Source organism: Mercenaria mercenaria, chromosome 2, assembly GCF_021730395.1.
Source record: "Mercenaria mercenaria strain notata chromosome 2, MADL_Memer_1, whole genome shotgun sequence".
NCBI classification, from domain to species: Eukaryota; Metazoa; Mollusca; class Bivalvia; order Venerida; family Veneridae; genus Mercenaria; species Mercenaria mercenaria.
The window spans coordinates 76,898,570-77,042,261 of NC_069362.1; the positions used below are offsets into that span (position 1 = coordinate 76,898,570).

General features: G+C 34.6%; 7 protein-coding genes and 1 long non-coding RNA gene across 11 annotated transcripts; 4 read left to right on the top strand and 4 right to left on the bottom strand.

Annotated features, from left to right (window-relative positions):
* Positions 1-22,282: 22,282 nt before the first annotated feature.
* LOC128555230 (integrin beta-like protein C) lies at positions 22,283-51,516 on the top strand. The gene is made up of 3 exons (XM_053537016.1): positions 22,283-22,470; positions 49,024-49,310; positions 51,235-51,516. Exons 1-3 carry the CDS (start codon positions 22,357-22,359, stop codon positions 51,449-51,451), a joined length of 618 nt encoding a protein of 205 aa, XP_053392991.1. The 5' UTR covers positions 22,283-22,356; the 3' UTR covers positions 51,452-51,516.
* Positions 51,517-58,797: 7,281 nt separating this feature from the next.
* LOC128555229 (uncharacterized) lies at positions 58,798-70,071 on the bottom strand. The gene is made up of 12 exons (XM_053537015.1): positions 69,952-70,071; positions 67,535-67,667; positions 67,038-67,214; positions 66,616-66,708; positions 65,630-66,319; positions 65,154-65,291; positions 64,655-64,876; positions 64,210-64,254; positions 63,754-63,863; positions 62,139-62,203; positions 60,032-60,195; positions 58,798-58,947 (listed from the first exon to the last, which is right to left on the bottom strand). Exons 1-12 carry the CDS (start codon positions 70,054-70,056, stop codon positions 58,856-58,858), a joined length of 2,034 nt encoding a protein of 677 aa, XP_053392990.1. The 5' UTR covers positions 70,057-70,071; the 3' UTR covers positions 58,798-58,855.
* Positions 70,072-71,732: 1,661 nt separating this feature from the next.
* On the bottom strand, positions 71,733-82,291 carry LOC128549615 (uncharacterized). The gene is made up of 9 exons (XM_053526688.1): positions 80,206-82,291; positions 79,787-79,920; positions 78,631-78,871; positions 78,385-78,483; positions 76,732-77,896; positions 76,318-76,439; positions 74,627-74,722; positions 72,191-72,287; positions 71,733-71,792 (listed from the first exon to the last, which is right to left on the bottom strand). The coding sequence occupies exons 1-9, from the start codon at positions 82,107-82,109 to the stop codon at positions 71,733-71,735; spliced, it is 3,918 nt and encodes a 1,305-aa protein (XP_053382663.1). The 5' UTR covers positions 82,110-82,291.
* Positions 82,292-83,363: 1,072 nt separating this feature from the next.
* Positions 83,364-87,508, bottom strand: LOC128549620 (uncharacterized). Its single transcript, XM_053526694.1, has 7 exons — positions 87,387-87,508; positions 86,777-87,114; positions 86,364-86,468; positions 85,881-86,071; positions 85,458-85,613; positions 84,068-84,094; positions 83,364-83,675 (listed from the first exon to the last, which is right to left on the bottom strand). The coding sequence occupies exons 1-7, from the start codon at positions 87,506-87,508 to the stop codon at positions 83,364-83,366; spliced, it is 1,251 nt and encodes a 416-aa protein (XP_053382669.1).
* A 76-nt stretch (positions 87,509-87,584) lies between these two features.
* On the bottom strand, positions 87,585-105,794 carry LOC123560350 (uncharacterized). Its single transcript, XM_053526710.1, has 12 exons — positions 105,602-105,794; positions 103,084-103,204; positions 102,112-102,175; positions 95,359-95,627; positions 92,554-92,709; positions 92,211-92,251; positions 91,048-91,139; positions 90,633-90,813; positions 90,303-90,380; positions 88,834-89,088; positions 88,369-88,635; positions 87,585-87,967 (listed from the first exon to the last, which is right to left on the bottom strand). The coding sequence occupies exons 1-12, from the start codon at positions 105,792-105,794 to the stop codon at positions 87,585-87,587; spliced, it is 2,100 nt and encodes a 699-aa protein (XP_053382685.1).
* Positions 105,795-112,761: 6,967 nt separating this feature from the next.
* On the top strand, positions 112,762-117,598 carry LOC128549621 (uncharacterized). The gene is made up of 7 exons (XM_053526718.1): positions 112,762-112,843; positions 113,334-113,611; positions 114,897-114,980; positions 115,371-115,601; positions 115,773-115,884; positions 117,036-117,245; positions 117,585-117,598. Exons 1-7 carry the CDS (start codon positions 112,762-112,764, stop codon positions 117,596-117,598), a joined length of 1,011 nt encoding a protein of 336 aa, XP_053382693.1.
* A 1,900-nt stretch (positions 117,599-119,498) lies between these two features.
* On the top strand, positions 119,499-121,278 carry LOC128555231 (uncharacterized). Its single transcript, XR_008369901.1, has 4 exons — positions 119,499-119,629; positions 119,950-120,125; positions 120,454-120,546; positions 120,843-121,278. It is a non-coding gene; the product is annotated as an uncharacterized LOC128555231 (long non-coding RNA).
* Positions 121,279-137,806: 16,528 nt separating this feature from the next.
* On the top strand, positions 137,807-141,955 carry LOC123564359 (octopamine receptor-like). 4 transcript variants are annotated; one of them, XM_045357881.2, is made up of 2 exons: positions 137,807-138,140; positions 139,864-141,955. In XM_045357881.2, the coding sequence occupies exon 2, from the start codon at positions 139,879-139,881 to the stop codon at positions 141,223-141,225; it is 1,347 nt and encodes a 448-aa protein (XP_045213816.2). In that variant the 5' UTR covers positions 137,807-138,140; positions 139,864-139,878; the 3' UTR covers positions 141,226-141,955. The 4 variants fall into 4 exon arrangements, with proteins under 4 accessions (XP_045213816.2, XP_045213814.2, XP_045213815.2 ...); XM_045357879.2 differs by having other exon boundaries at positions 137,808-138,063; XM_045357880.2 differs by lacking the exon at positions 137,807-138,140 and adding an exon at positions 138,482-138,630.
* The last annotated feature ends 1,737 nt before the right edge of the window (positions 141,956-143,692 follow it).

Sequence of the window (143,692 nt, forward strand, 5' to 3'; positions counted from 1 at the left end):
AACACCCTCTCTCTGCATACTTCTGATTTTTAGAGCAAAGTTTTGATGATACGTACACAGACATGTTCTTCGGGAAGCAAAACTTGTCAGCAAGATATGTTGCGGCCTTAACTTGCAAAATGCACTTCTTGACAATCTAATGTTAGGTTTTTCCAGGATAAATTTTTGGTGCAAGTTTTTCATATAGTCATTGAGAATCATATTTTGTATTGCTTGTTTATATTTCTTTTTGACGTCGCGCTTTCCTGGCAGAATGGTGCAATTATCTTCTCTCTCTAGAAATGCTTTTACTTGAGCTCCGTATTTCTCTGTCAGTGTTCTACTGGCCTTTTGCTGGTGTAAGCGTGATATCTTTTGTCTGCTGATGCCAAACTGCTCACTAAGCATACCAATGCATCTGTATTTTTTCACTATAGAAGCTGCTACCTGAATGTTGCTGTTCTTTCTTGTCTTTGTTTTAGCTGCACTAGCTTTCATTGAATCGATCAGCGCATTGCTAGACTAGCCTTTTGTGAATCGCACTTCCCTTATTTAATGTAATTCCAGCCTTTTTCAGCATAAACTTAGTCTTTGACCTTGGCTTTGACGTTTTCATTTCTTCTACATAGTTTTCGCTTGACTGACTTAGGAGTTTCCTTACGTAGATTTTCTTAGCCTTTCAGCTCTTTTTTGTAGTAAGTGTTTCTTTTTGGCTTTTTCAAGCTGCATACGTTTCATAGTTAGCGAATTAATCTTTCTTTCTGCACTCTTAACCTTCTATTAACCCCTTTTGCTTTTGCATAACCAGAAAATGGTAGCTTGACTATGAGCGAATTTGAACTGCGTGTAGCGACACCAGCATTGTTTGATGCAACCTGAATATTGCTTGATTGGTTCTTTTTGCGAATGTAATTTTTTCGGAAGTCATCACGGCATTTTTTCCTCCTTTCTTCCTGTTGCTGTGGAGGCAGTTCAGACGTTCGGATATATGCTTTTATCTAGCTCTCTCCTTACGCAAGTAGTTCTGTCCGTTTTCTGCGCGCTGCTTTTGACGCCAACGCCGTTGTCTCTCGGCATTCGATCCATACCTGAAATAAACAGAAAAAGAAGTAAGTATCACAGTTCGTGCTAAAAATTCCGAAGAACATGTCTTGATGGCGTCTGTCTATAGACAGTAAATGCGTTGGCACCGATCAAACTGAACCTAAACACTCCAAGAAGATTACGCGGACTAGTTGAGTCATACTGTAATAAAATATTCATTTTCAGTCCTTCCTAATATTGGACATTAATTACATCCTATGTTCCGTCACAGCAATTCTATGCTCCGTAACGAAATGATATAGCCAGTCTTCTGCCTATATGTCACATGCAACATTTACACTGGTTAATGTCCCAAAATGACGTAATGTAATCGAGCTATAATGCTACTGTTATGTATGTCTTACAGTTAAAGATAGGGTTTAGCTGAAGTAATACTGCAAATATCTATGTTCAGTAACGGTCTCCTTTATACGCTTCTTTAGCTATTTTGATTATTTCTTCATACAAGTAATATTTTACGAATGCACATTAATGAAAACATACTAAACATGTTCTTCGAAAACATTACTGTCATAGATATCTACATTGGCAATGATTATACTCGTAATAAAAAATCTATGTTCCGTAACGAAACTTCTGAACGAGTGTTCTGTATAGATATCACCGGTTACAGTCTGTAATACAGATTCTGGCGTCATATATTTCCAAGAGCGGTTGATTCCACTTATTTTAAAATGTAACAAAGTCTGGATCTTTAAAAACTGCTAGCATTAAACAATAAAAGATTGATCTGCTAATAATCCTACCGTTACTAAACAAGCATAATAACATAACGAATTCATAATCCATAGTAGTAAACAAGTATCCACTGCGTTCCTGGAATTCCAACCAGTTTTAAGAAAACTCAATGACGTCACTTTTGCGCGTGCTTTTGCCCATGAGTGACGATTCTTAATATGTTACGGAACATAGACATTACGGAGCGTAGGAAACTGATAAACATATTCGACAAGAATACAAGAAAGATGGCGAAATTAGCTAAATACCTGTTTCAGTCAATAACTCTCGCCCAAAGCGATATGTTGTTGGTTACACTTACCTGTATTCCAAATAGATTCTGAAAAAAAATACCGTTACGGAGCATAGGTTCTGAAATGCGACAAAATCAGTTTAAAAGTTATTCGCATTTCCTGGCTTCCAACGTGAAAATTGTTTCACCGGCTCGACATCCTGTTTCGACTTAGCATCTTTGCAACTGGAGGAAGATTTTAAGAACCAAGTTTTAGAGGGTATTTGGGAAAGATATTAGCCGTATCAAAACCGTTATGGTAGCATAGATTGTTTCTGGTGACATTACATACAGAACGCAGTTTTCCGACTTAAACGAACTGGTTGTATTGTTTTTAACTTTTTCCAACCAAGTACAGAATACAGATTATGTAAACATGCAAATATTGTGGGAAAATCAAATTGTGAGAAATGCTGTTGTATTATTTCTTTCTGTGAAACCAACGCATTGGCGACATTTTAAAATTTAAAATTCGAAGATACTTTAAGCGTTGTGGTAGATTGCTGGTATGGTATGTAGAAATGCACATGCTTTTATTTTGTCGTAAGTGTATCCTTTTCGCCAAGTGTGCACTGCAATTCACCAAAGATAATTACTTAATCTGTACTAACCTGTCAAACATTGGCAACATAGATTTTTCAAAAACGGTTGATTTACGGGAGAACAGCTGTAAAATGGACACTGGACCGAGCATTGCATCTCATCTTCAACTTGCTGATCATAACAAAATAAAAACAGTATAATTATGCACTGATGGCTTTCCAACATGTCCTCCCGTTTCTATTTGGAAGGTCGGTGGTTCCACCAGGTGCCCGCTCGTGATGAAATAATGCACGGAGGGGCACTTGGGGTCTTTCTCCACCATCAAAGCTGGAAATCGCCATATGACCTATAAATGCGTCGGTGCGACGTTAAACCCAACAAAATAGATAAATAAATTGTCCTCAAAGTGTCTGAGTCAAGAAAAGTTTTGACAGAACTGGTTACGGTCACTGGCACTTGCCGTAATCCGTGTTAAAGACCAGGGGCCGTATTCATAAAGCATCTTAGATATAAGTATAAGAAATTGATTATTTACTTAAGTATTACTTAGGTTAGAAATTTATTTTACTTAAGTATATTTGTTATTCATAAAACAACTTAATAAGTAATTCTTGTGGGGTTCTTTTTGTGTACGAAAACATTAAAAAACAACATTAATTTCAGACAGATACAACATGCACAATTATGTTTAAAGTGCTTTTATCTGAAAACAACACTTTAATCGTACTCACCACGCTATTTTATTTTCTGACTTAAGTCATTTCTTACGTATCTTAAGTTTTAGCTGTTTTATGACTAGAACTTAAGTTTTTACTTAGACTTAAGTTGAAATCACCACAAACTTAAGTAAAATCTTAAACTTAAGTCAAAACTTATACTTAAGATGCTTTATGAATACGGCCCCAGGTTAGTAATTCTATTATAATCAAATAAAATGTAATACCAATCGATTCGAAACCTAAACATGGATATCCAACGACGATAGTTAATCAGCAGCTAGTCTGTTGCGAGTGTGAGTGTGTATGTGTGTGGGGGGGGGGGGGCGGTTGCGAGGGACAATACTGCGGGGTGATAAAGCAATGCTTAGACAACACAATTAAAAACCTGATTCGATAGCGATAACGCAATGGTCCTAACGTTGTCGTATTATCTCAAACCTGTCTGACATGAGCATAAACTCGTACCAAAGTCACATGTGCGTATAACGCCCATATAATATCCATTTTTACTTGAATCTAAGATGTCTTCTATGTTTTAATTGTGTGTGCGCATCTCGAAACAGGAGGGCGATAAAGGTACATGCAATGCCATGGTGGTAGGATGGTGCTATTTTATCACACGACACCACGATAGTGGTGACACGTTAATACAATAGCAGGATGACGATGCAATCAAATCACGATGACAAAGACTGGAAGAAATATCACATCTTGTCATCGTGCTGTACTTAAAGTGCTCCTTTTCCACTTTGACATTTTTCTGTCGAAACTTCGTTACTATCTTTCGCTCCGTCATCATCATGATATCACTCCACGGCCATTATATCGTACTGTCGTGTTGTTACCGTTATTCGATAGCACGATGGTCCTAACGGTCTGCCTTACCGCTTAGCCTTTTCCTCAGCACCAGCAATTAGAAACCTTTCCTGCCTTAGCAAATGTTTCTGTTACAACATTTTTGTGGAGTAATGGTTTCTACGATTTTAATAACACAGATTGTGTTTTGCGATGAATCTCTATGTATATTTTGAAAAAGTCCAAAACGTATCCATTTTGGATAACACCAGGACTTTAAGTAGGCAAACAGTGTGTTTTGCACTCGTCGAACACAACAGTAAATTAATATAAAAAGTGACATTTCAACCCTTTTTTTATTGCTAAAGTAGAGGATCCGACATAGGTATTGTTTATTTAAAACTTTGTATAAGGTTAACATGAGAACGGTATTATTGAACCTATTATAAATGTTATACTGATCTTTTCTTAAAGAAAATGTATGTTGGCAATATGCTTTGAATAAATATGAGCAATGCCATGAGTAAACCAACATAGTGGTTTTGCGACCAGTCCAAAACATATCCATTTTGTTTTCGCTAACGGTTTCTCTAATTGCTATAGGCTTTGCAAGCGAACAGTATGGATCCTGACCAGACTGCGCGGATGCGCAGGCTGGTCAGGATCCATGCTGGTCGCAAAGCCACTATGTTGGTTTTCTCATGGCGCGGCTCAATTATGAATTAAAAATGTTACAAACATACAAACTAAGTATTTATCAGTCTTTCTCAATAACAATCACACGTGACCGCTAAGAATAGTTTCTCTGTATATTGCATTTCAAGTAGTTTCAGCAGTTCTTCAAAATCTTTGTAATAAAACATTACTTCAGAGCATTGTTACAGCCAGTTTTGTGGGAGTATTCTCAGAAATAAACTTCAAATCCTAGAGATGCCCAGATTGGTAGTCTTGTGTTTTACCTAAAGATTAAACCATTGAAACATTTGTTCATATTTTGATTTTCATTGCTTTTAAGTTGTTGAAAATGACTGAAGTTACGTGTTGCCAGATTCATTTTCCCCGTGTTCCTCATTATTTATAAATAATCTTCATATGTGGTATAAAAAATAAAGTCAGTGAAACATCAATACAATTTATGCTCATAACCTGAAGATGATATGCTGCTAATGATTAAACAATTCATAGACCTACACGCCACATTTAATTATGCATGGTTTCAAGTTGGATATACAATGTAACTCTATTTTCCTGACACTTTTCCGATCTGGATTTTGACACTTAAAACACAAACATTTTGAGAAAATCTCCAAATTTGTTCGTTATCAAATACCCGCAGTCCACGTCTGTGAGCTGTCAAAAGCATGATTATACCACAAATCCATACTCTGAAGTTTCTTGATATTTCTATGTTCTTTTTATCAAGACTATGCTGTTTATAGATTTTCAGCCTTTGATGCTGAAGCGTCAATGCCACGCCCCGCTGAAACGTACTTTATTGCTTAGTAAAATAATTGAATGTGCAACAATATCTATAAAATAGTCAAATTTGCATTATCCGTCCGTCGCCCATTGCCTGGTTTAAATGCTTTAGTTCTTGTTCCCGCCACTTTAGTAGTTATTTCCACTTTACACAGTAGTTGTACAGTAAGTAAAGATAAGAATGCAGCCCATTGCGCTCAGCAGAATACAATCATCGGCATAAAGTAATAGGTAAATGTGTATGCTCTTGCATAGTCATGTCAATAAGGAAGAGGGAATCTAATACACGTCACACCAATTTCATAATTGAAGATGTCAGAAAAGTTTTCCATTTGTTTTCATACACATTTTTACATCCGCGTTCATTGATCGCAGTAACCTATGCAATATACCATAGATTCCATATTTTAATATACACTGAATCAAATGCTTTATGGTTATCAGTGAAAGCGCCGTATTATCGTTTGTCCTGACTCGGGTAACTGTCAGTTTATGCTTGTAACACCAATATGGCATCATTTATCATCGGGGTGAACGCCTTTGACGGCACGTTAATTGTTTGGATCATCCGAAGGTTGGTTTTTCAAGATTGAGACAAGGACACAATGTAACCAGGTTGTAAGAAATTTACCCGTGTCAAGGTTGATGCTGAATAGCGCAGTGATTGGCAGTATTAGGTATCAGTTGGTAGTTTTCAGCCTTAGATACGAATTGGCCAGAGTCAAAATATTTTTAAAAAAGTAAGTCTACAACCTGATAGTACATTTTTTCTTTCTAAATAATATTCAATGCGGATTTTGTCCTGTTGTGCTCTGCAATACAGCTCCTGACAAACTATCTGCTGACCTAAATAGATTTAGTGTCCTAAAGTCGTTCAAATTCTAAATTGCGAAATTCAATGTATAATTATTTCATGCAAAACTTAATTAGGTGTCGATAATTGTAGACTGCCGATAACTGTGTCTTTTGCCCTAAGTAACTTGGTATTTTTCACATCGTCGTTAATCTTGTGTAATGGTCTCCATCATTGTTAAATGACCTTATCGAATATAGTACAGTTTTACGTAAAATGATTTTCAAACAAATTACAAAGTGCACGTTTGTTTTACTTCTACCAGCTATACGTCACCATTGTTGCCCTCAACATCGTGCAATACGTGATTCACGCAGACGACAAAAATAAAGTTTTGACCTGTGTTTTACAATATATAACAAGCTATGATGATTGTAAAATAAATTTCTAAAGAATGCATATAAACTACAAAATGTGCAAACATAAAATTATATGAAATGACTTTTTAACATAACAAATACCGTTTAAGTGTAAAAATTAAGTTCTCACTCCACGGGAACACACCGTACAAACAGTGCAATATATACAAAATATGAAAGACACATAATAAAAGACACTAGTTAATCTGTATGTAACAAGCAATATAATGTTGATGTATTGTACCTTATATGTTAGGAGATAAACATTCAAATGAAAAGTCATATTACATTCTAGCAAGACAAGTATAACTTAAGACCTTAAGACACTGGTACACTGGTATAGAAGAAGTAAAGTTCTGTACAGCTTACTAACACTTCTTATAATAAATACAAAATAAATACAAACTCATTCACATATTCTTTTTAACAAAGACTAATTTTCCTTTTTATCTTCTGATATTTTTGTTTCTTTAACAATTGACAAGGCTAACTTTAGACTCCCCTTCAATCCATTTAGGGATGGAATACAACCTTTTCTTTTGCACATATAAATATATCTTTTTACTTCCAGGCAAAAAATGTTATAATGTTCAAAGTTCTTTTTAGAATTTCCTAAAATGAAGGTTTGCAATCAATCTGAAAGTCTCGATCAAAAGTTATAACATAATTCTTGGTTTCTAATATAAACTTTTCTATTATTGGACATTCCCAAAACAGGTGGATTAAAGTTTCAGTATCGGTCTTACAAAAAGAACAATTAGAATCTGGTGTAATGTTCATCTTGTGTAATAATATATTTGTAGCTAATATTCTGTGTATCAATCTGGTTTGGAACCACTGTAGATATGTATCTTTTGTAAGAATAAACACCCAGCTATGTAAGTATTTCCATTCTATTGGTTCAATTTTAAAATTATCGTTCCACCTGTCTTGGAAAGTTGGAGTATCTGTATTGTCTATAAATATATCATACATCACTGAAGTTCCCTTATTACAAGTTATCAAAGGTTTTACATAACAAGGACTTATAGGGAACAGGGGGGGTAGACTCTGTTTTCATATTATTGTCCCTTGGTACTTTTTTATAAAATGTTTTAACAGCTTTAAGCATTCCTTCATACTGTAGGAAATTGATTTTCAATCCTGTTTTTTTGTTCAAATTGCTGTCTACTTAAAAACCTTCCATTTGTATCCAGCAAATCTTTTACATATCTAGCCCCCTTATCATACCAAGCTTTAAAAAACACCCGCTTATTGCCAATAAGAAAGTTGTGGTTCAAAGGCATTTCATGAAATCTTTCAATACAGTCAATTGGTAATACATGCACAAAGTCAACATAAGCTTGCAAAACATCTTTCCAAAATGCATTTGTCAATATTCTATGTAAAGTTTCTATATATGTTTTACCACAATTAAACAACTTTTCAATATTCAGAATATCATCCAGTAGTATATAACATTTTAAGTTTTTTCCACTAACAGCACGTTTAAACCATGACAATTTTAAGCTCCTCACATAAGAAACAAAAAAATTAAGTTCTTAAATGTGAAAATAAAACTGTTTTGTTGTGTTACCAAAATAAACTTCTTTAATTTTGTACTAGAAATGTGTGTATAGTATTTATATATGCTGTACAAGGGCGACAAGGGTAGAAGCACAGACTTTTCTCATACTACATTGATGGCTTCTTCACATGACGAGTGTAAAGCACAAATAAGATAGACGAAAAACACAGGTATGGGTATTGCTAAATGTTCATTTAAAACATATAAAGGAACCATGAACCCACATCCAGTTTTATGAATATGAAATGCATAGAAATAGTTATGTAACGGCGGGTAGTTAACCTAACCAGCATTCCTGGATTCAGAACCAGTATCAACCTGTTCTCTGCTAGTAGCTGCCACTTTCTCAACATGAATCAGAGGTGGAGGACGAATGATTTCAGACACATTGTATTTTATCAAATCGTCACGGAGAACATAAGGCCCGTCCGGGGATCGAACTCGCGACACCTCGATCTGTAGTCTGCGCTCTCCCTCCCTGTTGAGTTAAGCAGGCGGGTACGCTTTTATTGAGTAAATCGAGTAAAAAGCTAAGGAAAAATGTTAACTGTGGGGGCAGGGCATGGGGGAAGGGGGAGAAAAAAGCTAGTCCGTTTTTTTATTTCCTCTTTGTATACAAATACTTTGGGTACAAAACTAACAGAGCAAAGAAAAGCTGGTTTATTTTTTCTCCCGTTTTTATACATACAAACTAAGGGAAGAGAAAAAAAATAACAAGGAGGAATAAACAGGGGAGGAAAAACATACTTGTTTTGTTGTTTTTTTTATTTGGTGGGGCGGGGGAGGGGAGGCAAAAGACAGTTGGAACGGCTAATTGTAGGGGGATGGGGAGGTGAAACTATGCCGGCGGGAGTGGATAGGGAGAAAAAACAACCGGTTAATGTTATTCTCTCTTTTTGTGTACAAAAGCTAAGCAGGGATCAACTATATATAATGAGTTAAGAAACTAACCGGTTGATCAAATTCCCCGGTGAAAATCTGACTGGGGGAAAACAGGGCTGTTCTTTTCAATCTTAGTTACAGTCATACGGTCAATGTGTTTAATACATATTCTTATGTTATGCACTTTTCAATCACTATTCAAACAGCTTTAATTCAATTTATCATGTTTAGATGATATACACGTAGATGGTGGTAGATCTTAGTCGTTTCGTCCAGAGTTATTGTACTTTGATGAAATATATTTCGTTCAATTTCTTTATCAGGATTAGCATATAAATTCTTGTGTGTTTACTATGACATTTTGAAAGAAAAACAGGTGATACTTTGAGATTTCAACACAGTTTTTCTTCAGATATACAAGTATCGTTTAAGATGACACTAAATTGCATATTTCGTAAAAGCGGAAAGTTACTATGTGACGAAATAAATTAATGTTTATCAGCGACTTATTGTAATAATTGGAAAAAATCAAAAAATGCGTCTCACTTGTATGTAAATTAATGTGAGAAGTTGGTTAAATAAATTATAAATACATAAAATAAAATACATGTCAGATCAAAATTTCTTCTTCTGGTACATTTGGCTCATATAAGTTGTATTAACTTATTAATATACAACTGTAATATTTCGAAATAAATTACCTTAAACAAAACGCACTTTCAACTTTATGTTCTTGTGTGAGGCATGTTGTTTTATTGCAAGAATTACTATTGGGTTATTTAACATTGTTCTGTACAATATGGAGATATATTTGGACGAGTGCCCAGCTGAGAAAACAATATTGGACTAGCCGCTAGTGTCATACAACACTTTTGCATATATGTGTTAACTGCTTATTTTAACACAATTATGTTAAATTAAAAGCGTAAACTACCTGGTATTTATATTCATGTGCATATAAAATATATTGTATGTAGAATTGATTCATTCTTCATTTGAGGAAATTATTTGCATTCAGTGCTTTTAGGTAGACATTGGAGCTAACAATACAAACTTCAAGTAGGAATAATTAGATAAATGTATAGCTAACTGCACCAAAGCACACAGTCTGAAAAAAAAATATTTAAAATATCATTTTCTGAAAAAGAGTTATTTGAGCTAAAAAAAAATATACTGGGTAAAATATTTGGACACAAAGGAGACAACTCCGCTAAAACTTTGCGTAAATATAAATTAGTATATTGGAAAGTTTTAACTGATCAAATGTAAGTATATATACCTTGATACTGCAATATATGCAAACTAATACCATATAAATATACACGGCTACCCTAAGCACCCATGATTTCTATAATGAAATAATCGATATGAATAATCAGCCTAAGGTCAACCATCGCGGTCAAGTTGCGACTACTATACCTCATGCAAACCATGCAATTTATATCTCTAGGCATGGGAAAATCATGTATAATTACTACAACGTCAACACTTTGGAAGAAAAATATGTAAAGATCAAATCAGTTAATGCCCGAGGGAGAGTGAGACATTTTTGTGGTTAATTAGGACAACAGACAGGCGATAAAAAGTTAAAACCCACAGAATTTCACAAGGTAAAATATGTTGAGAAAGATATTACTGGAAAGAGAATAATCGCTGCTACCCATATATATGCGTCAAGATACGGGAAAAATATCTAGAAATATGAGAAAATCAAAGAAAACATTTTGAGGACTGCATCATGTATGACTGTGTTATCCTGTATAGCTTATGTTTCCATTGCATCATTGATATAACATGGACAGGAATAAAGTTGACAAACGGTTGACAATTTAATTCTATAAACAGATTGTTTCCCTTGTGTAAAGAGGACTTAGGGTAAGTCTCTTTTTTGGGCTATACAGATTTATTTCTTACATATACAAATACATTCAATAAAGCCCGAGTATGAATGACATGTGAAATGTTGAATACAAGGATTCATTTTTACAACGTACTTTCGCTGATAACCAACCATGGTCATGAATGTTAGCCCACTACCTCAATAATATAATTATGATTATGATTTCTTAGATAAACAAGAATTTGTAACAGAGTTACAAAAAATGCACGCATCTGAATATAATACTTGTATGAATTCAGCAAGGCAATGCTATCTATTTCAATCTAAGGAGGAAATTTAGTGGATCAATTATCATGATTTGGGTTTTTTAGAACATACAGAAAATTGACAAAAAATAGTTTTCAGCGAATTCAGTTATGCCTAGTTTAGAAAATAACCTGAAATAATATCTCATTGCCAGATATAGAAGTAGAGCAAAACATCAGTTTGAAGATATATGAAATTCTAATCTAAGTTTATCCACCTAAAATATTCTGTCAAAAATTAACATTTTACCAAGCATTTATGACGATTTGAAATCAGACCTGATCAGATATTAAAACAAAATATATATGAAACGTTTACGCCTCTCTTTTATTCCAATATAAGGCTGATGATGATAATTCATACCCTGAAATATTAGTCTGAAGTAAACACAGATTAAACTAAAATGTTTGTTAGTTACAGTTTTAACTGGTTACTTTCACCTCCCCTACAATTAGTTTTTCCCACTGTAAGTCTTTTGCCCCCCCCCCCCCCCCCACACACACACAAAATAAAAGGGAGACTATATATCACATTACTGGAACTGCCCTCTGTAAAGATACAATGCGATGGGAACTGTAATCTCTAACACTTACTCCACAGTTAATTGTCGGTGTGTTGCCACACTCATGGCTGCTGTGATCTGACTTGGAGATGATACCTGGAAACCCAGAAGCAAGCGGTTTTCGTCAATGCTTTGAAGTGCTGCAATTTGTAATAAATCAGATGGGTTATTATCTTGGGTGCTCCATAGGCGCTTCCACAGTATAAGTTCTTGTCTAAATGTACAGGATGTTTATAATAAGTAAAGATCATGTCAGCTGATTCGCCATTTAAGGCCACAAGGTTACAAGGTATTAAATGGAGTGCGCGAATAGCCTTCCTCGGTAAATAGCCAAACCTTGAAGTGACTTCAGAGACAAGGGAGTCAAGAAAAGGAATGTAAACAGCACGTTTATAATATTCACTAGCTGTGGATGCTGGGACATTATCTATCTGTGTTTTTCGAATACATTACCTTGGTCGTTTATTGAAAGTAGATTTGCAAGTTTTGCCAAGTTTAGCCAAGTCACATGCTCGTTTGAAACGCTCCCGTATTCGTTCTCATACTGCCTCGCAGCCAATACAGTAGTCTTAACACTCCCTATCATATCATATGCTTGAACAATGTTCAAAGTGGTCCCTTGCAATTTTCTGCATATACCACTGAAGTATCCGAAAAAATGGTGTACAATAGTGAAAGTAACAATAAAAGCAGAACTGGTAATGCTTTTTAATAAACCGTTGGCACATACATCCCAAAGTCGTTCAAACACGTATGCTTTTCCACCTACCTTGTTTTACAAAATAATTTAAATTTTGTCTTTTTATACATTCACTACCAGTTTTGTTTTTATCATATTCTGAAATGACCTCCTCCAGTCGCTGATTTCTTTAAGGTAAGTACTTGAAAAATATTGCATGTTGTTGTATAGCGTCTAGCAAAATGTGAATTTCTTTGTGTTTACAACTTTTACAGAGAACAAGGTTTAAGTCATGGTAAGAACAGTAATGATACATTGCTCGCTGGGATTTTTCGGCAAACCTAGCAGTAAAGCCTTTAGTTTTACCAGACATATTTCCTGCTCCATCTATTGTTTAACATCGGCAAAATAGACCAACACTAGAAAGACTTTCAAAGACATTTTTACAAATTGCTTCGCCAGTAATGTCTTCACATGCAAGAAACTCTGTTGGTCTTTAAAGAGGTTTCCCATTCCGCATGTAGCGTAAAACAATTTCAAGATTTTCCGAATTGTTGCTATCGGTACATTCGTCGAATTGTAAACCGTAGTAAGGTCCGATGTCTTGAGCTTTTATTTCTTCAGCTATATATGTTGCTGAATAAAATCTTAAATACAAAGCAAAAGTTCATTTTGTGTCGTATTTTAAGTGTAGGTAGCATTTTTAGCGCATGTAGTACTATGAGGATTTCTTCCAGAATTCAGCATCAACACGAAATTTAAGAAATAAAATCTGTAAAAAGTTCTATGAAATTTCTATTGTTCAGAATTTTGTTGTCAGTAATTTCATTGCCAGTGGTCTTATCATCATCTCTATGAGCCCTTAGTGCAATACCTTGCCGTCCACAAAACACAGTAGTACTGGTAATTGATTTTAAAATTGTTTTGTTTACCGAAATTTTTTGATTATATTTACATCAATCCGGTGTTCTTGTAACTTGATATAAATGCATCAAGTCTACTCATGGAATTCATATTATCATCCTTAATATCCGCCATTGCATCCTTCCAGTTGCGGTACGGTTCAGTTATTTTTACTTCTACTATGATCGCTGTCAGGAAACAATACGCAGGCCAGACGGAACAAACCAGCAATCAAAGTAAAACTAAACGTTTGGTATCGGTCTCTGTTGCAGAACAGTTTCATTACACCATTTTTTTCGTTTATCTTTATACAGCCTCGGTGAGAAAATGAAATTAGCACGAGGCTCTCTCTTTTGGCTTACGTTGTACCGGTTCATCATCATCTGGGGTTGTACCGGATCACCATTCACCTGGGGTTGTACCGGGTCATCATGCATCTGGGGTTGTACCGGGTCATCATGCATCTGGGGTTGTACCGGATCGTCACTGTTGGGACACTGTAATAAAAAGTGAATGCTTACGTTGTACAGGCTCGTCATGCATCTGGGGTTGTGCCGGGTCATCATGCATCTGGGCTTGTACCGGATCATCATGCATCTGGGGTTTTACCGGATCATCATGCATCTGGGGTTGTACCAGGTCATCATGCATCTGGGGTTGTGCCGGATCGTCACTATTGGGACACTGTAATAAAAAGTAAATGCTTACATTGTACCGGATGATCATGCATCTGGGGTTGTACCGGGTCATCATGCATCTGGGGTTTTACTGGATCATCATGCATCTGGGGTTGTACCGGGTCATCATGCATCTGGGGTTTAACTGGATAATCATGCATCTGGGGTTGTACCGGATCATCATGCATCTAGGGTTGTGCCGGGTCATCATGCATCTGGGGTTGTACCGGGTCATCATGCATCTGGAGTTTTACCGGGTCACCATGCATCTGGGGTTATACCGGGACATTATGGATCTGGGGTTTTACCAGATCATCACACATCTGGGGTTTTACCGGGTCATCATGCACCTTGGGTTATACCGGATCATCATGCATATGGGGTTGTACCAGATAATCATGCATCTGGGGATGTACAGGATCATCATGCATCTGGGGTTGTACCGGGTCATCATGCATCTGTGGTTTTACCGGGTCATCATGCATCTGGGGTTGTACCGGGTCAACAGGCATCTGGGATTGTACCGAGTCATCATGCATCTGGGGTTGTACCGGATAATCATGCTTCTAGGTTTGTACCGGTTCATCATACCTCTGGGGTTGTACCGGATCGTCACTGGTGTGACACTGTGATAAAAAGTCAATGCGTTTCTTTGCAAAATCAACAGAGGGCAAATTATTTTAAATTTCTATGATCAAATGTAATGACAACCTTTATATAATGGCTAAAATGGTACAACTCGTTTAAAAGGGTCAATCGTGTTGTTGTACTTATAAAATAGACTGGCCCGGTTTATAGGTTGGTCAGGGCTACGATATACGATATGTATTGTATTTTGCCATTGAAATATTTCTATAAAATGCTTCTTCCCCTTCAGTTTGGATCCGTCCATGTTTACAAACACGTTTGTTTATTTTATGGACTGTAATAATAAACTTTGATAATGTGGCAGTTGAGTCCAATAAGTCCAGGGTGTTCAAAGATAATCCGTCAAAGATCTATTGTAATGCAAATATTGGATTTACCTGTATTGGAAAATAAACAGTGTCGATTGTATTGAGGTCAACTGCCACATTATCAAAGTTTATTAGTATATTTTGAGGTTGTAAACAAACAACAATCTTTCAGTTCATCAACTTGTATGTTCTGACAAATGATCAATTAAATGTGTGGTAAAGCTGGAGGGAGGATGGCGGCTACAAGGAGCAAGCACTTTCAGCGGATGACCGAGTGGTGTCTGATCATACAATCCTTTTATTATATACCATTGATTAAAACGTTATCCCATATTTTACGGTTTTTGTATAAACACCTAAATGCGACATAATGTCCTAAACTGACTTTTAATATAGGAACACTTTCCGATTATTGTAAATAAATGACAGGGACATTTTTTGGTTAGTATAATGTCATCACTCGCGTCGAAATACCGTAAAAGAAAACATACCCTTTCATCATGTGCTGTCTCCCGGACACCGTTCTCTCATTTGTAGCATTTTGAACCTCTTCTGACTGTCAGTACGTATGGGAACAGATCTGGAATATAAAGTATATAAAATATATATATTTATCACAAAACATGCTCAAGAAAAATTACCGCAGCCGGTAGCATTGACCGCAGCCACACGTAAAAATTGTTTACGACAGAAAGCCGGTACCAGTGACCACAACTACACAGTTTATGATAGTAAGCAGGTAGCATTTTCCACAACCATACTTTTTACGATAGTGATTCTTATGCAAATTGAACAGGTATCTCCAAGAAGGCCCTACCGCAACAAGATTTATACATTTCATAGACCATTCAATAAAACGTAATTTACTTAACTTACTAAATGAATTATTAATCATATCCAGGCCAGTTTATACTAATCTTGGTATGTTAACAGTCGATGAACATCCCTGTATTGAGTACACATCCTTACACCCGTGCGATCTGTCAGCGTTTATAATGGAACAAAATGAACAAGGATGCAGATATTCAATTAAAGGACATGGGGGAAAAAAAAGAAGAGAAAATGAATGATTTAGAATAAATGTGTTTTCTTTTGGGATGAACGCCGTTTTTCAACGGTAGTTCAGTTATATAACGGGGAGCAGTTAATGTTCCTAGATTCTGTTTTAGTATTTACATCGACTCCGCATGTAACTGTCAATTTCTCCACATGAATCAGAGGTGGAGAATGAATGATTTAAGACAAAACTTTTTCTGTCAAGTCGTCACAGAAAACATGAATTAAATGCACATAAACAATCAATCAACTCGGTTGTGGAGCAAATGTTTGTTCTACTAAAATAAGTACGTACTAGTCTTGCTGTTGGTTGCAGCAAACATAATTGTTAACTGATTTAAGGTTGTATATTTTCTTAATGATATTCTACGGTTAGCTTATCAGAACACAAAGGTAGGCTTTTGTTGTCACTCACCGTCCTACGTCTGTCCGTCAACATTTTATTTTAACGTCATCTTTTCTGAAACAATCAGCTAGGAATTAATGAACTTTTGCTTTGATATTTCTTTGGTGATTCACTTCGAACGGTTCTCTTTGGCTGCATATAGGGATCACCAGGGCTAAAATAGAAAAATCTTCAATTAATATCTCCTCCTATTTTGAAACTCAATGAAATATTTCTTGGGTTCGCTGTCACTGTTCTCTATGTGTAGATATGGAAACTTAAAATTTCTACTTGTCATGAAGTGCTGGTCCTATTTTAAAATAACTTCACAAATTATCCTCGATTGACCTTCTACCAAGATTGTTCATATTATTTAGATTCGTAAAAAACATGGCCTTCAGAGGACGTGAATATATATTAAGATAATTTCTCAGAAATGCCTTTTGGTGACAAGTTATTCTATAAAGTGACAACTTCAGATTTGTCTCGTCAGAAACTGTTGGCATAATTTTAAAATAATTTCACAGAAATGGACCTAATGAGACCATCACAAGCTCTACCAAGATTGTTAAAACTCTACCAATTCATCAGAAAACATAGCCGCAAGGCTTCAAATGGCAAAATCTGTAAACGACATCTCCTCCTAAACCGTCCAAATATAGTAGGAAATTAAAAAAAAATCGTCAATTTTTAAATAATTTCGCAGGAATGGTTTTTGGCGATTTTCTATTAAGAGTACTCAAATTATTCTGATTCGTCAAAACATCACCCCCGAAGTTTCCATTTCTTTATATAATAGGAACGTGTTTATAAATTATAGTGGGAAATTTAAAAGAACCTTCTTGTCGAAAAATTGTTGATCCGATTTTAAAATAATTTTAGAAAAGTTTTCCGTATGTGACCATGTACGAAGATTGTTCATATAATTTAATTTGTCAAAAAATGAAAGAGTTTCAAATACCATCTCCTAAACCAGTGGTCCTAAACAGTTAATTCCAATATTAATTAGTGGTATTGTATTTGCATGATTGTTGAAAGGAAGTAGGACTTCTGAATCATCACATATAACCGCAATTTTGGTCATTTCTCTGTCAGTGTGCATTCCTATAGCAATACTAGTTCTGGCAATGATCGCTTCACGGTGTTTCAGAAACAACTTAGAGAGAGTATCATCAGAGTGATGTACTGTTGAAATAATTGCACCTTGATGTATGAAAGGAACCAAAGAGATGTTCACATGTAGCAAGGAAGCCAAATGGTATCAAATGAGAGACGTTCATTTTAAAACGTATTGAGCATGTACCAGAAATATTTCAAAGAATAAATTAAAGACACATTTGAAATGAAATGTACGCTTGTACATACTCATATTTTCAATACTGAGAAATTGCCATTTGTAAATTTGCTTTTGTTAACGTCTCATAGAGGTAGGAAAATCATTTTGAAACGATTTTAGGAGTACAACAATTACTCCACCTTTCCCCCCCCCCCTCACCCATCCCTACATACAGATTACTCGCCACCCCTTTCCATCACAGTATATTTATGCCCCTTTTCACTTAAGATAATTTGCTGAGAGTAAAAGCGGCAAAATAGAAATTTAGAAAAATAAATATTAATATATGTTTATGTTATATAATTATGTTTATATACGTGTTGTGATGTTTTATTGTTATATGAAAAATATGCATCAAAATATATAGTTAGTTTTATTATATAACTAATTATATAGATTGCAGTATACTCTGTTAGAATAAAGGCTCCATATAAAACACTAGGTCTTGGCGTTATTCTGTAAAATTTAATAATGAACTGAACCATTTATACACAGATGTAGCGTGGACGGTCTTACTCAAAACATACGTGTAAATTGGTTTTAATATGGGCTTCCTGGCCGGTTTGATGGTATAGAAACCATCATGAAATACTTGTCAAAGAACAAAACCCTCAGTATAAATCAATTCGTCACAAATAAACCGATCAACAGCACTTGCATACACTTCGTGATTCATAGTGAATATGTAACACAAACTCTTTTGAGTGAAAGCTCCAAAATCAAACAGTATTTTGAAATAATGTCTGTATTATTATAATTTATTCACTTAATTGCTTAAATGAATTTTAAAAATTACTATGCTCGTGAGTTACAGATTTTTATTTTCTGAAGTATGTGATCTTTAAACAGTTGTTAAAGTTAATACAAATTTGATTTTATCGCGATCATAATGTTCCCTTTCCTATTTATAAGGTGCCTTCAAGTTTTACATTTTATAATTATTTACTACTAGTATGTGCTACATTAAATATGCGATCAATAATATAGATCTAATTATGTTGATAAGTGTTTTATCAAATTACATCATGTCTCCCTCCCCCCCCCCCCCCCCCCCCCTCTTGGGGAGACATATTGTTTTTGCCCTGTCCGTCCGTCCGTACGTCACACTTCATTTCCGATCAATAACTGGAGAACCATTTGATCTAGAACCTTAAAACTTTATAGGATTGTAGGGCTGCTGCAGTAGACGACCCCTATTGTTTTTGGGGTCACTCCATCAAAGGTCAAGGTCACAGGGGCCTGAACATTGAAAACCATTTCCGATCAATAACTAGAGAACCACTTGACCCAGAATATTGAAACTTCATAGAATGATTGGTCATGTAGAGTAAGTGACTCTTATTGTTTTTTGGGATCATTCTGTTAAAGGTCAAGGTCACAGGGGCCTGAACATTGAAAACCATTTCCGATCAATAACTTGAGTACCACTTGACTCAGAATGTTTAAACTTCATAGGATGATTGTACATGCAAATTAGATGAACTCTATTGATTTTGGGGTCACTCTGTTAAAGGTCAAGGTCACAAGGGCCTGAACATGGAAAACAATTTCCGGTCAGTAACTAGAGAACCACTTGATCCAGAATGTTGAAACTTTAAAAGTTGATTAGTCATGTAGAGTAGATGACCCCTATTGCTTTTGGGGTCATTCCGTCAAAGGTCAAGGTCACAGGGACCTGAACATTGAAAACCATTTCCGATCAATACCTTGAATTCCACTTGACCCAGATTGTTAAAACTTCATAGGATGATTGTACATGCAAAGTAGATGACCCCTAATGATTTTAGAGTCACTCTGTTAAAGGTCAAGGTCACATGGGCCTGAACATGGAAAACCATTTCCGGTCAGTAACTTGAGAACCACTTGACCCAGAATGTTGAAACTTTATATGGTGATTGATCATGCTGTTAAAGGTCAAGGTCACAGGGGCCTGAACATGGAAAACTGTTCCCAATCATTAACTTGAGAACCACTTGACCCAGAATGTTGAAACTTTATATGGTGATTGATCATGCAGAGTAGATGAGCCTTATCGATTTTGGGGTCACTCTGTTAAAGGTCAAGGTCACAGGGGCCTGAACATGGAAAACTGTTCCCAATCATTAACTTGAGAACCTCTTGACCCAGAATGTTTAAACTTCATAGGATAATTGGACATGCAGAGTAAATGACCCCAATAAATTTTGGGGTCACTCTATTAAAGGTCAAGGTCACAGGGGCCTGAACATGGAAAACCGTTTCCGGTCAGTAACTTGAGAACCACTCGACCCAGAATGTTGAAACTTCACAGAATGATTGGTCATGCAGAGTAAATGACCCCTATTGTTTTTGAGATCACTCCCTCAAAGGTCAAGGTCACAGGGGCCTGAACATTGATAACCATTTCCGATCAATAACTTGACAACCTCTTGATCCAGAATGTTGAAACTTCATAGGATGATTGAACATGCAGTGTAGATGACCTCTATCGATTTTGAGGTCACTCTATTAAAGGTCAATGTCACAGAAGGTTGAACATGGAAAACAATTTCCGATCTATAACTTGAGAACCACTTGACCCAGAATGTTGAAACTTCATAGGATGATTGAACATGCAGAGTAGATGACCCCTATTGATTTTTGGGTCAGTCTATTAAAGGTCAAGGTCACAGGGGCCTGGTCATGTAAAATCATTTCCGGAAAATAACTTGAGAACCACTTGACCTAGAATGTTGAAAATTTATAGGATGATTGGACATGCAGAGTAGATGACCCCTATTTATTTTGGGTCACTTGATCAAAGGTCAAGGTAACAGGAGCCTGAACAGTGACTTGAGAACCACTAGGCCAAGAGTGTTAAAAATTAGCAGGATGACTGGACAGGCCAAGTAGATTATCCCTATTGCAGCCAACCATCAGTGTCTCTTTGACTTTCGGTCCTGACCCCTATTGACTTCTTGCCTATACGACTTTGCATTAGGGGAGACATGTGCTTTTTTACAAAAGCATCTTCTAGTTTTCCCGGTTAATTTTTTTATTTGTTTTTACTTAATAGTCCAAAAATAAGTGTTAAATAGTAACCGGTCATAAAGCACACACTATTGGCCGGCGATTTATAAAAGGAGTCGTGTAATAAAACTTATGTGCATTTCCTTGATAGCAGATAAAAATGAAAAGACAGTTGATAATCACTTTTGTCCACCGGGATTCAAAAGTATTGATAAACCTCCAGCTGTAAAATAATTGCAATCGACGAATTAACACGAAAAGAAGATACGGTACTGGGTAGACACCTTGAAATTCATGGAAAAGGGAAGTAAATTGTCTCTAAACCCCAAAAACACTAGAAAAATTATTGCTAGGTTTTCGGCACATTTCATCAATTAAAATCCAAACATATGGAGAGAGCAAATAAAAACTACACAATTATTTACTTCTATCCACTAAAATATATTTTACCTAGATGACCAAAACATAAATAAAGGTCATCGGTTTCATGATTATGAGTATGAAATCAGTAACGATAATGAACAATAACAAATTGAAATGAGCCGCGCCATGGGAAAACCAACATAGTGGGTTTGCGACCAGCATGTATCCAGACCAGCCTGCGCATCTGCGCAGTCTGGTCAGGATCCATGTTGTTCGCTTTTAAAGCCTATTGAAATGGAGAAACTGTGAGCGAACAGCATGGATCCTGACCAGACTGCGCGGATGCGCAGGCTGGTCTGGATCCATGCTGGTCGCAAACCCACTATGTTGGTTTTCTCATGACACGGCTCAAATGATAATGACAGTTGGAATGATAATGGCAGTTGGAATGATAATTTCAGATGTAATGATTATTATAATAATAATGACAATTTCAACTGATATGAATTGTAATGATTTTCAGATTCGATTAGATTAAAAAAAAACCTCTGTGATCTTATATAGTAGGATGATGGGGTGCGTTCAGGATACACACTTCTATTTCTAGATTAAATTATCTCGAGCGCAAGACATTATTTCGTGCACCCTAAAACGCCGAGCGCTTGAGATGTTGTGCACTTCGGAAAAATTGTCTTATGAAGAAAGCTCGAAAAAAATAAATCTAAAAAAAAATAGCAACAACCTACAAGGGAAAGCAATAACTATCTGTGATGCTATATGGCATCATTTCATTTTTAACCTTAGCATTAGTTTGCACACTTGGTAAAAAGGGGCCTGAGAAACAAATTATATATTTGACTCAAGTTTGTCACTGTTTGAGCACTCGAATTCTGTTTAATCACGTTTCTCCTTGACATTCCTTTTTTGACTGATATAAAATCTCCGGTGAAAAAAATACACATTCAACTGTGAGATACTCACAAGGTCGCTTGCCATCTTTGAGATATGTATTCATCATGATGGAACATCGGTTGGACATTTTGGTCATTTTGACTGCATTTTTCCTCAGAAATGTATCTGCGTCACATTTTCGGGGAGCAATCATAACATGGAAACCAGGAGCGAGTCAGGTGATTAAATTTTATATAATCCATTATATATGCGTTGTATTATTAAAATTACATAGAATGACAGTGGAAGGCTGAAATATATTATGTGAAGTAAACTTTCATATTTTCACTGTTTTTATGATTTAATTTTTAACTAAGGCTTAACTGCGAAATATCATACATGATAACCTAATCCGACACTTTTTCAAAATTTACTCCAATATAGATAAATATTTTTATTTTATGTGTGTTAAAAATGAAACCCAGTGGTGAGATATAGCTTAGCCGATTTACTTGTACATTGTGTATTAATTACCTTTTTTTATTTATTTATTTATTTTTTTTATTTATTTTTTTTTTTTATTTTTATTTTTTTTTTAAACTACTTTACGTCATGCTGCTGCAAAAAAAATGACATTAAATGGAACTTGTCGCCGTATGCGTCTTTGTAAAGCTACAGTCACACATACGGATATGTCCGTGGGTTGAGGTACGGTGCGGATAGGATTAGTCTGTGGGTGTATAACTACGGAGCAGTACATCTTAGTACGGGAAAAATAGTGAGAAACAGGAAACAAACAAAACAATACAGGACGCGAATAAGTACGGATAGGTACGAGGTACTACGTTGAATTACGTTTTACTGCGCCTTGCAACTTACCCAGCGCACGGACGGGTCTGCGGTAAACTACGTTGAACTATGCCTAAGTACGAGCAGCCTCAAATAACTACGTTCAGCTACGGCGAGGTACGTAACAGAACGGATAACTACGTTTAAGGACGTTTAACTACGGATGAATAAGTTTCAGCCAAGTTGGACTAAAGTCACGCTCAAATGGCTACGGTTCGCTCAAACTTTTGTGCATGTTCAAAAGTTGGAGAAACTTGCAAGTTTGGAATAAGTTTTGAATACGTTTTGACCACGTTTTGGTACGGATTAATACGAATGACTACTCTAAGGTACGGCTCAGGTACGGATCGATACGAATTACTACGTTTCTGTCCGTAGCTAGACGTAACTATCCGCGCCGTATGTGTGACTGGGGTATTAATGAAAACTATAATTTCCTTGGTATTCCTTTGTTTCAATTAAAGAAAAAACAAGCACAATAACTCAAAGTCAATACATTGTTCCCGTCTATATAATTATCAAATTGGTGCGTGTAGTTTATATTCCCAAAATTAAACGATTCATCTCTGTTAATTATTATCCAAAAGTATGCTTTTTGTAACATTATGCATCATGTATTATTATATCTGTCCTTTGCCCAGTTACAATATTTAAATGTACGAGTGTTAAATTTGTTTATAATGTTTATGTTACGTTATGAATTACGTATACTACAAAATAAAATTATAATATAAATACTAATTGCAATCTTAACTTCTAATAAGTATCAGTTACGTGCAGTTTAGAAATTTTTAAAACCAGAGTAAACTATTATGTTGGAACGCAACGCTCATGAATGTTCGTTGTTCATGACCTGGACTGAGTTATGCAAACAGAGAAAAGGTAGCGTTCAGTTTAAAGTAGTTCTGCATGTTCGGACCAAAACATTTTCTACAATGTGGAATTTGATTAAACCTTGATTTTTCAAAACCAGAATATACCAAGACAATTCGGCATATAAAAATGATAAGGCCGTTCGATCGATTTTTAGCTAGACTGCTTTGAAAAAATTGGACTTCACGAATTTTCCTAGTGCGAGTCTACGGGAATAATATTCACTCACCGGCTGCTATTAATTTGTAAGACGATATCGTTATCAGATAAATGACGTTACACCATGTCACTTCCGGTTTATAAAACGTGCAGAACTACCATAAGTTTATACTAAGTTGTTTAAGCTCGATTGTGATTGAAGCTTCACGCTTGTTTGAACCACTCTTGGTCCGATTCCTTGAAAAACCAGTATTTGTGTCTAATTTGTGACCCCCGTTGGATTGAACCAACGAGCCCTGATTGAACGGTCGGCACGTTGATCTCTTGACTACCGCTCCCCCTTAAATAACATTATTTTTTACGGTAAAATAAAAAATCATTTGTCTTCACTACAGTAGGCAATAAATTACGGTTGTGACTAAAAACAGACCTGTTGCGCCTGTGATATATTACAGACTCCGGTATATACTAGATGAACTAAATTTAAACGAAAATTACCTTAAATGTATATATTTTGTAACCATGGTGATACTAACCCTAACCTTTAGTCAGTATATTATGCATATTATACACTAAATGCGTGCATGTATGCAAAAAAAAACTGCGTAATTTTGCCGTGCGCTCCAATTGATAATCATTCCGGGCATGCGCAGAACGGCTGCACCAGATTTGTAATGAGAAACATCGCTCAATTACTGAAGAGTATAAGAACTGTGCCAAATATGTATCTATTATTTTTTCAATCGAAATTCTAATTTACTATCTCAAAATTTCGACTTGCTATCTTGAAATTTTGACTTACCTTACCTGACATCGGTTTACCAACTAGGACGTATATGCATATGTCCTGGTCATGATCAGGTTCCTTAGGTAGCCCTTGAGGATCATAGGTGTGGGTAGGACGGTTCAGGTGTTCACCTGTTTTCGATTAACGAGTTAAAGTTCTAGCTTAACTGTTTTTCTCAACCTGCGTTAAGCAACCTATGACAGGAGATATCCAAATAATCGGGCTCAACCTTGGTAATCAACTAGAGGGTGGAGGGGAGCAGGTTTAAGTATGCTCTAAAATATCCATAATCGCTTACTTATACTCAATAAATAGTGCTTAATAGAAAAACATTCGTTTTACTTTATTTGTTCTATAGATTGAAGAACACGTCATGCAAAAAGAAGAACTTGTCACTAGTTCAAGGTGCGGATGGAAATATTTACCTCTCGTGTAACTAAATAGTTACCATCGAGCCATAAATTTCCATCCGCGCCTTTAACCAGTGAAAGTGTTTGGCATTAAGACATAATATGTCCAATGGCAAAGTAACCATACACAAACAGTCATAAAATTGAAACAAAACATTTTTTCAGAAATCTTTGGCACAGTTTCCTCAAGGCGAGGAACGTGAATAAAATGCAGTAAAACTTCAAGGTATTTGGGTGGTTACATCTACATGTAACGTGTTCAAATAAACATGACTGTCAAAAGCGACCTATATCGTTTTGTAGAGATAAGCTCTGAGAGCAGTGTTATATGTTTAGAGATTTTAAAAGATGCAGACATTTGAAAAATTTAGCAAATAAAATTTAATAAATCTTTATATTCCGCCTTAAGTAAGATGGTATTTATTTAACTGCAGTTGGAAAAAAACAAACGATTTACGCTAATATTGTAACACGTAACGCTTTCTTATTTTGCACAATGATTGATTAAGTCCAATGTTGAGCATGTTTGAGTTATATATACATCTCTGCAACGACAAAATCTCTCAGCTAAATCACGCGTCATATGGATTCATCAAAGAAACTGAATTTAGAAGGGTGAATGTGAAGTATACCTTTAACCTTTAGCCTGCTAAATTTCTAAAATGGACTGGCCCATCATTCAATTTGGTCAGTACCACTTATCATTCAAAGGTGTGTTCACTGAAAATTCACTGACTGAACACCATGATGAGACTGCACGGATGTGCAGGCTGATCTTGGTCTGCACTGGTCGCAAAGGCAAAATCATTTGCTGCCAGCAGGCTACACGTTAATTGTTTCGCATCAGCAGTTCGATTTAAACTGCCACTATATATGGACTGACGTACATTTTAAACTGCCACTATATATGGACTGACGTACATTTTAAACTTCCATATATGCCACTATATATGGACTAACCTACATTTTAAACTGCCACTATATATGGACTGACGTACATACTGAATTGCATGAATTTCCCGTCATTACATTCCTGCCAGGACGGAAAAACAATAAGCATTAATATTTACATTTCATTCATACGTGTAATTAAAAGCAAGTGCCTGTTCCAAGCAACTGAAAAGGGAAGGCTCAGAATTTTGATATTGCAAAACTTCAGTGTTTTTAGATTGTCTGTTCCTTTGAGGTCTATGGCATGTCAAACGTTGCTTAATCATATATGTATGTTATTATTATTGTATGTGTGTTATTGTTATTCAACGTCGTGTCATTCATATTCTAAAAGTTGCTGTTGTTATTGTATATGTCGTTATTCTTATGGTATGTTCGATATTCTTATGGTAAAAATCATTATTATTACATACAATAAGAATAACAACATATACAATAACAATGGTAATACTTAGAATATGAATGACACGACATTGAATAACAATATCAAAGATACAATAAGAATAACGAAATATAGAATAACAATAATGACTTTTACCATAAGAATATCGAACATACAATAAGAAAAACGACATATACAATAACAATGATAAGACTTAGAATATGAATGACACGACATTGAATAACAATATCAAAGATACGATAAGAATAACGAAATATAGAATAACAATAATGACTTTTAGAATATGAATGATAAGACATTGGATAACAATAACAATCATACAATAATAATAATATACATATATAATTTAGCAACGTTTGACATGCCATAGCCATAGAGGTCGTTGATTGTATTCAATTTTACTATGACATAATTCCACTTCAACCGGTGCTAGTTGGCGTGCGTGGTATTCAGTACCTGTCATGAACGGACTGACTCAAACCAAGTATGTTGTTAATTCGCTTGTTTGCGTTCCATGCTTCTAAAGGATATTCAAGGTACAAAGTACAACTGATATTGATATTGCTTGAATATAATTTACTACTTTAATAATACTGGACTTTGTTTGTTGTTCACCATTTATAAAAAGAGCGCAGGTGTTCGTGATAAACTGTTTATTTTGATAATTTGCATTCCTAAAAATGAAAGGTATTTTTGACGAGCGAAAACAAGTCAGTATTTAGATAAAGAGCGTTACATAAAATAACGATTTGTAACTCTGACATCTTTCATCTTGAAAGTACGATTAACAGATTGAAAAGATGATGTAAGTTGAGTAAATTATGATATTTTTGTCACCTATGTGTAAAGAAATAGCAAACCCGATCTTCATTCAAATAATCTTTTTCTAATATAAAAGAAATATGGTTATGAATTAATATAAATTATTATTATCAATTATTGCAACATTTAAACGAATAATATGACACAATCTTTTAAATGAACATCAAACATATGCATATGTACTTATGACTATAAAATATTGCTGCCAACAGTGTTTTTCCTTGCCTAAGTGTGCTGTATCAGACCAGACTTTTCATTAGATGTAAAATACTAAAATACTTGCTATGACCTATTGCTCTGTTTGTTCACATTGCAGTGTTCTTCCTAGACAATGCAACCAACAGCAAAAAACAGGTGCACTCATACAAAACAGATTAACCTTTTGAGGGTTTTATTTACCAATATTACAAATACAATTTTTGCAACAAAATTAAAACTCACAACAATGACAGAGCTACCTTGATATACGAAAAAAAGTACAAAATGTTAAATTCCAAGAAAAGAAAAAAAGACTTAAAATAACTTAGTGGAAGAAAACTGCTTTTATCAGTCATTCATATCCTAAATAAAAGGAGATACGTAACAATATAAAAACATATTAATATGCATTCAGGTAATTTCAACTTAAACGATGTTAGCAACGACTTTCAGACTTCGTTTTGTTTGGCTTCAAAATGTAAATTTATAAAATAAGACATTCCTAACTAGTAAGATGAGGAACTAGATGCAAAAATGTTCTCCGTAGAAATTAAAAGAGACCTTATTGTCTCAAATCAATTTTATCACTTAATTGCGGAAATGTTTAATTCTGCTTTTGATCTTGTAAATCCTTTTCTACTTAAACTTTATTTATTCTTAATATCCAAAATCCTTCGGCAAAGACATAATTGTTTCTGCATTTTAAAATTGGAAATATGTATGACCTGAAAATCTTTAGAGGAATTACCCTTATCGATATTTTGAGAAAACTTTGTGACACCTACTTATGAAATGGTCAGTCAACCCCGAATTAATACGGTTTGGCAGTGACTTAAATTTTTATTTTACATTCGTTGATTGTAAAATTTGTGAAATGAACATTAAATGTTCTACTGCATTGATTTGAATATAGATGACTCTCCTTTTCAGTAAACTTTTAGCCTGCAACAAACACAGACATCAGCTCTGGATTTGTTAGAACTCTTCAATCTGCTAGTATATATAAAACCGTACCATTTCATGTACCGCAAAAGACAATCTCTGAGATTTTCAACTTTGCTATTTTTATTCTTCATAAATGATCTAAAAGAAAACAAAAATTTAAATTTAAATGAGATAATTAATGTAAATGAAATACATTTTGTTCTTAATATGCTTAAAGACAACACGGTACTGTTTGCAATAGACCCGAAGTCACTACAACTTCTGTTATAATAACTGAATTAGAAGCAGACTGTAATCCATGCTCCTTGAAATTAAACATCAGTAAAACTACTTTAACAGAAGAAACACTTATAATTTTTACATTAGAAATTGTTACATCATTCAAAAATGATACCTTGAGCCGTGCATATTGTTTTTGTTTTTATTATTATTATTTTTTTTTTTTTTGCTTAATTCTACCATGAACTAAAGTGCGGAAGTTCAGGGTTATCATAAAGATAAAGATATTGACCTTATTTATACTGTCTTGCGGTAAATATCAACTTTACGGGATTGGGATTGTTTATACGGGGGCCTTGGTGAATACCCTATGTATTATTTAAAAGACATTTCAATTAATGGTTTATTTTTTACCAGAAAAATGTACGGTTTATAATGTGTACAGCACGTCCGGAATAAATTGCAAAGGGTCGAATAAGGCACATCACATAAAACAATTGCTTGATGAAATAGGAATGTTGAATGTATGGTTAAATTAAAGGAAGACTAGTAGAAATGCGATTCTATGCATCAAACTTACTGAAAACGAGTTAATTTAGTATTAAAGGATCTCTCTCTCTCTCTCTCTCTCCCTCCCCCCCCCCTCTCTCTCTCTCTCTCTCTCTCTCTCTCTCAATCCTATTCAGATGTTTATTAAGGAGGTAGGTTACCTTGTTACCAGGGTAAATTCAGATTAGTTTTACCGCAGCATTTTTTTGTGTTTCGTGTAATTTAATGTTTTGACTGCTACAATCTCAATTTCTTTTATCTCTGGCCCTTCAAGTTCAGTTTTTATACAGGTTTGAAAGACATGACCCTTTAAAGGTATTTTATATAGAAAGAAGAAGGAAAATACGTATATTTAACAGTTTTCAGTGCATTTTGGTTTCATTGATATCCGTAGAGGTCTGCATAATTAATAATTTTACTAGTATGCGCGTTAGCTTTCTAATATAAGCTTAAAATATATATGTCGCGGGGCTCGTGTTTCCATGGTAACGCATTTTTTCTCATTTTTAAACAACTATGTATGAAAACAGTTTTTTTCGACGGCTTCAGTGTCATTCTGTTAATGACCAACATAGAATATTTGGGTTAAAATTATTAGCAAAATACCAAGCACTTTACATGTTACCCTATTTTTCTTAAAGTTTAAAGTAACCATGGCAACAGGGATGTTTAAAATAGCTTATATCTTGCTTTTTATCATAATTTCTTACAAAAAAATATTAAATAAGATAATCTTTCTTGTTAATGTAGCTTTAAAACATTTTAATTCTAACGTAAGTAATATTTTCGTGTTATTTGCATTTATTTAAACAAATTTCACAGCTTAAAATACTTACAGCAGTACCCCTCGTCTGACATTTTTTATGGAAAAATCGTTCTGCATGCTGCTATTATTATTATGGATATTGTTGAAATGAAAATGAAATGCCGAAACTGTGTTCCTTAAATAGACCAGTGTCAACGCTTTTGAATTTTACATTTAGATATATAGGTCACGGGCTTCGTTTCCATAGTAACATCAATTTAATTCAAGAAACCACAATTTTCTAGTGAAATTTGAACAATTTTAGAACTTAGTTTTAATATATGAGTAACAAAGTATCAATGGAAACTGAAAAATGGGTATTACAAATCAAACTGTCCAATTTTTATTTGAAAATGGCCGTATTAAGTAACCTTTCACCCAGCTATATTCCCAATAGCATTGGTTACCATCATCCATTTTCTTACATTCCGCATAACATTTCAATAAAACTATATAAAAGAAGCAAAATATTGATTATTATTCAGAGCGAAATTAACATAAAATATAGTTCAGTTAATAATGGCTGTTAAAATGTTAATTAAAGGAAACTGAGAAATGCGATTCTTTCAAACTTATAAACAGTTATTTAGTATTACCGGTAATCCCGCACGTACTCATGCTCATCGTTCATCTTCTAGCCATGTTTACTTCTCGGCATTTTCAATCTCTCTTCCCGCTTATCTCTACCATTGCTCGTCGGAGACGTTCCTGACTCTCTCTTCTGAAAATTTATCCATCTTTGGTTTGTCGTACTCTCGTATCTCACGTTCTCTCCTTGCATGCGCACATTCAGAGTACTATCTTAAATAAGTAAATGCATTCTCATTCGTTACAAACTCTTAACTAAATAAGCATAACGCGTCAATATTTTAGATATTTTGTAAGTAAACATGCTATGGTATCATTGAAATGCGCTGAAGTACTGAAAATGATGTTTGTACATGCATGTAATCACTTACATGTAAAAAAAGAAGCATATCAATTAATACTTTGCAATCTGTAGCCGGTCTCGTTTGGGGTTTTCGTTTTGGTGTCATTCACCAGAGACGTAATTACACTTCGCAATTTAACCTTACAAAGTATTATAGCCTCCTTGTAAAGAAATTTTTCTCCAAGAGCTTATCAAACTGGCGGGCGACTAATGGGTCAATTAACGTATTCATGATATCTATAAGCAATGATGGTATGCAAATTCAATAATTCTAGAGGACTTATATTGTACGTGTACGCGTATTACAAACATGAGCAGTGCCTTGTAGCCGCCGCCTTGAAGTGGCTAAAATTGTTGAATTGATATCAGAGAAACGCTTGAGAATTGCATTGTGTGGGTTAACAACCTCTTCGCACATCCCTACTATCGAAAAACTTTTCGGGTAATACACTTCAGTAGTAATCGCGACATCAGGATTAACTGTAGAGGTGTCATTCACCAAACATGTACAGTGCTTCAGCATCGTTTCCATGTATTAACCTCCAATACACTTTTAAATAGTTTTCACAAATAAATTATGAAAATAACAATTTCCCGCTTATCTTATATCACATGCCTTATACATCTGGATAAACATGACTAAGTTTAAGAAATGTTTTAAGGTTTGTATAATATTTCATTAAAATACCGAGTACCTGTTGTAAAATTAATTATTGTAACAACTTGTGTGTAATATAGATATTTCTATATTACAATCCTCTAAGACACGGCTGTGCAAAACCATTAATAGGAAGAACATATAAAACATAGACACAGCGTGGACAAAACAAATTAATAAAGAAATATAGTGGTGCATTGCCTTCGAATGATCAGTGGCAAAACTAACTCTGGGGTGTGTATGGGAGGGGTGAACAGGTTAATTATGTACTGAAACTCACTCCAAAGTTACCATAATATGGGATGCTAAGTAAACTTAGAAATACTTTAGCCTTGAACCACTGTTTCAGTATCAAACCATTTCGTGTTTTTCTGTATATCAGATAATCTTCTTTCTGTTTTAACCAGATGTTAATGAGAAAATATAGAATGATGTGTCTTTTACTATACAGATAAGGGAAGTAATTCTAATGAAAATGTTCAGTTTTGCCTATGTTATTCTGTGTAAAGCAATGGCCTCTGTTGTGACCAAACTAACCCAGACCCTAGGCAAAATGCACGTAGACAAAGGGTATTCTTTATTATCATTACTGTAGAATTATTTTTGCCAATTCATGTATGAGTTAAATTTATCTTTACCAAATTACCATATCGTATACATTGAGTGTTGACTAGATATTTATCTCGTATAAGTACTTCGGTGGAAATGGGAACTAACAGGTTAGATAGATTAACTGGAAACTTATCACGTTAGATAACTACGTAAACATTATTGTCGCAAATAGAAACTGATAATGGAAACTCGGTGGCAGAAACATGCCATCAAAATACGGTGATAGTGGTAGTAAATATAATGATTTAGGAGTCGGTAACCCGATAAAAACAATCTTTGTGCACACCTACACGCATATATGCCCAAATATGGACTTCACATTTTCGTCACTACAAGTTGCATAAGTTTGTTTTTTTCAATTGTTTCATTCTCACAAAAGTTTTGCGGCCCCTGTTTTCATTATTTATCTGGGGTCCTTTCAGTGTCATTTTGTAATTAAGTTCCGATTAAACCCCCAGGTTTGCACGGTTCATTGCCTCTCAAGAAAAGACTAAATTGAACAATCTACTATTATTGCATTTGAGTGAACGGATCTTCATATAGGTTTGATTGATATAATATTTGAGTTTGCTGTTTGCTTCTTGGAGACTCTTTTATTCTTCTAAAAAGATATTCTGAGAGCCTTTTAAGTAAACTTCGTTTTCGATAACTTATTTTATATTATGTCATGGGATGTTAAAATACCAAAGGATTTCTTACAAAAGTGTGTTAGTTTGATCGTTAAGGTTTGGGTTAAATTCGAATTGTTCGAGCAATTGCCTCTATAGATTATCAAAAATACTGTCCTCAAAATACATACAATTTCTTTATGTAAAACTATGACTGGTCTTATAATATTACCCCTCTTCAAACTTAACATACATTTTGTGAAACATGTTTCTCATTAATTCAGGGTATGTTATAGGCAGACGTCCTTGGCTCTGATACATTTATCTTATCCAAGTACGTGTACATGCATTTTACATTCAAGGAAAACATTACAAACCATTGCAATTTGTCATGTTTATCATGCTTTTATCTTCCGAGATTCTGCACTATATGCAAATTAATGTCCTTATTGCTCTTAAAAAAATAACATTGTGATTAGTGAAATAAGACATATATGAGCCGCAACACGAGAAAACCAACATAGTGCAACCAGCGTGGATCCAGACCTGCCTGCGCATCCGCAATGATTAAAATGTAATGGATTTAAATAAAATTTCTATCATCATGATATACATGGTAATACAATCATTATAATACGAGAACTGTGCTGATATATTTTTTATTTCTATCTAGAAGGTCCAAAGTAACAATACATAAACATTAAAAAATTATGGCGACATGTATAAGGAGTATACCGGTATATTCCAATGACATATGTAAATTGCTCATAATAACATTGTCATTTTACAAATATATCTGCCAACAACATTCTATCAGTTAAGACATTATGAGTATACATGAAAATACCAATGCTCACGCAATTTGAATTTCAACTATTTTGTTATATATCAGCACGCTTATTTCACTTCCTTTAGCATTAAGGCCTGTCATAACATGTTTTGCTTAAAAATGGCGTTGACACACCTTTATTGGTGTCAACCATATCTTCCTGTTTCTAACATTTGTTATTTTTTACTTGTTAAGAGAAAAATAATTACAGTTTAATTTGTAGGCATTTTCAAAGCTAGTGTTTATCCAGCATTACCTAAATAGCACAAAAGGTTGTTATCAATTTTGCTGCACGTCAATAAAGCCATCAGAAAGGCAAAATTTAGGTTCCAAAAACGTTGTTCGGTAAAGACTGTATAAAGTGGGAAAATCAAATAATGGTATTTACACGCATGTGGCATTTGTTCACAGGTTAGTATTAAATGAAATGCTTTATTTTTAAAGGAACTTAGCGACCTATAGAGACAAGGAAGTCATACCTGTATTTAACTATTCATGTAGATGACCTAGGTAAACTAAAATGTATATGAGTTAATGAAAAACAAACAGTGTATGTGATAATAACATGCAATGCACTGATTGTAATTGTTTGTAGTAGAGTTTTCCAAGAAATCTACTGATCAAGACAACTTTTTAAATACCACCTGTGACATAGCCCACCTGATTTTACATTCCACTAGTTTCAATCCGAAATTAAACCCTTTCAATTCATGTTATCCTGTAAAAAAAGACAGGACGATTACAGGCCACCTTTTTTGGAAATAAAACTTTTGGAGACGAAACAATATACAAAGATTGTTTTCTATGGTCTGAACATAGTGCCCCCTGAAATATACACAGTGGGACTGTCAATCAAAAAATCTTCATAATTCTTTTCCGCATGATGCATCTCTTTCCCTTTAATCTCTGATCGCAATATACTATTAGTTATACTGCTTGTTGGTGACAGGATACGGGATATACGCTGTCGCTCGAGCCTGATATGGATTTTCAAGACAGCGTATATTCCGTATCCTGTCACCAACAAGCTGTGTAACGATTTTATCTTGCCGACTACCCTTTACTTACATGCTATAATCTAATACTTTGTAAATTAACAAAGCGGCAGCCATTTTTTAAAATCAAAATTCATATCTGAAATGTACTAGCAGGATATGGAATATATCCTGTCTCCGCGTGACGTCTATTGACCAATAGAAATGCAAGAAACTTGTAGGAGGCAAGATAAATGGTCATATTCTACGCATGTGAAAAATAGAGCCAAAAATTGAAATTATGTGCTTATATATAACAAACTGGTATGTATAGGACAGACACTCGTGCATTTTCGCAAATATGGCATTGAGTGAAATCACGGATTTTCCTGCGAAGATGTTAATCTCGGTCAAAGACCTCAATTAATATCTTCGCAGAAAAAAAACACCTTAATTGCACCATGATATTGCGATAATGCACTCGTATCGGTCCTTTACCTATAACATAATGAATTATTAAAACCTATGCACGAAATAATAGTTAAAGCGATTAACCCACACATTGTGAATTGTAATTTTTAAAATAATTTATCATCGAAAGACAAAATACCGCCACTGTTTCATATATTTACATGAAACATAATGGTTGACCAGTTTATAGTTTCCAGAATTACGGGAACATTCGAATTTTTACAGTTTTTTCATGTACTTTTATAAACCGTTACAACGCTTTTTTTTTGTAAACATTGATAAATATAGAACAAGACGCGACAGTATTTTTGAACGCTATCATCACGTGGGCAGCAAGTCAAAAGTGCGCATGTAGTTTGATGGGTCAGTTTATATACTCGTCTACCGATTAGGGAAGTCAGCATGATTTACTTTGCCTTATTTAGGTAAGAACCACTATCGTACCGAATAACACTACCTAAATAACGGACCGTTCCATCATTAAAAGTACAAAAACATCGCTTGCTACAGTTCGTTTTCGTAAACATTATGTTTGTAAACATTAAAGATTGCGTTTTGTAACCTTCACTAAGTGTTCCACATTTTAGTGTGTCTTGTATAAGCTCAAGCTAAAACAAAACATAATAAACAAGAAATATCTTTAAAAATGATGGCCGGCGAATTGTAATAAGGAAAGAAGTTTATGAGTTTTTCATCTAACATTCATCTTTCATCTAACATTTTGCAAAACTAAACACCGCACTTTAACAATTTAAATGGTTCTCTTTTAATTTTTCGCAAAGGTTTCGTAGGGTTGCAATTTGTTTCGTTTATCCTTAGACGAATAATTACAGCAGTAGTTTGATGAAGATTCATGAAGCAGTTCATGAGAAGAGATCGTTAAACGTGTTTATATTTTTAGCTAAATTGGTTCCTATCCTCATTTGTAACAAAAAAGCAGGAGACCTTACGATATTGTTACACATCGAGTTTGATAAAAATCCATTACATTTTAGTGGTTAATGCGAAGAAAGGCATATCCACTTTTAGCTATAGTGGTCCCTAATAGGGCCCAAGTTCCTATATAAATAAATTTGGAAGAGGACCTTATATTGATGCTCCACCCTTATTCATGTGATACGCAGACCATATTCAGCTCTTTCTTTAATTTGATATATGTTGCTATTTGAACAGGTTTTTATCATATTTATTAAACTTACTTATCATTTCGAGATATATCAATATTCTTGCTAAATATACTGAGCCAAAGTTAGCTTTAATACTGTGAACAGCGTCGTTTAGGATAAACGCTTTGTCTACATTTCACTCAGCGTAGCACAATCAACAGAGTGAAAGAAATTGACACTCTCGTCCAATCAGGCAGTGTGTTGCATAAACCTTCCATTTTGATAAATTGTCTATAATGCGTTATCAAGTAGTTTGATTTGCAAACTGAAGTCACGTGGCATAGGTAACGAAAACGAATTTAGACGGCGTCGCCTAAAAAGTAGAAAGGTCATTTTGTAAGTAAAGAAATTTTGAAAACGGGTAAACAAGTATGACCTAGTAATCGAACTGTACAAAACCGAGCTATAGGTAGCGCACAGTATTATGGCATTTAGAAGTGAAAACAAAACAATAACATAAAATTAAGTCAAAACACTAAGTTTACGATTTAGTCAGTGATTCCTCGTTGGCTGAGCGGTTACGGTATTTCTATTATACCTTTTCGTCGGGAGTTCGATCCCCATTTTTTTTTCAGTTTGCATTACATACTTTGTGTATGTTTGGTTTTCTCTGGTTTCTAATTTATTGTTTTGTTTCGTATGAAATTGGAAACATCTATAAACCAATCAGTCCTAAAATTATGGCCGGGCAATGCTTGTAATAAAGTGAAGTGTAAGATTGTTACAAACCTAACCCGTACAGGTTTAAAAACTATCACAGGAAAGATTAAAAACATTATATCATATTAAAGGTGGAGTGTATTTAGACATAATTACGCGTCAGTTGTGACATAATTTTAGTGAACATGTTAGTACTAGATTTACTAACTCATTTTGTCTTCATTGAATTGTAGTGAAGAAAAAAATAAAGACAGAATTTCACGGGTCTGGGAATCGAGTTCTCGGCGAAAAAGTATAATACGAATACCGTATCCGCACTAGGCCAAGGAGAAATCACTGACTGCATTGTTAACGTACTAATTGTACTGACTTGATTTTGTGCTATTGTTTTGTTTGTTTTTATTTCAAAACGTCACAATAGTGTGCGGCACCTATACGTGTGCGCTCTTTTGAAAATCACGTGATGTTTGCTGACGGAAATTCCATTTTTTTTTATAAACCGGGAAACCCTTATCAGAAATTGTAGACGAAAACAACGATTTTCAATAAAATTTGATGAAAAATACATTGTAAAAACATCGAATATGTAGCATATAGGTGAATAAAGTTTGATTTTTTAAAATCTGAAACCACGATGTGTGGGTTAGTCGCTTTAAAGTTATTGGCGTCAAGTACGGTTAATCAGAAGCCCTAAAGCAAATATAAATATGAAATCATATGTAATGATAAAGCTTTTATTGTTTACAATGGCCAAAACGAGATAACTCCTAATATGATAATGATAATCAAATTGTAAAGTGTTGCTTACGACATAAATTAGCGAATCAAACTTACTGATAAATAAATTATGTCGTATTTGAAATGAAACAGATGCTCGTTTCTGGAAGATGTGATATACTTTTAAAGGAGCGTTTTCTAAAAGATTAAATTAAAATACGTTACAGAAACAAGAGGGTCATGATGACCCTGAATCGCTCACCTGAGGAATATGAACCACATGTTTAAAATTGCACATTGATGCTAAAATAATTTTAAAAAGTAGGTCAGTAGGTCACATTCATGATCACTGAAGTCAGTTTCAAGGTTGATGTGCAAAACTGTACACGTCATCCAAATTTCAAGGCTGTATCTTAAAAAAAAAACAGAAAGTAGGTCAGTAGGTCAAGGTCACAGTCAAGTGACCTCTAATCGCTTGTGGTCATCAGGTAATATTATAATTAAACAGTCTAGGAAATATGATCTGATAATTTTTGAAGTATTTATTCCTATATAACAAGTGATCCCCAGGGCGGGACCTCTTTCACCCCAGGGGCATAATTTGAACAATCTTGTTAGAGATCCACTAGGCAATGCTACATAACAAATATCGACGAAAAAGGTAAGCAGGGTACAGAGATCAGTAACAAACACAGAAACACAGAGTCAACGTAAACATGAGCTGTATTTCACGCTTAAGAAGTAGCATGATCTTTTGGAGCTGTTTTCCGAAAAGAACATCTATTACCACTACCCCCACCCCCACCCCCACCCTCCGCCGCCCAAGAAATGTACCTGTACTCGCCCAAGAAATGTACCTGTACTCGCCGCCAGGAGCAATGTCTTCTATATTTTTTGCAAAAGGAACATACAAACAGAGGGACGGACAAGCCCACTTTTTACACACATGTGCGCACACTGCACATATCACTGTATAGACCACTCCGGCTATATAGGTTTTGTTTTAGAAAATAAAAAGGCAAAACTATTTCATACAGATGAAATCACAGGGTATCTGCGAAAATTTGTTTTACATTTGTAGGAAATTGTTTTTACATATTTGACCAAAAGTTGCTTTACATCTTACGTAACAATCCGCAGTTTTTACATTTGTAAAACTCGTTTTACATAGAAAGGTTTTTACTTATAGTTAATTTCTTTTTTTGTTGACCATTTTTACATTTGGGGGTCCTACATAGCATCTTTTATGCTTCAAGAAGAGGTTTTATGAAAGAAACAAGACTTAGATACCAGATGTCAATCTGCACAGAAATACATATACGTCCCAGGGAAAGCATATCAAAAATAAAAATCGGGTATTAACAGCACGTGAACTGCCTTGTTTGCACACGATTTTTCTCCCATTAATATATGGGTGGATCCACTGAAAAAATAGTTTTTATGCAAGAATATTGATAAACCTCCTGCTGTAAAATGACTGAAATCTTGATAGACAAGCCGGCGAATTAACACGAAAAAGAGATACGGTACTGGGCAGACACTTTGAAATTCATGGAAAAGGGAAGTAAATTGTTTCTAAACCCCAGAAAGACTAGAAAAATTATTATTGGGTTTTCGGCACATTTCATCCTTTAAAAATGAAACAAAACAAACAACACAATTATTTACTTTTAGCAATTAAATTAAATTATATTTTTACCCAGATGACTAAAACTTAAACAATGGTCATCGGTTTCATCATTATAAGTATGAAATCAGCAACGATAATGAATAATAACGATTGAAATGATAATGACAGTTGGAAAGATTATGGTATTATAATAATAATGACAATTTCAACTGATATGATAAAGTCAATTGTAATGATTTTCAGATTCGATTAAAAAACTCTCTGTGAACTTCAGGATATGCACTTCTATTTTTAGATTGTCTATTGTTTGATCAAACAGAATTCGAGTGCTCAAATTAAGGACAGTGACAAACTTAAGTCAAATATATAATTTGTTTCTCAGGCCCCTTTTTTACCAAGTGTGCAAACTAATGCTAAGGTTAAAAATGAAATGATGCAATATAGCATCACAGATACTTATAGCCTCCCCTTGTAGGTTGTTGCTATTCTTTTATTTCATTTATTTCAAACGTTTTAGATTTGCTTTGTTGTACAATATTGTCATTACGCCGACGTCTTTTGCAGAATAACTTGCCCATCACTGTTGTTCAAAACCTTAATCTTTTTTTTAATTCTTCCATGTGAGGAAGCTATCTAGCTGGCATACTCTACACAGGTACCTGCCGCTAGCTGGCATACTCTACACAGGACCTGCCGCTAACTGGCATACTCTACACAGGTACCTGTCGCTAGCTGGCAGAACAGAACCATCTTCTAAATTTTCAATAAAATTATCAATGTTTATTAATGTGCTAAAAAAAATTTCCAGCGTCCCAGTACATCATTAATATCAGATGAAAGAGATCCATCTTCTAGCTTAACTTGCATTGGAATGATTTGTTTCTTATGTTAAGCAATACCTGTTCTTTCATAATTTTGCCAAAATTTTCCATCGTTACTGTTAAGACTATTCAATAAATTTTCTTGTTCCTGTTGCCAGTAAAAACGTTTGCAGCACTGAGCTTCCTTATCACATTTCTTTCTGTTAGTTACATAGACAGCTTTAAGCTTATTTTGTTTTGTGATGAAACTTTACACCGCAGCCAAATTTGCTCTGAGACATGAGGATTTTTCCATAAGCTTTTATGTGTTAGATGTATTATTGTCTGTTATTATCCACAAGTATTTAAAAATGCAATGGGTTTAAAAAAAGTATCTATCATCATGCTTTACATGGTAACAACCATTATAAGACAAGAACTGTGCTGATATATATCAGCATGCTTATTCCACTTCCTTTATCATTAAGGCCTGTCATAACATGTTTTGCTAATAAATGGCCCTTGACACACCTTAAAAGTTGTCAACCATCTCTTCTTCATTCTGATATTTGTTATTTTTTATTTGTTTAAAGAGAAAAAATTACAGTATACTATGTAGGTATTTTTAAACCAAGTATGTTTCCAGCACGAAAATTGTCAATTTTGCTGCACGTAAATAAAGCCGCTAGAAAATCAAAATTTAGATTTAAAAACGCTGGTAGCTAAAGTCTGTATAAAGAGTGAAAATCAAACAATGGTCTTTATACCCATGTGGCATTTGTTCACAGGTTATAGTATTAAATGAAATGCTTAATTTTTTAAAGGAAACTAGCGTCCTATAGAGACAGGTGGTTTCTGATTACTGATGGTTTGTAGAAGAGTTTTGAATGTAAAGACCAGGTTCAGGAAATCAAAGGTGGACTGTAACCGCCCTTTGTCTTTATTTACAGGTTAATATGAATTGAAAGGGTTTAATTTGGGATTGAATCTAGTGGACTGTAAACTTATTGTCCCCCTTGAATATTATCCAATAATCAATATTGGTTTCCCTGCTGATATTACTTTGTGCAATTAGGAAATTTATTTTCAATGATTAATTTCAAATATGTCCTTTGGTTTGTGAATATTTTAGCAGATATGACAGTATACAGCAATTTCTTCTCTTCAATTTAATGTGAAAATATTTATTCTGATTGAACATCTTCTTGCTTCCAATTTTCTTTTAAAAGTATCACAATCGCTTATATTGAACATATAGTGAAAATCACTAAACTTTTCAATTTCTTTTAATTTAGAGGCAAATAAAATATATTTTCCAAAGCATGACAATTTATTATCACATATGTAGGTATTCCTGACTTTATAAACAATACAACAGTATAATTATAATTGTTATAGGGTAAAGGCTTCTTGCTTCAATTTAACTTAAAGTGTATCAAGAAATAAAAAGAACTTGTGGATTTCTTAAAATTCTTATGTAACTTAACGGAATTGCATATACCAACAACTGACGTACGATTCAATATAGACTTTTGAAATAATAACGCTTATAGTTGTCTCATTAGACAAAAAATAGATAAAAAAAATGAACAGAACAGAAAAGAACAGAGCTCCGATTTTTCACCAAACTGTTTATGAGAACAATACGAATCAAGATAAATTACATCAGTTCCGACTGAAAGCTAAATATCTTTGGGCTGTTGAAACATTCGACGACAGGAGAAAAACTACGTCAAAGAATAATTTTCATATGAAATAGTGTAATTCGAAAGTTAGGCGATCAGTGAAAGCTGGTGAGAGTGGGAGAGAATGTGTACATTTATTTAGATAAAAGATACAGCATGATTTTCACGCGTGAAATTAACAGACATGCAATATCATGTCTATTTTCGACATGAATTCCAAGCTTGGAAAAAAAAAGCAAAAAAAAACAACAAACAAACAAAACATTTATAATAGCATGCTTTCTATGTGTTTACACGGTAGGATTATCTTTTTAGTACGACCTACAATTTTGTCACGGTTTTGTTCGTGGAAAGCATGCAAAATAGTCACCTTTACAGCTAAGCACTTAAGTTTACACGAATAAATTTGATTTCATGATTGAATTGTATAATAAGTACAAACACATACTAATAAACTTGGATAATGTGGCAGTTGACCTGAATACAATCGACACTGTTTATTGTCCAATACAGGTAAATCCAATAATTGCTTTGCAATAGATCTATGACGGATTATCTTTGAACACCCCTGGACTTATTGGACTCAACTGCCACATTATCAAAGTTTACTAGTATCTGAATGGCATATTTTTAATTTATGTAAATCATTGATTATACAAGACTTAAGTAACTTAGACACTATAAATAAGTAGACAGGATGAATCAGAGCTAATTTAAAAGCTAAAGTTAAACAAAAGTACTGTAATATGGACAAGTTCGGACAAGAACATTAAATCAAAGCCTCGAGATGTCTGGTGGTTGCAGGGTTTCGCTAGAGTTATTTTCATTTTAAATGCCAATCTATAAATATACATGTATAAGAAACAAATACTAATGTGCCTCATATCTAAGATAAACTCTGCCTGACCTTACCTGAACAGCTGGAAGTCAGTGATGTAACCATGGGCTGGAATACCTAATCATTGACAGATCTTATATAATCTAAATGGCCAGCGTGAATGGATAGAGGATGAATAAGAACTGCTTGATCATTGATAATTCATCCGCATTGTTCATGAATGGGACTTTGTGTAGCACATGAACATTTTTTGGATGTGATTTGGAATCAAATAAAGATGCTACATGATTGTCAGAAATACACTTAACTTTGGTAGCGGGATAAACCCGCAACCAAAAAAATGAGAATACATTCATCTTCACACAAGTTTCGTTTTTCTCGAGGAAAATTATTATACATGTTTTTGTAGGAAAGCTCGTTTATAAAATAATCCTCGGATTTCAATGTTTAGCCGTCATTTTCTGGCGGGATTCAAAGTTTCAAAAGAAAAGAAAAGAAATTTATTTAAATGTTTTCATTTTCTGTTACATAACAACACGAATTTCGCAATATCATAAGCTAACAGAATGTTGTTGTTTTTTTTTACAGAAATGTTTTATATCTTTACAAGAATACAAGTAATATTTCTATATGAATCTATAAAACAACATGATTTATATCAAAAACTGGCTACATGTTTTGTTGCTTTCTATGGAGTAATAAGCAAGCTTAATTTCCGTGTATTGCCCAAAGCATGCAAAATCCGTGACAAAGAATCATGAATGACACGATTTAGCTAATGTGCCCGCTCGTGATGAAATAATGCACGGAGGGGCATCTGGGGTCTTCCTCCAATATCAAAGCTGGAAAGTCGCCATATGACATATGATTGTGTCGGTGCGACGTTATACCCAACAAAACAACAACAAAAAAGATAACCTGCTGATCAGCTTCGATTGGTGAGAAGAGAACATTCTTTCTATCTTGTATACAGACCAAACCGAGTCTTACAAGTCCGCATTAAAAATAAAATTATGTTCAACATATCATGTAGTCAAAGAGTTTCGCATAGTATGTACTTTGTGTGCATATTTAATTGTTTGAGTAGTTTTCTCAGCACAAACCGTGCCGCACACGCTTTAATAGTGTGAAAATTTTATCATATTGGATGTCATTACTATAGATTTGCATTTTACTGGGTATATCTGACGGTAAGTTCAAATTGTAAATTAATCTGTTTGTGCTGACAAAACGTGCTGACATTCTCCTTATCCGTGAAGCTTATGAAGAGGCATATGTTTTAACATTATGGTCTTCATTTCACGTGCGTTTGCACTGATATCCGAAACATGACCCGACAATATAACAATATTTAGTGTTAGATTGTCATTGTTACAATCAGCAAGAACTGGCATACTTTCAGCCTTGCAGTTTCAGTAGTTTACTGATTAATAAAGGCCAAAATCAATGAAGTTTTTTTTAACGGTAGGGCTAAAACAAGACGCACTGCGCTGTAATTTACAAGGGTTTAATAAAACTAGACTAATCACTAGTTCTTTTCAATATCAGTATGATTTTTAAATATTCAAAAAATAGTAGTAATATCCAGTGGAACTACTGATAATAAATCTGTGTATGTCCAAATACTCCAACATTATATAATTACCTACTTAAAACTATTATGAACAGTCTTTGTCTACCATTTTCCTATTTCACTGCTATATGGGTTTATACATTTCAAGTTCATCAAACAAAGTTATATTTTACTGATTTATGTTATTCTTACAGAATATTATATACATAGTTATGACATTCAAGAACATACCAAGCCCGCCCACTTGGCTCAGTAGGGAGAGCGTTGTTGGCCGTATATGTCACAGAACGAAATATAACACGAGTGAAAAATTCGACCGAATATATCACATATATTCGATTGAAAATAGCACGCGCATGAAACGTATATGATACATAATATGTAATGTATACGTTGGACGTTGGTTTTCATAGGCACACCAAAACGAATATCTCACAAATGGGCAAAGAAAAACAAAATTTTCAGCGAATACATCACATTTTCATCAGTTTGGGAAAAACAATTTTTAAGTTATTTTTTAAAACAATAAAATTTTATCGACACATCTCAGTTATGCCACATAGATTCTGCTAATGCGAGATTCACACGACCGACCGGATCGGCCCGATCGTTCCCAAAACATTGTTCGGGAACTGGACTAGTGTGGTCGGGATGATTAGTCTTATGTCTTTATTTTGTATGAAAACGGTGCATATCCAAATCGGCGGACTATTTGCAAAATCTGCTATATCGGCGGTTTCTTTGCGTCGGCACCGGCTATTCTTGGCTAAAAACAATGTCCAAGTCGATAGAGAAGGCGAAAAATCGTGCTGCTATCCATGATAATAGGTATACTGCTCAAAAATATGTAGAGCACGGAACATTAGAATGTCTTTACTAAGTATTGTAGTGTTTACTTTTTAATAATCAGCGATTTTGCTCGCAAACTCGATGAAATTAGTTGATGGTGTACTGACATGGAACACTAGCCCGACCTTTTCCACAGTCTTTAACGAGTTTTTGCTTTGATATCATACATATCAAGCGCACTATTTGTATTCATTTTTCAATATTTTTCAAAAAATATTGACAAATAGGCCGAAATGTAAACGGAACTATTCAAAACCCTTTACTTTCGGTTTTGTCGGGGCACCGGCGGTCTCTCTGTACACCAGTTTTTGATGCACAGGCAGGCTCCCTGCATTACGCACAGGCAGGCGCTATGCTAATGACTACTTGGACACCTGTTGACTCATCGTTCTATGGCAAGGAAGACTGCTGTCATTGCATTCACTAAATAAAAATGTAAATTAAAGCATAGTTACATGTACGTTGAACTTTCCACGTACACGGTTTATTCGTCGCTACTTCAGAAACACACCACTAACTTGCCCTGCAAAAAAACCGTAGATTGTCGTAGTTATTTTTCAGATAAGAGGTACAAATCTGTTAATCAGAAATTAACCAGAACGTTCTTCGAACGGAAAGTTCGTAGATTAAGTTAAAAATACTGTTCAAAATGGTCATAATATTATTACAACTTGTTCAAAACAGATGCCTAAAACACAAGGTGTGTGTTAAAGACACGTTTTAAATAAGTTAGTACACGTTTCTTCTCTTCACGAGAGACAGAAATGAAAAAATATGTATTTCCAGTCCATTTAGTACAAATTTTACATTATTCCCAATGAAAATAAAACTTTATAAAGGGTTTATTGTAACTGCTGAATAGAAAAATTATCACTTCAACGTAAATCGTTTAAGTATTTTACCATAGTAATATTATGGGTCGATAGTAAACTCATTTTCAGCTTGGTTTTTGACGTTTTGAAATAAGGTGTGAAGGTTGACTGTTATAAAAGTCAGATATTCACACCAAATTAAATAAGCTATAATGTGTTCAAATAGTCATTAGCACAGTTCCTGCCTGTGCGTAAAGCAGAGAGCCTGCCTGTGCATCAAAAACTGGTGTACAGAGAGACCGCCGGTGCCCCGACAAAACCGAAAGTAAAGGGTTTTGAATAGTTCCGTTTACATTTCGGCCTATTTGTCAGTACCTTTTGAAAAATGAATACAAATAGTGCGCTTGATATGTATGATATCAAAGCAAAAACTCGTTAAAGACTGTGGAAATGGTCGGGCAAGTGTTCCATGTCAGTACACCATCAACTAATTTCATCGGGTTTGCGAGCAATATCTCTGACAATTAAAAAGTAAACCCTAAAATACATAGCAAAGACATTCTAATGTTCCGTGCTTTACTTATTTTTGAGCAGCATACCCTATTATCATGGATGGCAGCTCGATATTTCGCCTCCTTTACCGACTTAGATATTGTTTAAAGCAAAGAATAGCCGGTGCCGACGCAAAGAAACCGCCGATATAGCAGATTTCGCAAAGAGTTCGCCGATATGGATATACACCGTGATGAATGTTTAATCAATGTTTACCGACCGAGGGGTTCGGAAAGTTATAGACTGCGTTCGTGCGACCGCCGGGTGGCGGTCGAGTTAACATTGACAAGAAATTGGGAAACTGTCGATAGCAAGAGGTCTGGATGACAATTATAGGTCTTTGATCGTCAATGCTAGGACTTTTTATCCGATATTTTTGATACAAAATTATGTAAAAACATTGAGTAGCGGTCGGTTGGCAAAGGTTCGTGCAGAAATCGTGAAAAGATCATTTAGCAATCGACTCTTGATCGTTTAGAAACTGCCTTGATCGGAAAAAGATTGAAAAACGATACTCGATTCCTGTACGCAATCGCCACCCAATCGATGCCATCTGCTGTCCAGATTAGTTCGAACTGCCACTACCACCGCCACTACCACTACCACCACCACTACTATTATTACCACTACCACCGCCACTTCTACCACTGCCACCACCACAACCACTAACACCACCATCACCACCACAATAACTAGTACTACTACCACCACCACTATTACAATTACCACCACTTCTACTACTACCAAAACCACTACCACTACCACCCCCACTACAACTACCACCACTTCTACTACTACCACCACCACTACCACTACCACTACTACCACTACCACCACTACCACTACCACCATCACAACCACAACCACTACTACCCTTTGAAATTTCTTTGTTTGAAATTTCTTTGCCATACCGCTGATCATCGCTCTGTTCCAAACAGTGACGCCATGATAACAAAATACGCTACTAAATTTATTTTATGGACTGTCTGTTTCTTTCCTATGAGACAGCATTGCGTTCCAGCCTCCGCGCAGGAATGTACCGATAAAGGGAAGTAACACTGTGTTGGAGTTTGCATGCGTTCGTTCGGCGCACGTATATATATGAAACTCAAACATCGGTAATCCCCTGTTTATACATTTTTCGGAATAACAGTATAAAACATCACTATACATTTTTATCGGTGTAACACTTTGGGTAACGATGTTCCAGAGACATCCATTAGCATTTCATTCTTCGTCATGAAGGCCTATATTACGCTGTACCGAAATGCAACAACGGGATTATCTATAAAAGTCCCTGTTAACAATACATTTATTTCAAAGCGATCAACTTAAACACAGAGTAAACTTGATATAATTACAAGGCCAGTTCCTTCGGGATGGCGGGGATGTGTGTGAGTGTGTATGTGTGTTGGGGTTGGGGGGGGGGGGGGGGTTGTATGGGGATGGGGGGTTCCGATCCACTTCCTGAAATGAGTTTAACTTAAGTATCATTTGTAGTTTCATGCACTTTTATATCACAACGTATATGACATATACGTTTCGGTGTAAACTGTCAAAAATGACCAGACGGATATGTCACATTAGACAAATATTAATTTTACGGTCGAATATATCACAGACGTGTTAGATATTCTATCTGTGACATATACGGCTCAACAGAGCGTTGGTCTAAGGATCGCGGGGTCGTGAGTTCGATCCCAGGACGGGGCGTATGTTCTCCGTGACGATTTGATAAAAGACATTGTTTCTGAAACCATTCGTCCTCCACCTCTGATTCATGTGGGGATGTTGGTAGGTACTTGCGGGCAACAGGTTTGTACTGGTACAGAATCCAGGAACACTGGTTAGGTTAACTGCCCACCGTTACATGACTGAAATACTGTTGAAAAACGGCGTTAAACCAAAAACAAACAAACAAACAAAAACATACCATGCATTCAGAAAAAGAGAGTTTCGATAATTTCCATGGAATCAAATGTCTGTCTATCAATATGTCCGGCTGCAATGTTATTTTTAACTTTTAAATATGTGGGAAAATTCAAAACATATATTCTAATTAATCCTAAGTATTGTAAACAAACATTCAAGGTTTAAATTAATAAAAGTGAATTTAATTTGTACATCACCCTTTAAATATTGTTACATTACGAATATGATTTAGGTCTGTTTATAAAGTGGGCATTTACTGTTAATCGTACATGAAACATGACAGGGGTAACTTGCTTATGATTACAAGATAATGAAATGTTCTACTGATTATGTAAATGTATTTACAAAACGACAATCAGAAATAAGTAAAATGAAACTGTAAATGTGCACACTATGTTTAGTATCTTTAAAGAAATTATTTTGCAGGGTAAACCTTACATAAAGCTTGCAGGTAAGTCATTGTTACAATGTAGCTATTAATATATTACTGTAATATTTACTATATATTCTTATTACCTTTTTCAGAATGAAGTTATAATAGATTACCGTATATCGTGGAGAATGACATATAGTGACAGCTTCACGTGCGACGACAACACGATACAAACAGGTGAAACAATCGGCGGAGAAGGGACAATCGATTGCTTTGACAACTGCGCCGGTTCTCTTGGGTCTTTGCGTTATCAGTGCACAGATTACAGTACAAACGAAGACTGGTCATCAGGGAAAGGACGAATAACAGCTACCTTAACTAGCTCCTACTCGCCCTACACATACTATAATTATTATCGTTCGTCAGTGTTTCACTTCGGGTACGGATTTTTAAACTAAGTTTTTGACATACAAATCATGAAATAGGTATCACATTTTAAAACTATCGATTACAACATATAAGAAGATCCTTTGGAAGCAAAGAGTCTGTTCTTTAGGTAATAAAATGTACAACACCTCTCACGCACTCTATAGCATTCGCTTATGACGTTGCGTACGTTGTTGGCGAACATCGGAAAATTTTCAGTTTCGTTCACTTCAATGTTTCATGAAATTCGTTTTAAAAACACGGTTGTTTATCTCCCTATATTACAAGAAAGGTAAAACAATCTCCCTGTTAGTAAATATGATCGCATTTACGTTTAACAATTAGTAAAAATTTAACTCGACATAGAATCATAGAAAACAACACAAAAACGTCATGTAAGATGTAACAGAGTTCACCAATGCGCATTATTTAACGGCTTGGTAAATTCATAACATTATTTTTTTCCGTCAAATAAGAAGACTCGGTGACGTGACGTTAACTATTTGACGTCATTGCAGTCATTTGCTGTTCAATACTTCCTGTAACAAACAGGAAGCAAAAGACAGATCCAACTTAAAACGTAAGATTTAATGTCTTTCCTCGACAGGATTTGTTAAGATTTATGTATTTTCTTTTTAACTATTGTATGCTTTCTGTAATATTTATTTTGACAAAAAGTACATAAATTCTACTTTTGAAATAGTAAGTTTTTGCCGTACATTGACTTTAATAATGGCGTTTAATATATGTATACTTTAATCTAGCCGCGATGTCACACGTGTCAAAAAATGCAAAAAATAAAATTACGAAGTTGTTACGTGCCGAAATATTTAAGGAAATATGTATTTGTTTACAAAACAGCGACCATAATCTGAAAGTACATACAATTGTCTGCAAGTTGATATGCATAAGTCTTACGTTGAATATGAATTAAATTTAACACATAAAAAATGCAAAATCTAGCCGAGATGTCACAGCTGTGAAATTAATGTAACGTCGGCGTTACGTTTGAAAACTAAATAATGTATATGTATTACAATTGTATCTGAACACCGCAGTATAATTTACTGTCTGATAAATAATTTGACTGAATAAATATTATATGTACATCTATATCAAATATTTCCTTAAATATCGAAACGACATGATTTATGAAAACTGTAGTCCAACCACCCTAAGTAATCCCTGTAACGTCTACACGGCTAAAAACGACGATAACGTCAGTTACGCTAATGTACGCCAACAATGAGCGTAACGTCTTATGTACAACGTTGTCGTAGAAATAATTTGAAAGGATTCGATATCCTAAAGGACGAATCAAATGACAGTGCTTTTTAAAGAGCTATGGAATCATAATGACTAGTATGAAAAACTTATGTGAACATGAAACTAACATATTTTAACAAGTATGAGGCGGAAGATATGAACTACGAATTTAAATAACTTTCATTATCTCAGACTCAATCGAACCAAGTCTGCTATCATTTTGCATTTGCTTGGTAACAATTTACGTATGTTTCCAAAAGATCTGCCTATACGTTTTACGAGGCCTCCGTGGCCGAGTGATTAAGGTCACTTGCCCCTCACCGACGCGTGTTCGAGCCTAACTTTGGGCGTAGAACTCTTCAAGTAATGAAGCCATCCAGCTGGCTTACGGAAAGTCGTTGGTTCTAACAAGGTCCCCGCCCGTGATGAAATAATTCTTGGTGGGGCATCTGGGGTCTTGCCATCAAAAATTGTTTCGAGACGACGTTAACCCCAACAAAAATATTTTAGAGGCAGGAGGCTGATTAACTTTTTTCACATAATTTGCTTCTCCGAGTGTCGTCTAGTTAAGTCCCGTCATATATATTTTGGGACCCTATCGGGCTCACCAATTCAACGTTGATTAACTACAGTACTATGAAAATGTATGTTAAAAATGTATACTGCTTCAGATTCGCAGGACAGGCCTGGATAAACACTCTCGTAGTTGGTAGCGGTGGATCATGGCAACTAAAAACCACTGCTGATTTGACATATAGATCGGATATAGGGCGAATAAATTCATCTCCGAGAGCGGAAGTGTCTCCTATAGTTCGACTGCAACGTGGTTGTAACCATACAGTCATTATTCCTGGTAAGCATAATCATTTCGAATTCAAAGTCCTTTGATGCACGTCTTATATTGACGGAACGAGATAAAATAAAGTTTGATTTGATATTATTTATTATTGATACTAGTACGAAAAACTTAATTGATTAGAATTGACATCTGTTTATTTCTAAGATGTGCGTCCCGAACAACAAAATATTGTTGTGTCACTGTTTTATTTTGATTTATAGAAGACGTTCTATCTATCTTATGTTACTATCTCAGTCTGTAGGTCGTTTATTTTTTAAAATTATACTAATCAAAGTTTGCTTAACACAATTAACACAATGGACATTGTTCTTCCCAATTTAGGATTTAGTTGTAATATCTTTTAGAATTGTATTGTATATACTTAGTTATAATTTATAATAATCTTATGATTTTTTTATGAATTTTTGGATGTTGTTGTGTTTTGAAGTTGGATATTTTTGGGAAATCGGGTTTTATATGGAATTTACTGAAAATGTTAAGAGCGAAATTGATATCGGGTATGTGAGCCATTACTGTTGATAAAAATCTGGCAGCGTCTTCACATGCTCCCGATCTTGTTCCTGCTGGAGCGTTGTGGCGTATTATTCCATTCTTGTATCAATACGGCACCAAGCTGCTGCACACACCTCGGCAGGAGGTGGACGGTGAAATCGCTAGCTGTAAATGGGATTTAGGTCTTGAGACCTAGCTGGCCAGTCTAGACGTTTGATATCTCTGATTAAGTACTCCTGTACCGCCCGGGCAACATGGACACAGGCATTATTGTCAATTGAAATGAACCCATCGCCCATTGCTCCTGCATACAACCTAAAATGGACATCTAGAAGGTCGTAAATGTAGTGTTGGGTAGTGAGGGTACTGCGGTCAATACACAGAGTATGTGCACCTATCCAAGGTGATGCCACCAAGACCATCACTGAGCCTCCACCATAACGACCGTGGTCAGCAATTTCAGCTGCGTGAAGTCCCTTCACCCTTGCTTACCTGTCTGTATTGTCTAGAGGGTTTCCGCTGCAATTCGCCAAATATGCCCGTATTTTAAAACATTTCTAGAGGAAAAGCCCCCTGACACCCTTCCCCAACCCCCACCCCACCCCCGCGCCCTCATCAAGTTGGTAATAACCCCTACATTACCTCAAAATTTGGATCTAAAAATGCACCAGAGGCCACCATTTCATGCCTGTATTTCAAAAATTTCTAGGGGGAAAGCCCCCTGACCCCCTCCCCCACCCCACCCCCAATAAGAGTTTTAACAATTAAATAATGAATTAAACTATAAAAATTACAAATTGTTGCAACATGCACAGTGTGTTTGAGAATACAACCCCTGGACGCCCCCGCCCCCAATGCGTCACTGACTTTGATATTTTGTGGTGGAAAAAAATAGGGCCAGTGGAAACCCTGGTCTAGGCAATACCTAGACTCGTCGGCGAACAGGACGGGCCCGCTAAGCCTTCCTGGCAATTGTAGACTTTACTCCGCCTTACCAGCAGCGCACCATGTATCACCCTCAGACAGATACCTTCTAACATTTTTTTTTTCGAAGTATTCAACCATTGTGTTACAAATAAAACTGCGTGCCTTGTAAATATCATGTGGACAATACCTCTTACTCCCCCCCCCCCCCCCCCCCCCCCCACACACACACACACACACACACACACACACACACACTTCACAAATCATGAAAATCAAAGGGTACATGCTTTCCATGGCTGTCACGCCCGCTATATCTGTAAAGCGGCCTGTGTAAACCATGGCAGCCTCGTTAGATTTATATATGGAGATAAGATAGTTTTTCATTGAACAGTCAACCTATATGCATGTAAATTATGTGTAAACTGAAAAAAAAAACAAATTGGATAAATTGACGGTGTTTGGATTTTTTGTATAATTCAGTAACCAGGTCAGATTTCAAAATGATTGTCCTAAGACTTAGGTCTTCACGGTCTGCTTTACAACTGGCTGCTTTATTTTATTCTTATTACTTCAATGACAAACCTGTTTAAGTACAAAAGATTTTCAACGGCGTTGTGATTTTTTAAGTTGAATTGAACTAAAATGCGAATTTTGCACATTTTAAAGTTCAACATTTATTCCATGAGGCAATTACTGCGATGATCATTTCGTTCGGCTTAATAGGAAACAAAATGTGAGAAACCACATATTGACAGCCGACTAGGTATATTAAACAGAAAAGGGTTTGGAAGAAGCAAACACTAAATTATTAAAGCTGTGTCACATATAATTGTCGTGACGACTGTGAAATAAAAATTCCTTCTTAAAAGAAAGGCTTGGCTAGTTAGGAAATAGAGACCAAGAGGGCAATTGTTTCAAGCTAGTTAGTGTTCGATGCTTGAAAATGTAGTATATGTATAGAATATTCTGAAAGTACAATGTTTTGTAACCTATTCGCTCAAGCTGCATAAAGACTTTTGTTTTTTAATTTACACTAACCCTTTACAGGCTAATGGGATCGGCCACAACATAGGCACAGAAGATTGCGGTAAAATTTCCTCCGCGATACCCATTTGGCAGATAACATTACTTCATCGCTTCGGTCAACATTACTTCATCGCTTCGGTCAACTTGTCTTCTTCTGTTGTATATCACATCATATTCATTGTTTCAAAAGTCAACAGTCCCTTTCTAGGCTAAAAGGTAGCAACCAATATTTGACAGACAAAGGAATCTTTTATATTTAATATGTATCAGGAAACAGCCATTATTATGTAGATTTGCTTTCTTCTTATCGAAAACCCCTCTTTCATTTCAGTTAAATCTCATTATTTTTGTTAATGTCGTCTATTTTGATATTCGTTTTGATAGCACATGTCAGCGAACATTATCAGGACTCACTGCAGGAAGTTGCTGTTTTTCGTTTAACTAAAACGACACACAGTTATACTGGGAACCAAGCAGCAATCTATATTTAGAAAACCCACTATGATATTTTTAGACTTTGTATTTCGCAAAGAAAGCTCAAAAATAATGCCCGGTTGAAAACAACGCATCCATTGGACAGCAAAGGCAGCGTTGACCAATCTATGGAGTTTTAATATTTTCCTCCTTGATTTGATTTCGTTTCCCGTCTTCTCCTATTACACTAAACTACATTCGGGAATGCAAAATAATCGAAAACAAGCTTCAGTCCAATAAAAGGGAACAACAGTTGTTTAACATAATGTTTATTTATAGCTATAATGAATATATATCAAACTGTTTATATATGATTTTATCTGATCACACTTTCAAATCAATATATTTTACACACACACCCACACACACGCACACAAACACATACATACACACACACAGTTTTACTAAAAATTTGTAAACTTTAGTATTATTGTTTGACCTTTTTATATTTCCAAGTTTGGAAAAAAAATCAGCTGATACAAAAAAATACAGATTAAAAGCGAAGTATTTTGTTGCGTAACAATCCAACGAATAGAACTAATATAATAAACAAAAACAAACTTCTAACATTCGCCATCATTGAACAGTCCGTGCTTTAACATCATGATATTTGCTTCGAAACATGTGAGGAATTTTATATGCAAACATACTTTGTAAAATTTTGGAAGAGGTGTACAGTTTTTCACAAACAAGTAAATTTTTTTATCTTTTCCATATACTCGTATGAGATAATGATTTACTCAAACGATTTTAGATAAAAATACAAATTATTCAATCTAAAATGTTTACTTTACTTGTATTTTGTCTACTTTATTTTCAGTAATAATATGTTTCCCTACAACTCTATAACTTTTGGACAGAAGCAACATCCCGATATTCTTAAATGAGAAACTGTGGTGGCAGGTAAGGCACGGTATTCTCAGCAAGAGGCAAATATGTTTTAAATATGTGATAGGCAAAATATATACACCAGTAATCTACAGTCATGTCAACAAAAGAAATTTTGTTTGGATTTTTTAACATAAAGAGTAAAAAATATAATGAATTGAAGTCTGGGCTTTTGAAGACTTTCTTCAGGAACTTGTACACTCATACTAGATTATAAAGCAAATATGAATATGAGAAAAGGAAGCGCAATATTTTGTTGCAGCAGAGCATTATTCTTCATATAGTTACTTAATTTGTTGTACTAGTAATCAGTTTTGAAAAATCATATTTAGTGAAATATAAGTGAGATTTTTTGTCGATCTGTAGTTCTGTAGGTTTGCTCACACTATACCAACAGATTACCCCACTTCGTGCACGACGTCTGAACATATTAATCACCATTTGAGCTGCTAGATGAAGAATTATCTATCATGAAAGTCTGATTTATGAATAAGGACAAAAATCAAATAAAATCAAAACGATCTAACCGGAGCTCAGTACAATATAAAATAAGAAATAAATACCTGTAAATATAAGTGATATCAAGAACAACCACTTCTGTGTAAAGTCGACCGGATTGCACTTAATTAACACACAATGAAATAACAAATGAATCGTATATGCAAATTCAATAAAGCGACATTAAAATATTAGCATATATATAATTCTTTTAATTATTTATGATATGATAAAAAATCAGCAGTACGCATTCAGGATAATTATCATTGATTTTGTTCATATACATCGGAAGATTACATAAGATCATGCCAAACAAATTTTAAAGACAATTTACCTACGAGCCGATTATATTTATACTAAATAACTATATCTAGATAATATACATATTATTATACAGTCATAATTTATTTGTGTCGGCCTTGATAGACGTAAGCATTGTGCTTCTTGTTGTAGCTGCTTCCGCTTTTCTCTGGACCTCCTTTAGTGTAGTATGGATTAGACTGCCAAGCCGACTCCTGCCCCGACAGTTGACTTCCGTATACAGGGTTCTGAAACTGGGAGCTAGAATGTTTACGTCGGTATTTACCAGACAGACCCGATTGTAAATCAGCGTGACCATGTGACTCAGATTTTGGACTGGTATCCTCGTATGAGTTTTCTTTTTTATTCTTCTTCTTTCTCACGCATAGCCACACAGTTACCATAACAACAATTAGAAATACAACTGGGATGCCGACTGCCAACGGTATGACCAATATCTTACGACCTGAAATAATTTTCGACTTTATTTGTCTTTATGTCACCGTATTATTTATAAAGTTAGATTTAAGAGCTGCTGTTTATTTTAAAATTGATAACAAAATAAACTTGAATTAATAATGACACTTACTCTTGTTAGTTTCGGCTGGCGGCTCTAGCGGTCTGAAAGTAAAATTAAATTGAATTGTGATGATGGTTTGCAAAACGATACTATAACAAGAGATGTTTGTAGAACGCATATGCCACCCCCCACCCCCACCGCCATGATGGGTTGTCCCATATTCTGTCCCGTGATCACTATGACCATGATCTCTGATCAACTAACCCTAAAAACAATACGGGTTAAGCCCAACCATGTTATAAAGATTGAAGATACTGGGTCAAGTGCTTCTCAAGTTATTGAATGGAAACTGTTTTCGGGGTTCAGGCCCTTTTGACCATGAAGTTTGTCTCACTAAACCCCACTGGGGATCTTCGACTTTATAGGCCCAATAATGCTACCAGTCTTGAAGATTCTAGGTCAAGTGGTTCTCAAGTTATTCGGTTGAAATTGCTTTCAAGGATCGGGTCCCTGTGACCTTAACATTTGGCCTACTGATCCCAAATACAACAGGTGTCATCTACTTTAAAAGCTCAATCAAGCTACCAGATTTGAACATTCTGGGTCAAATTATTTGGCGGAAACCTTTTCAAAGGTCCAGCCTCTGTGATCTTGACCTTTGAATTAATGACCCAAATACTATAGGGCTCATCTACTATCAAGCCCAATAATGTTATCAAGTTTGAAAGTTCTGGGTCAAGTGGTTCTCAAGTTATTGGGCGAGAACCGTTTTTAAGTTTGCGGCCCCTTTTGACATTGATCTTCGACCTATTGTCTCCAAAAATAATAGAGGTCATCTACCTTGAAAACCCTATTATGCTGTAAAATTTGCATGTCCTGGATTAAATGATTTTTGAGGTATTGGGCAGAAACCTTGACCTTTGACCCCCAAAAAATACAGGAATCATCTACTATGTAAGTCGAATTATGCTACCAAGTTTGAAGGTTCTGGATCAAATAGGTCTGAAGTTGTCGGGCGGAAATGATTCGCTCTACCAACAGATGGACCAACCAACCGACAAGTGCAAAGCAATACACCCCGCTTCTTCGAAGAGTGGCATAATTATCATTAGACTGTCTTCATGTACAGGTTATTTTGTATATTTTGCTTGATTTAACTATGAAATGGAACAGTTTCAGAAACAAGAACGAAAATGATAACGAGAACAACAGCATAGATTTTCCTTAGACGTTGAACAATGGGACCGGAGATTTCTTTTTTGTAGGTTTAACGTCTCACCGACATAATTAGAGGTCAAATCGCGACTTGAGGTTTGCAGTATTTAATTATGATTTCACCTTGTGTGAAGTTGCGTAGATTTTATTAAAGGAAATGACAAAGTGCAAAAGGGAAAGTAATGTCGTCAAAATAAAAGTAAAAATTATGGGATCTTGTATACGATCTTACCTTATGACCCTTACAGCCTGCTTTGAAGTTTAATGCATTACTTCTATTTGGGCACAGATTGTCTTTAGAAATATACAACGTTTGTACATTTTCTAAGTGATGAGGGGAATAATCTTATAAAAGGGAAGTGTTATGGAACTTGGTATGTAAACTAATAATATGTTCTTTAAGGTTAGTGTGAAGTTTCCATCAAATGCATGAATAAGTTTAACACATTATATTTAAAGTTTGCGTTATTTTGAGCCATTTTTTAACTGAATAAAGGGAGATAATTTTGTCAAAATAAAGTAAGACTAATGGGACCTGATATGTGAATTTGATCTATGATCCTTTCAATCTGCTTTGAAGTTCCAGTGCAATACTTTCATTTGTTTTAGAGATGTTCAAAGGAAATATAAATTTTGTTACATTTGCTTTGTCAAAAATGGGAATATTTTGTCAAAATAAAAGGCAAAGTTTTAGAACTGGGGTTGTAAATTTATAAACTCAAATGTCTGGGTGGAATTTCAATCATAAGTTTCAGAAATACTGTAAGAAATGTAAATTTTAGGACGTGATCCAATTGAAAAGGGCAGATAATTTTGTCAAAACAAAAATCGGTTTTAAAAGCTCATTGGAGCTTATGTTATTTGTTACATTTGCACCGACTTTGTAAATAAAATTTACTTGACTTGACTTGACCTGCTATGTGAACTTGCCTTACAATCCTACAAATATATAATAACATGATTTCTGCACTGGTTCCCTAAATGGACGGGGCGGGGCAGGGACGAAGGGACGGGACGGGTCAAAGTGATTCCTGTATAGCCTCCTCCATCAAAAAGTTTGGTTGAGGTATAATGAAATGCTCTCACACAAAACTTACCGACAGGCTGGTTTTCCGTTGTCTGTTACACACTTGGTCAAGCCACATGGGTTGATTCTTGTATACACGTCGCACAGATTGTTCGTAACTATGGTTTTTGTATAGAAAAAAAACAACACACATTTTATCAGAAAAATCAATGTAACTTTAAATCTTTAAGCAAATGGACGCTAGGCAAATTTTAACTTCATTTACACTGAAATATATGCAACTCGATTGCAACGACAGCAAATATAAATCTAAATATAAAGCAAACTTCTGAAGATATCCCCACTGTGTTCTTTCAAATGTTTTTTCCTATCCAAGTTTGTACTATTGGATAATTACACTGGATATAGGTGCAGATAGGTATATCCGGCCCGAGGATAACTGTTTAGGTTGTGATGAGGCTCGGCACTCGTTACCGCCTAAACAGTTACCCTCGAGCCGGATATTTCCATCTGCACCTACAATTAGCGGCATGCATTATTCAACAAGCAAAAGTAAAAATAAAATCAGAAGAAGTAAACAGGAAAGACGTTTCAAAGACAAAAAACGATGTTCAGTTCCGGTTATGGTTATGTTTTATCATTTGCAGCGTAACGTAATGTATTATTTATAATAAAACGTTGTTTATTGTTATATTTAATTCTAAAAGGAACAAAGAGGAACTATCAATGTATTTGGTTTTTATCTCGCTTTGCGTAATTAAATATAAATAACTGCATGAATCTTCTACCTAGATGTACACATACGAGTAATTCAAAGCAAGAGAGTCATCTTTCACGCCGGGGTGTACGCTGGAGTTTTCCTGCACCGGTGAAATCACCAGAAACCTCAGTCTTATATGCAAGAAATGCATTACTATATCTATGTACTTTTGCGTGCATGTCTATCATGTACGCTGCTTTAACGTCGCGATGTTCTTGGACCATGGCTTTTGTCCTTGTTTTTATGAATATCCCTCTTTACATTTGATTTCGATATGACTATACTGATATATTAACTTTTGTACCAAACTTTATTATTTTTAAACAAACGTTATGCCAAGGAAATAAATATAACTACAGTATCAGCTTGAGTTAGTTCGTAGGAATTAATAAATATTTTAGCTTCACTGATGTTAATATTTTTTTCATACTAGCGGCAACATCTAGATCTTCCTCTGTACATGATATCTGACTCATAAATACCTGTAGTGTTGTCTAATGTAATATCTGACACATTCACAGGCTGTCCATCAAACGTAAGGGATGAATTGTCTGTCATCATCTCAGCAACAGCCATAGCCAGTACTTGTGCTCCTTCCTCAGTCTTCCTAGTGATAACTGTATGATCAATTATCAAACTGCCCTTGCTGTGAACATTCAGAATAATCACATTATACGTAACTGAATTCTAAAACCGCTTACTAGTACAATGGGGTTACAAAATACGAGGGGCATTCTTTCTAAGATATTCCTGTACAAATACTTGTTGATAGTTCAGAAAGAGTGTAATGGGATTTTATCAACAGTATGAAATCTTTAGCATTATCATGCACAGGGTATTTAGATACTACATGTGTGTCTCGGTAGGAACTTTTTAATACAAGTAATGTCTGCTACCATTGTGCGTATCCATTTTATCTCTCAGTTTTTATATATAATGGTCTAGTTAGATCACCTACTATTGTAACTACAGCTTAACTGTTGTGGCAGTTAACGGATATGACGTAATTATTTAAACTGTAGTTCAACGGTTCAATGTGGAGAAAGGTTATGAAATATTAACTGGACTGTAGAATTACAGCACAGCATTTTCAGTGTTTAGTTTGAATTTATTGTTCTTAATTTTTCTTAATTGCAATTAGAAAGACAGCATGGATAAACGGACCGTGGAAGAGGTTGTCTAGATGATAATGTGACATACTTAATTGTCAAAGGTATTAAAAAAAGAATGCTATAGAAAAGCTTCTATGGGCGCCGCCATATTTGTATATTTACGTTTTCATCTGCGGCAAAAGAGAGAAGTACGCTCTACTGTAGTAGCATCTAAAGCTAATTCGATCAAGTGCATGTGCAGAAACACTTCCTGTTTTTGTACTGTACTATACAATAGTCGGTGATCAAACAAAGCCAATACGTAACCAAAATTAACAATTAATTAAGTTCCAAGACTACTGATTTAAAAAGTAAATACTATAAGGCGTATGCTAAAGAAACAGCATGCATGAGTAATATCATCTCAGTGATTATCATGCTTGATCACTTATTTCGGAGCAATGCGTCAATATTCGTTACTTTTGCAACGCTGATAGAGCGGCATGGAGCCTTTCAGATTAAATATTTCACAACTATTTGTATTTAATCTCGATTGTGTTTTTTTCTTTACTTGGCATAAACCATCAAAATATTTCTGAAGATATAACTGCAAATACTCGATGTCTAATAGAATTTTGACGTCATGTACTGAAAAGACAATATAGAAGAAAGCAATGTAAAAAAAACCTGGCACGCCGAAAATGGAGTTATTCAAATAAAACCGATGTTGTAATACATGGAGCAGTATACTGTTCATACGTTCTGTATTCTGGTAGACAAACAAATGTAATTTTTTCCAGACAGAGATACTGCACAAAGTCATCATGCTTAGGACATATTGATCACATTCAATTTCCAAGGAATGTAGCGTTTTAGTATTTTTTCATATAGTAAGGGTCTCAGACCTATTAAGACTGAACGCCGATCTGCGCGGAATCATGTTTGCATTGTTACATGATCTTAAGATGACTGTCCGGACATAATTGTCTAGGTCGGACTTGACATTAGAAATAAGAAAGGGGGTTGAATGTTATTTTTTTGTGCGTTTATACGGATATAAACCACATTGGGACGTCTAGCAAATCGATGAATCGCGCTAGCCCCTTCCCCCTTGTGGTTACAATAACGATTAATGGCACTATGGGAATATGTGTAGGACCGAGTCTACTAACATGACCTTCACGTGCGCTTGGTTAAAAATCTGCTATAAAATGCAAAGCTTAACAATAGAAATATGCACGTCTGTGAAAGGAAATAGATAGTCATGTTAAGTGAAAAGGGACGACTTTTATGCATGATTATTGGAATTCATTAGTTTTGAAAATGCTTAATATCTTAATATTGAAAACAAAATATATACCTTTTTATCTTAGCTGACCAACATATATATGTCAGTTTCTTGATGTTGGAAAAGTCACACGCTTATGTGATAAATGTCAATTCCATGTTAACTAGCATTTTAAAACAGAATGTAAAGAGGTTTTTTTTTGCAACCTACCTGATACTGTTGATAATAACTTTAATGAAATTATCGCCAAGTTTTTCTGCATAATATATCTCGAGCTGGAAGTGAAAAGAAGTGAAATTATTTTATAACAATTCATAATGCATGATGTAGGTCATTCGGCGACTTTACGTCTATAACTGTAGAGGAAGAAGGCAGATACCTTTCCGGACATTATAATACTTTAATTAGTATTGCAACTTTTCTATTGTCACATTATTATTTATTTACTGGGATATCCCAGTGTAGTTTGACTACAGTAACCATCAAAAGTGTAAAAAAAATAAGCAACATTGCAATGGCCCTTGAACTATTGATATTTAAATGATTAACAAATTAAAATATTGACAGAGTAAATTGAGACAAAGCAACAATAATTTCATATGATTCAAATCATTTTCAATGTGCGTGTACGTTTCAAATTTGAGAAGAAGCAATACATAAAAGCTCGTTCATCTAGACATTTAAATATACATTTCTACAAATAGTAGAGAAATGCTATATCATATGAGCCACGCCATGGGAAAACCAACATAGTGGGTATGCGACCAGCATGGATCCAGACCAGCCTGCGCATCCGCGCAGTCTGGTAAGGATCCATGCTGTTCGCTAATAGTTTCTCCAATTCCAATAGGCTTTAAAAGCGAACAGCATGGAGCCTGACCAGACTGCGCGGATGCGCAGGCTGGTCTGGATCCATGCTGGTCGCATACCCACTATGTTGATTTTCTCATGGCACGGCTCATATATGTTTTATTACACTACTGTATATATCATATGTCTATTACAAACATAATGAGCAATAAACGTTTTTCTTAAATATCTATTAACAATAATAACAGTAGTCTTTTAAGTTTTGTTGCAGACAATTGAAACGTCACTCAAAACAAGAAATGCGCACATTATAACTAATTTAAACCTGTGTAAGGATAACAATTGCTACTGTACATAGGTTTCATGCGCGCATGGAGAACTATCATTCTATAATAATGGAAGGAGAGGCTCCACTTCATTTTTCACACAAAACATTTTAAAGATTTACCCAACACACATTCCAATAAATTCATGAGTTGTCAAACAAGAGAAGCGGACGAACAAATAACGCATGTTCAATTGCAGTTAATTCTGTCCAGGCATATTTATTTGAACAAGAGCTGTTTGTTAAACACATACGCACCCCAAAGGTGGACTTCCAAATCAAGCTGGTATGTAATTTTCTATACTGTGAACTTGACCTTTGATCATATAATCTCAAAACAACAGTGGTCATCTACTGAACACAGACAACCATCATATAAAGTCTGACAACCAAAGTATTCCTTAAGTATTGTGCGGAAACTGTTTTCAGTGTAAAGGTAACTTTGTTCTTCACCATAACCTACTGACCCCCGCCCACAAGACAATAAGGGTCATCTACCAACCATGTGACGATGACGTTTGACCTACTGCCGCCTAAAACAATAACGGTCATCTACTGGCCATAGGCTTTCATCCTTTGAATTTGACTATTGTTCAATGAAACATACCCTAGTTATTGGCAGACCAACTTACTGGCCGGCCGACCGATAAAATAATAAAAATACAACTGTTATAATGTTAGGGAAACTACCATTTCGGTTGATTTCTTCTTGTATATTTCGAATGTAACTGCGACCTTCAGATTAACAGTGTTTGGAACTTGAATGTTTAAGTGCAGCGAAACTGTTGTAATCTTCTCCTCTAGAACAAGAAACAAACGTTTAACATTATAAAGTTGTGATTAGCATAACATTTACCTCCACTGAGAATGAAAGACTTCTATACAATTGCATGTAAAAACTAGGACAAAAGGGATGCTTACCAAAAGGATACTGACTGAATGGCGAACAGTGAAGATAATGATCAGACTGCACGGATGTTCAGAGGCTGATCATGATCAACACTTGTCGCAAAGGCAAAATTAATCGTGTTCAGCTTGATAAGGATTAATCACAATTTAAGTGACTATTGTATATTATTCAGATGTGTGCGTTAAAAATTCATTTCAAAATATAGCAAAACATTTTATAAATTTTAGCAATCTTACCAGGATTCTCTGTTAACATCGTTGTATTGACCGTATCTATTTCCTCTGAAAAGATAAACAACAACAAATCCACAATACAACCTAATAAAAATGTACTTTACCCTGCACATTCCGATGAATTCATGTCTAATGCAATTAAGTTAAGTAACATAGATCTAATACTATATAGTTTATGGTGAATCTGAGAATCTAAGGAAATGCAAAAATATTATATAGAATCTACAAGAAGATTTCACTTATCGCCGATCATATTTAACGTTGGAAAATGATTATATCTAAATCGGTGTCATGTTGTTTTATGCTGTAAAGTTATTGAATTTGTCTAACATAATATTTTTTCCAAACAAAATAGTCTTCATTTGAATAGCATGGGCCAAGTATGGTACCTCTGTACACAATATGTTATATATCCTAGCTGGTATATAGAAATAGTTGGGTAACATACCGATACAAGTATCATTTTCAAGTTGATATCCTATTAGACACAGACAGTCGTATCCCCAGTCTCTGTTCTGGCAGCCAGTATTATTGTGAGCATCACATATAGTGTTGTTGAGACATTCATCTATATCTATATCACAGCCTTTACCTTCCCAGCCGCCCTTACACTCACATGTTTGATTCTCTGGTTCACATTCCTCTGTATTGTTCACAACGCATGGACATGCTAAAAAGTTATATTGTCTAGCATTATAATACGAAAAGTCTATATGAAAAACAACAAAATGAAACAAATTATACATATAGACAAACTAATATCTCTCTTTTATGTTTCATTACCATTTTATATTTTATCGCTTTTATTAATTGTGTACTCTTATGTACATCTTACTTGTAACTGTCTTGCTTCCAACTACATAACAATAATGGTTATTTTCTCATCAAATGCAATATGATAGAGTTAGATAGTTTCAATCACTGTAAGTACACTGATGCGTTCATACCAAACTCATCACACGCCATTCCCTTCCACTGACGTGAACATGAACAAGACCCATTAAATTTGTTGCACTCTACAGTATTATCCCAGTCGCAGTCGCAAGTATAATTGCACTTCACACCATAGTCGTGCTCTCTGCATTCTTTAAAATCATAAAAATAAATTGTAATAAGACTTGCTGAGGTCATTTTCTCTTAAGTGTTCATTGAAAAACTCCATACAGTTCAGTTGTTCGTTACATATATTTAAATGTAAATACAAACTTATCAATATAAATACATAAATCCGATGAAAAAATATAACACAGAGGTAAATGTTGCCTAAATACTGAGCTGACAAAACTGAAGAATAATATCAGTTACATTGATTGACATATATAGAAATAAACACATGCTCAACATATGCTACTATGAAACCGTTATTCAAATAGACAAGAAAATGCCCCATTTAGTATCTAGATAATTTTGGACATAAAATTACCTCCGTAGCAGAATCTAGATACTTCAAATTGCTTGGAATATGCTGCAGAAGGGACGCCGTCAGGTTCTATTTTGACATCAACTGTGACATTAAAAGGCTCAAACCTGCCATTCAGTTTAAGAAAGTAACCCTTTACTGTATCTTCTATTCTGTACACACTACCACTTTTAAAGGTTTCCAGTGGTCGCGCCCAGGTTGGTACTGTCAATGTTACTGAGTGTGGAATAGATGTCGATTCGTTGTTCAGGAACGTCTGTTGTTCACTTGAGAGAATGACTGAGGAATTGAGTCGGGCCACTATTTCACCCTTACTGTCCTCTGAGAAACAACCATCAAACTCGAACGAGGCATTTTCGATCTTGGGATAAATCATAATCTGAAGTTCACCGGATCTAGTGAAGTTTGTTCCGTTCGTAAACTGGGTCACAAGGATTTTCAAACTATGTTCGCCTGTGCTATTTGTGGTCATATTCAGCTGTCCAAAATCGGTACTCAAAAGTAGGATGGTGCTATCATTTTGAACTATGCCTTTCGAAAATGACGTACCATCTGGCATCCCGGACAGGAAAATTTGAATCTCATCTAAACACCCTGAAAGATTCCTTGCTGATATTGTGAGTTCAACTGGTTCGTTAGTAAATCCTGCCTTAGATTTAAGTTCCAGCAGTGGAGGTTCTGGTGGTGGGGAAGCTGTAAATAGAAAATATATTCATTTCTCTTTAAATAAACGATTTTAAGAAAGAATTCAAGCTTTCAGATGAAACTACAAAATGTACTAATTCAGCTGTACTGGACCGCTCTGCTTGCTTCGTGGATAGGAATCATAGGATATTAATTACCATTCTAGAGGTTGTAAGTTCTAGTAAAGTAGAAGCCGTAAACCTAAACAAACCGTGACGGTAAAAGAAAAAACTGACTTACATGTAAGCACCTCGTAACTGGCAATACAGCATTTTATTATTACATTGTGTACGTTGTATACTTACTGGAATTACAGGACGGCCCGTAAAATCCTTCATCACATAGACAAACTTGCATTCTTGCACTGCAGTTGCCGTGTCCAGAACAATCACAAGTACCTTTGAATATAAGAACAATTTCTTTGTTTTAACGTGTAATTTCATAATGCTTCAAAACAGGAATATAAATGTTGTGTATTTTTGTGTCCACGACTGAAAACACGTAGTGCGTTTTAACATAGTCTAAACTAGTATATTTTGCAAATGCTGACAATTTAACTTAAAGCAACACTTATATCATCTTTATGCACACAAACATATTTCCTATGGCTGTTTGATAGCATGTACTCTTAAGCTTAAATATTTTACTTTTGACGTAAATAATCGCATTAAATGTATTCTTATTAACGAGACATATTGCTTTTAATAATACATGTCAAATCTCGTACCACTCTGAATTGTAGATGTCACATTAATAGCACTTTCTTTTTCAATTTCTGTGAGTTTTGGTCGGTTTCCGACTTGATCAACGGCTACTGGAAGTAATCGTTTTGACTCTCCTAGCTTCAACTTTACAAGAAATATATTCTCCGTAACACCACCTTGGAGCAAGCTTAAACTATTGCCTGTAATATTTGAGACAAACATAATAAAAAGTATATATAAGGTATTTAATTAAAGGCATAGAAATCATCTGAAGAATGGCTAAATGAACCATCACATGCAATTGATCAATGTATGTATCACTACAATACGAGACACTTAAAGAGTTCATTTTGTAAAACTAGAACATTGTAATGAAATATAAAAGGATGATGCTTACCGAGATATGATTCACGCAAATTGAGAAAACAATAGCTCTTATCATTTATTAACTATATCATATTTGCTGAAATACTACATAAATTTAATATTACGATTAGTCGGATTGAGTTATGATACGTACCTTGCAGTTCAAATATATCAACATGTTTCACTCCAGACCCTGTATCTGTAGCAAGAACAGACAATGTGACAGAATCAGTAGATTCTGTTCCAGAAATTACTGATCCATTAACCTCTGGACTGCTATCATCAATCTAAATTTTATAAATAATAAATAAGATATGGAAGATATCTGTAACAGTTTTTTTTTCATTTTATATTTTTCTTACGACTTAAGAGCGTAACAGAAATTGATGAGGATAGCATTTCATGATGAAATATTCCTGAGGCGGGATTCAAACCTGGGTCTCATTAAGTTGTACTATTAGAACCCATGCATATAATTATACACATACTTTACAAAACTAGAAAGGACACTGAGTCTATGCATGGGGCGACCCTTTGGCACCACCACATGGCACATAAAGGTTCGTGATATGAAGGTTAATCAAACTGATAAGAACATGCTTCGACATCGACCATATCACGCAATCAACACCAATTGAAGCTGTGTTCTATTGTGAAATATTATTGAATAATCCTTGTGATAGAAAAGAAACACAATTAATTACCTAAATAAATCCGCAAGAAGATCATTGCGAAGCACAGAACGCAAACAGGTAAAACAATGGCAGAATCGGTTTTACTTAGTCTGTTCATGACAGGTAATGAAAAGTAGAACAACCCTTACGCCCCTAGCACAGGATTAATTGGAAACTGACAAAGAACATTTAGTAGACTCCATGATCCCAAAGGACCAGAAATAATAACAACAATGACTCAAACTTAACGGTCACCAACCGGCGGTATTTAAAGACTGTTGTAGTGATAGTTAAATATGGATGTAACGAAATTCCCGTGGAAGCACTGAATGCAACCAACAAAATAAAAGAAGATCCGACCGATAAAATCAAGTCTATTTATGAAAGGTAATAAAACGTGGAGTATTTTACAGATTGGTGTATGCTTTTGAAATCTACTGTTCATGCTATTTTCATATTTGGGTGAAAATATATTCATGTGATACAGTACTTCAAAAAAACTTTCATTTATCTATTAAGTCTTAAAATATAGTCGCAATCACGGCCTTAATTGTTTATCTGTACTGAATGTCTGCTGTAAGTTAGGGCACTTTGCATGCTTTCTATTCTCTAAGCCATTAGAAAAAATAAGCCTACGTATGTCTTTAAGCGGTACTCCAAATAATTATAAAAGAGCACTGAGAGTACTACCAAATGATCCCAAAATAAGTTTTTTTTGTTTATTAAATCACATAGGTAAACATGCTAAAACCCTTGCAGTCATGTTATCTTAAAGTCTTTTAGCAATTTAAAGAAATATATTTTTAATGTAACGCTTTTTGGCGCGTTTTATTATACAAAAGAGTACACTTAGTGTTTACAAATCGATTGCTACACATTGCAAAAGTATGGTCTAAAACTAGTGATTGTTTCAAACCAAAATATCTGACTTATGTTCAACGAAATGCATTCTCCACAGCATTGTTCAAACCTAATGGTTCAAACAAAATATTTCTCCAGACTCAGTTAAGTTATTTTTAAGTGGCAGTCTTGCACTAATGAACACTAGTGTATTAAAAAGTGTCCGTGTAAGATAACACCGAACCCTTTGAATTTAAGAGGAGCAGAACAAGGCGGTGAAGCCAGCCCATAATAGTTTGCCGACAGTAAAAGAGCTTTTCAAGAGGTTCAGAAGATCCTTGTAGAGCTAGATATTTCTCTGCTGATTTATAAAAAGCTGTGAACTTTCTTCTCATTTATCACCCAGACTTGTTTTGGTTTGTACAAAGAATGCTCAATGTTCTGCATGTACTGATTGTGGGTCTGTTTTCACAGTTAAAGGCAAAAAGCTAAATGTACCTTCAGCTAACTTTGCTTTTTTATGTGATGAGAATGTAGATTATTCAATTGATAATATTGACAGAACTAACCCAGCTTCTTTTATTAAAAACATCTATTAACAGCTATTTGAAACAAATTATTATTTCACATTATGACTTAATGCATCTTAATTATTTTCTCTAAAGTGAGTACACATTATAAAGGATTACCTACGATAAGACAATTAAGACAATTATATATAGACAAAGGAGCTGGGTCACAGGGACACTTACCATATTTTGTACAGTTACTTTTCACAACTATGAAACGGTAGTAACAAGCTAATAGAATTTATACTGTTTTTCCCCACTAATTTAATAATGATTACTGGATCAATGTGTATGTCGTACGTAATTGAAAAGTAATGCACCTGTAACAATTGCATTTCAGGTGTGGTGATAGCTCGTGGGTTCGTTCCCTGAACGCCGCGTCAAACCAAAAACGTGTAAATGGTGCTTGACACTCGGCAATAAAAGGAAAATTGAGTTCAATATCGAACGATTACAATAATAACTGAAACAAAAATGTATGCATTTACCGTGTTAAAAATATTTGGTGTATCAATCGGTTCATTTTGATCGAAATAAATTGAGGCATTCGCATGAACTGTTGAAAGATGGGCTACATCTTTATTTGGTTTCATAGAAAACGTCACATAGCCTTGTGACCAGAGTTCTTTGTTTTGGAGCTAAAACCCAATACTTACTCGGAATCTGTTGGGCCATCACCTGACAAAATTTAGGGGCAAAATCCAGGACCACTTCCATACATTTAGAATGACAAGTCGAAAATTGTTAGATGGATCTATCATTTAAAGAGACATTGCCATTCCGGAATTGTTTTTATTCTGGTCCCTGGTATACAAACGGGATACAAAGGATCTGTTTTTGTTTTCAGTAAAGACAATTTCCTCTAGTAAATTGTGCTTATTTTAGATTTTGTGTAAAATCTATTCTACATGTAATCTAGCTTGATTTTAAGAACAATTGGTGCCAGGCTTTTAATCTTTCTAAGTAGGCTATTAGGAAACTTATATGTGGGAATCAATGCTAATTTATTAAATAGAAAAATAGTTTGGAAATTATGAACTGTGCTATGAAGACTGATGTATAATAAAATCAAAAGGGCAATACTCCTTAAACAAATCAACAATCGTACATAATGTGATTAGGCAAAAGCAATTCCGTGGATCCGCAAATCAATAAAGGAGCAGTGGTAGTACAGGTGTTATTAAAATTGACCTTTAGAGTCATAACTCCAGCAAAAATAATCCTAACACCGTGAACATAACAACGATTTGCACATCTAAGCTTTATACAATGACGTATGTTTGATCATTTAGATCGATTTGAAAATTATGTTTGTTTGTTTGTTTTTTTTTGGGTAACGCCGTTATTCTACAGTATTTCAGTCATGTAACGGCGGGCGGAGTAACATACCAGTGTTTCCTGGATTCTTACCATTACAAACATGTTCTCCCGCAAGTAACTGCCAACTTCCCACTTTGAATGAGAAATTATGTTGAATCTTGGAAAGTATCTACCATAGACTTTATGCATATCCATCAAAGCCTATAACTAGTGAAAAATCATTTCAACAGTAATCTCGTAACAAAATGCGTAACTAAGCTTTGTACAACTTCTCATTTACTCCGCTGATACTGATGATCTTAAGAACTTGATTCAGTGTAAGCAAAGTAACCGAGATATACTATGATAAATGGAAATGACTGATTGCAACATCTTTGAAATAAACGTAAGCGTTTTTAAAAAAGGCGCAGACAACTAAATACTGAGAGACTATGAACAGGCAATGCGAAGCGGAAAATGCAATTGTCCCCATGAAACGGAAAGGCATATTACCTGTTTTTGATCCAACGACTGAAAATTCCCAAAATTACCATATTCTTCCTCCGATCAAGTCCTGCAAAAAACTCAATAAACAAGTCCCAGTTTGCTGTGGCCGTCATATCGATAGTACCTTTCTGCAAAATTATATGTAGCTGCGGGTAGTATTTCTCCTTTATAAATTGTTAATATAAACTCGTTATCTTTGTTTCAAATATCAAAGACATTGTAGTATGTTAAATATAAAGAAATAAGTTCCATTGTTTGTTTGACTATGAATGTATGTAGGTTCCCCTATGAACTTTTACCTGAACAATTACTTTTTGGTGTATTTCTTTTGTGAAATTGCCGAAACAATGTCGCCATAATAAATGTCCCTTGCATCTAATTTCACTGTATATATGTTCAATATAAACCCTTGAGCAGGAGCGTCTGCATTTTCGTTGTTTTCAAATCTTTTTTGTATTCCATTCTATGGGCTTTTCGGTATAAATGCGCGCTCTTCCATAACTGTTGTCCAGATATGTCCATTCTGAAATGGGAATTGGAAAACGTATGTGAACAAAACTAATTAAAAGATTCTATTACAATTGTCACGTAAGAAGGAATCACTTGTTTCATATGTTCAAACAATCTAATTTTACTTATTTGTAAATTTAGGAAAACATCAGACTATGAATGTCAGGCGATGTTATTCTAAAACAAAAAGTAAAATACAAACTCAATCATCATGTTTATAACCTTTAAAACTACTTCCTTATCGCTTGTAAGCTTAGCTTGTACTTTTTTATAAACAAATAATGAAATAATAACTGCTGAAACTTCATATACGTGTATTTGCGAATTCGGCTTATAAAGCAGAAATCGTAAAAATCCGCCCTTCTCATATAACGTCCGTGTACTAAATATCATTACTTAATTATATCTTACCGGGATCCATAGATCGAACCCATTGTGTAATACCATCACAATTTCGCGTACTTCTCTATCAAGTGGTCTTTTCACGGTCACCTTCTCATTAGTATAACTAAACAATGAATATCATTTCAACTCTTCCTTAACAAAAAATAAAGCTTTGGTAAAACTTTAGATATCCTAATACATCATTGCATGATGAAACACAGAATTGATATCAAGTCTAATGAACAAAAAGAAAAACTTCCCCTTTTACAAATCTTGTATCGATTTTTTGCTAGAAATATTGGCATAAAGAACAACAATATCAGCAAATTTTAAAACAAAGGGTAACAGAATGACACCATCATTGCTGATTTGATGAATTATTGATGTTGTATTCCAAATTTAAATATATCTGAATAAATGTATGTACGTCTAATTTTGAAAGTATGGGACAACATACAAAGAAAATTTATAAATCAAAACATATTTATTATATAATTTCAAAGATTAATGTAGCTGAAAATGTCTCGAAAGCTAAAATGGTGTAAATGCCTGAAATCTTATCACTGAAATTATCTTAGATCTTTTATAAAGGAAGAATGATTAATAAACAAATGAAATTTATACATTTATAAAGCAGCTAATGAAGAGCTGCATTGCATATTACCATAATATTTTGCAAATCTAAAAAATGCTGAATTTACCAATATATATGTGTGTCTGGATTGCATTTTATTTACAGCCTGTTAACCTTGAGCAAGAGGTCTTGGTCTTACATGTGATAAATTAATTTGTTTATGGTGACTTTGGCGAAGTTACTTTCAAAATTAATCCATGCAAAAGTAAAGTTATTTATTAGTCGACCAAAAAATGACCTTTTATCTTTGACTCTTTGTGTGACCTTAAATTTTCGGATGAGACCTAGGTCTTACATGCGAAACTCGCCTTATTACGCAAACATTTGTGCTAAGTGATTGTAATCCTTGATAACTGGTAGAGTTAGAAGCGGGCATGAAACTGATTTGCCTAAACTCTGTGACTTCCAATGAGTAACATTGACGTCTAAAGCACAGGGGTCTGTGACTTAACGCATGACATTCGTCTCAATTATGGGCACAGTATGTCCCAATATATTCCAAATCAAAGTTACGGACCGGGCAAGCAACAATTCTGTTAACCTTTTGACCTCTAGTGTTGACCTTGACTTTGAGCTAGGGGTTCTTGGGTTTGCTTGCAACACTTTGTGCCAATCTAATTAGAAATCCCTTCATTGACGACAGAGCTTTGGACCGGATACAAATTGGGACAGTGACGAACGGCGGAAGGATGGACGTGAGGATAAAAAAGCCTTTTCTATGCCGCCCCCGCTTTTCTCCGAAAAAGGCAGGGGACAATAAAGTAATGCAGTATTACCTACCTTCTGAAGAAATCATATATTTTTCCCAACAATGAAACACACTTTTATCGATGGGGGGGATCGATTGACTTCACGTTCTTTACATGCTATTTTCATTTACGACATAACTGCGGAAATCAGTGAAAGCGTCTTTTAAAAGAATTACGGCTCTCCGTCATTGCATTTGGTGCCCCAGTTTTCAAGCCATGAATACCACCACCTACAAGTGGCTGTGCCATTTTGGCACCCATTTTGCTCAGCTTAGTTAAACCCACCTTCAATTCCCGCCCCCCAGCGACACCAGTAACGTTAACCGTGAAATATTATTATATATAAAAACACTTTTCATTTTTAAACTCCAATAATTTAATTTGATACTACTCTGTGTTTATTATGATATAATTAAAATCATGTATGCAAATAATGAATGATATAAACGTTTCTACATGTACCAATTATATTTTAAAAGTCTGTTCATATACCGTACTACAAATATTAACATGTTTTACGTTAAAATTACATCATAACTTTACTAGCTCATGCGACTTTGCTACAGTTTTCAAAAAAAAACTTGTTACTGTAAGGCAGAAGGTCCGAGTGTGTACATACATTCATGGTATAATAGAATATTAATAAAATAGCAAATTAGGGCTGGAGTAACTAACAACCATAATGGCACACCTTGTTTTATTATAGGAACTAGGTGGACCATTTGCTCAAATGGCATATCCTTACTATTTAAACCCCAAAGAAGTGGTCCGAAAGAAATACCTTGATGATATTCATACCTCCCCCTAATGTCCACTCTTTGTGAGATCGCGTAGTCATGTAAGCTTTCTAGTGAAACCCAATACGATCACCAAGGACATGTTCCTCTTGGGTCATTAAAAATGTACAGGATTATTAGAACAGTATCATAGAAGGTTCTGCTCTGTGCCTCAGGCATAAAGGATCTATACTCTTGGAACGCCCTGTGTAGCTATCATATAGACGCAAACGCAGGTAGTAAATGCCAGTCATTCTTGTAATCAATAACTCCCCACTGTCCGACAAACTGAACATCGACTCACATTTTCTGTAGCTGAAAAAATTCACCAATAAGGATTTCGCTGATTATGAATATACTAGCCAAGTTTCCTGATTCATCTAATTTGTTAGTTACAGACCTGTCAAAACAAAAAACGAACAGTGACACCCTGTTAATTTCTGTATGTTTGTTGAATCCTTTACAGTTTGACATTACATTTGAGTTTGACATGCATGAACAATATTAATATTGTAATTCCCGTCTAAATGCATTTATACTATTGGAATCATTCACTTTTGTCTAATTCAGAGGCATTTTTTTTGTTTCTTACTTTTTATAAACAAAATGTTTCTTCTTTGGTCCCACAAACATTTCATTTATGTTTTCGCATTCATAAGGCACATATGTTTTCTTTTTTTTTTTGATTTTTGACAGGTATGTTATGTATTATTCCTTACTTTCACTCCTAAAGTGTTCACCGTTTTGTCTAAATATAGCTATTAACAGCAAATATAGCCCGTTTATAAAGGTAGAATTTCAGAGATAAAGATAATGACAAAATCACATTAACAAGGAAAGGAAACACTAAAATTGTATAAAAAGTTTATACAAAAGTAGGGTAAAAGTCTTTTTATTTGCATATTATCATCTTTTTACAAAATGAATTATCTTGGTAAATAAATGATATCAGAATTGCACTTGGAATAACTTTTTAATCATGATATCTTAGTTTACTTAAAATACGTTTTTGTTCTTTGATGTTAGATATCGAAATTTTGTGGGTACTCAAATATTTATCTCATTTAAGAATATTTTTTACTATAATGTAAGTTTAAAACTCGTACATCACAGTTAGTATACAATTTCTAAAATACAAACATAAATTTTTGAACAAGAAGTACTAAATACATTTTAGAGCAAGAAAATTTCCAGTTTATACGTAGTTTAGACGTCAACATGCATTACGTATGAAGTTTATTAGATTACCATCTGTATAAAATACATACACTTGCTATTCTAATAATCATATACTTTCAATATATATGAAAAACAAAATATGAAGTCCAATTATGTAAGTTTAGCAGATCCTGGTGAGGATTTATGGTACAGATTTTAAACAGCGTTAACTGTACTCATTCTATGTGTTAGAATGAATAGGTATAAATTGAATCATTCCATGCTCAGTTGAAAGCAGTATTTATAAAACAAAACATGTGGCTAGTAAAGTTACTGTCAATCTGACTAAAGTACTTGATCTTCTAAACGAAGATCTGAGAACGACCCATTTACATTCGACTTCTGTATATATGGATTCCAGTATGACTTTTTTTATTTATCCAATCAGAACGACTTGTTCGAATGTCAAAGAGTATGAAAAATTGCATCATTCTAATGGCTCATCCCGGGACCCCTCGCATACTGATCTAGCCGGCTATCTGATACAGTACGACATAAGAATTGTAAATATCAAAAGTCAAGGCTACAAGGTAGATTGCAAGATGTTTGTAAGTAGCTCTGAATTGCTACGAAAGGTCGTTCAAACGAGGCCTATGAATTAGGTCGTTCTCAGAATCCTATGCGTAGCGTAAATAGGAATGTACTTTCAGTCTGATTGAAGTTACTGTATACATCAGGCAGTTAAAATGATGAGCCATTGTAGTTGAAATGTTGATAAAGTATTTCTGCAGGAATGTCTCTTAAAAGGTATATGAAAACAGATTGATTGTAACATACCCTAACGGATCGTACATAAAATAGTTTAAGGTGTGATCGTCGTGCCTCGCAGCAACCAGACCTATCTGAACACCTCCGTGGTAATAGTAGATTGAAGTTTCTTTTCCAGCTCTTGTGTTTATCTACAATTACATTAAAATGGTTGTGGAAAACTCACTAACAAGTTTTACTTGGCTATAATATATCAGGTTCGTAGATGAGATTACCTATTCTTATTAAAACAAATCAAAACTAAAATATTAAAAGCAACATGAATCATTTTCTATACGAGTTAAATCTGAACAACTAATTTACTATTTGAAAATAGCATCAAATAACTTATAGGATATGTAAATCTGTTAAACTCGAAAGATGTATTAACATCATTAACAGTCTCTGCTTGTAATTTGTAACAAAAATGAAAGAAATTTTGACCTGCTCCAAAATATCCATGTCGTAATTTCCAGCAGGGTTGATTACAAATCTTGCTGATCGTCCGTTACATGTCTTCATGTAGAGGTTTCCTAAAGCATCGTATTTAAAATCACATTGATCCGTGTTTGACTTATAGGCCACTATTCTGTTTTCTTCATCAAAAACAAACTTTTCCTGGATGGACCCGTTTCTCTGTACCAAATTGCCATTTTTGTCGTATTTAAAGACCATGTCGCGATACTTAATATACTGGTTCATTTCATTGATGGTACTTTGGGCATCAACCCCATTAATGGATATGATCTTTCTGTTCTTAGCGTTGTCATACTCATATTCGGTTACATTTCCTTTGGGATCAGTCATTGAAATAACTTGCCCTGCACGGTCGTATTTGAATTTCCATGTTCCCTCAAGCGTGTCAACAGCAATTCTCCGCATTCTAGTTGAATAGGTATAATTAAAGAATGAGGCAAGGGTTCCATTTGGGTAGAAATTCCGTAAGACTTTCAGTAATCCCGTTACGGTATCGTACTCGTACTCTGTGTTTGCGTGGTTGCCTAATAGTCTTTTAGTTATCTTTCCCATAGAGTTGTATTCTGCCTCGAGCAAAACATTGTTTTCCTTATCAATAATCTTTTGTAGTTGTCCATGCTCATTGTATTTATATGTTACGTGATACCCATTACTTGTTGTTATTCTCGTGACTTGTTTATTTTCATCGTATTGGTAATCAATGGTATTCTCAGGATACTTTATGCTTGCTACTTTCGTGTCTCGGTACGCAATCTCTATTTCCCCATTCTCATTAACAGCTCGGATAAGATTGCCTGTCTCGTCGTATGCATAAGTAGTTATAGAATTGTTACCAATATCTTTCATCAGCAGCTGTTTCCTATCGTTGTACTCATATCGTTTAGTAGCACCTGAATGTGTTGTCGTGATATGACCATTCTGGATATATCTATACGTTTTGTTCGTTCCGTCAGGATACTTGAGGTTTCTGAGGGTTCCATTTTCATTTATTACGATATCATATTTGTTTCCTTGCCCATCAACAAAGGTAGTTAGCTGGTATTTCTCATTGAAAATAGTTTTTATCTTATCTCCGTTTCCATCTTCAACAATTAGTTGTTTTCCATCATTCTCAAATAGTCCTTCTAGTGACCTTCCATAAAATATTAAAAGTGAATAAAATGATAAATACATCATATTATAAATGACGCAATAGTTTAATATTCCACATGGTAATTTTGTCATTTACTTTATTTGACTGTTTGCAAAAGCGAATGTTACAAAATGACTACTGTTAGTAAGGTACAAATATATTTTGTGTTTAACAATTGTATTAGCATCCAAATGTCAAGAAAACTTACAAGATCCCCCTCATAATTTGTCTCTGTTGTCCCTGTGAAGACGGTTTTATCGGGCAGAAAACCATCTCTTATAATTTGAATAATTTCACCTTCTTCAGAAAATGTAAGCCTGTATTTATTGTTGTCAAGCTTTGAATGCACTGAAACACATCCTCCGTTACTATAGCTATACCTCCTGTACTGATCACATGCTTCTTTTTACGACGCTGTACTCTTGGTTTTTCAAAATGCCCTTGTCCATTTAGTTTTAAAACATCGAACGCCGTCTCGCGAACATGACGGAAGACAGTGCAGCAATCTTTTGTAGTGATACCGTGTGGTTCCCGAATCCGAACGAGTCTGGCTCAACACTCCGGTGTCAAAATCATACAAATAAAGTCTGAAAAAAAAAAGAAAAAATAAGACATACTGTTTAGTAGATTTGCTCGCGTTGTAAGGAACGACGTTATGCAAACAATTATAGTTGCAAATGCGTGAATAAAATATTCATAATTTCAGGACATATTCTATAAAACCTAATACTTACACCTTTGTTATGGTTTCTGGTGAAGTGGTGTTTAGTAATTCCATGGACTGTATCAGATGTTTCGTATTATATTTCACCAGTACATATGGACCCTCTGAGTGCCGAATTTTTGTTAGCAATGACTTTTCATATTCAAAGTGTAAGCTGCTAGAGTCAGTAAGAGATAATATGGATCTTAACGTCAGAGTTTCCGAGTCGAAATGAAATTCCTTATTATCTTGGTAACGACGAAGAACAAATTCTGAAAAAAAAAACAAAGAAATATTAATGCTATATTTTTCTTTCAAGACCTTTTTGATGAATTATCACATGTCTAAATGCGTTTTGTATTTCATTCATCAGTTAAAAGTATCAATCAAATTTCTAACTCTAAATTGCCTCATGATGAATTCTTTCGTATATACTTGTAAAAGTGTAAAACATAGTTTGCTTTATCTAAAGAATTCTGATATCATAAGGTTTATAGAAAATAATAATTTAACTATATTCATGTCATACTATTCCATTTTAGTTTTTTTGTGTAAGAAAAATAAAAACAAAACAAATAACAACACTATACAGACTTAACGAGACCGTTCGGCGTCAACATTTTTCATTTTACTAAATTATTAAGTACAACAATTTGTGAAAATTCTCATATATTTAGAAAATTATGTTGCAAGAATGGCAATTTCAATCAAATCGAGTGTTGCCAAGATTTTATTTTATTTTATTTATCAGTAAAATTCTAAAACTCAGAAAAATACAAATAAATGTCTACAATGTACAAACGAGCAAATTTCCAAACAGTGAGAAAATTTGATAAAAGGACTACTTTGCCTTGCTATATTTTTGGACGCATTTGGTTTGATATTTCATGTATCAGCCATATCACTGTATCCTTATAAATGACATTCGTCAGTTTCATAAAAAAACACCACTTTTATGTGTATTTTTGTGAGTTTTGAGAAGATGGATAGAAGTCTTTAAATAAATAAAATGATGTCTTGCATAATTTGCCTTTTTTCAAATATTATTTACATACTATCAATAATACCACTGTCTAAATGTGTAAGAAATTTGATACATTCACTTTAGAATAAGTAAAGATATCGCCGAAAATATCATCGAGGGGCGTTTAAAATAACGATTAGTATATAATTATTTATGTACTCGCCTGTGGCAGTTTCAGTAATCGCTCCTAATTTCTTATGGATGTAAATGTTGTCATCAACCTTAACAAACACATAATCCTCCTTTTCCAGAGTAAATGTGAGTTCAGACTCATAAATTGCTTTTATCTTGGTATCCCTGAATGTGGTCCTTTCAGCAATGATTTCAACAGTGATAAATTGTTAGCATATTTAAATAAATTATACATATTTTCCCCTTAATGGGCAAAAACGTTTAAAAGAAATGCTCTTTCAAGTGATTGCATTATACAAAATGGCACATCACCAAAATCAAATGTGTAATCTATTGTAGTATTAATGCCATTCATTACACTTTCATATAATAATATAAATGGCTTAAGTCTGATGAACAGATTTCGTATTTAAGGCTGCATTACTTTGTGTAGATGAAGTGAAACATTACCATAGGGGAAGAATCCATCCAGGTCCGATGTAACCAGGTTGTTTTCTGGAACCTATTCTTGCAGACAAGAAGCGATCTATGACCAAACGAACATTTGCATCTGACTGAACGTCAAAATCGGTTTCAATCTGCAGTGTCCGACCACCATATGGAGCGTCAGCAAAGTCAACAAGGTACTTCAATATAGAATCAACTTTCCAAACATATCGTCCTGCTAAACTCATTTCAGTTAAGACTGCTGACATTTTACTTGCGAGAGACAATGTATTATTTCCTGTCATTGTAATAAAATTATTCCAAACAGGCATCCATTGTTCAGCGTTGTAATGGGATGGTCGCATGTCCTCTTTCATTTCAAGGAAAGGGTTCGGAGTATCAATACTTTGTACAATCTCATACACACTTAGTTTCATTTTTTTAACTTCAGATCTTTGAAATATCAAATCCTTTTGTTGTGACTTGAAAGTTAGTGAGCTTCGTGCATTTGGACGCAGTAGTCCAGCTGGACCTTGTTCTGGGGATCCAAACAGATAGAATCGATTCCTGTAAAACCCATCAAATGTTTCATCCATCAGCCTTAGACTTCCGTCGCCCAAAGCTTCCACTTTAATTATCGGCACTAAAAGATCAGAGTCTCCGCGATTCTGTATTTCAAGTTTCACTGTTCCTGTTTCACCAGTTCTTATACGCGCTGTAGTTTCAACATTTGTAAAGAGAAACCCGTTAGTTCCACTTCCCACGCTGATTTCTTCGTTGAAAACAATGGTCTGATTCAGCGACGTCGAGGATAAAAATAGTGAGAAATTTGATTCAGGAATATTCAAAGGTATGTCGAATGATACATATGCCTCTGTAGATGAAAATACATAAATTGATTTCGCCGTGAACACGTCATTGCTGCTATTTAGTCTTGCCTGCATATCATATGGAAATAAAGTTCCTTTTATATATAAAGTTGTTTGTGCACCTGTAATAGCTGATTTTGGAAATACATCTATAATTTCAAATGTAGCATATTTCACGGAGATTGTTACGTTCTGTTCTACTTTCTGTGTTAGGAATCCTGAATTTTCTACGAGAATATAGTAGTCCGTACTAAGTGTATTTGGTACCGATACAATTTGATTCGGTAAGTTTGGATTATCGGAAGCTATTTCAAAATCATATAAAGTTGCAGGGCTGCTGGATTTTAAGAAGATATTGTTAAAAGCATTCACTTTATTTGAGGTCACATTCACAATAAGTGTTTCATCTGCTGACACGTTGATAATTTGAACAGAAAGAAACTGATCTGCAAGCAATTTCATGCTGGTTGACGTTCCTGTCGTCACAGACTGATAAGCTACTCTAGTTTTGTTTTCGGAAACGCCAACATTATTATCTATATGTATATCTATAACATTAGTTCTGCTTTTAACTAGTGTTGAGTAATACCTTGCTGTGACGTGAGGAATTTTATATCTTAATGAAAAATGCAGTTGATCGGTTTGGTTTGCGGCCAAAGAAAATGACTGGCAGGACGGTTCTCCAACTTGAGAATCTTCAATGTCCCACATCCTATCTTCCGAAAGATACACAGAGTCGCATTTATATCCACTCGCTGAATTTGTACCATTATTGATAAGGTCCCACGTGACTGTTATTTCATTACCATATTCCACAAAACTTGGAGATTTAACTTGCTTTACAACAATATCAGTACTAACGCTTTCAGTTAAATCAAACACAATTCTCTTAACATTATCATTCTCATTTTCTTCATACAAATCATCTCTCGAATCACATACGATGGCAAGATAATAGCTTTTTGTTTCTAGGTCCTTTGGGAGAAAGAATGTCATGTTAAGAGAGACAGTTTCGTCAGGCTCTAACAGAAAATCACGAAAAATGGATTTCAGTTTCATGTCAAACGCATCAACAACAAAGTCCTCACTGAGGTAAACGCTATCATACCATGCGCTGTAGGTTGAAACATTTCCAGTATTTGTGATATTATAATCAAGCACCGCAGGTTGCCCTCCAATCAGTGTTCCCAAGACCTTGTCCGCTTTCAACTTCTAGTTTGGGAAACAACAATGCATATTATTTGGCATCTGAAAGAGCCAAATACTGACAACAAAACGAATTTGTTGCATTTGTGTCTGTTGCATTTTTCTCGGAAGGTTTTGTGTTTGAGATTGTTTGGTCTATTTCGTCAAACCTTTCATTGTCTGGCAATATAATAATGAATGGCGTTCCGGAAAATCTACTCGGTATGGATATCCTTGTCGAAAATCCATAGCTTTGTTTCGGTTGTAGACTTCCGATATGCATGACATCTTGCAGATGTTGTGCAGTGTTTTTCAAATCGACTTTTGATGTCAGTTTCTGATTGGCTAAATATATCGAATCAATCCAAGACGACTTACTGGTTGTTTTGTCTCCAACGTTGGTAACGGTTACATTTACTTTCAAATTTGACCCTGGAACAATTCGACTTTCATTTTTAGACGAAATGCTTTTGATTTGCGCAGTTAATCGCGCTGGCAGTAGTGTCTTAATTTCGATAGGCATTATTTGACAACGAATATTATTACCGCGGGAATGTGATTCATAGACATCTTGATATACGTCAACTTCTAGACATAAATATAATTTACCAAAGACATTTGAAGGAAGTACTAGCTTCTTGTTTTGTTCATATGAAGCCTGTGACTCGAGGAAATGCTCAATGGTGAAGGTATTAAGTGTTATTAGGTTGTGTGACTCGGCATTTCTTGTATACGAGATTCTATCTTGCCAGGACAGGAAATTGCTCATAGAATTACCAAGATTTGTTACTTTCCAGTTTAAAGATACTATCCTTTCGTTATTGATGAAAGAAGTCAAGTTTCCGACAAATGTCATGACAGATAAATCTGCTTCTGGGAAGGCCTAACGTAATTAAATATAACTCTTGTTGTTCAGAGGATTTCAGACCTTCAAAAATGTTGTATAAATTCAACTACCTCGATAACAAAGAAGGATCCAGACTTTTCTTTTGGTATTTGTAAAAAAACCAGACTCGGAATAAGATTTGTTTTACACTCTACACTTGATTGAACAGTATCGCAGCTTGTCTAATCCATGAAATCCAACTCCTCTCCTAGCAGTCAGAAAATGAAAATCCGTCTGCCCTGTTACATTTTCGGTTTGTCTTGATTACTTTTATGAAACACGCGGTAATTCACTAAAATAGGTTTCCCTGCAAGAATGTATTCATTGATTTGAATGTTATCTGATGGGGTTAGGTCCGCTGCTCGTAGCTTAACTTCAACATCAGACAGCGTAAATATATTATTAGTTGTCGATGGATCTCTAGTCGATTTATATATGTTATCTACTACAAGTCTGAATGCTACATTTCCATAAATACTGAATGGAAGAACTACAGAAACATTTTGTCTGTAATTTTCAAGCGGCTGAAGGCCATTAACTTTCTCAATATAGTTCTGTTTCAATGCGGAAACTATGAAATCTGATCCTGGATTTACTTGGCTTTGTGTAAATACGCTGGTTTGATTGGGTCTTTCATTTGAATGTTTTTGTTCGTCCCTACTCGGCAACTTAGTTTCTGGTAAGTTGAGTCATAATTCTGTCGATACTGTGATATTTTCATTTTGCTATTATGGGTTGGGGATTGTCTGACCTGAAATCGTCGGAATTTGATTATTATTGGGTTGCGTATACTCTAATACACGGGACCTGTGTTAATCTGTAATAAATTTATACATTATAGTACTCCTGTAAGCAATATCTGGTGTCACGTAACATCTCTTGATGAAGTGTAAGTAGCGTCTGATTCTTACTTACCTTAATGAGAAACTACTCCGATTACTCTCACCAATTGCCTTTCTCTCGAAACCAATTTCTAGAACCAGTAAAATGTCATGTTTTAATCATTTTTGTCATTTTTTATTTTTCCCCCATTGTACAAAAGTTTTGGGTGTTGGGGGGGGGCACGCTTTTGTTCCTATAAAAAGACAAAAGTATTACATGGTCTAATGAAATTACAACTTAGCTGCTTTATAATGATTAACAAAAAAATAACGCCCGTTTAAAAATGTTGTAAACAAGGGCCACATATTATCTGGTTCACACTTACCTAGTTTCAAAGCTCAACTAACTCTGCCACGTGTGACCAATCGACTTTACAAATCTAATGAAACCAATTTAAGTTATAAGGTAACCTAAAAAATCTGTAGGAATATATTTGTTTTAAGATTCCATTGATATAAACTGAGAAGAAAGAGCCTGATCTCATGGAAGCCATTTTTTGACAAATAGCAAAGTTTTGGTCTCCCTTGAAAGAGAGTAAACAAAGAACTATTTCTGCCTTACAACTATGGCAGCTAGCCTAGAGATACATAGGGGTAGATTTTCAAAGTTTTCCGTAAAGCCTTATATAGAAAACTGGGAGCAATGATTTTAATGCATCAAGATTGCTTGAGCAATGTTTTAGGGCCACCCAAAAAAACAAAGACAAATATCAAACAGGGAATGCCACGTACCAAAATCGCAGCCTCCCCAAAACGAAACCTACAGCACGCAGACGTGCACACCACAAACACACACACACACATACACGTGCACACACACAAAGCCAACACACGAGGACAAAACGAACACTGTCTGTAAAATATCTGCGAGATAATTGTAAAATTGAGAACTAATAGAGAAAAATGATCCTAGAGTCAATGTTTCGGGCAACTTTTGTAGATGGGACACGGAGCTAGGGTGTTAGAACGTTTTGGCTCAAAATCGAGCTACCGCAGTTATGACAAAACTAATTCCAATACAAATAAAAAGAAAGGTGACACCGTATTCTGGAGGCCAGTTCTTGTCTGATTGATCCAAATAATTTGAACAAACTTAGAAGAGGGCCACCAAAGAAACATTTGTGTCGAAATTTTTCGAAATCGATCAGAGGATTAGTGAGAGATCTCTACTTGTTTGAACCTAGAATTCCTATGAGCAGTCAAACCAATCTATTTGTACATCGTAACAAGAGGTCCATCCAAGAAACCTACTCAGGTTCATTGATTACAGAGATGTTGTTTGAAGAAAATTCGAGAAGACGGACGATGCATTATCACAATAATCCACCAGGAGCACCGTAAGCTCCAACAAAAAATGGATGAATTTCATTAAACAATTCTACTACGTTTTTCTTTGTTAGTCTGAAGCAATAAAAATTTCAACGTAGTAGGGAAATATCCTTCAATTTCACTTACCACTCTGTCTTGCCAATACATCTGTGACAGCGGCGAGTCATTTCCGGAATTTTGAACCGTCCATGAGATAGTAACAGTGTTACCAGTTACCCAGCTTTCCGACACATTTATCGACTGCACCTCAAGGTCAGGCGGAGGAGTAAGAAGCACTTGTACCTTCATAATTATGACAGTTATTCAATTTCACAGAAATGTTAATATATATTTCATAATTATTTGTTTCGTGTATACAATATCGTGTAAGTGATATAATAAAACAAAATCAGCTTATGATAACACCAGCAGACTGAAGAGAATGGCTGGTATGTTAAGAAATGGATACAAGTTTTAAGTATCTATTAAAACTATGTGTCACCCCGTATTTAAATGTTTAAACACGAGATGAATTAAAAGTTTTATTTACGACTGTAATCTGCATTTTACCTTCTTTGCTAGTAGATTGTTATTCTCTCCAAAATTTTCAAACACATGATTATAAACATCCGTTTCTATGATCACATAAAATTCTCCAGAAATAAATTCCGGTATTTTTATCGATATTGACTGAGTGTAATTTCCATTCTGTGCTATGTTCCCATCGTGTCGTGTGGTTGAAAAATATTTTGCGCCAAATCCTTAAGAAACATATTTCCATAAATAAGTAACAAATACCCGCATAAAAAGAGACAACATACTATATACGTATAAAACGAGTAAGGCGAAATTTACAACATAATATTAGAAAGGTCTAATTGCAAAACATAATATGATAGTTCTATTTCATTTTATCAAATTGTAAACTTTCTTTCTAGCTCAAATAAGTATGAGTATTAGGGTTCCGACAAATATTGGTATTATATAATATATCTATTAAAGGAATACAATTTCCTAATCATTGCAACAAAGCTTAACAATCGTTATATTTACCAAGGTCTTGACTTTGAGACCACCAAACTCTATCCCACCACGAAGTGTCCTTTGTGGGACCTTCTCCTGCGTTAACAACTGTCCATGTCAACTGTACATTAGATCCTAAAATATAGATGAGTAAGAGAAATACTATGGCTTATTATAAAGCTACAGAAATTTTAGCATTTAGCAAACATAATTATCATATGTTCTAAAAATAACCTAAATATTTTATAAATTCACTAATAACTAATATAACTAATATTGACTACCCTCTTCCGGTGAATATCACATCATATCCAATGGCTCAAGAGTCAATAATTGTATAATATTGTACATCTGCTGATGAAGTATTGGCAAGAACCTTATATGTTTTCATTAAGGAACATAATTAAATCATATAAACAGTACCTGATTAAACATAAAAATACCTGAGTAGACACGTGGTCCTGGGTAACGTATTGATGTTACTTCAAGATCAGGAGGTGGTGTTAGTTTTACTTCTATGGATGATGAACTGCGTAGCACATTATTTGTTGTGTTATTTTCAACAATATACCCTCCTATATCAGTATATACAAATATATAAGCGTTGCCGGTTAGTCTTTCATCAAATGTAAATGATGCAGAGGATGAATAACCATCAGCAGGATTCAAAATATTTTGCTGGGTAACTCTTGCCACAAGTTTCGAATTCGATATTGTCGGCCACTTGGTAAAGGTGACACCAGCTGTCCAGTAACTTATACTGCAAGGGCGATTCGTCCCCCTGTTTATTACGGTTCCATTTGTTTTCTCTTCTTATCCTTGAAGGCAGATGGAGGAACGGTTATGTCAGTTACGCTTAGATCTACATAAAACCTGGTTTCAAAAACCCAAATTGGACTAAAATATGTTTCGTTATTGTTATAAAGAAAAACCACTTGCCAGTTGTACTTTGTTCCAGGAGATAAAGATGTAATACTAAGGTAGCTATTAAACGAAACATATGATGCTTTCTTCGGTCTTTGTGTTCCACGTTTCCACAAATAAATTTCATACTTTTTACTGGACATCGATCCTTGCCAGCGTAAAAAGATGTTCAAGTCCATTCCTGTTTGTCCATCATTTGGAGATAATGGTTTCTTAGCTTGAAGTATTCTTAGTGGTTGATATACCGTCATGTTTGACCGCAGTCATCGATACCTGTCCCCAGTGTACGGTTTATTCGTAGTGTCGCATAATGTGATAAGATGAATATCAGCATAGGAAAAATTTCACTTTCATGTCACACGGATGATGTATTTCAAACATTGATATTAAGACATCTGTCATGTTATCGAGAGCACCACAGGCTACCAACAGTGGTCCTGGATAACGTAAAATTTCAATATTACGTTTTGAGTTGATGTGTATCTGCTGGTCTTCTGTTGCTACATTTCCAGCTTTGTCAACTGCTGTCCACTTCCTGTCAAAACCACAAGACGCCATACTTGTGTCTCTGTAGCTTATGTTTGGAGAAATATCTATATTGTCACTTACTGAGACATTACAAATTGTTCTGGTTTGAAATCGCCCTCCCACTATCGATTTATGACTGGGCCCTTTTTTCGCACAAAATGTAAATTGTTGACTTTCGAAATCTGGTAATATACTTTTGACAGTATTTACAGCTTTTTCTGATCGGGATGCAAACCCTTAGTTGTTTGATATTGTTATTACCGTGATTGCTTAACCATCACACAGTCTCGAAAAGTTGATTGATTTATATAGTTACAAATTTAAGAATAAGAGTTTAATTTTAGGTGGAAAGAGTTCCTACCATCATTCTTATAAATGAATTTAATACTTTGTTACTTCATCTTGTCCTGTGAGAATATTTTGCAATGGAAAATACACGGTAATAAAATATGAATTTTAGGATTTTTTTTTAGATTTAGTACTTCTAGTGTTTTATAGAAATGCCACCATAGCTTTATAGTTATAATGCTAGCTCTATAAATACGCTATATAAAAATGTTAACGTTAATTGTTACATGCTCACCTGTGGTCCATGTATACGACGTTTCATTTACATTTCCCACATCGTCAGACGCTTTGATATCGAGGGTATATTTTATATTTGAATTCGTTGCTGGCAAGCTCCATAATAACTGTAAATTGGAACATGAAACAGAGTACGTCCGAGACAGTGCTGACACAGAACAGAAGGTGGTACAAGGAAACGGACATTGCCACCTAAAGATTACCGACTGTTGATTGCTATAAGCTTTTGGCTTCTCCAACATTGTTACAACAGGTGGTGTTGTATCTGAAATACACAAGAATGTGCTATATAAACGATGGTTCATTGATGAATAAATAACTTATCACAATCTGTTTGAACTATCTTATTATAATTATAGATCTGAAAGGCTTTGAACAAATCCAGGTGATTAATGGGCAAACATACTACGATATAAACTGTTATCACAGTAATTGATTTTGCATAATTAAATCATCAACTGACCAACAACCCATGTATGACTTTCACGTGCCGAGTTCCCCTCGAGATCGGTGGCGACAATATTCAGAGTATATCGTCCTTCTTGCAGATCACTTTTAGACCAGGTGTTCTTACACGAAGTCGTCTCACTTTTCCCAGATGGATTTGTTAGTGTACATACAGCTGTGGCTGGTTCATTTACTGTCCATTTAATTTCTGCAGTCGCATTTGTTTTCGTAGCTTCTTCAACTAAGGTTATAGTGGGAGGAGTAATATCACCTGTGTAATATGCAGAAATAAAAGTGATATTTTGTTGCTAAAAACGAAATGACCAGCTACTGTACCAAATATAAACCACACCTTTGTACGTATTCTAATAAGGGAATGATAAAATAACAGAAAACAAATGCATATTTTACTTACTTGATTGTAACGTTTTGATATTTGTAATAACTTCTTTCTATAAAATGACATATTTCTTTGCTGCATTATCTTATTCTTACAGAGCAAAATTTTTTGGCATATTACAGTGGAAGCACTAGTGGCAAAATGTCTGCACTGTAGAGAATTTCATAGTTGCCAAAAGCACATTAATTTACCAAATGTATAGATGTACTATAAATTCCACTAGAACGTAACCTTATAATAGTTTATTATCAACAATCAATTTAAATCTCTTTCCATATATTTTGCACACAGGAAAGACTTGACAATCTTGAAAAGTTTGTGCAATACCCAGGATGTGGTAATCATTTAGAATGTTTAAACTATAATAGAGCCCGCCCGCTTAGTTCAGTAGTGAGAACGCAGATCTACGGATCGCGGAGTCGCGAGTTCGATCCCATGGCGAGGCGTATATTCTCCGTATTATTCATATGACGAAGTTGGCAGTTACTTGCAGAGAACAAGTTCGTACTGGTACATAATCCAGGAACACTGGTTAGGTAAACTGCACATAACAGAATTACTGTTAAAAACGGCATTAAACCTACAACAAACAAAAAAACTATAATGATAATAATTATGATAATAATAATAACTTTATTTAAAGAGGGTAACATATTGGCTAACATATGGTCCTTTAACATAATAATGTTAAAATTCATTTTACATATGAAACACAGTGGAGTGAAATTAAAATAACGTATTAAGAGCAATTTAATCCTTTGTGGCATAAACGGTATATATCACGATGAAAAGAATTTAAATCTAGGCAGTATCAGAAAATAAAATTATGTACAAGTTGTTAAAAAATAAATGTTATTTGTAATCCGCGCACCAAACTCTGAAAACCCTTACGCGAAAAGTACGGGAATGCTTAAACAAATAATATTGTTATCATGTCTGCATGAAATTTAACACATGTAAACTGCTCATTCAATGTACGTACACACAGATATTTCATCAATGAATAATACTTCACCAAGTGTTTCGTTCAATTATACATCGTTAACAACAAATACCCGCATTAAATGTTCTATGACATTACTTACGTATCCGAAACTTCCAGAAGGAAATGTCATTTATTGCCATAGACTCTGCTTTACAGTATGTGGTACCTCTAACTATACCTGCAGTGAGAGAACAAAATAAGAAAGAAACATGTACGATTTCAAAACATGAAAACACTGTGCCATAGAATAAAAATGACTATTATGACTATCTTAGGACATATTATTATCATCATTAGTTATCAATATCAAATACTGAACTAAACGTTATTTCAACTTTACAATTCAGAGCGATTCATTTTTCACCACACGTGTTTATGTAACTTGATTTTTATGTAAATATGTAGAATATAAAAACACGATTAACTGTACCAAAATCAAAAAGAAAATAATAGGTTTCTTTCTCTATCAATGTTGTTGACGATGTGAAAGATATCTGGTTTTTATTGCTGTCAATCGTTACACTGTAACTATCTGAAGCGTCGATTTGTTCCTGCTGATGGCCTGACCTATTATATAACCTGATGTAGGTTGGACGTGTTGCTCGCATAATCTGAAACACAACTGGATATCGAGTATTTGAATTTTCACATTTACTTTTAATAAGCGAGAACCTAAGTAGGACGAAGTCAGTTTAAAAGATGATATTACACAATGAATTTGCAAACGTCGGAAATATCAGTGCTATAGACTGTCATTCATTACTTGATAATTACATTGCAAAATATAGAATGATTTATGGTTTAACTGCATTTAATAGTTTGTATTAATGATTTTAATGGCTCACATTTATATCAGCGGATATACTCCATTGTCTTCGGCTTGGATAAACTTTGTTTGCGGGAACTTGTGAATCTTTCTGTAGCGCTGGTGATGCAACTTAAAACAAACATGTAACATTTTTTATAGTTCTGAAGCAATTTTCACAAACTATTTACGTTGAACATTCGGAAGCAATTCATTCACAGAACTTTTCATTGTAATAATTACTTTAATGTCTGTCTACTTACACTTTTCTTAGAGTTAGTCGCATAGTAATTATAAACAAAGACAAGGAAATATTGAATATCAACACTAACGTTTGAATGAAATGCAGTTTTAGGACAAAATGTCAAGGGACGTTTGTCTGTTCATGTGATGCAGATACGACCATACTGTTGTTGTTTAAAATCACTATTTGCCACCTTATTGTTTAATTACCTACCGTTAAGTACAAATCAGTGTTGAAAACCGGAGATGGTGAAGATACATGTTGGTTTTTGAATCGATAAGCAAGGATTGAGACTTTTGCTATCTGAAAAGGTTTTAGGACGTATCACTGAAGAAAAACCAAAAATTTTATTATTAGTTAAAAGTGGCAGAGAATATGCTGACGACTTGTGTTTACTGACATGAAAAATAACGTTCATTCACATTTAATTAATTAAAGAGCTTCCGTTGATAGGGATCAGTTCAGTGTCTAATTTCTCAATATCGACATGAACATATAATAATGAACAGTAGTTTGTTTATTCTTAGGAAGTGAAAAATCATTTAAAGGTGATAAACATTGAATCAATGGTAATCACGAGTAGTATAGATTAATTTAGTGTGATATACAGCATCATAATGACCGTTGGGGGCCGCTTTTGAGGTGATGGCGTTGCTAGGAGACAACAAATAAATAATATGCATGTTCTGAAATCTGTAATTTAGGTATTGCATTCAGTTGTTCATATACGTCAGTATTTTTAAATTTTAGCAAAATGAGACTAGAAATTAAGAATGAGAGCACTTTTCCGGTCTTTATTGACCACGTCCCTCGTATGCCTTAAATTGGAGGAAATAATGAATATTTATACAGTTTAACCATTCCTTGTTTAAAAGTATACTTTACTCTGTAATTCGGAACAATTTAATCATTTCAACTCTCTTCCACAAACCATTCAATGTATACAATAGTGAGCTCACCTCCTGCCAGTAAGGTTACACACCTTTGGTTACTCTCAGTTCTGTAAAACGCAAACTTATCTACAATGTCCTGTTACATCTAATGATAAGATAATGGTAAGTGCGTCAGCTAAATTATAATTTAGTATATCAATATTGTGACTCCTTTCTGTTAAAGTAACACACTAAAACCAAAAGATTTGTACCTATTCATAGAGTAGAAATTCGAAGTTTTCTTTACGGTAAAATGAACGAACAATTATCATAAGTTATCTTTTACAAACCACATATCACAACATGTAGCTTGGTATACGTAGTCACAGCAACAAAAAGAAATAAAAAAAAAACAACTATCAAAACTTACCCCATTAAACTTTCTACGGCAGAGAAACAGAATATGTTACTAACATCCCTGTTTTCTGGTGACCAAGTAACATTCATCCTCCAGTCTGTTGCCGATACATTGTACAAGTGACTCTTTGTCATTCCAAGAGGAGATATTGTTTTTATTTCCGATATTCTGAAAAACAAAATTGATTTATTATAATAACGAAATGCAGAAGTGTTTCTTTTTTGGCACCATTGCATTTTATTGTTTATGTTTTATTAAACCTTTACAAAGAAAAATACAAATGGGTGTGGGGCATGGAATATTAAAGAAATTCCGCAAAAATGCGTTGATACTTGTGCGTGAGAATCATAAAAATACAATTTTGAGAACTACCAGTGGACAGTAAAGCGAATGTATTACTTATACTTAGCATTTCATCGTGAAGCATTTTTTCAGGCAACAACTTCAGTTGCTTTACGACAATAGTGAGTAAAATATTTAGGACACCAAATTGTGAGCCAAAAATGTACCAGACCTGTCCTTGTCCTGACTTATACTTTTATGACTGACCTAAAGCGTATGTTTATTATCATAGCATGAGACAAGACGTGAATAATGGGGTGGATAAGTGTTTAATGGCGCAAATGTGAGCTAAATCTAGATTGGTGGATGGCCGTAAATGGTTTTAACTCACTTCCGATTCCTTAGGTAAGAATTTAGATCCGACGTCTCTAAAGAGCAAATAAAATCGATTCAAGCATTCATTTTTTGTACACTACAATTTCTCATCCCTGGACATCCTTAGCCTATAAACATCATGGATAGCCAATAAGGTATAAAAGCCTGTAGGGCCATACCAAATTGATTAATAGTTCTTTGGAAAATTTTCAAAAAAAATGGGAGCGAGCGAGCGAATTTCTTTTCTTTCTCATTTTGATTTTTTCAGAGGCGGTAGATTTTACAGGAGCGGCGGGTATTTTTTTCCCAGCTTGGACCCTTGAGGAGGCGGTTATGATTTACATGAAGTTAACATTTCTTTAAGACAAACACAGAAATCAAACATTTACAGTGTGACTAACAGAGTAGATAGCTTTTCTATAAGTTTTAAAGACTACATGAATGATGTTTCAAATAATACTTTGCCAGAACTCATTGAACCACTTTGTTTTTATTTTGTATTTATAAATTTAACTAAGGATGAGTGCTTATTTTTAATTTTGAATTTGTTTCTACATTAATTTGAAGGCCAGAGATTGGAATATTTAAGACAAAACTGGCACCCGATGGAATATCATACCTTCTGAAACCCAGTTAAGATGGCTCCAACCAATGACAACTTGTGCCCCTAGTGCAACTCCAAACGGTAGAGGTAAGGGTAGTATTAAATCACATTGACCAATCGACCAAACGGAGTTGGGCACACAAATGCTTCTACATTGCTCGGATCCCATTGGTATAATTTCTTAACAGATCAGCTAGCTTAACTTTTTGTGGTAAGTTAATTCCTGTCAAAAAGAGATAACAGACGACAAAGAAATTATCCCATACAAGCCACTCATAAATGTACAATGTTAATGTTATGCTTGACTGACCCAGATATTTTGAGTTGGGAAACTCTGGTTTTTAAAAGTTTCTTTCTTCCAATCAATTCACAGCCAATTAATATACAAACAGGGAAAATTGGTTACAATAGGACAGAAATTATTTTTATTCTACACTATTTTATTTGGAAAACTAAACAGTTTTTGAATATATTGACAGAATATCTGACTGCCGTACTAAAGAGCTACGTTCAAAAAGATTTGGGCCGAATAATGTGATGATCGTCAGGATCTGTGGATCAATTTTGTTTTTTTAAAATAGTAACTTGGCTTTGGCTCTAGCTCTAAACATAATGAACTAAACGACTGATAACAAATGGTTGAAAACTTTATCTGAACAAGATTTCTATGTTTAATATCGCAAATATTTTAATGAATCCCCCGTGCATTCTACAAGTCGTGCTTTGTTCTTTTCACTGTACTGAACAATCGTAGAACGTGCCTACTTGATCACCTACCGGCACATCGAATGCCATGTTAGGCACTAGCACAGACACTCCAGATTTAAAACAAATGATGAACAACACCATAATTCCTGACTTTTTTAGTTTGGGTAATCAGCTACATGTATTACGGACGCATGAATTCCGATCAATATCACATTGACGCATTAAAACAGCGATAAAACCTGTTTTGCCGTTATCATTCCGGACTGCGTAATCAGAAAAAATAAATTTTTGGAGATTTTTATGTACGTGCGGGTGGGTGAATTTTTTTTCTTTTTCTCGGGAATGAAATTATTGATGCGGTAGTTCCGACAAACGACAAATCAATTTGGTATGGCCTAGAGTACATCTACAGCTTTTATTCATACAATGTAACCGGGCTACAATAAGAAAACTCTGCCTTTGCCACCAAAGTGGTCATTGCTAAAGCTACCTTGCTTAATATTTTTGAAAGTCGTTTACAATTTATTCTGATGTTCATATAGAGAATGAAAGCGGCTTTAATCTAGTAAGTATATGAGCAAATGAAATCTTAGGAAGCATAGAACACAACGAACTCAAATAATAACATACCCGGGTTGACTGAGTGTTCATAAGGAGTACCAGTAAAGAAATGTGCAACACACTTAACTCCCCTAGCATTGGCAGTCCATACAACCAAAATTCATAAATTTTGTTTCAGGTTTTTAGGTTTTTACGCTTTATATACCACTGTTCTTCCTATTACAATACGTATCTCCCTGAGTGGAGGTAACATATTACAATAACGGCAAAAATGGTCCAAACAATACCTTCTATCTGGATCTGCCACCCGGGCAACAATGGCGGTATGTAAAACCTGGTTAAATGGAACACCAATACAAGCATTTTCGGGAGGTGTCGGGTCCACGAAAGCTGTTGTCTTCTCACAAGACTTCCCACCTTCGTATACGTTGAACAAAAACTGTACAGGGATACTGCTTAAAGGTGTAGTTAAATCAGCATCCGCATAATCTTCCACTTGTATGGGAACAGCATACCAACCAGTCCTTACTGCTGCATATGTTATTGTGCATGTATCCTATGATAGAATATTTGCATTAAGGTAATTCTACACCCTCTAACAATATTTGATTAAACACAGATTTTTAAAGCATCATGATACTCATAAAAAGTCGTTACATGATTTGTACTTGATATTTTGCTGTACAGATTTGTGCAGTGTTCCGTTAGGGTCATCGCTTTCTTTTATATATCGACCGCGCGCGAAATGCGAGATCGTAAGCTCGCAATCTGACTAAAGTACATCTCCTATTACGCTACGCTTAGGATCTGAAGACGTGCTATTGATAGCCTCGTTCTGACGACTCTTCCGCTAGCCAATCAGAGCCTTACTTACAACATTTTGTTTGTGAATGTAGAAGTTTAAAATATCTATATTTAGCCTGGGTTTTTCATATTTACAATTCTTATGACGACCACATCGCGACTACGCCCTCGTGTTTTGAGAGAAATCATATGTCATAGTACGGACTTGGTAACGTAAAATGTCAGACAGCCGGTTAGCTCAGTCGGTAGGGCACTCGCCCGGTAAGCGAGGGGTACCGGGTTCGAGCCCCGGACTTACTGCACATTTTACTAACTCTTTGACATTCGACGGTATTTTGATGGTTCAGCCAAAATGCTTATTGAAACAAGTCGTCTGACTGGTTCAAATAAAAATAGATTTGCGAAAATAAAAATAGTAATATCGGAAATCCAAAATATACAGAAGACGAATGGGTCATTCTCAGATCTTCGTTTAGAAGATCAAGTACTTTAGTCAGATTGGTGAGCTCGAAATTATTTTGCAGTTTCAACATTTATTGGCCAGTTTTTCAACTATTCAGTAATGAATTAACCCCCGAGTTAAGGTTCATTCTATCGGAAAAAGAGTGGGTCTAAATAATTTAGATTTCCGGATTTCTTACTGAACAAAAGTTATAAAAAGTATATACCAATGGATTCGTCTTGGAACGAAGTATACGATGAGATAGTCAAACTACGACTACGTCTCTTTCATAAGTCGTACGATGACGAATTTGATAACAAAATTGGTCATGTTTTTTCAAAATCAAGGGCTGCTTCAAAATACGTGCGGAGTCCGTTTAACATGTATTTACAGATAGACAAGACATGTATCTAGTTCCTGCCACCCTTTAAATTACCCTAATTGTTTTCAAAAGGCTGACGATTTACGTTTAAAATACACTTTAGAATGCTTCAAACGACTGTTTTCATCGCCCTTTGTTGACATGACGGACTACTTTTTAGTTGCTATAAATATGAAAATTGCACGAAGAAATCGTGTTCGATTCCCGCCAAATATAATAAAGGATGGTTCTTCACGACATTTACCTTAAGGGAGAGTTTTTTTTTATCCCGATAATCATTCTTGACAGGTGCGAAAGATCCAATAACACTATTCAAATAGTACAGTAAAAAATATTTTAAGAATAATTATCAGTCTTTTTAAATTTTTTTTTGGTCAAAATATTCTACAACCTCAAATGAAGTCTAAATCATCTGCTTCATTGAACTATGATCTTACTTTTTTTAAACGGTCTGTTTAATTTAATAAAAATGTTATCGTTCCAAACTTTGTAAAATTTCTTATTTTAAAGACCATTAGGTCTTTTGAATATTTCGACTACCAGACTAGTCATTTAAACCTTCAGTCTGTACACAGAAATACATATCGCCGCCATTTAAACTATTCAAACCTGATGGAGCTCTATTATATCAAATAAATGTAATTATGTCAATAAAGGTCTTCATTTAGGGGTTTTAGCACGCCTGAATCTTAAGCCTGACAACAGATTGATTTTATGATCTCCGCTGATTTCGTTCATAAGCTAAAATGTTGTAAAACTTTACAAGATTTCTCGTCCGAGTTATATGAAGGAGTGCCTATCTGAACATTGTGTATACAATTCAGTGCACCTTACGATTTCCACGGGTCTGTTGGATAGCTTCTTCACAGGAAATATATTCTACATTGCAAATAGCGTTTCCGACACTTGAGGTTAGGAGAAGCAATTCGGACACTAGACAGCGACCTAAAAGGCCTTAGTCATGCTTAAGGGCAGGTCCGGATCCAGAAATATCTTTATTTGGTGGGGTTAGGCTCTAGTTTAGAATGAATGTGCCACCAGCGGGACGCATAGCTCCGATCGGGAGTAGGTTTCTGGGTGTTCTGCCCCGGGAAAAGTTTGAAATACAGATATGTAATGGTAGCCTCTGGTCTAAATTTTGAGAAAATATTATTGCCAAAATAGCTGGGTGCAACTTTGATGAATATAGGACACTCCGCTGTTAAAACATTTGCATTACTTTGGACGGTTTTTCAAGGCCTTCGGGTTTATCTCAGAAATTTTTAAAAACCATATCATTGACAGAATAAGTTTTGGGAAACAATATCATTAATTGTTTAGCTGTCCCTCTACATAAACAAGTACAACCGAGAAGTCACGAAATCGCAACATTTATAAATTACCAACAACTGAAACTGAAAGTGCATTTTGCCTGACTGCCTAGCTGTGTTCCTCTTTGTGAACTTGTAATATTTTGCATTTCTGCTTGTTTGTTTTGAGTTTAATGGCGTTTTTTCAACAGTATTTCAGTCATGTAACGGCGAGCAGATAACCTAACCAGTGTTCCTGGATTCTGTACCAGTACAAACTTGTTCTCCGCAAGTGACTGTCAACCTCCCCACATGAATTATCAGAGGTGGAAGACGAATGATTTCAGACACAAAGTCTTTAATCAAACCGTCACAAAGAACATATGTCTCGCGATCCGTAGACCAACGCTCTTCCTACTGAGCTAAGCGGGCGGCCTTGCATTTCTGTACAAGACTGATGATAGACACACAGATGTAGGATTTCTTTTTACATAAGGTCCTGGAAACAAGATTACCTTTTTTATAATTAGGTAGAACATATTCACAAACAAAAAGTGTTAGTATATAGCATCTTCTGTTAATGCCTGTGCTATTAATGATAAAAAGAATGAAAGGGACAACAAGTTAAGTAATTTATGACAACAGTTTTATTTTGCAGCATAACAAATTCAAGCATGTCCACACATATAAAAGTATATATTATCAATACACAATTATACATAGAAAGTTGTGCTACAAAGGGAACCAAACTCCAAAACAGTGTTACTTCCCCTTATCTGTACAATTTGACAATATTCCTTCATGGAGGTTGCAAAAGGAACTAGAATGGTGTTGACAGAAAATGTTTCATTCAATCATGTAGTATACCGACGGCTCAATAATGTTATTCAGTAAAACTGACATTACTAAAACAACTGAACACAAAACAAATGTACATGTCTACATAATGTCCATGATGCTTAACAAGTTTTAATTGAAATGAACAGAAATGTAGGAAACTACAATGTAGTTGTCATTAGTCGTCAAAGAAGGGCCACAACTCCAGACAAAATAATCGATCATATAAGTCAGGACAATATGAACATATCTACTTCATGCCGTTGATGTATACCAAGTTTCAATTCAGTTGGATGGAAACTGTAGGACTTAAGTTTACAATGTGGTGGAATTATTTCGAGGTCCAAAAAGGGCAACAACTCCAGAAAAAAATAATTAGGCATAGAAGTCCCGATGCATTCATGTTGATGATGTAAACAAAGTTTTATATGAATTTGATTGCAACTGTATGGGTTAAGTTTTCATAACGTAGTAAGCTGGTTTCATTTTAACCTAGTTTAAAAGGAGCTTCTATATATATATCACTAACCTAGAGCTAGAAGTCAAGAGTCATGAATTTTATCTACATGTCATCTTGTTATGATGAATATTTGCGCCAAGTTATGTGAGCTGCAACACATTCATAACAAGAGGGCCCTGAAGGCCCTGTATCACTAACCTGAAGAAAGTAGGTCAGTAGGTCACATTCATGGTCACTAAAGTCAGTTTTAAGATTGGTGTGCAAAACTGAACATGTCATCCAAATTTCAAGGCTGTATCTTAAAAAACAAACAAAGTAGGTCAGTAGGTCACATTCCACATGACCAAGATTCAAACTTGACATAAAGTTCATCAAGATTAACATTCTGAACAAGTTTTAATAAGATACAGTGGTCTCTAGGGTGTTTAACAAGCTTAAATTCCTTTGATTTGACCTGGTGACCTAGTTTTTGACCCCACCTGACCCAGATTTGATTTTGACCTAACGATAATCAAGATTAATATTCTGACCAAGTTTCATTATAGTATGATCATAAATGTGGCCTCTAGAGTGTTAACTAGCTTTTCTTTTTATTTGACCTGGTAACTTGTTTTCGACCCCCTGACCCAGATCTGACCTTGACCTAATGATCGTCACGGTTAACATTCTGTATAAGTTTCATTAAGGTATATTCATAAATGTGGCCTCTAGAGTGTAACAAGCTTACCCTTGATATGACCTGGTGACCTAGTTTCTGGCTACTTGACCTTAATTTAAGCTTGACCTAAAGATAATTAAGGTTTACGTTCTGACCAAGTTTCATGAAGATACAGTCATAAATGTGGCTTCCAGAGTGTTAACAAGCTTTTCCTTTGATCTGACCTGGTAACCTAGTTTTTGACTCAACCTGACCCAGATTTGACGTTGGCTTAAAGATCGTCAAGGTTTATATTCTGACTAAGTTTCATTAAGGTATAGTCATAAATGTGGCCTCTAAGAGTGTAACAAGCTTACCATTGATTTGACCTGGTGACCTAGTTTCTGACTCCACATGACCTTAATTTAAACTTCACTGAAACATTATCAAGGTTAACATTCTGACCAAGTTCCATGAAGATAACTCATAAATGTGGCCTTTAGAGGGTTAGCAAGCTTTTCCTTTGATTTGACCCGGTGACCTGGTTTTTGACCCCACCTAACCCAGATTCATAATTAACCTAAAAACCATCAAGATTAACATTCTGACAAAGTTGCATGTGTTACATCGAAATATAACATTTAATAATCCTGCCAAGTAATTTGAAAATCCACCCAATCATGGAAAAAATACTGACAATGAGAAAAACATTATTTTAATCTCACTTTCCACACCACAGAAAAAAAACAATAGCACATTTACATTGAAACATCATGAAACGTTTTGTATAAAACAAGTGCCAAAGACTTATACTTTTTCAAAGACTAGATTATTAAGTTAATACATTGTTTATGTAGAACTATGCTCAGTGAATTGTAAAAAAATATTGTGCCAGTAGATGATTTATCAAAATGCGCATTCCTAATCTTCCATATGTATAATGTCATTAACAGTTTTGCGGCTTCAAAGTATTTTGCAAATTTATATAAAGCAGGTTCCTCATGCATGACAGATATTTCTTTTTCCCTAATTCTTGATATTTCTTCTCTGATTCTCCCAATTTGTGTCTGGAAATATGACTACACGTTTTGTATTATTCATGTAACCATGTGAAAAAAAGAAACAATGTTGTTGCAGTATTGTCTGGACACATATTTTCCAGAAGAGTACACCATTCTTAACTTCCATTAGCAATTGTGAGATTTCAATGTATTTTGCAAATTAATCTAAGGCAGGTTCTTCATGCATGATGCATATTTTACTATCTCCCTAACACTTGATACTTCTATTTCTCTGATTCTGGAAATCTGACTGTACATTCTGTATGATCCATCAAATAGTTCAGTTTTTTTGTTTGTTTGTTCTTTTGACCAATGTTTCAAACACTTGCGGCCCTTTAGATGAGCATCTGAAATGAGAAAAATAGTGATTTTTACACTTACTATAAATCCTATATGTTTCATTTGTTCATAACAACTACATATTTAGAATACAAAATCTAAAATGTTATATCTTAGAATTATAACAATATCAGTCTGACAGATATTATTAAAAAATGTCATGACTTCATTAAGAAGTGGTAAAACAGTACCCTATACAAGTAACGAAGACTAAACCCTATGAATTTTAACAGATGATATATATTTGTCTATAAATATGTCTTCATACACCTTCATTTTCAACTAACACTATGCACATGATCACTTCATGCTGATAATATAACTATTTCTTTTGAATTGTTTGAAACTGTGAGTAGGCATACACAATGTACAAGTGTATTTGTGATATTTTGAAGATAAAGGACATCTCAAGAAAAAGTAACCTGAAATTGAAGTCTGGCAATATGTGCATGCCTACTTCATGTTGATAATTTCATTTCGACTTACATTTCCATTGAGACACAGTATGAAAGCTGTAGGAGGAGAGGAGTACATTAAATACAAATATAACTGTTATATTTTAAAAGGGGTGGGGGGGGGGTGCATAACATCCCTGAAATAGATAAGGGCCCTAACATTTATGTATAACAAGTTACCTGGGTATTGGATAGAAAGTGGGGAAGGAGCTGAGTACATACTGTAGAATGTATTTAATTCAAAGTCCAAAAGGGCCATAGGTTTAGAAATGGATCACCAGATGTAAAATTCACTATAGTATGTGTATGTCTGCTGCCTGGCCATGAAGTATACCATGATCCATTTGAATCTGATTAAATTTACTGAAGGAGTTTTAATACACAAGGTATCAAGGTAGCTGTAATATAATAATTTAAAAATAAACAAATGACATATTAATTGAAGGATCAAATAATCAAATTTGTGATAGCCCTGTCCACTCATGCTGATGTTGTGTACCAAGTTTCATATGAACTGATAATTAGTGTATACATGAAAGAATTTAATAAAAGCAGCAACTATCCTGTACCTTTTTGATGTCTACTAGTACTGTTCATGGTCTAGCCAAAGCCCCATAAGGCTGCATTGAGAGTATTTATTCATCATATCATACTTCAACTGCATTAAAAGATACATAAATTTTACTTTCACAATTAAATGTGCTTTCTCTTTAAAATTCAATTGCTGACACTTTATATTAAAATGTAGTTGTACAATTCATGCAATTGCCATATGAAAAATAATTATTTAATATTACCATTATATGGAATCTTGACAAGTGGGAATTTATGTATTTTGAAACTATTCATGTAGCTTTACTTCTTTAATTAGGCCTACAGCACAGTTCAATGCATGACGTACAAACTTTAATGTAGTTGTACAATTCATGCATGCATATTAGAAATTAACATTATATGGAATCTAGACAAGTGTGAATTTATGTATTTTAAAACTACTCATGTAGACCTAGCTTCACTTCTTTAATTAGGCCTACAGCACAATTGATGTAGTTGAACAATTCATGCATGCCATGAAAAATAATTATTATTCTATTAAATCTACTTATTAATCTGGTGTAATCTATGTTATTGTCTGTCAACTTGTATCAATTTGTTAATATTTAAACCATGCTTCATTCAGACCCTTGATCTTTTCAGCTATGCAGAGGTATCATTTCGTTTGCTTACTTACAGACATCGCTTCTTTTTCATACAAGAAAACTGTACTGTACTGCAGACTGCAGACTCTATGAATATTGACATTTACCTTTCTGTACTGTTGGTCTCCATCATGCATTCCTGTTGAACAGGAAATGTGCGAACCGAACACAGGTTCCACGACAGTTTACAAATTAGATCTACAATAATTCCATGGTGCAGGTATTCATCTGAAACAAACATAAGACGTCACAGCTAACCGTATGATTCAGGCTCATGTATTAATTTATGCAAAGGGTTTCTGACCGTCTTCTTTCTAAGTTTCAAATTATGTCAATTTGAATGCAACAAGTGCATAAACGTTTTATTTGCTATGACAATGACCCATTCTGATCGATTTACTATCTATGAGTATAAAAAATGGGTCAATGCGTTAATTCTGCATCTAATGACTCTGGTGACATTAGGCTGCATGTATATACCGGTATGCCATGTTCTCCACCTGTTTACACTACTGGGCAAATCGTTTCCTGATCTTGAAATACAGACGACTGATTATCAACCTTGTTTTGTACTCGTTACAAAATAATTAATTTATAAATTTACCTTATCGTCGTTCCTGCAAGAGCAACTTGACTTGTCAAAATATGTAAACACATGGGAGGCCTTTTGACAGCACAGTCATGTAAACATCCGAAGGAAATAGTCCAAATTTATTCCAGTTACTTCCATATGCGATACTATCGTGAACTATATTCATATGCATAATGTATCGCATGTACATTTAAGCATAAATTGAATGTTTGTGAATCCTGTCCTTAAACTTTTTTTACGTTAAGCGCCGAAAATTATGTTATCCATAAGGCCATGTGCTCAGCCTGATCACATTTGTACGCACAAACACATTTTTGTGTGAAAAAATATGCTGAAATTTACATTTAATTCTGTCAATTACTTTGTGACCGCAACCGTTTCTAAAAATAAAATTGACACATCTGACTTTTATGTGTACCGGCCTTGTAATGATATTATTGATTTTTATCATAAATACACATGTTTATTTCAAATCAATAGTGAAATGATGATGTCTGTATGAAAAAAAGACAAAATAAAAATTATCTGAAATGATCGACTCTATCAGGCCTTTTCATCAAATTTATTTAGAAAATGATTGCTCGCAGGAAGTAGATGTTTCATCTAGGTAGGTTTTGGTCACAATTTTAAACAGAATACTGCTTGCGTGTAGTAGCTGTCGATTTTGAAGAAACCTGACCTCCAAAAAATATTTTTTTCTGTCTTCTGTCCGGATTTTCGGGTAAAAGTTGGAATTTATTTTTCAAGATGTATACATGTACTTCAAAAGAGAGCTTAATCAATTTCAATAGGCGTTTCATTCATCAAATTCTGAAATTCTTCAGTAAAAACTCGCAAAATGGTTGTAAAGACAAGCACTAAAATGTCGATATTTTGGCTATAGAATGTACCTTAAGCCGTGTCGGATATATTTACAACGCTGAAGCCAGCACGTGAATAGCGGTCCACGACAAAAGTTAAACCTTCGATTGGATTTTTCTACTTTAAGCGGTGTCAGCAATGGCTTATCTTTCTATTGTTATTTTAAACCTGGGGCATAGGTGGTTTAAGACAAGATGGCGGCGGAATATGTAGACATGGATTTTATTTTGGACATTTTGTTCTTCCAGACTTAAGTTGCTTTCAGGTTCTGCGGTTAACATTTGATCTAAAATGAATTATGCAACAGATACAAAATCGTGTGGATATCTTTTAATGTATATAATATATATGTATATAATATATCTAAAAATACAAAATTGTGTATTAAGATATAACAGATTCAATTCCTCGCCTTTTACTTTACAAGATTTGCTAGGTTTGAACACGTTTCAAAATATACGTGCACGCATATATATATAAGTGCATGTAAATATTTATATACGTGCACGCATAAATATGTAGGTGAACATATATGTCCGTGCAAGGCTATTTTTATGCACTTAAATGTACGCATGTACATGTAAATGTACGGTACCTATTAATTTACAAAGGCATTACTAATTACAAGAGTATATTGCACGTGTTTGTACACGAAAGTCGAAATATTTAGGAAAAATGATAACAATAAAACATTGAACAAAAGAAAAGGAATTCTTGTAGTCTTACCTAGAATTAAACTCACTTTTCAACTTTTCCCAGGAAACATTTTTCTCATTGATCAGATGAGCACTAGTGCTTTTGTTTTCCCAAGGTATCTTTGTATTTTTCGACGACTTCAATTAGAACTTCTTTTTCAAAAGTTGTATAATTTTGCGTACGTTTTGACATGTCCATGTTAAATCACCAAAGGAACAAGTTTTTGTTTAGGTAAAAATACGGCGAGACGGTCCGACGACTGTATCTATCTGTTCATAGTGTGTGACCACAGCTTAGCTAACACATCTCAAATATACCCGAGTATTAGTAAAAATCCGTTAGAAAACAAAGTTAAGCGATGACTTAACTAATACTGGTTTAAACCTTCCTTAGTGCTAGAGTTAAAAAAACTGGCCATATGATCCCGAGCTTCGCTGTCATGCTATCACGCTTCGCACTGCTATCGAAAGATTTACGTAGTTCAGTGTATTCCTGTTTAAGAGATATCTTTGTAGCTCTATTATTACACCTTAACCACCTATGCTCTGCTGCATGCAAGTTTTTCCAAGTATCAGTTAACTCTTGGTTCCACCAAGGTTTACGTCTTTTGTTTGACAGTTTAACATGATCATTAGGATATATGGTTTTGAAGCTTAACTTATCATACATTTAAGTTTTAACAATCTTACACCAACCATCATATTGCAACTTTAGCCCTTGCTCAAGCTTCTCAATGAATTTATTTGCACTCTGATATTCAAGTCTGATATAAACCTATCTGGGATGTTACTCAAATTAAATTTATCAAATTCTGGAACTGACAATGGTGGATCAATGGTACTATGATACTAGTTTGAACCTACCGTCAGATATACCCAATAAAATGCAGATCTATAGTAATGAAATCCAATATGATAATTTCACACTATTAAAGTTTTTGCGGAACAGTTTGTGCTGAGAAAAGTACTCAAACATTTAAATATGCATACACTGTACATAACAGGCGAAACATTCAACCATATATTCGTTGACTACATGATATGTTGAACATGATTTTTTGTAAAGGGGACTTGTGGAACTCGGGTTTGTCTGTATACAAGACAGAAAGACTATTCTCTTCTCAACAAAAGAAGATGATTTGCAGGTTATCAGCCTCCTATTAAGTTACAGTAAAAAAAGAACAAAAAAAAAAAATAAAAAAAAATATATATATATATAAAAAATAAAATAAAAGAGAGAATATGGCGTTTCTTTTGTCAATATGACTAGGATGCTCTTGAAATAATAATGTTGCCTGTCGGTAGAACGTATGTGATGCGTTGAGATGCAGGCGAATAGAGAAAATAGAATTGTCTAAATATTCTCTACATTATCTTTTAATCTACAGCGATGTCAAATTGCTTTGACCATGTATCAAATCTAAAGAAAAGAACCTTTGTGCGTTTTTAAGTTATCCCATAATCTGCTTTTCAGTCATATCTATGGATATTTTTTATCCAAAACAACCACAATTGTTGCCATAGGAACAAAATAGAAAGACGTGTATAATTTACCCCATTGCTATCTATTACTGAATCATGTTTCAACTTAAGTTATCACAGGATTCCACTTTTTGTGACTAACTGACGGATGAACAAACGGGGGTGAGCCAACCGCGGTAGCAGTCTTTATTTCGAGTCTTATGACATAACAAAGTTACTGTACGGACCTGTGGATGATGATAGAGAATAATAGGTTAGTGTCGTAGATTAGAAAGTTTATCTGGCGAGGTGGAGATAACGTCCGGAGCCGAGCCAGATAAACTTTCTCCATCTTAGGCACTAACCTATTATTCTATTTATCTTGTTATTACTTCTTTTTTCGATATTTGGCAATTTATTTTACAAAAATAAGTGTGCGACAACCGTTTTAATGACGTCATATTCGTAATGACGTCACTTATATAATGACGTAATCACCGACAAAATCGCAATAACTGTACCAGCAGATTAACAAATAAGCAGAAACGCAAAGAGGTAATCTCATATATTTTGATTCAGTAGAGAACTCCGTGAAACGAATGCGTAAAACGCATAAAATACATGCATTTTACCCTCTGTTTTTAATGCAGGTATTCGTATTTCAAAAACCACCAAAGAAACAATACACTTTGATATTGATTCCAGAAAAAATAAAGTTTTTGCAGTTATTAAGAAAAAGGGTAATAAAACTACAGAAATTTTGCATATCACAATTTGTATAACCTTACAAGCCCAACTCAAAATCATATGTTCTAAGCAGATAAAATATAAACATTGGCAAGAAAACAAATAAGTACTAAAATGCAGAAGCACACGCAACGACTGGTATAATTGCGAACTCAAGCCCAAATCGGTTAGTAAACGAGGCCGTATCCATGTATGAAATTACGCAAGATCACGTATCAAAAATAGAAAATAAAAAAAAAAAATTAGATCATGCTTTAGTTGTGTCTAAAATAAGCATTGAATGTATTTTTACACTTACTTTAAAATAAACTTGCAATATTCGTGTTTATTGATTAATATATATAATTCATGGAGTGGTTGTACCTTGGATATTCTATGGGCAAGTCAAGGAAAAATACCGCGGGTGTCTTCGTGGACAATGTTTGACTTATTTAAAAAAAAGTAACATCTTTAACATTCAAATATAACAAAAACAAAATAATGCCACCAGTAGCTAGGTATATTCCAAAATTACGATCCGGGCTGTCAATTAAGTTAAATGTTAAAAAAACAACAACAAAAAACAAGGCAATTATATCAAAATGTTCGGATCTTATCCAGCCAACTACTGTTATTAGAAACATATCTCAAATTTCAAATTGATTGATTATTTAATGGCTGGAAACAGCACTGATTACACAGCGCAACATCGAAGGAGTATGTCTTAACGAAATATTACCAAATACTTTTAGGTTCTCGACCTTCTATCAGAGCATGAGGCTTTACGTAAAATAAAGAGTAAGGGCCATTACAATAGAAACTTGATATCTAACAGTACTTTGGTGGTTCTTATAGCGGTGTTTCCTCATGAAATATTTGTTGCGATGAATCACATCAGATTCCTATCTGCGTTTTTTAAAAATGCTGTTAGTTGATTAAATTGAGATTAATTTACATTTGTGTTCTATAATCATTTGTATTCCAATCAGTCGGCAAGAAAGCTCAAAGAAAAATAATATCAAATTATGATTATAAATAAAAAAGAAAATAAATTTGGGCCGTTCCATGAGAAAACTGATGACATAGTATAAATATTGCGTAATAAGAATGTTACAATACTGGAAAATCACTGTTTACTTATGTTCATGCAGAAACTAGAAACGAATATATTGTAATACAGTTATCTAAGGTTAATCAAATTTTACCAAATTATACAAATAAATGCCATTTGTGTGGTCATGGCAATGGAAATTCCAAAGCACACATGCATCATGAAAATATAGAGGAGTATAGATGAATCATTTTTACCCATGATGAAACCGGAAATACACATTTAAGTTACTTTTCGGTAGCATCATTTAAAATTGTTCCTTCACATTCAAACGTATGAGGTTTAGTAACTGATACGCAAAATTTGTTTGCTGATACGGCATATTATTTTCAGGCATTCGGTGATTAATTTAAAATCATTGTGATTCTTGAAATATTGAAGATAATTACTTCAAATTTTCATAAAACATTTTTTATGATTAAACATACAACAGATTTCTATCTTTTCTAAATGCTGGTGGCTGATTAAATTAAGAGAAATTAATTTACATTCTTTGTTCTCCAATCATTTATATTACAATAAACTGGCAAGGAAGCCAAAAGAAAACTTACATTAAATCATATATGAATTTAGATCGGGCACGATTCGCTATATTGATTGATTTATTCAGGTTTAAAAGCGTATAAGAATATGACCTAGGGATAATGGTCAAAATCTAGATGATATAAATGACTTCGCTGACAGTAGCAGAAACTAAACTGAAATAGAATCTTTATAAATGAAGCTTTGCTGGATTCATGTGAACTATTAACCTGGCCAGTTCTTACTTATGCATTTTTCTGTAACATAATCTAATTTCATCTTTTAGAAAACGTTCCTTTAAAAGTATATCTCATCTATCTACCAGTAGCGAGTATCTGTTTCATTTCAAATACGACATAATTTATTTATCAGTAAGTTTGATTCACTATCTCTTAAGCAACAATTTATTATTTGATTAGGAGTTATCTCGTATCGGCCATTGTAAACAATGAAAACTTTATCATTACATATGATTTCATATTTATTATTGGTTAGGGATTCTGATTGTCGCCATTTTGTGCACACGTTTTAATCATTCATTATGTGATAGTTAAAGGCTGAACACCACTAAATCCGGCTGTTCTTAATTTTATATAAATTTTACTCACTTTAAAACAGGTTTTCGACATTTTCTAGCATATCAGATTTCAGAGACTTATGTTCCCATAAAGAACTATATCGCTGCTTTAGAAAAACAAAAAGAAAAGTGGGTGTTAATTTTTATATAAGAAAACTACAGTTCGCTAAAAACAACTCGCTAAATTTACTCCTTTTCGCTTCTTTCAATTTCTCTTTTCAAAACATTAGATTCTTACGCCGCCATTTTTACATAGAATTAGATAGGAACATGTCGATTTCGATAGAATGCAAAATGATACATACTGAAACGCGGTAGGGTAAAAGTCAACACGTTGCTGTTGAGAAAAGGCACTAGGAAAGGAAAAAAAGATTAGCACTATTTACATTAGGACCACTTGTGACTAGACTTGCGGAAGCTTACGTTCTATTTGGTAGTGATCAGCCTATAAGAAAATCTTTTGTTTGATTTTTCCAGGAATTTGCATTCATTCTCAAGGTACACCTATTTTACAATGATTCTGCTTATTTTTGTTGCAAAATATTGAAAAGATATAGAGAAATGACAATTCATTACAGGTCACCCCATCCCCACAAATATGCGCAATTTAGCCCTGTGCAACCAATGTTTCAATTTATTTTACCTTATTCGTGAAATTTTCATTGTAGATCCATTTGATCGTTACGATATTTTTCATTTTCATTCTGATAAATGCTAATTTCAATGATATTTAGACAACTGTAGTTTTAAAATGCGAGAAAATGCATTTACTAGGTCATAAAACGGACCAAAATAGAGCCACCTGGTCAAACATTGGATCTTACTTCCAAAAAAACAAGAAATTAAAGAGTTTTTACCAATTTGTCACCATTTTACATCATTTAGAATAGATTAATGGCCTTTCCATACATTTTTGAGGAGTTTGGCACAAAACCATGCATTGCCCCTAATAGGCTGAACACCACTAAATCTGAAAACAGGTTTTCGACATTTTCTAGCATATCAGATTTTCAGAGATTTATATTTCCATAAAGAAATATATCGCTACTGTAGAAAAAGAAAAAGAAAAAGGGGGTGCCAACTTTTATATAAGAAAACTACAGTTCGCTAAATACAACCCGCAAAATTTACTCCTTTTCGCTTCTTTCATTTTCTCTTTTCAAAACATTAGATTCTTACGCCGCCATTTTTACACAGAATGAGATAGGAACATGCCAAAAAAAAAGTGATACATACTGAAACGCGGTAGGGTAAAAGTCAACATGTTGCTGTTGAGAAAGGGCACTAGGAAAGGAAAAAAGATTAGCACTATTTATATTTGGACTACTTGTGACTAAACCTGCGGAAGCTTACATTCTATTTTGTAGTGATCAGCCTATAAAGGACTGATACGAGTGCGTTATCGCAAATATAATGGCGTTGGGTGCAACTAAGGGTTCTTTTTTCTCCGAAGGTAATAATAAAGGTCTTTATGATTAAATATTACTTTTATTTGCCAATTAATAAAGTATCAATAAAGTATTGATATCTTCACAGGAAAATCCGAGATTTCATCAAATATCATGATATTTGCAATTATGCACGAGTATTTGTCCTTTAACTATTTTATCGCATGGAAAGAATATTTTTAATTCAAAATGATATAAAATTTTCATAAACAATAGTTCCCGACTGGTAGCCCTAATTGTCTATTTTGGTCTTACTGTTGAAAATAACTGTACTGATACATAACATACCAGTTTGATATATATAAGCACATAATTTCAATTTTTGGCACATTTTTTTCACATGCGTAGAACATAACCATGTATATCGCGGTGTATAGATCAAAGGGAAAGGGATGCATCATGCGGGGAAGAAGAGTGACTAATAATAGTAATAATTTCTTTAAAATTTAGATATTTCATTCCTTGATTTAACCCATAAAAATGCCACCCATAAAAATGCCACTAATTAAGAAGATTATTTGATTGACAGTCCCATTGTGTATATTTGGAATGTAAACTCAAGTGGGCTATATCACAGGTGGGTGGTCTTTATGAGTAGATTTCTTGGAAAACTCTACTACAAACAATTACTATCAGTGAACAGAAACCACCTGTCTCTAAAGAGAATAAAGCATTTCATTTAAAACTAACCTGTGAACAAATGCCACATGCGTGTAAAGACCATTATTTGATTTTCCCATTTTATACAGTCTTTACCGAATAGCGATTTTGGAATCTAAATTTTGTGAACAAATGCCACATGCGTGTAAAGATCATTATTTGATTCTCCCATTTAATAAGTCTTTACCGAATTGCGTTTTTGGAATCTAAATTTTGCCTTTTTGATGGCTTTATTCACGTGCAGCAAAATTGAAAACAACCTTTTGTGCTATTTCAGTAATGCTGGAAATACACTAGCTTTGAAAATACCTACATAGTAAACTGTAATCAGTTTTCTCTTAAGGTATTAGGCCCCTAATAGTAATGTTTAAAAAATGACATTTGCTGGGTATATTTTTACAGTTGACCGTGCTTCGCACTTAATTGCAAATTTTTAAAAACTCTTACCGTGCCGTTTTTTTTTATAAATTTTGTGTAATTTATGGTATTTCCTCAAGCTCAAGTAGAGACAAATTTCAAAGTGGTGGCCTTTATCCAAAACGTTTGCAGAGAATTCATTATACCGTTATTTTTTATGAAAGAAACATTAAACTATTGGTAAACAATTTTAAAAATTGAAATAAAAACTGTCAGTATCATTATTTCTAGGGTGCCTCGAATAAACGGATTTATTGAGACAGAATTCTAACTCCAACATTGAAAAATTAAGGTCGTAGACGGGAATTACAATATTAATATTGTTCATGCATGTCAAACTCAAATGTAATTCAAACTGTAAAGATTCAACAATCATACAGAAATTACTGGAGTGTCACTGTTCGTTTTGTTTTGACAGGTCTGTAACTAACATATTAGATGAAGCCGGAAACTTACTAAATTCATATCAGAGAAATCCGTTTGGTGAAGTTCTTTCCGCTACAGAAACTGTCGAGTCGATGTTCAGTTTTGTCGGACAGTGGGGAGTTATCGATTTACAAGAAATGACTGGCATTTACTTCATGCGCTTGCGCCTCTATGATAGCTACACTGGGCGATTCATGAGTATAGATCCCTTAGGCCTGAAGGCACAGAGCAGAAACTTCTATGCCTACTGTTCTAATAATCCTGTACATTTTAACGACCCAAGAGGAACATGTCCTTGGTGTATCGTATTGGGTTCACACTAGAAAGCTTGTTTGACTACGTACGATCTAACAAAGAGTGGACATGGGGAGGTATGAATATCGTCAAAGGATTTCGTTCGGACTACTTTCTAAGGGGTTTAACATGGCTATAGGATATGCCATTTGGTCAAAATGGCACACCTAGTCCTATAATAAAACAAGGTGTGCCATTATGCTTTGTAGGTACCTCAGCCCTATTTTTGCTATTTTATTATATGTATTCACTTACATGTATGAAGGTATGAAACACTCGGACCTTTTGCCTTACAGTAACAAGTTATTTGAAAACTGTAGCAAAGTCGCATGAGCTAGTAAAAGTATATGGATGTAATTTTAACGTAAACTTGTTACTGCTTGTAGTAAGGTATACTGAACATACTTCTATTAAATACATGTAAGGAAACATCTATATCATTCATTTATTTGCACACATTATTTTAATTTTACCATAATAAACACAGAGTAATATCAAAATAAAATTATCTTGAGTTTAAAAAATGAAAGTGTTCTTTCTTTAATATAGTTCACGTTAACGTTACAGGTGCTGCAGGGGCGGTAATTGAAGGAGGTCTTAACGGAGCTGTGCAAAAATGGGTGCCAAAATGGGCACAACCACTTGTAGGCGGTGGTATTCATGTGCTTGGAAGCTGGGCACAACATGCAATTGACGGGGAGCCGTATTCTTTTAAAGACGCTTTCACTGATTTCAGCAGTTATGTCGTAAATGAAAATAGCCTGGTAAAGAAAGTGAAGTCAATCGATAAAACAATCGATAAAGTGTGTTCATTATTAGAAAAATATATCGATTTCATTCAGAAGGTAGGTAATGACTGCATGACTTTATTGTCCCCTGCCTTTTTCGAAAAATGGGAAATGGACTTTGTTATCCTCACGTCCATCCTTCCGCCGTTCGTCCGTCACACTTTGTATCCGGTCCATAGCTCTGTCATCAATGGAGGGATTTCAAAATAGCTTGGCACGAATGTGTTGCAAGCATAACCAAGACCCCTAGCTCCAAAGTCAAGGTCACACTTAGAGATCAAAGGTTAACAGGATTTGTTCCATGTCCGGTCCGTAATTTTGATTTGGAAGTTACTTGGCACATATGTTCCACATAATGAGACGAAATGTCATGCGTAAGTCACAGACCCCTGGCTTTGAGGTCAATGTTACCTTTGGAAGTCACAGGTTTAGGGCATCAGTTTCATGTCCGCTTCATAACTCTACCATTTATCAAGGATTTCAAAATCACTTGGCACAAATGTTTGCCGTCATAAGGCGACGTTTCGCATGTGAGACCCAGGTCTCTTTCCGAAAAGTCAAGGTCACACAAAGAGGTCAAAGATAAAAGGTCATTTTTGGTTCGATTAATAACTTTGCTTTTGCATGGGCTAATTTGAAAGTAACTTCGCAAAGTCACCATTACAAACTAATTTGTCACATGTAAGACCAAGACCTCTTGCTCAAGGTTAACAGCTGTAAATAAAATGCAATCCCAGACACAAGTATATATAGTTAAATACAGCATTATTATGATTGCAAAATATTATGGTAATATGCAGTGCAGCTCTTCATTAGTGCTTTATAAATGTCATAAATTTCATTTGTTTATTAATCATCTTCCTTTAAAGATATAAGATATTTCAGTTACAGATTTCCAGACATTTTCACCAGTTTTAGATTTCGAGACATTTTCAAGCTACATTACTCCTTGAATTATATGATAAATAGTTTTGATTTATAAACTTTCTTTGAATGTTGTCCTATTTACTTTTCAAAATTAGCACGTATATTCATTTATTCAGACTATATTTAGATTTTGAATACAACATCAATTAATTCATCAAAATCAGCAACTGATTGTATCTTCTGTTACCTTTTGTTTTAAAATTTGTTGATATTATTGTTCTTTACGCCAATATTTCCAGCAAAATGATACAGATTTGTAAAAGGGGATGTTTTTCATTTTGTTCATTAGACTTTGATATCAATTCAGTGTTTCATCATGCATTGATGTATTTAGGATATCATAAAGTTTTACCAAAGCTTTATTTTTTGATAAGAAGAGTTGAATGATATTCATTGTTTTGTTTTACTAATTGAGACATGTGACGTGAAAAGACAACTTGATAGAGAAGTACGAAAAATTGCTGATGGTGTTACACAATGGGTTCGATCTATGGATCCGGTAAGATATAAATATGTATTGATCATTTAGTACACGGACGTTATACTGAGAAGGGCGGATTTTTACGATTTCAGCTTTATTTGCGAATTCGCAAATACACGTAATGATGTTTCCAGCAGTTTATAATTACATTATTTGTTTATAAAAAAGTACTAGCTAAGCATTTCAAGCGCTAAGGAGTAAGTGTTATGACATGATGATGAAGTTTGTATTTATTTTTTGTTTTAGAAAAACATCCCTGACATTTCATAGTCTGATGTTTTCCTAAATTTACAAATAAGTAAAATTAAGATTGTTGACATATGAAACCAAGTGATTCTTTCTTACGTTACTATTGTAATAGAATCTTTAATTCGTTTTGCTCACATACGTTTTCCATTCCCATTTCAGAATGACATATCTGGACCAACAGGTTATGGAAGAGCGCGATTCATACAAAAAGACCATAGAATGGAATACAAAATAAGATTTGAAAACAACGAAAATGCAACCGCGCCTGCTCAAAGGGTTTATATTGAACATAAATACAGTGAACATTTAGATGCAAGGACATTTATTATGGGCGACTTTGGTTTCGGCAATTTCACAAAAGAATTTCCACCAAAAAGTAAATTGTTCCAGGTAAGTTCATAGGGGACACCTACATACATCTCATATCAAACAAACAACTGGAACTAATTTCTATTATAATTTATCATACTACAATGTCTTTGATATTGAAACAAAGATAACGAGTTATATTATCATTTATAAAGGAGAAATAACTACCCGCAGCTACATATATTTGTGCAGGGTACTATCGATATGACGGCAGAACTGGGAATTGTTATTCGAGTTTTTGCAGGACTTGATCTGGAGAAGAATATGGTAATTTGGGAATTTCAGTCGTTGGATCCAAAAACAGGTAATATGCCTTTCCGTTTCATGAGGGACATTGCATTTTCCGCTTCGCCATCTGCCTGTCAATCTGTCCATCTGTATTTAGCTTGTCTGCGCTTTTTTAAAAACGCTTACTTTATTTCAAAGTTGTGCACATCAGTCATTTCCATTTCTTCATATTATTTCTCGGTTACTTTTGCTTACACTTGAATCAAGATTCTTATGACTCATCAGTATCAAGCGGAGTAATGGAGTAGTTTTACAAGCTTAGTTACGCATTTTGTTACGAGATTTACTGTTGAATGATTTTTCACTGAGTTATAGGCCTTTGATTGATATGCATAAAGTCTATGTAGATTCTTGTCCAAGATTCAACACATAATTTCTCATTCATGTGGGGAAGTTGGCAGTTACTTGCGGAGAACAGGTTTGTACTGGTATAGAATCCAGGAACACTGGTTAGGTTAACTGCCCGCCGTTACATGACTGAAATACTGTTGAAAAACGGCGTTAAACCCAAAAAAAAAACAAACAAACAAACATAATTTCTCAATTAGATCTGAATGAATCTAACATAAGTCATTGGTATAAAGCTTAGATGTGCAAATCGTTGGTACGTCACGGTTGGATTATTTTTTGCGGAGTTATGACATCTTAAAGGTCATTTTAATAACACCTGTACTTACCACTGCTCCTTTATGATTTGCAGGATCCGCGTGAATTGCCTTTTGCCTAATCACTTATATATTACGGATTGTTGATTTGTTTACGGAGTTATTGCCCTTTGATTTTTATACATACAGTCTTCATAGCACAGTTCATAATTTCCAAAATATGTTTCTATGTAATAAATTAGCATTGATTTCCACGTATATTTTCCTAATAGCCTACCTTAGAAAGATTAAAAGCCTGGCACCAACTTTTCTAAAATCAAATCTAGATACATGTAGAATAGTTTTTACACAAATTCTAAAATAAGCACATTTACTAGAGGAAATGTCTTACTGAAACAAAAACAGATCCTTTGTTTACATGTTTGTTTACTGGGACCAGAATAAAAACAATTAACGGAATGGCATTGTCTCTTTAAATGATAGATCCTACCTAACAATTTTCGCCTTGCTCATTCTAAATGTTATGGAAGTGGTCGTGATTTTGCCCCTTACATTTTGTCAGGTGATGCGCCAACAGATCCGAGTATTGGCTTTTTGCCTCCAAACAACGGAACATCTGGTCAAGGATATGTGACGTTTTCTATGAAACCAAATAAAGATGTAGCCCATCTTTCAACAGTTCATGCGAATGCCTCAATTTATTTCGATCAAAATGAACCGATTGATACACCAAATATTTTTAACACGGTAAATACATACATTTTTTGTTTCAGTTATTATTGTTATTGTTCGAAATTGAACTCGGTTTTCCTTTTATTGCCGGATATCAAACACCATCTACACGTTTTTGGTTTGATGCGGCGTTCAGGGAACGAACCCACGAGCTATCGCCACACCTGAAATGCAATTGTTACAGGTGCATTACTTTTCAATTACGTACGACATACACATTGATCCAGTATCATTATTAAATTAGTGGGGAAAAACAGTATAATTTTAATTAGCTTGTTACTACCGTTTCATAGTTGTGAAAGTAACTGTACAAATATGGTAAGTGTCCTGTGACCCAGCTCCTTTGTCTATATTAATTGTCTTAATTGTCTTATCGTAGGTAATCCTTTATAATGTGTACTCACTTTAGAGAAAATAATTAGATGCATTAAGTCGTAATGTGAAATAATAATTTGTTCCAAATAGCTGTTAATAGCTGTTTTTAATAAAAGAAGCTGGGTTAGTTCTGTCAATCTTATCAATTGAATAATCTACATTCTCATCACATAAAAAAGCAAAGTTAGCTGAAGGTACATTTAGCTTTTTTGCCTTTAACTGTGAAAACAGACCCACAATCAGTACATGCAGAACATTGAGCATTCTTTGTACAAACCAAAACAAGTCTGGGTGATAAATGAGAAGAAAGTTCACAGCTTTTTATAAATCAGCAGAGAAATATCTAGCTCTACAAGGATCTTCTGAACCTTCTTGAAAGCTCTTTTACTGTCGGCAAACATATTATGGGCTGGCTTCACCGCCTTGTGTCTGCTCCTCTTAAATTCAAAGGGTTCGGTGTTATCTTACACGGACACTTTTTAGTACACTAGTGTTCCTTGGTGCAAGACTGCCACTTAAAAATAACTTAATTGAGTCTGGAGAAATATTTTGTTTGAACCATTAGGTTGAACAATGCTGTGGAGAATGCATTTCGTTTGAACATAAGTCAGATATTTGGTTTGAAACAATCACTAGTTTTAGACCATACTTTTGCAATGTGTAGCAATCGATTTGTAAACACTAAGTGTACTCTTTTGTATAATAAAACGCGCCAAAAAGCGTTACATTAAAAATATATTTCTTTAAATTGCTAAAAGACTTTAAGATAACATGACTGCAAGGGTTTTAGCATGTTTACCTATGTGATTTAATAAACAAAAAAACTTATTTTGGGATCATTTGGTAGTACTCTCAGATGCTCTTTTATAATTATTTGGAGTACCGCTTAAAGACATACGTTAGGCTTATTTTTTCTAATGGCTTTGAGAATAGAAAGCATGCAAAGTGCCCTAATTACAGCAGACATTCAGTACAGATAAACATTAAGGCCGTGATTGCGACTATATTTTAAGACTTAATAGATAAATGAAAGGTTTTTTGAAGTACTGTATCACATGAATATATTTTCACCCAAATATGAAAATAGCATGAACAGTAGATTTCAAAAGCATACACCAATCTGTAAAATACTCCACGTTTTATTACCTTTCATAAATAGACTTGATTTTATCGGTCGGATCTTCTTTTATTTTGTTGGTTGCATTCAGTGCTTCCACGGGAATTTCGTTACATCCATATTTAACTATCACTACAACAGTCTTTAAATACCGCCGGTTGGTGACGTTAAGTTTGGATCATTGTTGTTATTATTTCTGGTCCTTTGGGATCATGGAGTCTACTAATTGTTCTTTAACAGTTCCACTTAATCCTGTGCTAGGGGCGTAAGAGTTGTTCTACTTTTCATTACCTGTCATGAATAGACTAAGTAAAACCGGTTCTGTCATTGTTTTACCTGGTTGCATTCTATGCTTCTAAGTGATTTTCTTACGGATTTATTTAGGTAATTAATTGTGTTTTTTTGTATGAGAATGATTATTCAATAATATTTTATAATAGAACACTGCTTCAATTGGTGTTGATTGCGTGATATGGTCGATGTCGAAGCATCTTCTTATAAGTTTGATTAACCTTCATATCACGAACCTTTATGTGCCATGTGGTGGTGCTAAAATGTCACCACGTGCATAGACTCGGTGTCCTTTCTAGTTTTGTAATTATGTATATAATTATATGCATGGGTTCTATTGTACAACGTAATGAGACCAGGTTCGAATCCCGCCTCAGGCACTTGGAATATTTCATCAAGAAATGATATCCTCTTCAATTTCTGTTACGCTCTTAAGTCGTAAGAAAAAACTGGAAAAATAAATGTTACAGATATTCTTCCATATCTTATTTATTATTTATGAAATTTAGATGATGATAGCCGTCCAGAGGTTAATGGATCAGTATTGCTGGAAACAGAATCTACTGATTCTGTCACATTGTCTGTTCTTGCTACAGATACAGGGTCTGGAGTGAAACATGTTGATATATTTGAACTGCAAGGTATGTATCATAACTCAATCCGACTAATCGTAATATTAAATTTATGTAGTATTTCAGCAAATATGATATAGTAAATAATTATAAGAGCTATTGTTTTCTCAATTTGCGTGAATCATATCTCGGTAAGCATCATCCTTTTATATTTTATTACTATGTTCTAGTTTTACAAAATGAACTCTTTAAGTGTTTCGTATTGTAGTGATACATTACATTGATCAATTGCATGTGATGGTTCATTTAGCCATTCTTCAGATGATTTCTATGCCTTTAATTAAATACCTCGTATATACTTTTTATTATGTTTGTCTCAAATATTACAGGCAATAGTTTAAGCTTGCTCCAAGGTGGTGTTACGGAGAATATTTTCTTGTAAAGTTGAAGCTAGGAGAGTCAAAACGATTACTTCCAGTAGCCATTGATCACGTCGGAAACCGACCAAAACTCACAGAAATTGAAAAAGAAAATGCTATTAATGTGACATCTACAATTCAGAGTGGTACGAGATTTGACATGTATTATTAAAACAATATGTCTACGTTGATAAGAATATATTTAATGCGATTATTTACGTCAAAAGTAAAAATATTTAAGCTTAAGAGTAATGCTATCAAACTGCCATAGGAATATTTTTGTGTGCATAAAGATGATATAAGTGTTGCTTTAAGTTAAATTGTCAGCATTTGCAAAATATACTAGTTTAGACTATGTTAAAACGCACTACGTGTTTTCAGTCGTGGACACAAAAATACACAACATTTATATTCCTGTTTTGAAGCATTATGAAATTACACGTTAAAACAAAGAAATTGTTTTTATATTCAAAGGTACTTGTGATTGTTCTGGACACGGCAACTGCAGTGCAAGAATGCAAGTTTGTCTATGTGATGAAGGATTTTACGGGCCGTCCTGTAATTCCAGTAAGTATACAACGTACACAATGTAATAATAAAATGCTGTATTGCCAGTTTACGAGGTGCTTACATGTAAGTCAGTTTTGTCTTTTACCGTCACGGTTGTTTAGGTTTACGGCTTCTACTTTACTAGAACTTACAACCCTAGAATTGGTAATTAATATCCTATGATTCCTATCCACGAAGCAAGCAGAGCGGTCCAGTACAGCTGAATTAGTACATTTTGTAGTTTCATCTGAAAGCTTGAATTCTTTCTTAAAATCGTTTATTTAAAGAGAAATGAATATATTTTCTATTTACAGCTTCCCCACCACCAGAACCTCCACTGCTGGAACTTAAATCTAAGGCAGGATTTATAACGAACCAGTTGAACTCACAATATCAGCAAGAATCTTTCTGGATGTTTAGATGAGATTCAGATTTTCCTGTCCGGGATGCCAGATGGTACGTCATTTTCGAAAGGCATAGTTCAAAATGATAGCACCATCCTACTTTTGAGTACCGATTTTGGACAGCTGAATATGACCACAAATAGCACAGGCGAACATAGTTTGAAAATCCTTGTGACCCAGTTTACGAATGGAACAAACTTCACTAGATCCGGTGAACTTCAGATTATGATTTATCCAAGATCGAAAATGCCTCGTTCGAGTTTGATGGTTGTTTCTCAGAGGACAGTAAGGGTGAAATAGTGGCCCGACTCAATTCCTCAGTCATTCTTCTCTCAGTGAACAACAGACGTTCTGATCAACGAATCGACATCTATTCCCACTCAGTAACATTGACAGTTACCAGCCTGGGCGCGACCACTGGAAACTTTAAAAGTGGTAGTGTGTACAGAATAGAAGATACAGTAAAGGGTTACTTTCTTAAACTGAATGGCAGGTTTGAGCCTTTTAATGTCACAGTTGATGTCAAAATAGAACCTGACGGCGTCCTTCTGCAGCATATTCCATGCAATTTGAAGTATCTAGATTCTGCTACGGAGGTAATTGTATGTCCTAAAATTATCTAGATACTAAATGGGGCATTTTTTGTCTATTTGAATAAAGGTTTCATAGTAGCATATGTTGAGCATGTGTTTATTTCTATATATGTCAATCAATGTAACTGATATTATTCTTCAGTTTTGTCAGCTCAGTATTTAGGCAACATTTACCTCTGTGTTATATTTTTTCGTCGGATTTATGTATTTATATTGATAAGTTTGTATTTACATTTAAATATATGTAACGAACAATGAACTTTATGGAGTTTTTCAATGAAAACTTAAGGAGAAAATGATCTCTGCAAGTCTTATTACAATTTATTTTTATGATTTTAAAGAATGCAGAGAGCACGACTATGGTGTGAAGTGCAATTATACTTGCGACTGCGACTGGGATAATACTGTGGAGTGCAACAAATTTAATGGGTCTTGTTCATGTTCACGTCAGTGGAAGGGAATGGCGTGTGATGAGTTTGGTATGAACGCTCAGTGTACTTACAGTGATTGAAACTATCTAACTCTATCATATTGCATTTGATGAGAAAATAACCATTATTGTTATGTAGTTGGAATCAAGACAGTTACAAGTAAGATGTACATAAGAGTACACAATTAATAAAAGCGATAAAATATAAAATGGTAATGAAACATAAAAGAGAGATATTAGTTTGTCTATATGAATAATTTGTTTCATTTTGTTGTTTTTCATATAGACTTTTCGTATTATAATGCTAGACAATATAACTTTTTAGCATGCCATGCGTTGTGAATAATACAGAGGATTTGAACCAGAGAATCAAACATGTGAGGTTAAGGGCGGCTGGGAAGGTAAAGGCTGTGATATAGATATAGATGATGCCTCAACAACACTATATGTGATGCTCACAATAATACTGGCTGCCAGAACAGAGAGTGGGGATACGATGTCTGTGTCTAATAGGATATCAACTTGAAAATGATACTTGTATCGGTATGTTACCAATAATTTCTATATACCAGCTAGGAATATGTAACATATTGTGTAAAAAGGTGCTATACTTGGACACATGCTATTCAAATGAAGACTATTTTGTTTGGAAAAAATATTATGTTAGACAAATTCAATAACTTACAGCATAAAACAACATGACACCGATTTAGATTTAATCATTTTCCAACGTTAATATGATCGGCGATAAGTGAAATCTTCTTGTAGATTCTATATAATACTTTTGCATTTCCTCAGATTCTCAGATTCACCATAAACTATATAGTATTAGACTTAATTGCATTAGACATACATTCATCGGAATGTGCAGGGTAAAGTACATTTTTATTAGGTTGTATTGTGGATTGTTGTTGTTTATCTTTTCAGAGGAAATAGATACGGTCAATACAACGATGTTAACAGAGAATCTGGTAAGATTGCTAAAATTTATAACAAGTTTTGCTATATTTTGAATTGAATTTTTTAAAGCACACATCTGAATAATATACAATAGTCACTTAAATTGTGATTAATCCTTATCAGCTGAACACGATTAATTTTGCCTTTGCGACAAGTGTTGATCATGATCAGCCTCTGAACATCCGTGCAGTCTGATCATTATCTTCACTGTTCGCATTCAGTCAGTATCCTTTTGGTAAGCATCCTTTTGTCCTAGTTTTTACATGCAATTGTATAGAAGTCTTTCATTCTCAGTGGAGGTAAATGTTATGCTAATCACAACTTTATAATGTTAAACGTTTGTTTCTTGTTCTAGAGGAGAAGATTACAACAGTTTCGCTGCACTTATAAACATTCAAGTTCCAAACACTGTTAATTTGAAGGTCGCAGTTACATACGAAATCTACAAGAAGAAATCAACCGAAATGGTAGTTTCCCTAACATTATAACAGTTGTATTTTAATTCTTTTGTCGGTCGGTCGGTCAGTAAATTGGTCTGCAAATAACTAGGGTATGTTTCATTGAACAGTAGTCAAATTCAAAGGATGAAAGCCTATGGCCAGTAGATGACCGTTATTGGTTTGGGCAGCAGTAGGTCAAACGTCATCGTCACTGGTCGGTAGATGACCTTTATTGTCTTGTGGGCGGGAGTCAGTAGGTCATGGTCAAAGAACAAAGTGACCTTTACACTGAAAACAGTTTCCGCACAATACTTAAGGAATACTTTGGTTGTCAGACTTTATATGATGGTTGTCTGTGTTCAGTAGATGACCACTGTTGTTTTGAGATTATATGATCAAAGGTCAAGTTCACAGTATAGAAAATTACATACCAGCTTGATTTGGAAGTCCACCTTTGGGGTGCGTATGTGTTTAACAAACAACTCTTGTTCAATAAATATGTCTGGATGGAATTAACTGCAATTGAACATGCGTTATTTGTCCGTCCGCTTCTCTTGTTTGACAACTCATGAATTTATTGGAATGTGTGTTGGGTAAATCTTTAAAATGTTTTGTGTGAAAAATGAAGTGGAGCCTCTCCTTCCATTATTATAGAATGATAGTTCTCCATGCGCGCATGAAACCTATGTACAGTAGCAATTGTTATCCTTACACAGGTTTAATTAGTTATAATGTGCGCATTCTTGTTTTGAGTGACGTTTCAATTGTCTGCAACAAACTTAAAAGACTACTGTTATTATTGTTAATAGATATTTAAGAAAAACGTTTATTGCTCATTATGTTTGTAATAGACATATGATATATACAGTAGTGTAATAAAACATATATGAGCCGTGCCATGAGAAAATCAACATAGTGGGTATGCGACCAGCATGGATCCAGACCAGCCTGCGCATCCGCGCAGTCTGGTCAGGCTCCATGCTGTTCGCTTTTAAAGCCTATTGGAATTGGAGAAGAAACTATTAGCGAACAGCATGGATCCTTACCAGACTGCGCGGATGCGCGGCTGGTCTGGATCCATGCTGGTCGCATACCCACTATGTTGGTTTCCCCATGGCGTGGCTCATATGATATAGCATTTCTACTATCTTAATGTGTGTATATTTAAATGTCTAGATGAACGAGCTTTTATGTATTGCTTCTTCTCAAATTTGAAACGTACACGCACATTGAAAATGATTTGAATCATATGAAATTATTGTTGCTTTGTCTCAATTTACTCTGTCAATATTTTAATGTGTTAATAATCTAATATCAATAGTTCAAGGGCCATTGCAATGTTGCTTATTTTTTTTACACTTTGATGGTTACTGTAGTCAAACTACACTGGGATATCCCAGTAAATAAATAATAATGTGACAATATAAAAGTTGCAATCAAATTAAAGTATTATAATGTCCGGAAAGGTATCTGCCTTCTTCCTCTACCGTTATAGACGTAAAGTGCCGAATGACCTACATTATGCATTATGAATTGTTATAAAATATTTTCTTCTTCTTTTCACTTCCAGCTCGAGATATATTATTCCGAAAATGCTTGGCGATAATTTCATTAAAGTTGTTATCAGCAGTATCAGGTAGGTTGCAGAAAAAACTCTTTACATTCTGTTTTAAAATGCTAGTTAACATGGAATGGACATTTATCACATAAGCGTGCGACTTTTCCAACATCAAGAAACTGACATATTTATGTTGGTCAGCTAAGATAAAAAGGTATTATATTTTGTTTTCAATATTAAGATATTAAGCATTTTCAAAACTAATGAATTCCAATAATCATGCATAAAAGTCGTCCCTTTTCACTTAACATGACTATCTATCTCCTTTCACAGACGTGCATATTCTATTGTTAAGCTTTGCATTTTAAGCAGAGTTTTAACCAAGCGCACAAGAAGGTCATATAGTAGACTCGGTCCTACACATATTCCCATAGTGCCATTAATCGTTATTGTAACCACAAGGGGGAAGGGGCTAGCGCGATTCATCGATTTGCTAGACGTCCCAATGTGGTTTATATCCGTATAAACGCACAAAAAAATAACATTTCAACCCCTTTCTTATTTTCTAATGTCAAGTCCGACCTAGACAATTATGTCCGGACAGTCATCTTAAGATCGTGTAACAATGCAAACAAAACATGATTCCGCGCAGATCGGCGTTCAGTTTAATAGGTCCGAGACCCTTACTATATGGAGAAATTACTAAAACGCTAATTCCTTGGAAATTGAGTGTGATCAATATGTACTAAGCATGATGACTTTGTGCATTATCTCTGTCTGGAAAAAATTACATTTGTTTGTCTACCAGATGACAGAACTTAAGAACAGTATACAGCTCCATGTATTACAACATCGGTTTTATTTGAATAAAATATTTTCGGGGTGCCAGTTTTTTTTTTTACATTGCTTTCTTCTATATTGTCTTTTCAGTACATGACGTCAAAATTCTATTAGACATCGAGTATTTGCAGTTATATCTTCAGAAATCTTTTGATGGTTTACGCCAAGTAAAGAAAAAAAACACAATCGAGATTAAATACAAAAAATTGTGAAATATTTCATCTGAAAGGCTCCATGCCGCTCTATCGCGTTGCAAAAGTAACGAATATTGACGCATTGCTCCGAATAAGTGATCAAGCATGATAATCACTGAGATGATATTACTCATGCATGCTGTTTCTTTAGCGTACGCCTTATAGTATTTTTTAATCAGTAGTCTTGGAACTTAATTAATTGTTAATTTTGATTACGTATTGGCTTTGTTTGATCACCGACTATTGTATAGTACAGTACAAAGACAGGAAGTGTTTCTGCACATGCGTTTGATCGAATTAGCTTTAGATGCTACTACAGTAGAGCGTACTTCTCTCTTTTGCCGCAGATGAAAACGTAAATATACAATATATGGCGGCGCCCATAGAAGCTTTTCTATAGCATTCTTTTTTTAATACCTTTGACAATTAAGTATGTCACATTATCATCTAGACAACCTCTTCCACGGTCCGTTTATCCATGCTGTCTTTTAATTGCAATTAAGAAATATTAAGAACAATAAATTTCAAAACTAAACACTGAAAATGCTGTGCTGTAATTTTACAGTCCAATTGATATTTTATAACCTATCTCCACCAACTAGAGGAGCCATGCTCATCAGTCGTTGAACTACAGTTTAAATCATTACGTCATATCCGTTAACTGCCACAACAGTTAAGCTGTAGTTACAATAGTAGGTGATCTAACTAGACCATTATATATAAAAACTGAGAGATAAAATGGATACGCACAATGGTAGCAGACATTACTTGTATTAAAAAGTTCCTACCGAGACACACATGTAGTATCTAAATACCCTGTGCATGATAATGCTAAGATTTCATACTGTTGATAAAATCCCATTACACTCTTTCTGAACTATCAACAAGTATTTATACAGGAATATCTTAGAAAGAATGTCCCTCGTATTTTGTAACCCTATTATACTAGTAAGCGGTTTTAGAATCCAGTTACGTATAATGTGATTATTCTGAATGTTACACAGCAAGGGTAGTTTGATAATTGATCATACAGTTGTCACAAGAAGACTGAGAAAGGAGCACAAGTACTGGCTTTGGCTCTTTATGATATGATGACAGACAATTCATCCCTTACGTTTGATGGACAGCCTGTGAATGTGTCAGATATTACATTAGACAACACTACAGGTATTTATGAGTCAGATATCATGTACAGATGAACAAACTAGATGTTGCCACTAGTATGAAAAAATATTAATATCAGTGCAAAGATAAATATTTATTAACTCCTCCGAACTAACTCAAGCTGATACTGTAGTTATATTTATTTCCTTGGCATAACGTTTGTTTAAAATATAAAGTTTGGTACAAAAGTTAATATATCAGTATAGTTCATATCGAAATCAAATGTAAAGAGGGATATTCATAAAAACAAGGACAAAAGCCATGGTCCAAGAACATCGCGACGTTAAAGCAGCGTACATGATAGACATGCACGCAAAAGTACATAGATATAGTAATGCATTTCTTGCATATAAGACTGAGGTTTCTGGTGATTTCACCGGTGCAGGAAAAACTCCAGCGTACACCCGGCGTGAAAGATGACTCTCTTGCTTTGAATTACTCGTATGTGTACATCTAGGTAGAAGATTCATGCAGTTATTTATATTTAATTACGCAAAGCGAGATAAAACCAAATACATTGATAGTTCCTCTTTGTTCCTTTTAGAATTAAATATAACAATAAACAACGTTTTATTATAAATAATACATTACGTTACGCTGCAAATGATAAAACATAACCATAACCGGAAACTGAACATCGTTTTTTGTCTTTGAACGTCTTTCCTGTTTACTTCTTCTGATTTTATTTTTACTTTTGCTTGTTGAATAATGCATGCCGCTAATTGTAGGTGCAGATGGAAATATCCGGCTCGAGGGTAACTGTTTAGGCGGTAACGAGTGCCGAGCCTCATCACAACCTAAACAGTTATCCTCGGGCCGGATATACCTATCGCACCTATATCCAGTGTAATTACCAATAGTACAAACTTGGATAGGAAAAAACATTTGAAAGAACACAGTGGGGATATCTTCAGAAGTTTGCTTTATATTTAGATTTTTATGTGTTGTCGTTGCAATCGAGTTTGCACATAATTATTTCAGTGTAAATTAAGTTAAAATTTGCCTAGCGTCCATTTGCTTAAAGATTTAAAGTTACATTGATTTTTCTGATAAAGTGTGTGTTTTTTTTTTCTATACAAAAACCATAGTTACGAGCAACCTGTGCGACGTGTATATACGAATCAACCCATGTGGCTCGACCCGAGTGTGTAACACACCACGGAAAACCAGCCTGTCGGAAGTTTTGTGTGAGAGCGTTTCTTTATACCCATGTAAACTTTATTTTTGATGGAGGAGGCTATACAGAATCACTTTGACCCGTCCCGTCCCTTCGTCCCTACCCCGCCCCGTCCAATTTAGGGAACCAGTGCAGAAATAATGTTATTATGTATTTGTAGGATTATAGGCAAGTTCACATAGCAGGTCAAGTCAAGTCAAGTAATTTTATTTACAAAGTCGGTGCAAATGTAACAAATAACATAAGCTCCAATGAGCTTTTAAAACCGATTTTTGTTTTGACAAAATTATCTGCCCTTTTGAACTGGATCACGTCCTAAAATTTAAATTTCTTTCGGTATTTCTGAAACTTATTCGTGCACATGATTGAAATTCCACCCAAACATTTGAGTTATAAATTTACACTCCCAGTTCTAAAACTTTGCCTTTTATTTTGACATAATATTCCCATTTTTGACAAAGCAAATGTGACAAAAACTTATATTTCCTTTGAACATCTCTAAAAACAAATGAAAGTATTGCACTGGAACTTCAAAGCAGATTGAAAGGATCATAGATCAAATTCACTATCAGGTCCCATTAGTCTTACTTTATTTTGACAAAATTACTCCCTTTATTCAGTTTAAAAATGGCTCAAAATAACGCAAACTTTAAATATATATGTGTTAAACTTATTTATGCATTTGATGGAAACTTCACACTAACCTTAAAGACCATGTTGTTAGTTTACATACCAAGTTCCATAACACTTCCCTTTCACAAGATTATTCCCCTCATTACTTAGATAATGTACAAACGTTGTATATTTCTTAAGACAATCTGTACCCAAGTAGAAGTAATGCATTAAACTTCAAAGCAGGCTGTAAGGGTCATAGGTAAGATCGTATACAAGATCCCATAATTTTTACTTTTATTTTGACGACATTACTTTCCCTTTTGCACTTTGTCATTTCCTTTAATAAAATCTACGCAACTTCACACAAGGTGAAATCATAATTAAATACTGCAAACCTCAAGTCGCGATTTGACCTCTAATTATGTCGGTGAGACGTTAAACCTACAAAAAAGAAATCTCCGGTCCATTGTTCAACGTCTAAGGTAAATCTATGCTGTTGTTCTCGTTATCATTTCGTTCTTGTTTCTGAAACTGTTCCATTTCATAGTTAATCAAGCAAATATACAAAACAACAGGAACATGAAGACAGTCTAATGATATTTATACCACTCTTCGAAGAAGCGGGGTGTATTGCTTTGCACTTGTCGGTTGGTTGGTCCATCTGTTGGTAGAGCGAATCATTTCCGCCCGACAACTTCAGACCTATTTGATCCAGAACCTTCAAACTTGGTAGCATAATTCGACTTACATAGTAGATGATTCCTGTATTTTTTGGGGTCAAAGGTCAAGGTTTTCTGCCAATACCTCAAAAATCATTTAATCCAGGACATGCAAATTTTACAGCATAATAGGGTTTTCAAGGTAGATGACCTCTATTATTTTTGGAGACAATAGGTCGAAGATCATGTCAAAAGGGGCCGCAAACTTAAAAACGGTTCTCGCCCAATAACTTGAGAACCACTTGACCCAGAACTTTCAAACTTAATAACATTATTGGGCTTGATAGTAGATGAGCCCTATAGTATTTGGGTCATTAATTCAAAGGTCAAGATCACAGAGGCTGGACCTTTGAAAAGGTTTCCGCCAAATAATTTGACCCAGAATGTTCAAATCTGGTAGCTTGATTGAGCTTTTAAAGTAGATGACACCTGTTGTATTTGGGATCAGTAGGCCAAATGTTAAGGTCACAGGGACCCGATCCTTGAAGCAATTTCAACGAATAACTTGAGAACCACTTGACCTAGAATCTTCAAGACTGGTAGCATTATTGGGCTTATAAAGTCGAAGATCCCAGTGGGGTTTAGTGAGACAAACTTCAAGATCAAAGGGGCCTGAACCTCGAAAACATTTAATAACTTGAGAAGCACTTGACCCAGTATCTTCAATCTTTATAACATGATTGGGCTTAACCCGTATTGTTTGCGCGGTTAGTAGATCAAAGATCATGGTCATAGTGATCACGGATCAGAATATGGGACAACCCATCATGGCGGGTGGGGGTGGTGGGGGGTGGCATATGCGTTCTACAAACATTCTTGTTATAGTATCGTTTTGCAAACCATCATCACAATTCAATTTAATTCTACTTTCAGGACCGCTAGAGCCGCCAGCCGAAATGACAAGAGTAAGTGTCATTATTAATTCAAGTTTTATTTTGTTATCAATTTTAAAATAACAGCAACTCTTGAATCTAAATGAATAAATTAGACGGCGAATCATTCAAAATGTTTGACATAAAGACAAATAAAGTCGAAAATTATTTCAGGTCGTAAGATATTGGTCATATCGTTGGCAGTCGGCATCCCAGTTGTATTTCTAATTGTTATTATGGTAACTGTGTGGCTTATGCGTGAGAAAGAAGAAGAATAAAAAAGAAAACTCATACGAGGATACCAGTCCAAATCTGAGTCACAAGGATACGCTGATTTACAGTCAGGTCTGTCTGATAAATACCGACGTAACCATTTAGCTCCCAGTTCAGAACCCTGTATACGGAAGTCAACTGTCGGGGCAGGAGTCGACTTGGCAGTCTAATCCATATTACACTGAAGGAGGTCCAGGGAAAGCAGGAGCAGCTTCAACAAGAAGCACAATGCTTACGTCTATCAAGGCCGACACAAATAAATTATGACTGTATAATACTATGTATATTATCTAGATATAGTTATTTAGTATAAATATAATCGGTCGTAGGTAAATTGTCTTTAAAATTTGTTTGACGCGATCTTATGTAATCTTCGATGTATATGAACAAAATCAATGATAATTTCCTGATTTTTTTTTTTTATCAATCATAATAATTAAAAGAATTATATATATGCTAATATTTTAATGCCGCTTTATTGAATTTGCATATACGATTCATTTGTTATTTCATTGTGTGTTAATTAAGTGCAATCCGGTCGACTTTACACAGAAGTGGTTGTCTTGATATCACTATATTTACAGGTATTTATTTCTATTTTATACTGTACTGAGCTCCGGTTAGATCGTTTTGTTTTTATTTGATTTTGGTCCTTATCATAAATCAGACTTTCATGATAGATAATTCTTCATCTAGCAGCTCAGATGGTAATTAATATGTTCAGACGTCGTGCACGAAGTCGGGTAATCTGTTGGTATAGTGTGAGCAAACCTACAGAATTGCAGACCGACAAAAATTCTCACCTATATTTCACTAAATATGATTTTTCAAAACTGATTACTAGTAAACAAATTAAGTAACTATATGAAGAATAATGCTCTGCTGCAACAAAATATTGTGCTTCCTTTTCTCATATTCATACTTGCTTTTAATCTAGTATGAGTTGTACAAGTTCCTGAAGAAAGTCTTCAAAAGCCCAGACTTCAATTCATTATATTTTTTACTCTTTATGTTAAAAAATCCAAACAAATTTCTTTTGTTGACATGACTGTAGATTACTGGTGTATATATTTTGCCTATCACATATTTAAAACATATTTGCCTCTTGCTGAGAATACCGTGCCTTACCTGCCACCACAGTTTCTCATTTAAGAATATCGGGATGTTGCTTCTGTCCAAAAGTTATAGAGTTGTAGGGAAACATATTATTATTGAAAATAAAGGAGACAAAATACAAGTAAAGTAAACATTTTAGATTGAATAATTTGTATTTTTATCTAAAATCGTTTGAGTAAATTATTATCTCATTACGATTATATGGAATAGATAAAAAAATTTACTTGTTTGTGAAAAACTGTACACCTCTTCCAAAATTTTACAAAGTATGTTTGCATATAAAATTCCTCACATGTTTCGAAGCAAGTATCATGATGTAAAAGCACGGACTGTTCAATGATGGCGAATGTTAGAAGTTTGTTTTTGTTCATTATATCAGTTCTATTCGTTGGATTGTTACGCAACAAAATACTTCGCTTTTAATCTTTATATATTTTGTATCAGCTGATTTTTTTTCCAAACTTGGAAATAATATAAAAAGGTCAAACAATAATACTAAAGTTTACAAATTTTTAGTAAAACTGTGTGTGTGTGTGTGTGTGTGTGTGTGTGTGTGATGTGTGTGTGCGTGTGTGTGTGTGAAATATATTGATTTGAAAGTGTGATCAGATAAAATCATATATAAACAGTTTGATATATATTCATTATAGCTATAAATAAACATATATGTTAAACTACTGTTGTTCCCCTTTTATTGGACTGAAGCTTGTTTTCGATTATTTTGCATTCCCGAATGTAGTTTAGTGTAATAGGAGAAGACGGGAAACGAAATCAAATCAAGGAGGAAAATATTAAAACTCCATAGATTGGTCAACGCTGCCTTTGCTGTCCAATGGATGCGTTGTTTTCAACCGGGCATTATTTTTGAGCTTTCTTTGCGAAATACAAAGTCTAAAAATATCATAGTGGGTTTATATATAGATTGCAGTATAACTGTGTGTCGTTTTAGTTAAACGAAAAACAGCAACTTCCTGCAGTGAGTCCTGATAATGTTCGCTGACATGTGCTATCAAAACGAATATCAAAATAGACGGCATTAACAAAAATAATGAGATTTAACTGAAATGAAAGAGGGGTTTTCGATACGAAGAAAGCAAATCTACATAATAATGGCTGTTTCCTGATACATATTAAATATAAAAGATTCCTTTGTCTGTCAAATATTGGTTGCTACCTTTTAGCCTAGAAAGGGACTGTTGACTTTTGAAACAATGAATATGATGTGATATACAACAGAAGAAGACAAGTTGACCGAAGCGATGAAGTAATGTTGACCGAAGCGATGATGTAATGTTATCTGCCAAATGGGTATCGCGGAGGAAATTTTACCGCAATCTTCTGTGCCTATGTTGTGGCCGATCCCATTAGCCTGTAAAGGGTTAGTGTAAATTAACAAACAAAAGTCTTTATGCAGCTTGAGCGAATAGGTTACAAAACATTGTACTTTCAGAATATTCTTTACATATACTACATTTTCAAGCATCGAACACTAACTAGCTTGAAACAATTGCCATCTCTGGTCTCTATTTCCTCAACTAGCCAAGCCATTCTTTTAAGAAGGAATTTTTATTTCACAGTCGTCACGACAATTATATGTGACACAGCCTTTTAATAATTTAGTGTTTGCTTCTTCCAAACCGTTTTCTGTTTAATATACCTAGTCGGCTGTCAATATGTGGTTTCTCACATTTTGTTTCCTAGTAAGCCGAACGAAATGATCATCGCAGTAATCGCCTCATGGAATAAATGTTGAACAAATGAATAAATGAATAAAAGAATAAATGAATGTGCAAAATTCGCATTTTAGTTCAATTCAACGTCAAACATCACAACGCCGATGAAAATCTTTTGTACTTAAACAGGTTTGTCATTGAAGTAAATACGAAGTACAATTAGTAAACGTGGTTTTTATTGCTTTTCAAGTAGTAAATAAAGCTGCTATAGTTACAGACCAGTTTATGAGTTAACTATAGTAAACTTCACTAACGAATTAATCAATTTCTTAGTAAAAACTATCATTTTCATAAGCCATCCCAAATTTAGAAATGCGTTATGATAAAAATTGTACAAGCGTATAGTCTTATAAAAGTACCTGAGAGATCTGTAAGATCATTAAAATCCAAAATGTCATTGACTAAATGGATATTTTTTTGGAAAACAAGAGCTAATTTTATTCAATACAAATGTTCATTCATACGAACAATTGCTAGAATATACTTGAAGAAGCAACAAATTTATCAGTTATAGCTTTTACGACTAATGTTTACACTGTATTTTATGTTTAGCTCGGTTAAATATAACTTTCTTTGGCAAAGTTGTAATTTCCAATGTTTGCGGTAGGAAAAACACGTAACGACATAACAAGGACAAATGCCAAGCACAAGAACGTGGCCATAAACCACTCCACATGGAAACATGCACACCAGCTGAGCACATGTATACATAAAACGAATAAAATAATAAATACATAGAAGTAAGAAACAGTCACATGCAAACATGAAGAAGGAACACAGCATAGCTTTGCTTTGAAATGGTTAGTGGTAAAACCGCCACAAGGGAGTTTAAAGTGGTTTCACTGGCACCAAACCTCATACTTTAAGCCCCGCCATTCTCTGTGTTAGATTTAGAAAAGTTTTACACAGACTTCCTGTTTGATGTTTCGAGTCATGTTGACTATCCTAACTCTCATAGTTTTGCGGTGCACTTCATTGGTAGATCTAATTTCGTTATAAAAATATATATGAAATCCATGGTGAAGAAGAATTTTGGGAAACAGATATATTACGGAGGATATGAACAGACTCTGGCGAATCTTATTGGCTGTGCAAAAATAAGTCCCGTAATATGTTGCACGGGGTACGTCCATATCAGGATGAGGGTAATTGACTGTATCCAAATTCAAACCATCTCTATTGTCATATATTTTCGTAAAACCAGTATTAATGGGGATATGTAAATCATAAAAAAGCATCGTTAGAGCTCTTTGCAACCATAATATGAAAGTAAGGCAATGCCTCAATCGGGAATCGTTACAGTCCATCAGCTTGACCAGAAATATGCGTTTGTATCAATTTAAAGGCAGATTTTGGAAAATAAACAATACTGCCATATTTGTACTGATGTGCAAGACGTTGCGGTTCACACAAGTTATGTGGACGCTTATTACGCACAAGGAAAAAGCGTATTCTTCCAAAACAAAATCCGAAGTAAGACGTTCTGTGCACGTGCCGGAAGACCACATTTTTTAATTCGATAAGATATCTCTTTCGGTATATATCACATGTTACCGTAGAGGGATCGATCCCGATTTTCGTCCCTTCGCGACAAAAATCGGTAGGATCGATTCCCTAGAAGCAAAATATGAATTATCAATGATATTTCGTTAAGATAGCATGAAGTGCTGTTAAAGGCATTGGTGATCACTAAGTCCTATTGATAATTTACCTTGTCAATGTGTGACTGGCCCTTGTTGGAACTCTCGCAACTACCGATGTAGTTATACTTCATACAATCCCATCTCGCCCCTTTAAAGTGTTTAAAGCGACTAACCCACACATTATGAATTGTAACTTTTAAAATAATTTATCACCGAAAGGCAAAATACCGCCACTGTTTCATATGTTTACATGAAACATAATGGTTGACCAGTTTATAGTTTCCAGAATTACGGGAACATTCGAATTTTTGCAGTTTTTTCATGTACTTTTATAAACCGTTACAACGCTTTATTTTGTAAACATTGATAAATATAGAACGAGATGCAACAGTAAATTTAGACGCTATCATCACGTTGGAAGCAAATCAAAAGTGCACATGTAGTTTGATGGGTCAATTTATATACTCGTCTACCAATTAGGGAAGTCAGCATGATTTACTTCGCCTTATTTAGGTTAGCACCACTGTCGTACTGAATAACACTACCTAAATAACGGACCGTTCCATTATTAAAAGTACAATAACATCGCTCGCCAACTAAAGGTAGCGCACAGTATTATGGTGTTTAGAAGTGAAGAAAAAAAACAATAACATAAAATTAAGTAAAAACACTAAGTTTACAATTTAGTCAGTGATTCCTCCTTGGCCGAGCGGTTAAGGTATTTCTATTATACCTTTTCGTCGGGAGTTCGATCCCCATTTTTTTCAGTTTGCATTACATACTTTGTGTAAGTTTGTTTTTCTCTGGTTTCTAATTCATTGTTCTGTTTCTTATTTTTGTATAAAATTGGAAGTATCTATAAATCAATCAATCCTAAAATTATGGCCGGGCAATGCCTGTATTAAAGTGAAAAGTTTGTTTTTCTCTGGTTTCTAATTCATTGTTCTGTTTCTTATTTTTGTATAAAATTGGAAGTATCTATTAATCAATCAATCCTAAAATTATGGCCGGGCAATGCTTGTAAGTGTAAGATTGTTACAAAACTAACCCGTACAGGTTAAAAAATATCAATGGAAAGCTTAACACATTATATCATATTAAAGGTGGTGTGTATTTAGACATAATTACGTGTCAGTTGTGACATATAATTTTAGTGAACATTTTAGAACTAGATTTACTAACTCGTTTAGTCTTCAATTAATTGTAGTGAAGAAAAAAAAAAGACAAAATTTAACGGGTTTTGAAATCGAACTCACGTCGAAAAAATATCATACGAATACCGTTACCGCACTAGGCCAACGAGAAGTCACTGACTGCATCGTTAACGTTTTAAGTGTACTGACTTCATTTTATGTTATTGTTTTGTTTGTTTTTATTTCAAAACGTCACAATAGTGTGCGATACCTAAACGTGTGCGCTCTTTTGAAAATCACGTGATTCTTGCTGACAGGAATTCCGTTTTTTTTTTATAAACCAGGAAACCCTTATCAGAAATTGTAGACGAATGTTTTTATTTTAAGTGTAATAAGAAAACAACGATTTTCAACAGAATTTGATGAAATATTGTTCTGCCCGTACCCTGCCCTTGCACGCGAACATTTAGGATTCGTTTCTAGGCGCTAGCTGTTATATCTAAGGGACCGAGCGGTACATGCTCTCCATGGAGTCTATAGCTCTACCTATGTATGTCAGGATACATATAGAAATAGAAACTTTAAGAGGCCGGATGGCTCATTCAGGAGTCTCTATCAGGTACTCTATTAAACAATTGGCCCTGGGTTCGATTCCAGGTCAGACTCCATTTCTATAACACAGCTCCTTTATACTGGGGACCTCTTTGGGTTTGTAATAAGTATATGGTTACTACACTACATAACACAACACAACACCAGCTCAAGGTTATTAGTTTTAATGAGGTGATATATATCTCTTCATATATAAGACTAAGTCCAACGTATTATGTATATATATAATATAGGCTCTTCGTAGTAGCTCTACATAGTGTACCGTAGAGAAAAGATTCTATAACCGTAGAGTATATCTATTAATAAGAATATATTTGTATATGTTAATAGTGTTCTTGCACAATATGGTGGTCTAAGTCGTGTAGATCTTGGTAGATAGTGTAAATTCTATATAGTGATTATCCGTAGTTCTCTGGGTGGGGTAATTTTGGGGGAGACCACTAGTACCAGTTCGTAGAGACCAGGGCTACTCATTGTAGAGCTTTATTGTTGTAGAAATGTAGAGACAAACCTCGTTCTTCGGTCTAGGCATAAGTACTAAGCTCTTCTAGATCTAAAGATAGAATATAAACAATGTAGAGCTAAATATTCGAATGACCTCCAGTAAGGGTCACCTACACTTTAGGAGGAGATTTGATTGGCAAAGGAGAGACGGAAACCGGGGTATTTATACCCGTCATAGATGTTCTGCCTACGTCATCAACATGATGACGCAGAAGAGCTCCGATAACGCATTTCGGGTGTTTCCGTGGACATCTAACTCGATTTATTTGGTTTCGTAAAGAATCGAGCACAACCGGAAACAACCGAAGTAAACAACAAAGATGGCGTCTGACCTAGGTAGAGCAGTGTAGAGATGAATATGATTTAAAGGACAAATAAGGGTCTAGGGGCTAAATTGTGAAGGAATACCCGTGCTAGTTGGGTAAGGAAGTTGATAACCAATTGAAACAGATAGGGTTGACCACCGACAGCCATGGATAAGCTGGGAAAACGAGGAGGGGCGCGCTGGCACTGGTCTCCCGGTGAGATCTAAAATCTTGGACACAAAAGTAAACGGTAAATAACATCAAGTTCTGACAAGGCGGGGTGCCTAACAATATACATTATAAGAACATCGAATATGCAGCATATAGGTGAATAAAGCAAAAGTTTGATTTTTTTAATCTAACACCACGATGTGTGGGTTAGTGATAGTCGCTTTAAAACGGTAATAGCGTAACATTAGTCAATAAGGAAGAAAAAGATGTATGAACCGAGAGGCAAAATATCTAAAATACCCGTACTTTCCTTTAGTCATGTTCTCATTGCTCATCACAGCTGTGAAATTGTTTTTGGTAAACACCTGATTGTATATCCAACAATTTCAAATAATTACTTGGTTATTAATATAAACACCTGTTAAATATTCAATTCAAGCATATTCATTACAGAAATAAACCATATGATAATAACACATAAAAAACTGCTAACTTAAGATATTTATTTCACAAATGTTTGACATAACATAAATCTGAACGGAAAAGTAGTGTTTATTTGTAATAAGAAGAATAATAGTAGTTATGATTTATGACTAATATACACGTAATAACAAACCGGATGTATTGAATTCTTAAAGAAAGAAGAGTAAGTGATGCATTCAGTTTGTCTGTATTTTCAGTATATAAAAAAAGGCGAATACGCGAAATAAACAAGAAGAAGGGAAGGTAACAACAGGGAAGTTGTCCGCAACTTGTTTGAAATTCAAATTCATGTTTTATATAAAAAAGTAAATACTTATTTCTAAATCAAGTATTCGGAATTCGCTCTGTTAAAGGTAATAATATATATTTTGTATCTGTCTCAAAGCCAAGGAACTTGAAATTTATATTTCTTTTAACATTAAACATTATTCTTTGAAATGCAATTAGGAAAAAAATAGGGGGAAACGTAGAAATATCTTAATTATCAGTCTAGTGGTTAGTCTGCCAGTAAAGTATTTCAAGATATCATTTTAATATCTATCGTCCTTTTGCAGTAAATGTACGTGCTTTGCACTTGTACAGACCTAAATTCATGGTCTTACATAAATAAAGGTCTCGCAATACGCGTTTTAATATCTAAGAGCAGTTTAAATAAACAACTTGTTGAAATTTAAAGTTCCTATCTTTTGAACAATTTACTTGCATTGAACGTTGTATTAAAATGACATATAACAGGTTTAAGTTACCCCTTTATAAAGGCTTTCGGTGCGTTTTCGTAATTACAATAAGATTTTCTTGCTAGAATTCATTTAGAATACAGATTTATACATTACAACTACATGCTTATGCCATTTTTGTTATATTAAACAAAATCAGAACGGATTATCACATAATAGTTAAGTATGAGGCTGTTCTAAAATATCATTGACAATATGTGAACTTAAAGTTTAGCTTAACCTAATGGTAAATAGTTTAGCTTAACCTAACGGTACGGTAAATTATGTCGGAGATTCCCACCACCTCTACCCAACACACATATATTTCTTAAATATCAAGTACCTGTTACTTCTCACAGAGCTAAGTATATGTGGATTACGTGACTGGGGCTGCTTTTTCATCCTCGAAAGTGCAGCAACCATAATTATATCGCATTGCATTATCTGAAATTTAAATACATTCTTTTGTGCATTCATCTTTCAATAGCCATATTTGAAATCCAATCACACTTACGTATTCACGGACGTACATATTCGTTGTTTGCATCTAAAGGAAAAGTATGTTATAGATTTTATTCATTCGTGTTTTCCCTTTCGGACTTCACTTTCAGCAGAAAAAAATGACACTTTCAGTTATGATTTTAGTAGGTTGATGAAATATGTTTTGTGTTACCTTACAGTTGCAGACTTCAAACATGAGGAATTATACAAGCGACAACGACGACATCCTTGAACGGACCAGATACGATATATTCCGGCATTTACTTCCAGTGATTATATGCATGATACTGTTTGGTGTCGCCGGCATTGTCGGGAATATCCTCACCTTCATATTCTACACCTACAAGTCAAAGCGGTCCTCCACAGTCATGCTGATTGCATGTTTGGCAATTGTAGACCTAGTAGTGTGTGTCCTATTTATTCCAAACATTATAGAGATGTGGGTGAATGTGAAATATACCTCGAGTTTCATGTGCAAGTTTGCACATTTCGTTGGCCTTTGGACAGTTGCTTCTTCTGCTTTGATACTTTGGGTCGTGGCTATTGACCGACACAGAAAAATATGTAGCCCGTTTGGAAAGCAGATGACACTAGTTACAACAAAGTACGCTGTCATTGCTATTATTGTCTTTGGATTTGCCCTATCTGTGAGAAACTTTGCAAACTATGACAGTGTTGAGGTTAATGTGAAAGAAAATGATTTGAATATTACTATACAGGGGCATTATTGTACGACAACGGATGATGACAAGTACACAGTCAGTGTTGCAGTATTCACTATCATTGACTTTCTGCTAGTATTAATGATTTGTCTGACATTAGCCGTCGCTTATTCTCACATCATTTACACCATATTTAAGTTAAAGAAGACAAGGAAGAGATTACATCCAAAACCAAAAGTTATTGAAATGGAAATCAGTACTCCATCACATGAAGCTCAAAGTCAAGATGAAATAAGTACCAAACAACCAACATCAGACAAAGATGAAAATGAAAAACGCAAAGTCAGTTCTAGTTCTTATGTAGATGGTAAACAGATATCAGATTTAGATATTTCTACAGAAGACAGTCGACAGAGTGTTATGTCAAATGATGCTGCTACACGGACAAGTTCTAGTGTACAAGATTCAGGACCAAGCGATGAATATCCCAGTGATTGTCCATCTTTACGCGATACTGGACATTTACAAGATGAAGTAACTTTGTCATCAGGCAGTCATTCTAAGTCTACATTTCAAAAAATATTCAATGGACATAAACAGCCTAAAAGATACAACTCTGCTAAATGCGCTGTTGAAAGAAACTTGACTTTCAAGATGCTCGCGGTATCGATAGTGTTCATAGTTTGTTTCACGCCGTATTTCATTGTAAAAATCCTCATGCGAGAGGTGCTGAAAACGGGAGAAGAGTATGAACTAAATTTATTAGCTCAGATTTCATTGCGACTTCCATACATGAACAGTGTGTTTAACCCAGTAGTTTACTGTGCATTCAATCCCCAGTTCAGACTGTACATAAAAAGTTTTTTTTTTTTGGCTTAGTTTTTAACTGTATCCGCAATGTATAGTAAAATTATTCAGATCGTGAAATATGAGTACCAGAAGGGTTGGTCTAGAGTGAATTGGACTTTTCTTCTTATAAATTCATGAAGCAAGATAGCGCATTGAAAATTGTGCAGAATATATTTTCATATACTATCTATGCACTGTTTGCCATTGCCCTCAGATACCCCCTTTCCCATTGTTCAAGTAACAAATAAACGGTGAAGCAGGACACATATGTATATGATTTATATTGAAAACTTGAAACATAAATAATAATTAAAGTAATACATTAGTTTTTTATCAATAGTAAAAGGGTTATTCATTTAAGATCACCCAGCATCTTCAACAACTCCACTTCATATATACACAACAATGATTTAAAAGTTATTCATTTCAACAGTCGTTTGTACAGATTATGCGTGTGTAGTTTCGTGTGCGCAAAGTTTATTGTTAATCTTTACATACATAAGAAAACAACATAAATCTCACCTGGATACTTGTACATATGGTATTACTGTGAAAATGAAGTTTGTCGTCTACATCACCGATACGTTATATCAAACGCCCGTGTATAGAATGAACAAATATGTGTTGGACGTTACTGAAATGTCATGTGCATATTAAATAAAAAAATATCTACTGGTTTTAAGTCTTTTAATAATTTGTGGATTGTTTTACAGTATTTGTACATTAAATTTTCTTATATGTAATAAATATGTAAAATTTATATGTTTAATACCGTGCCTTTGCTTCCAAATAATTTACTGTAATACGTCTTTTGTATTGTTAACGGATGAGACAGTAATAAGCGCAATACATAATAGTAAGCTTTTCTCAAATTGAAAAGGGTCTAAAGGGCCAAACAATTTTCGATCTTATGCCATAATCAACTTTGTCATAGTCACTTTAACAGCTTTTAACAATATCAATAACAACATTTATTTCCGCATACAGGCATTGCAATTTATCTTGCCATATCCAACTTAAAGAATAATTTGTAAAAAAAAGCTTAAAACTTTTTTTTTTTTAAATACCTTATGTGACTGTTATAGTTTCAACAAAACTGTTTGTGTTTTGAAAGATATACAAACAGATAAAAAGGTTTCAAATTGTCTGAATTATGTCTTAAATGGTCTATAACTTCCTCAAAGTTTTCTAGTACACTCGTCCTTCTGCTTATTGTTTAAGGTAATTTTCCGAAAAAATGTCGGTATATAGTATGAATGTATTTATTTTTGTTACAGAATGGTTATAAACATGTGCATGTGGTATAAGTTACATTAAACATTACAATAGAATGCACGTGAACGAGACTATAATAGATACGAGGGGTATTCAACAAATAACTGAACGCTTTAAAATTTAAATCTCTGAGAGGCATGCACAAGAAATTAATGCTTTGCCCTGATATCTTATCTCCATTACACAATCTTATAAATGCATGTACTTTGATTAAAAATATATGTTGTACGCGCAAACTATGTGATAAATAAGAGAGCATAATACTTTCGGTTTTGAAGACCAACATATGAAAATACAAAACAATAGAAAAAACAGCTCGGATATAAAAAAAAAATGTTTAAACCTTATTACCAATTTTGGGAAATGTTCCATAATCGACCAACTGCGATAACACCTACGGTTAATAAGTAGCGGTTTGGTCAGAGGGAATTAACTGTATCTTCACTACAATGTTTTGTGCTATAGGTCTTTCCTAACGTTTAAACCTTTGATTCAACTTCCTCAAAATAATAGAACTGTCGAAGACCTATCATCAAACTGCTAGAAATATACCTGTTGACCAAAATAATGAAATACACATTTACAAGCTGAAATAATATTTACTCGAATGTACATACGCTGAAAATCGCTGCCGGTATTGTGATGACAGGACTTGTCTGTATTCTGAGATAGAGCTAGTATTTCAGCTAATTTAAGATAACCAGAATATGTATGTCGCCATACTCCTATTATCTAACCTAGGCTAGGTGGTTGAAATCAGAAATGCATACAGATTAATGCACCGTCTTTTTACCTGCATGTATATGTCATCAATATAATGATATTTTTATTGACGTTGGGCTTATTTTCTAACCGCTTCACTATCAAACGTGCGTGGATTTTTTTAAATATAAATTAGTTCAACGCAACACAAAATCAACAAAGGGCAAGTTCTTGGAAGCTGTAATAGATTTGTAAACACTTTGTTACTTCTGATGAGGTCATGTGTTTCTTAAATGAAACCTATGGACATGAGGGAGGGGTTTGCTTCGTAAGAAAATGTGTCAATGGTCATTCGAAACCGAAGATCGTTAAGCTTTATTCTTTTTAGCAAAATTGATTGCTGTAGTCTCCATTTGAGGCAATGTGTAGTAAACTTCAAATCTTATAAAGAATTGGTTTAAACCTTTTATAGAGAAGTAATGGAGAAACATGCCTAGATACTGTTTTCAACGTATTTTGC

Excerpts from the sequence above, each read along its gene's own strand:
- LOC128549620 (XM_053526694.1), bottom strand. The coding sequence starts at position 87,508 with ATGACGGTATATCAACCACTAAGAATACTTCAAGCTAAGAAACCATTA. Across the intron at positions 87,115-87,386 it reads GGATCGATGTCCAGTAAAAA|GGGGACGAATCGCCCTTGCA; the intron begins GTATGAAATTTA and ends CGTAATAAACAG. Across the intron at positions 83,676-84,067 it reads TTTCGAGAGAAAGGCAATTG|AACTATATTGAGAAAGTTAA; the intron begins GTGAGAGTAATC and ends GCATTGAAACAG.
- LOC123560350 (XM_053526710.1), bottom strand. The coding sequence starts at position 105,794 with ATGTATGATAAGTTAAGCTTCAAAACCATATATCCTAATGATCATGTT. Across the intron at positions 92,710-95,358 it reads GTGGCAGATCCAGATAGAAG|AATATCGGAAATAAAAACAA; the intron begins GTATTGTTTGGA and ends TTTGTTTTTCAG. Across the intron at positions 89,089-90,302 it reads CTTCTGGAAGTTTCGGATAC|GTGATATTACTCCTCCCACT; the intron begins GTAAGTAATGTC and ends CATATTACACAG.
- LOC128549621 (XM_053526718.1), top strand. The coding sequence starts at position 112,762 with ATGTCCTTGGTGTATCGTATTGGGTTCACACTAGAAAGCTTGTTTGAC. Across the intron at positions 112,844-113,333 it reads CAAAGAGTGGACATGGGGAG|GTGCTGCAGGGGCGGTAATT; the intron begins GTATGAATATCG and ends TTAACGTTACAG. Across the intron at positions 113,612-114,896 it reads ATATCGATTTCATTCAGAAG|ACATGTGACGTGAAAAGACA; the intron begins GTAGGTAATGAC and ends TTACTAATTGAG.
- LOC128555230 (XM_053537016.1), top strand. The coding sequence starts at position 22,357 with ATGATGGAACATCGGTTGGACATTTTGGTCATTTTGACTGCATTTTTC. Across the intron at positions 22,471-49,023 it reads GGAAACCAGGAGCGAGTCAG|AATGAAGTTATAATAGATTA; the intron begins GTGATTAAATTT and ends TACCTTTTTCAG. Across the intron at positions 49,311-51,234 it reads TCGTCAGTGTTTCACTTCGG|ATTCGCAGGACAGGCCTGGA; the intron begins GTACGGATTTTT and ends ATACTGCTTCAG.
- LOC123564359 (XM_045357881.2), top strand. The coding sequence starts at position 139,879 with ATGAGGAATTATACAAGCGACAACGACGACATCCTTGAACGGACCAGA.
- LOC128555229 (XM_053537015.1), bottom strand. The coding sequence starts at position 70,056 with ATGAAACCAAATAAAGATGTAGCCCATCTTTCAACAGTTCATGCGAAT. Across the intron at positions 66,320-66,615 it reads CGGGCCGTCCTGTAATTCCA|CTTCCCCACCACCAGAACCT; the intron begins GTAAGTATACAA and ends TTCTATTTACAG. Across the intron at positions 64,255-64,654 it reads TGAAAATGATACTTGTATCG|AGGAAATAGATACGGTCAAT; the intron begins GTATGTTACCCA and ends TTATCTTTTCAG.
- LOC128549615 (XM_053526688.1), bottom strand. The coding sequence starts at position 82,109 with ATGAAACTGAAATCCATTTTTCGTGATTTTCTGTTAGAGCCTGACGAA. Across the intron at positions 79,921-80,205 it reads GGATGGATTCTTCCCCTATG|GGATACCAAGATAAAAGCAA; the intron begins GTAATGTTTCAC and ends GACCACATTCAG. Across the intron at positions 77,897-78,384 it reads AGATTGCTGCACTGTCTTCC|GTCACTAGAAGGACTATTTG; the intron begins GTCATGTTCGCG and ends ATTTTATGGAAG.